This window comes from Lynx canadensis, chromosome A3 (assembly GCF_007474595.2).
Source record: "Lynx canadensis isolate LIC74 chromosome A3, mLynCan4.pri.v2, whole genome shotgun sequence".
Taxonomy (NCBI): Eukaryota; Metazoa; Chordata; class Mammalia; order Carnivora; family Felidae; genus Lynx; species Lynx canadensis.
The window spans coordinates 22,489,226-22,633,404 of NC_044305.1; the positions used below are offsets into that span (position 1 = coordinate 22,489,226).

At 48.9% G+C, this 144,179-nt stretch overlaps 1 protein-coding gene across 3 annotated transcripts; it reads right to left on the reverse strand.

Moving 5' to 3' along the window:
• Positions 1-1,193: 1,193 nt before the first annotated feature.
• On the reverse strand, positions 1,194-86,670 carry DLGAP4 (DLG associated protein 4). 3 transcript variants are annotated; one of them, XM_030309675.1, is made up of 11 exons: positions 85,599-86,670; positions 82,679-82,920; positions 80,259-80,373; positions 77,302-77,352; positions 74,327-74,567; positions 34,679-35,040; positions 32,094-32,182; positions 31,155-31,567; positions 4,856-4,947; positions 3,796-3,951; positions 1,194-3,016 (listed from the first exon to the last, which is right to left on the reverse strand). In XM_030309675.1, the coding sequence occupies exons 1-11, from the start codon at positions 86,595-86,597 to the stop codon at positions 2,798-2,800; spliced, it is 2,979 nt and encodes a 992-aa protein (XP_030165535.1). In that variant the 5' UTR covers positions 86,598-86,670; the 3' UTR covers positions 1,194-2,797. The 3 variants fall into 3 exon arrangements, with proteins under 3 accessions (XP_030165535.1, XP_030165537.1, XP_030165540.1); XM_030309677.1 differs by lacking the exon at positions 77,302-77,352; XM_030309680.2 differs by lacking the exons at positions 74,327-74,567; positions 77,302-77,352; positions 80,259-80,373; positions 82,679-82,920; positions 85,599-86,670 and adding an exon at positions 65,536-66,392.
• Between the last annotated feature and the right edge of the window lie 57,509 nt (positions 86,671-144,179).

Here is a 144,179-nt window from a genome sequence, read left to right on the forward strand (position 1 = left end):
ACTCAGGCCCTGAGGGTAAAGGTCCCTGCTCGTCCTCTCAGGCCTGTCAGGAGTAGAGCTGGGCTGCTAGCTGGACAGTGGCCCTCAAGTCCAGCCTGGCCACCTCTTGTGTTCGCTCACCTCTGAATGTCTGACTCAGTGCCCAGGGCAACCTGAAACCTCTTCACTTACCCTTCTAGTCACCCCCCAGCTGGGTCTCAGAACAGTGTAGGGCCAGGGAGGCTCCAACCCCAGGACGTCATGAGAGCCACCCACAGCAGGTGCTCAGCCACCACTAACAGGATCCAGAGATGAGGGCATGCTGCTCTGAGTGCAGGGGTCTGGCCCACAGGGTGGGATGAGTTCTGGAGAGGCCCCACAGAGGCAGCCTGAACAAAGCTCCTGGGAAGGCAGTTCTGTGCATCCAGAGCCAGGGGTCACTGCCTCTTAGCTGGGTGGGGCCAAATGAGGAGGCCAGGTGTCTGAAGCTCAGCTTGGCCCAAGAACTTCCTAAAAGGCATGTTCTTACCACTGGGCGTTGGTGCTGAACATTCTTCTGCCCAGAAGGCACTTTCCCCAGGTTCGACATCCCCCAAAGCAAGTGAATAGCCACTGTCCTCCTGGGCTCTATCAGAGTGATCCTGCCCAGTTTGGTGGCGCTGTCACAGCTTCCCACAGCCTCCTGGCCTTGCTTTTCTGCCACCTGTTGGAGACTTGAACTCACATGGGATTTGTTCAGTGTCTCTCTCTCCCCAACTAGAGCATGAATTCTGTGACTGCCAGGCCCTGGCCTGGGAGAGCAGGTGCTCAGGAAGTGCGATCAGTGCCTTTAACTGTCAGGGGGAGGTAGCGGCTGGGGGTGCCACGCACCCCGTCCTGGGAGCTGTGCGAGCCGAGCTGGGACTGTGTTGTGGGTGAGGGCAGCCTATCGTGGCTCTCACGTAGAAACTATGAGTTAAAGTACTTGTTTCTTACAGGAAGCAGGTTAAAGTAGATGCTGTGCATTTTTCAGGTGAGGGAATGGAGAGCTGTTCTCTTGCCCAGGGCCATGACGTGGGTTGTGCTAGAGTTGGAATTACGGTTTACGCTCAGGTCCGCCTGTCTCTGAGAGTTGCCATGTGGAAGGGGGCCTGGCTCCGTCTCTTCGGGAGTCCACTTCACCCACCTCACCCCAACCTGGCCCATCCCGCTGCAAGAACACCATGAGCCCTTGGTACACGTTACCTCATTTATTCTCACAACATGCCTGTGAGGTAGGGAGGGGCAGGGACTGTCCCCATTTTACAGAGGAGGAAGTTGAGGCACACAGAGGTCAAGTGACTTGCCCAAGGTCACAGACGGCGGCCAAGCTGGAATGGGGCCCCAGAGCAGGCCCTCAGTTCACCCGGGGCCCCTGCAGCAAGTGCCAGACACGAGGACGTCTCTAATGCCAGTTCTGTCTCCATGGTAGAGAGCAGCCCTCCTCGTGCACTGAGCTCACTGAGGGCTGGGCCTCCCCCTCGCCCTGCCTGCCCCCAACCCTGCAGGCCCGGGCCATTGCAGCTCAGGGCTCATGACACCCTGGGAGTGGGGCTGGGGGGCAGGGAGAGAGAAGGAATATTGGGGTAAAAAAAACAAAAAAACAAAAAACAAAACCCCAGAAAACTCAAGAGGCTGGGCAGATTGGCCCACGGCAGGGGGCAGGTGGGAGACCAAAAAAGGCCGCTTACACACAAGGTATATATTTTTACACACACTTGTACACACACCTAGATATAGTACATGTAAAAATATATGCTATTCACACACCCGCCTCCTGCCAGGTGCCCCGAGAGCCAGCGGCGGCGCTGGTGGGCATGGGTGAGCAGAGGGGCGTTTGTTAAATATACACTCTAAGGTCTATGTGCATATGTACACATACGTACAGACGCAGCCGCCCGCCCCTCAGGTACTGTACACAGGCTTGGCCAGGGACAGACAGCCCCTGGAAAATGGGGTTCCTCTCTTGAGCGTCCCCTGCAAGTCACTCTGAATCAAACATTTTACTGAAGGAAGAGGGGGTTGGTGAGAAGAAAAAGGCGGGAGTCTGGAGTGTGATAACTGTGGCTTTTATCTCATTTTTTCCCCAAAGACTTCAACCCTCCTCCCCTTCTCGGAGAGGCGAGGACCCCCGTCCCCTTGCCTGGGGCTGGCTGCTTCTGCTGTGGGGAGCCTGTACCTGCGTGTGCACGTGAGTGTGTGTGAGCACTTGGGCAGGGGTGCGTATCCACCTCTGTCCTCTGGGCTCTCAACCACAAACAGGGCTGAGAACCAGCAAGCCGACAGCTAGGACGGTGACCCCTGTGTGGGCTCTGAAGGGAAAAGAGAAAAACGTAAGAATGAAAACTGCAAGGTCAGAGCAGGGTGGCTGGAGGAGAAGGAAGGACATGGCAGGGGCCCCAGGCTGTCCTCGGACTGTCCTCGTCTTGTAAACAAGCTAGTGCGAGTCCCCGTTAGATAGAACAAGTAAAAAGACCGCAGTCCGGAGGCTGGGCGGGGAGTTGCCGAGGTCCGTCTACCTAGTCCACCGCGGCCAGCAAGAGGGGGAAAAACGTTTTATAGTTTCGTATTTTTGTTGACTTTCTTTTGTATGAAGTCTTCATAAACCTAAAGCTGGAAGGGACCCAAAAAAGCCAAATCGTGAGCCCTTGTATGTGTCAATTTGAAAGTTGGCTCAGGGTCTCTGGACAGAATAACCATCCTAAAGGTTGAGAAAATTGTGTTCCATTCACATTTAGTTTGTGTTTTTTGTTTTTGTTTTTTTAATGACTTAAAATTGTTTGCTTCCCGCTTCCTGGTCTCAGAGTCGGGTCTGGGCCTCAGGGACGTAAATCTCGATGCTGTCCGCACTCTCTGTGGCTGAGTTCTGCCGCACAGAAGCCGCCCGCTTGGCCGCCAGGAGTCTCTTGCGGGCCTCCTGACGCTGCTTGTCCCCGGCATCGGAGGCCTTGTCGCGGCTCACTGCCGGCTTGGATTTAGCTGGCTTCTTTGGGACTGGAGGGGGTGGTTTCTTCTCTTCCTTTAGTGAGACAGTGAGGAGGGAAGAAAAATAAAATAAAGGTGCACCTTTTGTGTGGCGCTACCACCCGCTATATTGCCGGCAGTTGGAGTCTCCACCCCAGCCTCCCCACATCGGGCACAAGCAACACACATTTGGAATCAGAAAGCCACAAGAAGCGATGATAGTGGGAATAGCACAAGGCATAGGAGCAGAAAGCAAGCTTAGAATCCTACAGTGTTCTGGCAGGAAGGGATGGAGAGATCACCTGTCCCCACCCTTGCATTGAACCATTGACAGCCTGAGTCACATGGCTGGAGATGGGCTTTAAGTTTAGAGCCTCTGACTCCCAGGCCACATTTCACATGCTTTTCTAGGGATCAGAACTCACAAGGGCCACAGTCCAATAACCACAGGGGTCACTGGGTGCCACAGTTTTACAGAAGGAAGCCTGTGCCTCCGGGAAGAGGCTGGCCCCAGGAGGACTGTTTTTCTGCCTCCAAAGTTCCAACAGCCACATCTATGCTAGCGCTCTGGGCTGTGGCACGTGTCTCTTAGGAGCCCCATTTCTTAACATGCAGGGTGGGATGGCATGCTTCAGGGGGCGGCTTCCACTACACAGAGCGAGCGGCATGCTGGACGAGAGCCGAGCATGGACCCCGCGCACTGATGGACGTGAGCCCCCAGCTTAAAGACGACACACGGAGAAGGGAGCCAAGCAGCACTGACCGATGTGGGCAGCGTTATTGCCGACCAGGAATTTGTCCCTGGACTTCCCCTCCGCACTGCTCCATGCTCACCTTCCTCTTCTCGGGGGTTTCCACCAGCTGCCAGCTGTTGGCCTTGAGGTGGTAGAGTTCATCAAACTTCATGCTGATGTCCTCGATGGACAGCTGTAGCAGGTCCCAGAACCCTGCCAGGTCCTGGGCTGTTGGACGCGGGTTGGCTTCAGGGTTCTGTGGGGGAGATGGGGATCAGTGGGGCAAACAAGGCAGAGGCCCGTCCTGCACCCCACCCCAAGTACCCCACCCCTGCCAGCCCTGGTTAGGGTCTCTTGAGGCCTAGTCGTGCTCTGCTGTTCTCAGGGTCAGTATCTATATGAGGGAAGGAAGCCATTTCCTGCTCACTGCCAGATCTGATGGTGCAGATCTTTGAGAGAAAGAGTCCCATCATGAGAGCAGGCCCGGCACATACATGGGACTGAGGCCTCCGTGTTCCCAATGTATGCCAGGCAGAAAACTGTTCTGTAAAAGAAGAAGTTCCTGGCCCTGGTCTTACAGTGAGGCAGGGAGAAGTCAGGATCACTGCCAGGTGGGTATGATTACAGAATCCGTGGGGTTCTCTGGGAACATATTCCTCATGGTGATTGCCCCAGCCAAGTAAGCCCCAAACCCTTGCAAGGTCCGGAGACAAACATTCGCCACTGTCCTCCAGCCCTAGGAGCACACCACCCCTGGCCGTCTGGAGAGGCTTCCACAGGAAAAGCTACCCTCCTGAGAGATAAGATTGAAAGAAAAAGCAAACCACCAAGCCTCGTGGTGGTATGTCTTTAGTTCTTACCCATCTTCTTAGAGGATGTTTAATATAAATAAATCAATGCTAAGAGATTTTTAAGTTTCATGTGGCTCTTCTCACAGAGGGTTCACTTTTCTATTTCAAGAAGTAGTAGAAATTTGGAAGGACCATCCCTGGCCCTTCCCTTGTGCTGGGCACGGACACTTGTCACCAGCACCTTCTCCGTATTAGGGAGGAGGTGAGAGGCTTGGGGGTGGAGGAGGAGGGGGGGCTAATCCAGCTGGACAGCTGGCGGGCAGCCGGTGGCTGGCAGCCCTAGAGTGGAGGAGGAAGAACCACACTCACCAGGTTTTGCTCACAGAGGCCCCGGAACTGCTGGAATTTCTGGGACATCAGTAGCTGGGCACTGCCCACAGCACTGAGGACTTTCCCTAAAACTGAGGAAGAGAAGGTGGAGAAAGACTGAGCAGAGCACAGGGGTTGCTGGGGTAGAAGGCAGGATCAGGGGTGTTGCTCTTATTCCCCTCCCCACCACCTTAGGATATCAGTCATCATTTGGTGAATGCCATCTGGTCTTCATTTTATTCACACATGAAGCTCTCATGGCAAAAATGCAAGCAATACAGATAAAGCGAACCCCATCCCCTAGTTCCTAAGGATATTTTATGGCAATAAATTTGAAAAGTTTAAGTGGAAAAAATTTCCAGGAAAACATGAATTATCACAGAATCAAGAAACAGAAAATCTTATTACACCAAAGCAGTTTTTAAAAAACTGAATAAGTTAAAACTCTTCCCAGAAAAACGAACCAAGCTAAACTATGTAGTTTTACAGGTGTCATTTTACAAAACCTTCAAGGAACAGATAATCCTGGTGTTATATATTCAGACTGTTCCAGAGAGTAAATAAACACAGGGAATGACACCGCTAATTTCAGGAGCCCTAAAAACAGACAGAACATGCCAAAAATAGACTGCTTTTGTTCTGAACATAAAGGTAAAAGTCTTGAATAAAATATAAGCAAATAGAATCTTAACAGGAGAGTTAACCAGGAAGTGTTCAGCCCAGGAATATAAGATTGGTCTTTTAGTGTGACTTCTAGTTTTAAAGTTGTGGCACAGGGGAGCCTGGATGGCTCAGTTGGTTGAGCGTCTGACTCATGATTTCAGCTCAGGTTCGTGAGTTTGAGCCTCGCACCGGGCTCTCTACTGACAGTGCAGAGCCTGCTTGGGATTCTTTCCCCTCCCTCCCCTACTCACTCTGTCTCTGAAACTAAACTTAAAAAGTAAAAAAAAATAAAGTTGTGGCCTAAAGAGAGCACTACTTCCCAACCCCCCGCAGAATCACTGCAGTGCAAAACAGAGTAAAGAGCAAATGGAAATCCAGCGTTCCTCTGACAGAACTCTGCAGCACTGGGTGTGAAGTAGGCTGCCTGCCCCACCTGTGATAGTAGCCCCAGGAGGAGGACTGTAAGGATTGCAAGTCTAGGTAAAGATGGCAGTTTTGAGAAGCCAGTAATCTCTTATTTGAAATTTAAAAAGGGGGTATGGACTGCGGCAAGAGCTTTCCCGAACCTGGTCCAGCACCAAGGGGTGTGGGGGGCTCTGCACTGTAAGCAGTCCGGTCACTGCCAGGGGAGAAGACAAGGCTGAAGATGGCACCCATCCCTGTGCCTTCGGAGCTCCTGCTGGTGTGGTCCCTCTCCCACGGTGATCTACTTACAGGAGCTCATTATGGAAGAATTTTGCCTCATTAGGAAAGCAGTAATTTAAAAGGAGCTGAACAGATATAGGAACAGCAAATGGCACAGGAACATTCACCAGAAAGTTCTTGCTAGAAAACGAAAAGCTTGACATTTATCCATGGATATGTAAACCGGTAGCTGAATGCAGGGATGGAGGTGCTCTGAAAAGAGATATAAGACAATGGAAGGAGATAAAACCTGAGGTCTGGACTAGTGCAAGAGAAAAATCAGGCCATCACAGAAACAAGGACCACTTGGGAAGCAGCACAAAGAATAAACCCTGCTGCCAGCCAGTCAGGACTAGGAGAGGGAACAGGAGCCAAAGGCTCCTGGTGCGAAACACTCAAACTGCTTGATGACAAAACAAGATGTCTTTTTAAATGAATAGCTAAGCTGCTGGGAATAAACTGAGCCACTCCGACCTCCCACTCAAGGCAGGTGGTAGAGACGTTTGGTCTACAGTAGAGTAGGAATAAAAGGGAAAGAGTCTCCGGAGAATTCCCAACCATAAGACTGCACTTGGGTACCTCATTTTCTAAGAAATAAAAGAAGCAACTAAATATGAAAAAGAAGAGACTATTTACAAAGTGACTAAGAGCCATGGAAAAGAATGAGGGCCACAGGGTACATCTGTTAGCTCTGCCAGAAGGGAGCAGATGGAATGGAAGAGAAGACACATTCAAAGAGATTGTAATTTAGGATTTTCCAGAAATGGCTACTGACACCTGACAGAGTCAGGAAGCCAAATGAATCCCAAGCAAATTCACATTTATAGTAAAATGGAAGACACGGGGCGGCGGGGGGGGGGGGGGGGGGGGGGGAGAAGCAGCCAAAGGAATCTTTCTGCTAAAGAAATGAATTAAACAGCAAATTTCTTGACTATAACAATGGAAAATTATTGACTGAGTTTCTCTGGGTGCAGAAATTCTGTCATTCCAGAATGAATGTGGATGGGAAAGAACAGTCTCTTCCACAGAGTGCTGGGAGAACTATCCACCAGCAAAAGAATGAAGTTGGACCCTTAAGAATGAATCTAAGAGCTAAACTATAAAACTCTTAGATAAAAACAGCATATCTTCATGACCCTGGATTGAGAAGTAGTTTAAGACACCAAAAGCACAGGCAACAAAAGATAAATTTGGCTTCACTAAAACTAAAAACTTTTATGCATCAAAGGATGCCATGAAGAAAGTGTGATGACAGGCCAAAGAATGGGCAAATTACTTGCAAATTACATATCTAACAAAGGGCTAATATCCAGACAACATAAAGAACTCCTACAACTCAACAAAAAAGTAATCCAATTAAAAAGGAGCAAGGCCTTGAATAGACAGTGTATCTTTCTCCAAAGATACACAAATGGTCAGTAGCATCCTCAACATCATCAGTTATTAGGGAACTGCAAACCAAAACCGTAAGATACCACGATTATAAAACAAAAAACCAAAACCCCGAAAAAACAAATGTTGGCAAAGATGTGGGGAGACTGGAACCCTTGTGCATTGCTGGTGGGAATGTGAACCAGCGCAGCTGCTGTGGTTTTCTCAGAAAGTTAAACATCGAATTACCATATAACTAAAAAATCCCACTCGTAGGTATGTACCCCAAAGAACTGAAAACAGCCTTAAACAGATACCTGTATGCCAGTATTCACACAGCATTATTCACAGTAGTCAGAGGTGGAAGCAACCCAAGTAGATGAATGGATACTGTGGTATATTTGTACAATGGAATATTAGCCATAAAAAGGAATGAAGTTCTGATATATAAACCTCATGTTTAAAGACAAAAAGGGGCATGTGGGTGGCCCAGTTATTTGAGCGTTCGACTCGGTTTTGGCTCAGGTCATGATCTCTGCACTGACTGGTGTGGAGCTTGCCTGGGATCCTCTCTCTCCCTCTCTGCACCTCCCCTGCTTGCTTCCCTCCCTCTCTCTCTCTCTCTCTCTCTCTCAAAACAAATAAAATAGGGACACCTGGCTGACTCAGTTGGTGGACCATGTGACCCTTGATGTTGAGGTTGTGAGTTCAAGTCCCACAATGAGCACTGAGTTTACTTAAAAAACAAAACATAAATGTCTAAGTAACCCACTGGTCAAAGAAATCGCAGTGGAAGTTGGAATATTACATATCCTAACTTGTTAGACATGGCTAACGTAGTACTTAAAGGGAAATCCGTAGGCTTCAAAACAGATTTTTTAAAAGGACTGGGAAAAAAATGAGTTAAATATCCAATTTAAGACATTAATGAAGGAATAATACAATGAACCCAAAGAGAGGAGAAATTTAATAAAATAATAAGCTAACATATAATAAAGGCTTAATAAAATGAGCAAACCCTGCCAGATTGATCAAAATAAAAAGGAGATGGGGCGCCTGGGTGGCGCAGTCGGTTAAGCGTCCGACTTCAGCCAGGTCACGATCTCGCGGTCTGTGAGTTCGAGCCCCGCGTCGGGCTCTGGGCTGATGGCTCGGAGCCTGGAGCCTGTTTCTGATTCTGTGTCTCCCTCTCTCTCTGCCCCTCGCCCGTTCATGCTCTGTCTCTCTCTGTCCCAAAAATAAATAAACGTTGAAAAAAAAAAAAATAAATAAATAAATAAAAATTAAAAAAAATAAAATAAAAAGGAGATAGGTACAAATAAGAAGATCAGGAATGGAAAAAGAACTATATAGTATAACCTAATAGAAAAGATACATATTTTTTAAAAAGATTTTATTTTTAAGTAATCTCTAAACCCCAACATGGGGCTTGAACTCACAAGCCCAAGATCAAGAGTTGCACACTTTACCAACTGACCCAGCCAGGGGCCCCCGGAAAAAATATTTTTAAAAAGTTCTACAAAACAATGAAATAAAAGATAATTTTATTCTTAAACAAAGCATATGAATAGACAAATATCTAAAACTTATTTTATGAAGCTAAATAACCTTTGCACTAAAACAGGGCAAGCATAGAAAGGAAAATGACCAGCCAACTTTTCATGAACAAAGGCAAAATTATTAAGTCAGATATTAACAAATCAAGTCCAACAATGTACTAAAATGATAATGTATCATTATTCAGCTTAGTTTATTCCGGTAATACAGACTGACCCAACATTAGAAAATTCTAATGACTTGTGATTCTGGCCATGAAAAACCAGTTAGTAGCAGACAAACTGAACCCTCCCACCAAGAACAAGTGAAAAAAACGACGTAAAATACAAAAAACAAAACCCAGAAAATCTCAAGGCTTTAAAAAATTACCAAAGCAACCATAATCCGAGAGGTTAAGATCGCCCCCAGTGAGAAGGGAAACAATATTCAGGCAACTCTGGTATCAAAATACTGCTTGCACCCTAAGGCATCTCGCAATTTATAAGCAGCACGAAGCTGAGAAGCTAAGAAGCCAAGAAGCCAAGCAGAAAGTGGAGGTTATGAGGCTGAGAAGCTGAGCAGAGCCTGAAGCAGTTTCATGAGGATAGGAAGATCAAAGTTGGAATTCAGAACTACCAAGGCAGACAAGACCTGAGGTCAAGGAAGGTGCATGAAGCTAGTACACAATGCTTCCAGCAATCTTAAGGTGTAAGAGAGACAAAAACTGGAGTTCAGGGTTTGCCAAGAAGGAGTGGCTTGAACATACCACAGGCTCTCTCTGGGATTCCCTGGAGAGTGCACACTAGACTGGGGATAAGTAGAAATAGACTGTCTCAAAACACCTAGCTCTGAAACAGTTCAACGGGGTTAAGTTGGTTTGGCCCTACTCTGCCTTCAAGAAGCAAAAGTAAATCCTTTCTGGAAGAACAGAAAATCATCCTGAGCCAAGTTGTTTCCATATACAGTTTCTGGCACTGAATAAAAATTACCACCCTATAGCAGAGAAAGGACCAAATGCATACCAAAAGAGAAAACAGAAAAAAGAAAAAGATCTCCAGGGGATGTACATACTGGAGTTATTGGACAAGGGCTTTTCAATAACTAAATGTGTCCAAGGAAATATGTGACAAGATGAAGAACTTTGGCAGAGAACCAGAACCTATCACAAAGAATCAAATGGAAATTCTAGAATTAAGAAATACATTAACTGAAATTAGGACTGCAAATAGGTGGGTTTAATAGATTCGTTACAGCTAAACTATAATCCAGCAGGAAGTATCCAGACTGAGGCCCTGAGGAGGAAAATGGAAAATACAGAAAAGAGAATGAAGAAACCTAAAACATGGCAGTCTAATGGATGTGTAACTGGCACTCACAGGACAGAAGAAATAAAACGAAACAGAAATTTGAGGAAATAATGGTCAAGACTTTTCCGAAACCAATGCAAGTTTTGAAAGCCGAAGAGTCAAGAAACCCTATAAATACCAAGCTGGACAGACCACAAAGAAAACCACACCTAGGTGTCACAGTAAAACTGATAAAACTCCCAACATAAGGAGAAAATCTTAAAGGCAGACAGGAGAAAACAAAGGATTCTTCAAAGGAGTAGCAGGAAGACTGATAGATGACTAATAGAAAGGCTGGGAACCACAACAAAATCAGAGACAAAAAGTACTGAAAGAAGATCAATACCAACCTACAATTCTTAGCAAAAATACTATTCAAAAAAAGGGGGACAATACATTTTAAGATAAATATTGCATTAAAATAAATACTGAGCAGAGTTCTTTGGGCTTTTGCTTTAGTTCTTTAGGAAGGAAAATGACCCTCCTAAGCAGAAGCACAGAAATAAAGGAGTGAAAGGGTCTGCTAAATAAATATTCATCGTAATGTTGATTGTATAAAACAGAAACAAAGTCTTGCAGCAGTCAGACTATATATATAGAACTATTATACTTCACAGCAATATTACATAAGTCAGGAAGGGAATAAAAGTGTTCTAAGGTCCTTGTATCATCTGTGAAGTGGTAAAGGTACTAATTAAGAGTAGTCTTTACAAAGTCAAGGATGCAGGTTGTAATCTTTAGAGAACTAAAAGAATAATAAACTAACATAAGAAAAGCGGAACTACTTAGTTAATCCAAAAAAAGTCAAGAAAGGAGAAAAATTCTATGAAATTTACCACATTACTAAATTAAGAAAGTGTATTTAGATATGATCATCTAAATATAGCAGAGGCACCTGGGTGGCTCAGTCGGTTAAGTGTCCGGCTCTTGATTTCTGCTAAAGTCATGATCTCACAGTTCACAAGTTTGAACCCCACGTTGGGCTGTGTGCTGACAGCACGGAGCCTGCTTGGGATTCTCTCTCTCTCTCCCTCTTTCTCTGCCACTCCCCTACTTGTGCTTACTCTCTCTCAAAATAAAACTTTAGAAATAAAAGATACAGTAAAAAAATTCCATTAAATTCAACAATTTTCTTAAACCAGAAAAAGAGTATTTACAGCAAACCTATGGTAAACATCATACTCAATGGTACAATGTGAAAAAGCAATTCCTTTTTTTGTTTTCTTTGAGTAGGCTCCATGCCCAACATGGGGCTTGAACTCAACACCCTGAGAGATCAAGAGCTGCATGCTGTAATAGATGGAGCCAGTCAAGAGCCCCTGAAAAAGGAATTCCTTATTTAAAATAATAAAAACATAACAAGGTTTCTAGATAAAAGATCACTATAAAGGTCAAGAGCATTTCATTAACAATAAAAAATACAGCTTATGTCCCTGCAAAATGAAAATACTAATCTAACAAATCTTATGTAGGCAATACAAAATCTAATTGAAAACATAAAAGAAGACCTATATAAATGGAGACACATAATCATGTTCTTGGATAGCAAAGACTTCATAAAGATGTCAATTTTCCCCCAAATTGATCTACATATTTAATGTAATTGCAATCAAAATCTCAACCTGGAATTTGAAAAGCTGATTCTAAAATTTATATGGGAGAGCAGAGAGCCTAGATTAGCCAACACACTCTTGAAGAATGGGAGCTTTTCCTTCCAGTGATCAAGATTCCTTGTACAGTTACAACAATGAAGAAAGTATGATTTGGGCCTAGAAATAATAGAATAGAAAGCTCAGAAACAGATCAACACATATGGGAAACCTGAAGTTTGTCAGAGCTGTACTGCATATTAACAGGATAAGGACATTTTATTTATTTTATTTTTAAAAAGTGTTTATTTTGAGAGAGAGAGAGAGTGTGTGTGTGGGCAGTGAGGAGAGGCAGAGAGGGGGAGAGGGAGAGAGAGAGAGAGGAGAGAAAGAATCCAAAGCAGGCTTTGCTGTCAGCATGGAGTCCTCCCTACTCAGGGCTCTCAAACCATAAGATCATGTCCTGAGCCAAAATGAAGAGTTGGTTGCTTAACCAACTGAGCCACCCAGGTGCCCCTGGACAAACATTTTAATATATTATTATCCAAACAAAAAATTAACATAGAGTCTTATCTCACTCCAAGCAGACAAATCCATTCCAAGGGATCAAAGACTTAAATGGGGACAGGAAAAACTGTTACAAGAAAACAGTAAAATATCTTTTTTGGGTTGCCTGGCTGGCTTAGTCAGTGGAGCATGTGACTCTTGATCTTGGGGTTGTGAGTACAAGCCCCACGTTTGGTGTAACGATTACTTAAAAAAATACACACACACACACACACACACACATATACACGTGTGTGTGTGTGTGTGTGTGTGTGTGTGTGTATTGGGGCAGCTGGGTGGCCAGTCAGTTAAGTGTTTGACTTTTGATATTGGCTCAGGTCATGATCTCATGGTTGTGAGACTGAGCCCCAAGTCAGGCTCTGTGCTGAGCATAGAGCCTGCTTCAGATTCTCTCTCTCCTCCTCTTTCTGCCCCTCCCCTCCCCTCAAATAAATTTAACAACTTCATTCATTCATTCATTCATTCATTCATTCAAAGTGTTTATTTAAGCAATCTCTATACCCAACATGGGGCTTGAACTCCTGAGATCAAGAGTTGCATGCTCCGACTGAGCCAGCTGGGCACCCCAAGAAAACAGTAAAATGTTTTTTTGACTTTTGGGGAAGAATGGATTTCTTAAGATACCAAAAAGCACAAACCATAAAAGAAAAGAGTAACAAATTTACATTAAAATTAGTATCTGTTTACTTAGAAGATACCATAAAGAAAGTGAAAAGACAGGTCACAAACTGGGAGAAGATATTTACCAAATATAAAACTGACAAAAGTTCCAGAATCCAGATACATAAAGATCACCTATGAGGCAGTAAGAAAAAGACAACTTAATAGGAAAACAGGGAAAAAATGTGAGCAGGAATTTCATAGAGGAAGACACCATGAATGATTAATATGTGAAAAGATGCTCAATGCCATTAGTAACCAATGAAATGCAAATTATAACCACTATTTGATTGATATTTGTAGACTGAAAATAACCTCATATACTAAATGTAAGCAAAGATGTAGAGCACTGGGTACTTCAACACAGTGCTGAGGAAATAATAAATTGGTATAATCACTTTGGAATATAATTTAGCATTGTAAATCTGGACACATGTGTACGCTATGAACCAAGTGTACTTGGTATACTTGGCATACGGGTACATCCAGTATATATCCTAGAGAACTCTTGTTTATGTATACCAAGAGACATGGTCAAAACTGTTCCTAATAATCCATAGCTTACTTCATACTTAATAGTATAAGACTGAATAATTTCACACTAAGATCAGGAATGAGACAAAAACAAGGGTGCCCCACTCTTGCCATTTGTATTCAACTTTATATTGAAGTCAGGGCCATTAGGCCATAAACAAAAATAAAAGAAACCAGATTGGAAAGAAATAAAACTATCCCTATTTTCAGATGAAATTATCCTGTATATAAGAAATCCTAAGGAATTCCCCCCAACATTTAGTAAGGTTGTAGCATACAAGATCAATATAAAAAAATCTATTGTATTTGTATACATTAATAAGATAAACAATCTGAAAAGTTAAGAAAACAATACAATAGCATCAAAAGAATAAAAGGAATATGTTTAACAAGAGATATTTAAGATTTGTATACTGACACCTACAAAATATCATGGAAAGAAAGTTTTAAAAACCTAAGTAAATGATAAGATATCCCATGTTCATGGATGGGAGGACTTAATATTAAGATGGCAATACTCCCCAAATTGAATTGCAGATTTAACACAATTCCTATCAAAATAAAGTCCCAGCTGCTTTTTTTGCAGAAATTGACAAGCTGACCCTAAAATTCATGGAAATGCAAGATCAAAGTACATACTTTGAAAGAACTTCCATTGGTGAGAACCTGAGAGTGGGCCATAAACTTCTTTTATTTGTATTTTTATTTGAAGAACAAAGTTGGAAGACTCACACTTCTCAATTTCAAAACTTATTTCACAGCTATAGTAATCATGACAGTGTGGTACTGGCATAAGTATACACATGTGCATCAGTGCAATGGGATAGAAGTGAGAATTTGGGTATAAATTCTTACCTTTATGGTCAGTTGATTTTTGACAAGGGTGGCAAGAACCATTCAATGAGGAAAGAACAGTCTAACAAATGGTACTAGGACAACTGAATATCCAAATGTCAAAGATTGAAAGTAAACCCATACACCTCACACTATACTCAAAACTTAACTCACAGACATAAATGTAATGGCTAAAACTATAAAACTCTTACAAGGAAATAGAAGTAAATCTTCATGACCCTGGATTGGGTAATGGTTTCTTTCTTTTTTTTTTTTTTTAAGTTTATTTATTTGAGGGGGCAGGCGGGAGAGAGAGAGAGGGAGAGAGAGAACACACAAGTTGGGGAGGGGTAGAGAGAGAGAGAGGAAGGGATAGAATCCCAAGCAAACTCTGCACCAACATGGGTCTTGAACTCACAAATCAAACTCACAAACCGTGAGATCATGACCTGAGCCAAAACCAAGAGTTGGATGTTTAACAGACTGAGCCACCCAGGTGCCCCTAGGCAATGGTTTCTTAGACCTAACACCAAAATCACAAACAACCAAAGAAAAAAAGTAACTGGACTTGACTAAAATTAAACTTTTGAGTTTCAAAGAATACCAAACAGCCAAAACGTACAGAAAACTGACAAATGGTAAGAAAAATATAGCCATAGAATGGAATTTTACTCTGCAATTAAAAGGAACAAAATACTGGGGTGCCTGGGGCACTCGGTCGAGCATCCAACTTTGGCTCAGGTCATGATCTCACAGTTTGTGGGTTTGAGCCTTGAGTTGGGCTTTGTGCAGACAGCAAGGAGCCTGCTTCATATTCTGTCTCCCTCCCTCTCTGCCCCTCCCCTGCTCGTGCTCTCTTTTTCAAAAATAAACATTTTAAAAAAAGGAACAAAATACTAATTCATATTACAACATGGATAAACCTCAAAAATATGCAAAATGAAAGAAGCCAGACACCAAAGACCACATATAATTTGTGTGATTCCATTTATATGAAATGTCTAGAATAGGCATAGAGAAGAAAGCAGATTAGTGTTTGTCTAGGTCTGGGGTGGGGAGGGATGGGGGGAGGAATGATGGCTAAATGGGTACAAGGTTTCTTTTTGGCGTGATGAAATGCTCTAAAATTAGGTATCCGTGATGGTTGCACACCTCTGTGAATATACTAAAAACTACTGAATTGTATAATTTTTTAATGTTTGTTTATTTTTGAGAGAGAGACAGTACGAGTGGGGGAGGGGCAGAGAGAGAGAGAGAGAGAGAGAGAGAGAGAGAGAGAGAGAGAGATCCAGAATGTTGTCAGCACAGAGTCTGATGCGGGGTCCGAACTCATGGAACCCGAGATCATGGCCTGAGCCGAAGATAGGAGAGAGAGAATCCCAAGCAGGCTCCATGCTGTCAGTGTAGAGCCCCATGCAGGGGCTTGATCTCATGAACCCTGAGATCATGACCTGAGCCAAAATGGAGTCAGCAGCTTAACTGACTGAGCCACCCAGGCACCCCTACTATCTCAGACATTCTTGAACTCGAGCGATATAAATAGTCTTGTTCAAACCATTTTGTTTTTCTTTTTAAATGTTCTGTAAGCAAACCTAATACCAATTAATACAGCCTAAATACTAGGAAAGAGAAGCAGGAGAGGGGTGTGTTAATCCAAAAGAAGGCAAGAGAAGAGAGAAATAAAAAGAAACCTCAAAAAAGTAGAACAAATCCACAATATAACATGATAGGAATAACCCAATCATATAGAAATCCCATTGTAAATGGACTACATTTTCTACTTCTGAAATTAACAACAAAACTCAAAATCCAGACATATGCTGATTATAGGAGACATGATTATGATTGTAAGGTCAGTGAAAGAAAGGTTGAAGTAAAAGCATGGAAAGAGGTGTTACACCAGACAGGCCCTAACCAAAGGAAAGCTGTATAGCAATACAATACAGAAGACCTTAAGGCAAAACGCGATATACACCTAGAAAAAGAGTGGATCACTAACCCTTCATCAGGAATATCACAATTCTAAGCTCAGTTTCCCCTGTGACAGCTCCCCTTAAACCCTCCCTAGAACTAGCTATTCTCCACTTGGGCACTGATTCAGTTCTTTCTCACCTCCCTAAGAATATCACCCCAACGGTTGTCCCCTTTCTCTCCTGCATAATGTATTTCCTCTTTCCTGGAAGGTCATTCTCAACAACATATAAACAGGCTTACATCACTCCATTTAAAAACAAAGGAAAAACCACCCCCCCAACCCTCTCTTGACCCTATATCCCTCTGTTTCTGTTTCTTGTACAGAAAAAGTCATCAATACTTTTTCTCTATTTGTCTCTACTTGCTGTCTCCAGTTACTACTGTTTCCTCTTAATCCCTCTCTAGTCAGGCTGCCCCTCACCCCCACCCCCTTCCACCAGAACAGGTCCCTTCTTCAAGGCCTCCAGCAACCTTACGTTTCTAGGGGCACCTGGGTGGCTTAGTCGGTTAAGCATCCAACTTCACCTTGGGTCATGATCTCATGGTTTGTGGGTTCGAGCCCTGCATCGGGCTCTGTGTTGACAGCTCAGAGCCTGGAGCCTCCTTTGGATTCTGTGTCTCCCCCTCTCTTTGCCTCTCCCCCATTCATGCTGTCTCTGTCTCTCACAAATAAACTTAAAAAAAAATTTAAAAACCTTACATATCTAGATCTGATCTGCTATGCTCATCAGCAGCATGTGACACAACAGAGTCTGTCTTCTTGAAAACCACTCAGTTGGGGTTCCAGGCGCCTTCTCTCCCAACTTACTGGTCACTCCTTTCCCACCATTCAGAGTGTTCATGTCTCTACCCCTTTTCTGATCTGAGCCTATATGCTGCAGACTCCCAGTGTAATCTTCAGGACCGGCCTTCCCAGCTCCTGCATCCTGCTGCCTGCTTGACATCCCACTCTGATAGCTGGTAACGTGCGTCGCATTCAACATGCTCGAGATGGAACTCCTGACTCCAGATATTTGCACCGGTCTTCCCTAGCCCAACTCCATCCTTTTCGTCACCCAGATCCTGAACCGGTTTTGACTTGTCTCACTCCTATTCCATACCCAATCTGTCAGGAAATCCTGTTCTACCTTCCAATTGTATCCAGAATCTGCCCCCTTCCTCAGAAGCGCTCTATGGCAACCACCATCTCATCTTACCTAAGTTATGGTTACATCCTTCGAATTCTCCCACCCTTTTTTTTTTAATGTTTATTTTTGAGAGACCAAGCATGAGCAGGAGAGGGGCAGAAAGAGACGGAGACACAGGATCCGAAGCAGGTTCTAGGCTCTGAGCTGTCCGCACAGAGCCTGACGCAGGGCTTGAACTCATGAGCCGTTATCTATTTGGTTATTTTCTGTCTCTCTCCATGAGAATGTAAGCTCCACGAGGGCAGGGGCTTTGTTTTGTTCACTTCTTTCTCCCCAGAAGCTAGAAGAGTGCCTTGTATATGGTAGGTACCCCGTAAATATTCACTGAATGGATGTCAGGACCAGGGGAGGGGCGTGCTGCTGTCTTCCTACTATTCCACAGTGTCCTGATGCCTGCAGTTACACAAGAGATGCTGGAGGCACGGTAAAATTAGACACGAAATTGTCATTATAGTGAATGTTATTTATGATGCAAATCTAAAGAGAACAGAGTTATACAAGGTTGCTGCACATGAGATCAATGTACAGATCTCCAAATAAGTAATCAGAATATGCAAAATAGAATTCATTTTACTATCAAAACACAAACTAGATAGTATCAAGAAAGAAGCCTGAGAAAAATATGTAAAACCTTCATGAAGAAATTCACCAAACTTGAATAGAAGGATATAAAAGGGAGATCTGAATAAACAGAATTAAGCTTTATTCATAGCTAAGAAGACTCAGAATTTTACAGGCATCAAGTTTTCCCAAATTCATCTATAAATTCTATTTCTAGTCAATGCCCCAGCAAAATTTTTCCAAGGAATTCAATAAACTCATTCCAAAATTAGTACTGAAAGAATGAAGAGGTATGTAAATTTTTTATTTCTGAACAAACACAATAAGGAAGAGGGATTCATTCTACCAGATACTGAGGAATGTTCAAAAGCTATGGCAATTAACAGTTGTATTAATGCAAAAATAGACAAAATAGCAGAACAGGATACAGCCCAGAAACATACCCCTGTTGAGGTAAAATTTCACAGAGGTTGTGACTGAAAAGTATCACTAATCAGTGAAAAAAGTAATGATTTCGATAATCATGGTGTTATGACAACTGGCTTTCCATATGAAAAAAAATGAAATTATAGAATACACAGATATAAGCTGCAGACGGATTAAACACCTAAATATGAAAAACACAAAATTTGAAACCATGAAAAAATCTCTATGCCATTGGAACACAGAAGGTATTTTTTTTTTTATGTTTATTTGATTTTTGAGAAAGAGTGCGAGCAGGAGAGGGGCAGAGAGAGAGTGGGACAGAGGATCTGAAGCAGGCTCCACGCTGACAACAGCAAGCCAGATGTGGGACTTGAACTCACGAACCAGGAAATCATGACCTGAGCTGAAGTCAGACACTTCAACGGACTGAGCCACCGAGGCGCCCTGGAACACAGAAAGTGCTCTTAAGAATCAAAGGTGCAGGGGTGCCTAGGTGGCTCAGTCGGTTAAGCATCCAACTCTTGATTTCAGCTCATGTCATAATCTCATGGTTTGTGAGATCGAGCCCCACATTAGGCTCCCTGCTGACAGTGCAGAGCCTGCTTAGGATTCTCTCTTTCTCTCTCTCTCTGCCCCTCCCTTGCATGCGTGGGCTCTCTCTCTCTCTTTCCTTAAAAGTAAATAAACTTAAAAATCTGTATTACTAAAACAAACAAAAAAAAACGTATGAAAGATCTCAAATCAACAATCTAACTTTACAACTTAAGGAGCTAGAAAAGAATTAAATCCAAAGCCAACAGAAAGAAGGAAACAAAGATTAGAGGGGAGAGAGAATAGAAAAACAATAGAGAAAAATTAAGGAACAAAAAGATCAACAAAACTGACCAAAGTTTAGCTAGAGGGACTAAGAGAAAAAGACTCAAATACTAAAATCAGAAATGGAAGTACAGGCATTACTACCAAATCTATGGAAATAAAAAGATTGTAAGAGTTCTAGAACAGTCACACACCAACAAACTTGATAACCTACATGAAATGGACAAATTCCTACAAACGTAAAACCTGCCAAGACTAAATCCTAAAAAATTGAAAATCTGAGTCGATCTTTATCTAGTAAGGAGACTGAATCAGTACTCAATCAGTATTCAAAATCTCCCAACAAAGAAAAGGAGGAAACACTTCCTAACTCATTCTGTGAAGCCTCATTATGCTGAATCCAAAGCCAGACTGACATTACAAGAAAACTATAGACCAATATCCCTTATGAACATCAACACAAAAAAACCTCAACAAAATACCAGCAAATACAATTCAGTGGCATGTTAAAAGGATTATATATCATGAACAAGTGGGGTTTATTCCTGGAATGCAAGGATGATTCAACATGAAAACTGATCAATGTGCTACTATGCTGCATCAACAGAATGAAGAAAAACAACTACGTGATCATCTCAATTGATGCAGAAAAAGCACTTGACAGAATTCAACATCTTTCCATAAGAAAAATTCAAGAAACTAGGAATAGAAGGAAACTACTTTAACTAATAAAAGCCATCTATGAAAAACCCACAGTGAACATCATACTCAATGATGAAAGACTGGAAGTGTTTCCTCTAAGATCAGAGATGAGGCAAGGATGCTCACTTCTATTCAACAGTACTGGAGGGGCACCTGCATCGCTCAGTCAGTTAAGCGTCTGATTCCTGATTTCAGTTCAGGTCTTGATCCCAGGGTCATGGAATAGAGCTCCGAGTCAATTCCAGAGCTCCACACTGAGCATGGAGCCTGCTTAAGATTCTCTCTCCCTCTCTCTCCCTCTCCCCCCACCGCCCCGCCACTCTGCCCCACTTCCCTGCTTGCCCTTTCATTCTCTCTTTAAAATTGAAAACCAACAAAAAACAGTATTCGAAGTTCTAGCCAGAGAAGTTAGGCAAGAAAATGAAAAGACCTCTACATTGGAAAGGAAGAAGTAAAATTATCTCTGCTTACAGAATGATATTCTATGTAAAAAACCCTAAAGATTACACACATACACAACTAGAAGTAATAAATCAGCAAAATAGCAGGATACAAAGCGAAAAAAAAATCAGTTGCATTTCTATATGCAAACAACGAATAAGATGAAAGAAAAATTACAAAAACAATTCCATTTACAATAGCATCAAAAAGAATAAAATAAATAACTAACCAACGAGATGAAAGACTTGTACAATGGAAACTACAAAACACTGCTAAAAGAAATCAAAGAAGACATAATAAACAAAAACACATCCCCTATTGGTGGATTGAAGACAATGTTGTTAAAATGTCAATACTATCCAAAACCATTTACAGATTCAATACAGTCCCATTCAAAAATCCCAATTATGTTTTTTTGTTTGTTTTTTAGATGGAACAGAAAAACCCATCCTAAAATTCATATGGAATTCAGGGGACCCAAATATGCAAAACAATCTTGAAAAAGAACAAAATGGAAGGACTCCTACTTCTTGATTTCAAAACCTGCTACAAAGCCACAGAGATTAAAACAGTGGTATTGGCATAAAGACAGACCTATAGTCAATGGAATAAAATAGACAGCTTTGATATAAACGCTTGCATATAAGATCAAAAGATTTTTGACAAGAGTACCAAGACAAATGGGAAAGGACAGTCCTTTCAACAGATGGTGCTGGGAAAACTGGATATCCACATGGAAAAGTATCTAATACCATATGCAAAAATTAACTCAAAATGGATCAAGGAACTAAATGTAAGACCTTTTTTCAACAGAAAAATTCTTAAAAGAAAAAACAGCACAAAAGCTTCAGGAAATTGGATTTGCAGTGATTTCTTGGCTCTGACATGAAAGGCACATGTAACAAAAGAAAAAACAAACTGGACTTCATAAAAACTTAAAATTTTGTGCATTAAAAGTCATTATCCATAGAGTAAAAAGAGAACCCACAGAAGGGGATAAAATACTTGCAAATGATATATCTGGGTAAAGAATTAATACTTAGAATATATAGGGGCCCCTGGGTGGCTCAGTCGGTTAAGCATCTGACTCTCAGTTTTGGCTCAGGTCATGGTATCAGGTTTGTGAGTTCAAGCCCTGCGTCGGGATCTGTGCTGACAGCTCAGAGCCTGGAGCCTGCTTCGGATTCTGTGTCTCCTCCTCTCTCTGCCCCTCCCATGCTCATTCTCTGTTTCTCTCTCTCAATAATAAATAAACATTTAAAAAAATGTAAAAAAAAAAATGGGCAAAGGACTTCAATGGACATTTCTCCAAAGAAGATAGGTGAATGGCCAATAAGCACATAAAGAAATGCTCAAAATCACTAATCATTAGGGAAATGCAAGTCAAAACTATAATAAGATACCACCTCACACCCATTAGGATGGCTATGATAAAAAAAAAACAACAGGAAATAGCAAGTGTTGGCAAGGATGTGGAGAAATTCGAACACTTGAGCACTGCTGGTGGGAATGTAAAATGATACAGTGACTATGAAAAATTAAAAATAGAATTACCATATGATCCAGCAACTCTACTTCTGGGTATATATTCAAAAGAACTGAAAGGCAAGGACTTGAGGTATTTGGACACCCATGTTCACAGCGGAATTCATTACTCACAGTAGCTGAAACATGGAAGCAATCCAAATATCTACTGATGGATGAATGCATAAGCGAAATGTGGCGTATGCATAATGGAGTATTGTTCGGTCATAAAAAGGAATGATGTTCTGAGATATGCTATAACATGGATGAACTCTGAGGACATTAATGCTAAGTGAAACAAACCAATCAAAAAAGATAAATACTGTGTGATTCCACTTTTATGAGGTGCTTAGAGTATTCGGAACATAAAGACAGAAAGTATAATAATGGTTGCCCGAGACTTGAGGGGGAAGGGAGAATAAGGAGTTATTATCGTTCAATGGGTAAAAACTGAAACGTTTTGCAAGATAAAAAGCATTACAGGGATGGATGGTGGTGATGGCTGTACAACACTATGAATGTATTTAATAACACTGAAGTGTGCATTTATTTTTAAAAAATTATTTATTTTGGGGGGAGGGAGGGAGGGAGGGAGAGAGAGAGAGAGAACGAACCCTAAGCAGGCTCCACACTATCAGTGCAGAGCCCGTTGTGGGGCTCGAACTCATGAACCGTGAGATTATGACCTGAGCAGAAACCAAGAGTTTGACACTTAGCCAACTGAGCCACCCAGATGCTGCTATTTATTATTATTATTTTTTTTACGATTTTATTTTTAAATAAGCTGCATCCCCAATGTAGGGTTTGAACTCACAACCCTGAGATCACAAGTCAGCACTGCTCCACCAAGTGAGCCAGCCAGGTGCTCTTGAACTGTACATTTAAAAATGGTTAATGAGGGGTGCCTGGGTGGCTCAGTCAGTTAAGCGTCTTCAGCTCAGATCATGGTCTCACAGTTCATGAGTTCGAGCTCCGCATTGGACTCTTGTGGACTGTCTGGAGCCTGGAGCCTGCTTCAGATTCTGTGTCTCCTTCCTTCTTTTCCCCTCCCCTGCTTGTGCATTGTCTCTCTCTCAAAAATAAACAAACATTTAAAAACATAAAAAAATAAATAAAATAAAGATGGCTAATGAAGCAATAAATTCTATTCCTGAAACTAATATTACACTACATGTTAACTAACTAGAATTTAAATAAAAACTTGAAACATTGAAAAAAATAATAAAAGAATATAAACGATTAAGGTGGTAAATGTTATATGTATGAAAGAAAATACTGCCTCTTAGAGAAACCAGATTTGTCTCTGAAGAAGGACTGCAGAGAAAGAGTACTAACATTTCAAGGTCTTCCCCTAAGGAAAGAGCCAGCTGGTCACCCAGTCACCCTCTACAGCACAATGTCCTTAAACTGAGATGGACAATGAGTCCACTTTATTGTAAGCAGTACCTGTCACTTTGTCACCAATAGAAATCACAGATAATTTCATATCACATTATAGCTGTCACAGTTATCTTGAAATAATGTTTCCTGTCATCAGTACTTTGAAACTCTTAATAATTAGACTCACTGCTACATTGTTATTTAATGCCTTAAGAAAGAAGTACACATTTTGATGACTATATTAATATAATTGGCTTCCTTTATTATTTGATGTAATTTTTACTGTATGTTATTTAAAACCAATTTTCTTAGGTGTCCATAGAAGCCTACCTTTCAACAAGCCCTGCCCAAGCAGAGCTGCCAGTTAGTTTCTCAGCGCTTCTGTCTTCTTATCCTAATTTTAATTTTTGTTAAATTAATATATATTCATACCTTTAAAAATAAGTAGGGATACCTGGGTGGCTCAGTCAGTTAGGGGTCTGACTTTGGCTTAGGTCATGATCTCGTGGTCTGTGAGTTCAAGCCCCACATCAGGCTCTTTGCTGACAGCTCAGAGCCTGGAGCCTGCTTCAGATTCTGTGTCTCCTGTGCCCACCCCACTAGCACTCTGTCATTCTCTCTCTCAAAAATAAACATTTGGCACAAAAACAGACACTCAGATCAATGGAACAGAATAGAAAACCCGGAAATGGACCCACAAACATATGGCCAACTAATCTTTGACAAAGCAGGAAAGAGTATCCAATGGAATAAAGACAGTCTCTTCAGCAAGTGGTGCTGGGAAGACTGGACAGCAACATGTCGAAAAATGAGCCTGGACCACTTTCTTACACCATACACAAAAATAAACTCAAAAGGGATGAAAGACCTCAATGTAAGACAGGAAGCCATCAAAATCCTTGAGGAGAAAGCAGGCAAAAACCTCTTTGATCTTGGCCACAGCAACTTCTTACTCAACACGTCTCCAGAGGCAAGGGAAACAAAAGCAAAAATGAACTATTGGGACCTCATCAAAATAAAAAGCTTCTGCATAGCAAAGGAAACAATCAGCAAAACTAAAAGGCAACCGATGGAATGGGAAAAGATACTTGCAAACAACATATCAGATAAAGGGTTAGTATCCAAAAATCTATAAAGAACTTATCAAACTCAACACCCAAAAAACAAGTAATCCAGTGAAGAAATGGGCAAAAGGCATGAAGAGACACTTCTCCAAAAAGGACATCCAGGGGCGCCTGGGTGGCGCAGTCGGTTAAGCGTCCGACTTCAGCCAGGTCACGATCTCGCGGTCCGTGAGTTCGAGCCCCGCGTCGGGCTCTGGGCTGATGGCTCAGAGCCTGGAGCCTGCTTCCGATTCTGTGTCTCCCTCTCTCTCTGCCCCTCCCCCGTTCATGCTCTGTCTCTCTCTGTCCCAAAAATAAATAAACGTTGAAAAAAAAAATTACAAAAAGGACATCCAGATGGCGAACAGACACATAAAAAAATGCTCAACATCACTCATCATCCAGGAAATACAAATCAAAACCACAATGAGATACCACCTTACACCTGTCAGAATGGCTCACATTAAAAACTCAGGCAACAATAGATGTTGCCGAGGATGTGGAGAGAGAGGATCTCTTTTGCACTGCTGGTACAGCCACCATGGAAAAGTCTGGAGGTTCCTCAAAAAATTAAAAACAGAACTACCCTATGACCCAGCAATTGCACTACTAGGTATTTATCCAAGTGATACAGGTATGCTGTTTTGAAGGGGCACATGCACCCCAATGTTTACAGCAGCACTATCAACAATAGCCAAAGCATGGAAGGGGTCCAAATGTCCATCGATGGATGAATGGATAAAGAAGATGTGGTGTATGTCTATATATACACATACATACACTGGAGGATTACTCGGCAATCAAAAAGAATGAAATCTTGCCATTTGCAACTACGTGGATGGAACTAGAGAGTATTATGCTAAGCAAAATTAGTCAGTCAGAGAAAGACAAACATCATATGACTTCGCTCATATGAGGACTTTAATACACAGAACAGATGAACACAAGGGAAGGGAAGCAAAATAATATAAAAACAGGGAGGGGGACAAAATATAAGAGACTCTTAAATATGGAGAACAAACAGAGGGTTACTGGAGGGATTGTGGGAGGGGGGGATGGGCTAAATGGGTAAGGGGCATTAAGGAATCTACTCCTGAAATCATTGTTGCACCATATGCTAATTTAGATGTGAATTTCAAAAATTAAGGAAAAAGAAAAAAATTAAAATTTAAAAATTTTTTTAAAAAGAAAAAAAACATTAAAAAATTTTTTTAAATAAGTAAAAGCACAGCAATGAAAGAAAAATAAATAGGACCAGGTCAGAATTAAAAACTATTGTGTATCAAATGATACTATCAAGAAAATGAAAAGACAGCTTACCGAATGGGAGAAAATATTTGCAAATCACATATTTAATAAGTGCCTATTATTCAAAAATTACATAAAGAACTCTTGCAACTCAACAAGAAAAAGACTGCCCAATTAACAAATGGGCAAAGGAACTGAATAGATTTATCTCCAAAGAAGATACCCAAATGATGATCAATAAGAACATGAAAAGATGCTCAGCATCATTACGGAAATGCAAATCAAAATGACAATGAGCTACTACTTTATACCTACCAGAATGGCTATTTTTTTGAGATGAAAACTAACAAGTGTTAGCAAGGATGTGGAGAAATTGGAACCTTTGTGCATTGGTGGTGGGAATGTAAATTGGTGCAGCCACTGTGGAAATCAGTATGGCGGTTCCTCAGCAAGCTGTAAACATAGGTCACCCAGCAATCCCACTCCTAAGTATATACCTGAGAGAACTGCAAACTGACTGAAACAGATACTTGCTTGCCAGTGTTCACTGCAGCACTATTCTCAGTAGCTGAAAGGGGGAACTAACCCAAGTGTCCATCAACAGTTAAGTGGAAAAACAAAATGTGGTATTTATACACAGTGGAAATCTTATTCAGCTTTAAAAGGGTTCTGATATATGCTACAACATGGATGAACTTTGAAAACATGCCAAACACAAAAGGACAAATACTGCAACATCCCACTTATATGAAATATCTCAAATAGGCAAATTCATAGAGAAATCAGATTAGAGGTTACCAGGGGCTGTGGGGAGCGCAATGGGTAGTTATTGCTTAATGGGTACAGAATTTCTGTTTGGGGTGGTGAGAAAGTTCTGGGAATAAATACTGATGATGTGCGACATTGTGAATGTAAGTAATGACACTGAATTGTACACTTAAAAGTGGTTAAAGCCATCTAGGTGGTTCAGTTGGTTAAGCGTCCGACTCTTGATTTTGACTCAGGTCATGGTCTCAAGGTTGGTGAGTTCAATGTTGGGCTTTGTGCTGACAGCGCAGAGTCTGCTTGGGATTCTCCTTCTCCCTCACTCTCTCTCAAAAATAAATAAATAAACATTTTAAAAAAGTGGTTGAAATGGCAAACTTTTTGTTACGTATATTTTACCATAATAAAAAATGACAAATATGATCCAACCATTCCACTCCTACATCTATCTATACACAGAAGACTTGAACACAGTATTATTCATGATGGCTTTTACCTTTCTGTTAGAGTCTTTACATCCTGATGCTTAAATAATTATTTCTTCATCTGTGATGTTACTATCATATATTACTAACATACCAGCACATAACCTCCTACTCCTACATCAGTTCCTCACTTTTAAATAGAAATAACCAAGACGACTGGATGTTCCAGGAAACATCAAAACAAAAAGACAAATACAAAGACGGAACCTAAAGGACAGAGCACAGGGTCCCAGGAAAACTTACATTTATATATGTAGGTCTCGCAGGGGCAGGAGACACTCTATGCATAAAAAAAGGACAAAATATCATGAAAAAAAACAGTAGAATGACCTGTTGTATGGATGGCCACAGTAAACATGTGACGGACGGAGTTTGGAGATCAAGTCAGGAAAATGTCCCCATCTCCATAGAGTTCTCAAACAAAAATATACAAATAGCCACAAGGCATATTCAAAGATGCTGGACAATATTAGCCATCATGGAGATGCAAATTAAAACCATAATGACATACTACTTCACGCTCACGAGGATGGCTAGATTCAAAAAGACCAGTAGTTGCAGGGTGCCTGGATGGCTCAGTCGGTCAAGTGTCTGACTCTTGGTTTCGGCTCAGTTCATGATCTTGCAGTTTGCAAGTTCAAGCCCTGCATCAGGCTGACAGTGCAGAGCCTGCCTGGGATTCTCTCTTTCCTCTCTCTCTGCCCCTCCCTGCTTGTGCCCTCTCTCAATAAATAAACTTAAAAAAAAAAAAAAAGAAAGAAAAAAAAGACCAATAATTGCAAGTGTTGGTGAGGATATGGATAAATTGGAATCCTCATATACCATTGGTGGGAATGTTAAGTGGTGCAGCCACTGTGGAAAATCATTTGGCACGTTCCTCAGAAAGTTAAACACGGAGTTTCCATATGATCTAGCAATTCTACTCCTGGGCATATATCTAAAAGAAATGAACATACTTCCACGCAAAAACTTATACACGGTGTTGACAGCAACATTACTGATACTAGCTGAAGTGTGGAAAAAACCCAAATGTCCATCAACAGATGAAATGTATAAAAAATGAAGTATACCCATAAAATGGAATATTATTCAGCAATAGGGAATGAAGTGCTGATACTGCTACAACTTGAGTGAACCTTAAAAATGTTATACAAAACATAAGCCAGACACAAAAGACCAGATAGTGTATGATTCCGTTTATAAAAGTGTCCAGAATGGGCAAATCCACCAAGACAGAATTGTGGTTGCTAAGAGCTGAGAAAGTGGCAGGAACCAAGAGTGACTAGTAATAGTTACAGTGTTTCTTTTTGGAGTGACGAAAATGTTCTGAAATTAGCAGTGACGGTTGTACAACACTGAGTGTACTAACTGCCATTGAACTGTACACTTTGAAAGGGTGTTACCGCCTAGGTGGCTCAGTCGGTTAAACGTCTAACTCTTGATTGTGGCTCAGGTCATGATCCCAGGGTTGTGGGGTCAAGCCCCATGTTGGGATCTGTGATCATGAAGCCTGCTTGGGATTCTCTCTCTGTGCCCTTCTCCCGCTCATGTGTGTGCACACGCACTCACTCTTGCTCTCTCAAAAAATAAAAAATAAAAGGGTGAATGGGTGAATTTCATGGCATGCAAATTATTTATCAATAAAGATGTTATAGCATGGAAAAGAAAAAAAGAAAGAGCCTTACAGAAAGATAACCAAAAGATATGAGGAAGAAAAGATCAGAGACTGAGGCTCAATCCAGCAGGTCCAACATCTAAGTGACACAAATTTTGGAGAAAACAGAACAAATGAAAGCAAGGAAATTATTTTTAAGAATTAATGCAAGGCTGTTGCTCAGAAACAAAAGACCTGCATCTTCATATAGAAAGGGGCTATCAACTATGGGCACAGTACATTCCTGTACAAAGTCCCATTCCACAGCACAGCACTGAGAAATTTCACAAGAGAGGTCAAGCAAAGAGCCTAACAGCTTCCATAGTAAAAACACACAAAGGACTGAAAATTAGAATGCATCAAACTTTTCAGCACAAGTAACAGAAGCTAAACACAATATAGCCTTAAAGATCCTGAGAGAAAATTGTTTCAACTTCATTTTTATACGTACATATGTTATATATACAAACATATACATATACATTACATATATAATTTGTTATTTTCAACTTTATACTCAGCCAAACCATGTGAGGTCTGAATGAAGACATGCAGTTGCCAAAAATTTATCTCGAACTAAAGGTGTGTGTTCCAGCAAAATTGAGGGATTATGCCAAGAAAGCAGAAGGCCACGTGGTCTGGAAAGCAGGGTGTCCCCCATGGGACAGCGGCCAAGCGCAGTCCCAGGTGATGAAAAGGGAAGTTTCTGGATAGCAGTGAGGCAGCAGGCCCAGAGAGTAACCTAGCCAGATCAGAACAGAGGACAGAAGTGCACTAGGAAAAATATGAAATCATGAGATTATCTGATATGTCTGCATATCTGAAAAATAATACTGATGAAGGCTGGCAGATCTGGTGGAGTGTGTAAAACATTACAAATAAGAACTTAGAAAATGAAGTGTATAAAAAAGATGGGGCAATCATTTATTCTAGGAAAAATAAAGTGTGTAAGAAAAGGAAATTAAACCATAATATAGTATTAGGCTCTGCAGTGAACAATAATATTTACATGCTTACAGTAAACAAATACACTGGTGGTTACTTAAGCCAAAACTGTGATGTAAGACATGCAGGGTGGGGCACAGGAGGCAGAGGTGATACAGCTAACTACTCACCTCTTATAAGCAGGAAATCAATACATGACGATGACTGATTTGAGAAGAATTAAGAGGTAATCACATTTAAAAGAAAAAAAGCAATAGGAAGGCAAATACCAGGATGTACAGCTACCGACAGCTGCAAGCAGAGAAGTCTGAGGTCAGGCAGTGGGCTGGATGGTTCCTATTAGAAGTATTTCAGTGCACTCTCTGGTCCTTGGCTCCATTCTGATTTGTTAAATACTCTTACTGTGCAAAGTTAGTAAGTACACAGCTCACAACAGTTCCCTGTGCAGCAGCAGGTGTGACATTAAAACCTGGGAACTGGCCTAAAGGTCTATGGATACAGACCCATCCAAGGGTACCCTCCTCAGGCTCCACGCCATCAGGTGTCAGTGGGATGCTGACTTCATCCTTTCTGGATACTCTGGAGACCTGTCTTTCCTGCATGTTCTGTAGAGGGGCTCTCTTGGAGGATGAGCTTTGACTGAACCAAGTCAGGGCACAGTGTAGCTGCTGGGGCCACCGCCTGGAGCTTCCCAGGGGCCACCTCTCTCCTGCTAACAACCACCTGTGAATCTAGGCTCCCTACATATTTTTAGCTCTTTCCGGAACTCATTTCCTAGAGGGATTTTTGGAAAGAGGCATGGATAGAGAGAAACAGAAGTAGAGAAGTAGATGGCTTCTATTTCACCCATTCACAGTTCCTCACACCCTGCTGAGGCCCATGGTTAGATCCTTGGTGCCTGGCATACAGTAGGCACTCAATAAGGAGCTGTTTAAGACATAAGCATGGTACCAACTTTCTGTGTCCCACACGTCTTCGGGCCCTTTACATGCACTGCCACCTTCAATCCTCACAAATACCCCCAGAGAAGGCAGGAGTAGCTCTACATTACATAGATGAAACGGAGGGTTCGGAGGCACTTGTCACTTCACTAGGAAGGGAAGGGCTGGGATTCAAGCCCACAGCCTGTACACCCTTCCTTGAGAAAGCTCAGCTTAGGTAGATAGACAGAAGGGAGGAAAGAATGGAAATAAGAGGAGAGCTCACAGCTGACTCAAGAAGAGAAACTGAGGCCTTTCCCACTTGGAGGCTCCGAGGCTGTGCACCTTTCTCTCCAGCCCGGGGCCCATCCCTGCAGCACTCACCTTCTTCAGAGAGGTTGTTCTCTTTGGTCTCCTTGTCCATCTGGCAGCACCAGCCCTCCAGCCGCTCTGTTTCTGCCTGAAGTAGTTTCAAGAACCAGTAGCCGTCCCGGCGGCACGCCCCTGGCTGTGCTGGCTCTGCCGGGGAGCTGGAGGAGGTCTCGAGCCAGGGGTCAGGCGGGGGCAGCGAGGATGCCTCTAGGGCAGGGTCGCTGTTGTCTCCATAGGAGAGGTTGCGCTTGATCTGGGCAATCTTGGGGACCTGCCGAGGGCCGGCATCGATGCTGATGGAGTTGGGGTGTGGGGTACAGTCCGGGAGGCTCCTCTCAGATGACTTACAGCTTGAGTCGTTGGCATCCTGGGTATCTGAGTCGGTGTCCCGTCGGGAGGACATGCTGTGAGAGGGGGCGCTGCTTCTGGGGGGGGGGGGCAGGGGGGTGGAGTGGGGTGGGGACAGGAAGGGGTGAGAGTCACCAAGAGGGCCAGAGACCAGAGGCCACCCCGACCCGGACACACGGGAGACAGAGAAACGGATGCATCGTCTGCTCACCATGCGCCTGAAGCGGGTCCCACAGCCCCTGCCTCATTCTCTGCTCAGCCCTTGCCCCACCCGCGCCCACACGCGCACACACACACATGGACAAGGTCATAAGGTTGCCTGTTTACTGCAGTGGGGGCCAGAAGACCACCAACATTGGGGTGCTGGGCCGTGTCTCTGCCGGCTGCGGCCCCCCGTGGGCCAATTGATCTCATAGAGCAAGCGCTCATAGGCCCGCCCGCCTGCCTGCCCAGCCTCCAGTGCCTGGGCCACTGCCCAAACCCCGAACCCAGCTTGGTTATCAGAAATCCAGCAAGGAGAAGTGGGTTAGGGAGAGCAGGAGAGGTGAGAGCAGAGGGAAGGGGAGGAGAGGGAGAGGCAGCCACCGCCTCTATGCGACTTACCGCCAGTCGTCCTCTACCTGAACCCCGATGGACTGGAATTTGGTAGCGGGACTGGGCTCCTCTTTTGGCACTGGCTGAATGCAGTCAACCTTATTGAAGGACAACGACAGCAACGGCACGGAGACAAAGACAAAAATAAAAAACAAACACCACACTTGCTGCTGAAATTCACATTAGTGGGACGACGCAGAAGGACAGACAGACACGAGGCATGCGGACACTGCACGTGGGCCCGAGGCTGGACCCAGTTAAGCCGGGCACTGCTCATTCGCGTGGAGCGGGCGGGTGGGTGGGCAGGAGGTGGGATGGGGTGGAGATGACTGGCTTTCCCTACTCTGAGGAGGGTGCCATCACATCGATTGCTTTGGGTCCGTTGTCCTCCGAGAGGTGGGAACCGTTCCTTCTAGTCCTCTCCTTTACACGCATCAAAGAGAAGAAAAAAAAGAAGGACGACGAAAGAGAAAGAAAACACACACACACACACAAAGCCACAGCCGTTATCTGGTGTAGTCGAAGCTGGGGGCTGTCTTGAGGCAAAGATCACTCCCCAACCCTGCAGCTGAAGGGCAGGCTGGAGGCGCCTGTACTAGGGCCAAACCTTGGACATCGGTTCTGGATTTGAAAACTGCCCCCAAGGCAACAGCCAATAAGGTCCCAGGACGCTACAGGATGCAGTCCCTGGGCCTCAATGGCTGAGGTTACTTTCAGCAGTGGGTGGGCCTGGGGAGCAGCAGAAAGGGCCAGGGACAGGCCCAAGTGCAAAGCTAGTGCTTTTTCTCCACTCCCGTGAAGTGGAAGGAAACACGGCAGCAGTGATGCCCCGAATCTGCCTTTCTTCTTTGGGACAAAGCTGCATGGACGTGGAGCAGCCAGGCCGGCCCTTCCATCATTGCTCATGGATGAGGGAGAATCCACACTTGACCTAGGGCTTGAGGTACCAAGGGATGGGATAAGGGTTGTCAGGGTATCCTTGGAAATTGGGGACTCCCAATCTCTTGGCTTCACAGAAGTGGCAGAGGGTTGGGCGCCAGGCTCCTCCTCGCCACGGGGATGCAACTGCATTTCTCCTTCAGCAGGCGCCAGCTCAGGGAGTACAGCATCACCAATCTCAAAGAGCTGCGACAAGAGCTTGGAACAGGTGGGGGTGAAACCAGGGAAGGGGAAGGCCCAAGAGCTAGGATGCTCATCCCCAGGTAAATTTCTGGACGAAAGGAACCAACAGTGAGACTAAGACCTTCTGAAAAGACTGGAGTATCTGGTTTGGCCAGGGAGAGGATGGGGCTGCCCAAAGACCCTGCGTGGTTAAGACCAAGAGACTAGGCTACTTTCTGTGTCCCTCAGAATCCCTCCTGGAGCAGCTGCACAGGGCAGGGACTTGAACCCCTTATGAAGGAGCCCAGAAAACATTAATCTCCCGGACAAATCTGTTCCTGTACATGTGGGGAAACTGAAGCCCAGGCAAGTGCAAGAAACTGGCTAATGAGTTTTTCTCTGGTTGGAACCCATTCAGTGTCCCTTGTGTCCCAAGTTCTTTTGGCATTCTAGCCCTCTGCCATCCACTCAGCCACATCCAGTTATCAGAGGCAGCTGGGGAAATGGGAGAGCCCTTCCAGCCCTAAGCCACAACGCACACCACCCTGACCTCCTTGAGGGCTCCACCTTCCCCAAGCTCAATGCTCACTGTAGCCACTTTCCTTCTTCCGTGCCCTGAGTGTGTTCCACTTTAGTCTGGAGGCTCAGTCAGGGCAGGTGGAGTCCTTGCACTCTGGACTGAGAGCAACTCTTGAATCTGCAAAGCAGGGCTCAAGTTTCCCCAGCTCAGCTGACAAGACAGATTACTGTGGTCTGATGTGTACAGGAGGTGCTGTGAAGCAGTAGAGGGGAGCTGGTACACCCTGTCCTGCTGTGGGTGGACAGGGAGTTTGGCTTCCAGGAGGGTCTGCTGGCTTTGGCCACTTGGTCCTGGGGAAATATCTGCCTGGATCCTTTCCCATGGAGGGAGACCTCAGGACCAGACACTTCTCAACCTGACATGGGCCTGGTGCCTCAAACCACCTACCTGTCCCCCAGGCCCGAGAAGGCTCTGGGTAAAGTTCCCCTCAAGCAACCCCCATGGCTCAAGGGCCCTGGGTCCTGGGCCCCAGGCCCATCGACGTCTAGGCTCCATGCTGCTCCCGCTGCCAAGCGGGGCTGCGGCCTCCGCACCCGAGCTGACCTTGGATTAGAGAACTGTTAGGCCAGTCCCACCTCCCACGCGTTGGCTGGCAGGGCAAAGGGTGGAGTGGACAGACAGACAGACAGGTGAACAGTGGACAGGAGATGGCTGGCTGAGTGTAACTACATTGACTGGGATGACCCACTGGAGAAACAGGGACACATGCCCACGGCTACAGATTGCAACATGTGGGCAAACGTAAGGAAGGCATGGCTATGGGTGGAATTTGGTTAGGCCACTTGGAGCCAACCCTCCAAAAGAGACAAACCACTTTGCCCAGGAGACCTAGTGGGCCTCCACCAGATGTAATTACACGCAGGCAGGTGCACAGGGTGGGCTGAGGACATAAGAGTGTGAAAGGGACCCCTACTTGTATTCCTATAGATGACAGTTTCCTTTTGGGGATGGCCTCAGGGTGGGATTCAGAGCTGGTCAGCGTCCCTTGTTCACTCTTCAGAGCTGCATGTTTTGGGGGTGGCTCCGGGGCCTCAGGGGCTGGGATGACTCCACCCCGTGTCACACTGGGCGGTCGGGTACTGCTGTCCAGGCTGTCTGACGAGTTGCTGAGGCCCGACTGGCTTGTCACCTCACTCTTGTGGTCCTGGCTGTCCAGGTAGGTGTCCTGGGCAGACTCGGTGCTGCTCTGGACTGTGACAGAGATGAAGGGTTTTGACGTGGTACGTGGAGGGACCGGTGGTGGGGTCTTCTTATAAGCCACTAGACATGATGAACCTGCAGATAGAAGAGAGGAGGGCAAGGAGAAGGTAAGGTCCCAAACCTTTGGAACCCCTTTCAAGTCTGAGGCCCCACCTGACCTGGCCCTAGCTCTGGCCTTGGCTATTCCCTCAGGAAGGATTTGTGGAGCAGGAGAATGGGGGTCTGACACAGCAGTGACCAAGACAGACAGACATAGGCCCTGCCCACTCTTCTACTAGTCCAAGGCCAGGTCTAGCTGGGAATGCCAACATGGACCAATGACATCCTCCACCTCATAGTCACACACAAAGGTATTATCCAGCTGGGGCATGGACTAGATCATAAAGTTCATGGTGCCACGGGCTGTGAAAGAGCCTGACCCAGTGGCAGGGGATGCGGTGACAGTGATACAGAGGTCAGGAGTGCTAAAGAATGTTAACCTTGCTCCCTCCTCAAGCTCACGGACAGACCTACTGTTCCTGCTGGTCTTTTCCTTTTTTACCTTCCCTTTGCTTGGATGCCCCCTTTCTATCTGGTCAAAGACCAATACATCCTTTAGGGTCCAGCTAACCCTACTCCCATCTTGCTATTCCCACCATCTCCTCATTATGTGAAAACCCCATATACCAGTCTGCCTCCCTCAATAGTCCACCATACCTGGTCCAATTCCCCATTCGCCACCATGATTCAGGGAACCAGGCCCTACCATGGTAGGGGCTGGGGTCATCTCTGAATCCCATTCCAGCCTGGCCTGGGACTGGCCCACAGTAAAGGCCCACAGCTGGCTTCTTACATGCTCAACTTTTTGTCTGAAACAGAAGGTGCTGTTGAAACAGCAGTAGCTACTTGCTGTGAGGGGCTGGGTCAGATCCTGGGGCTTTTCTCAGCATCGTAACTCTAAATGCTGTTTCCCCCATGAGGACTAAAACAAACTGGGACTAGGAGTGGGAGTCAGGTGAGTGACTTTGAGCTCTGCTTTCAAGGTGCTACCGTTCATGGTGAGGGCCCAACAGAAACCCACAAAACCAGGCCCAGTGCCACAGGGGCCGTGAGCAAGGCACAGCAGAATCTATCCATCTGCCACTATGAGATGTCACTACACAACCATATCAGAATGGCTAAATTAAAAAACAGTGACAACACTAAGTGCTGGTGAGGATGTGGGGAAACTGAATTACTCATATGTTGCTGGTGGGAATGTGAAATGGTACCACCACCCTGGAAAATGGTTTGGTAGTTTCTTTTCTTTTCTAAAAGACTATTTTTAAGTAATCTCTACATCCAATGTGGGGCTTGAACTCACAAATTCTTGATCACAAAGATCATGAATCTGCTCCCCCTGGCAGTTTCCTTTAAAACTAAATATGCAATTATTCTACAAACCAGCAGTTGCACTCTTGGGCATTTATTTATCCCATAGAAATGGTAACATGTTCACAAGAAAAAAACTTATACGTGAGTGTTCATGACAGCTTTATTTGTCATAGCCCAAAACTAGAAACAACCTAGATGCCCTTCAGTGACTGGTTAAACAGTCTGTGGTACATCCAGACTGTGGAATACCCCTGATCGGTAAAAAAGAACCAGCTACTAATATAAGCAACAACTTGGACAAATCTCAAGTGAATTATACCAAGTGAAAAAAGCAATCTCAAAAAGCTACATACTGTATGGTTCTATTTGCAAAACATTCTTGAAATGACCTGATTATAAAGATGTGGAGATTAGTGGCAGGTAGGGAGATGCAGGTCAGAGGGTGATGTAGAGGCAGGGAGGGACATGGTTGTGGCTATAAAAGGGTGACAAGAAGGATCCTCTGTGTGCCAAGAATTAGAACAGGAGGTGGACCGTGAACTTGCACACGACGAAGCTGCTGAGCACTAAACAAAGCAAGTAAAGGGAAAATGGTGAAGTCAGTAAGATTGGCTGGATGGTATCTATGTCAGTATTCTGGTATTGTGATATACTATGCAATATTCTGATACATTATGATATTATATTAATTTTGCAATATTTTACCATTGAGGGAAACTGGGTAAAGAGTAGATAGGATCCCTCTGTATTATTTATTACAACTGTATGTAAATTACAATTACTTAAATATAAAAATTTAATTTAAAAAGCCCTTCCATCTGTCAGTTCATCTGACAGACTTGTGTTAGGCCAGGCCCTATACAGACTCCAGGAAAGCTAGGAGCCTCATCAGCAGAGAAACAGCCATGAAATGAGTGAACAGTAACAGATGCCACAGCAGAAGAGCCCCAGAGCTGGGAGCCATGCCTCACGCCTGAGTCTGGAGGTGACAGAGGGCTCTGGGAGCTCAGAACCAGGAGCACTCAATTCCTACTCTGTTCAGAATTTCCCAGTCCTGCTGAGGCGTTGAGAAAACCTGGGGATCCCACCAGACACACCCAGTCTCTGCCTACCCCACCTGAGAAATGTGGCACATGGGCAGAAGAACATGGGCAGCAGAGCAAGCAGGGGGCAGCGCTTTGGTCAACAGGCACATGACCCTCTCTTGTACTGCCAGAGAAGGAAAAGGCCTGCTCAAGCAAGATGGGCTCCTGTGTTCAGCTGGCTGTGCACACAGGCTCACAGCCTCAAGGTGGGTCATTTACTGAGCTGTGCTCGGTTTTATGGCTTTGTAATTTAAACCTCACAGTGACTCTGTAAAGTGGGGATATGATTATGCCCACTTTATAGCAGGGGCATGTGAGGTTCAGGGTCAGATAACACCCAGAGTTGCTAACAGTAAGTGGCAACCACATCTGTTCGGCTGCACAGCCTACCTCATTCTGCTACCCAGTCTTCAGGCCCCTCTCTGCCAGGCTGGGGCTGCAGGTGTCTAGGGCCTTCACTGATCACTGTGCCCCACAGTATCCTGCTAGACCCTGGAGCCTGTCTGCAGGGGGACGCCCAAGTTGAGATCTGACTGCCGGGGGAAGAAGGGCTAGACTAAAGGCAGAAGCCTGGCTTCTAGGCCCTGGCAATTCCTCACAAAAGTGCCTGCCTCACTCTGGACTTTTCAGTACTCTCATCTGTTCAGTGGGTGGGGAGGAGTTCTAAATAGCACACCATATTCACACAGCCCTTGACAAACTGAAACCATTTTCCCATTTGTTCTCTTACTCAAGGATAGGTGAGGAACCTCCCATCATTGAATGAAGAAGAGATTCCTGCTCTGAATCCCTTCTCTCTACTACCTGAAATCCTACCATTTGAGTCATTCCATTCACTTGATGATAAGGAGCCAGAAACCAGAGGGCAGCAAGGAACCAGACAAGCCTGAGTTCAGATCCCAGCTCTGTCATATACTAATTTGATGGCCACAGGGAGGGATTACATAGGCTACGTCACAGAGGGTAAGGTTCAGCCCAGGGCTGGCATGGCTACTAGTTTGTGGTACACAGTGAGCCAGGCCTAGGGTGGGGGTTGTGAGCCAAAATGGTACTATCCCCAGGTCACTGGTCGGAGAGGCTGGGCTGGTTCTCTATACAACCCTGGGGAAAGTTTTCCTGCAAGAGCCAGACATTAAGAGCAGCTCGTTGAAGCCAATGACCAACAGTGCCCGGCAGACCCAGAACTGTAGGTTCTAAGTCTGACAAAGACTGTGTGACCCCAGTCAGGGTCCTTGTCCCCATCTGTGGGGTGGAGTTCCCACTGGCCTGGAGAAGTTAGTGTGTGCAGGGATCTGTGTGGAAGAGGCACCCCCACCAGGAGACAGTGAGGTGCCCACAATCAGGAGTTTGGACAGAGGACTGACCCTCCAGCCTCCTGCTCAGGGTTGTCTAGGTCCAGAGTCCTGCTGACACGTACTCAGAGGCCTGAGCCCTGGCTGAGACAGCCACTCATTAGAGGGAAAGTGAACTAGCGAGAGGCCGGGCCAGGTGTGATAAGAGGAAAGGTGAACTTATCTTGGATTTTTTTTTTGTCTCCTGGGCACAAGTCACAGCCAGATAAGTAATGTGACTCACAGGGAGGATTTCAGGTTGTCAGGGGCTCCCCGGGTGGCAGGCATCCCTCAGCTCTGTGCACAGTCTTTCCCCAGGGCAGGGGGATAGGACCCAACTGTACAGAACAGCTCTCATTTCACAAGTGGGAAATGCCATGAAATACAGGCCAACAACTGCCCCTGCCCCTTCTAGCAACACTGTCACCGCCCTTCTTCCCACCTTGGGGCTCTTGCACATGCTGCTCCTTCTACCTGGAAAGCTTCCACTCCTCACATTTCAAATGCCACTTCTTCAGAGAGGCCTCCTCTGACTTTCCTCTGCTTTCAGATGGGCCAGCATCTCCATTCGAGCATCTGTCACATCTGTCATCAGCTCATTTAGACATTTACTTGTTGATGGTTATAGGCTTGGGACTGGGGGAACTCTGTCTGTCTTGGCATATTGGGTCATATCTCAGGCCCAGGGCAATACCTTATAAGCTTTATAGAAAGCTCTCGATAATATTTGTTGAATGAGAAAATGAACCTCATCATTGTTATAAAAACCCTTCAGCTGCCCCAAATCAAGATTACTTAGCCTTAGTGAAGGCTCCCTTATAGGCTCCCAACACTGGAGTATGCAAGGTTCTTGTCTCCTCCCAAATTTGGAGCCCTTTCTAAAGCCTAGTCCCTGTAGCTTCATCTCCTGTCCCCCCACCCCCTAGGATGGCCCCTCCAGCTTCAGAGAGCCACATGCACCCATTTCCAAACACACCACACTCCGCATGCACCCAAGCCTTTGCACATGCGCTCATTCTACCAGAATCCCTTTCCAGGTCCTTCAGCCAGTCCCTCCATCCAACGCTCTTGCTGGCCCAGGCAGTCTGCCCCCCTCCTCTCTCTGTGGGTCACCTGGAGCACTCAGGGCTGTGGCCATGCCCCTGACGGAGCGTGTGTCCCACGCGTGTTACTAGCCCAGACGGTGCACAGTCATCATTTGCCAGTTAAATTTTAGAGGTGGGGCAAGTGCCCCAGAGACCCAAGATGTGGGACCTGGCCAGCATTGCCTCTTCCAAGATGTGACTGCGGCCCTTCCTGGCCCTGGGAGATATTTCCACATGCCATAGTTTATAATAACATAGCACATAGGTCCAACTTTTTCATCTACTCACTCTGGAAAACTTTTCAGCCCAGGAAGCTAGAGAGTGAACATCCCCTGAGTGTGACCATCTCCTCCAGCTGGTCCTTACACACATTTTCAAAGACCCCGAGTGAAATACCTGCTGAGCCACAGCAATGTGTGCACACTGAGCCACTGCCCCCGGGGGCCACGTGCTTCCCTGCCCCCAGCTTGGCCATGCCAATCCCTCAAGCTCAGGCTTAGACAGGAGCCAGTTGTGCAATGCCTCCTCCGTGCAGCCTGCCCCCGGCCCCAGACATCCAGCCCAGCCTCCTGCCCCACAGCACACAAGTCCTTGTTTCTTCTAAGAAGAAGCTCCCTTTGTCTCATTTCTGCCTTCTGCTTCAAGATTTTATCCAGCAAACTCTTATCAGGTCAGAATGAATTTATTTCTACATTGTGTTTTTTAACATCAAGATGTAATAAGATGGCCAAATAGAGCTTCAAACACTCAGTGGAATGGCTGTGACTCCCATCTCCCAAGAGTTATAGATGCAGCAACCCCAGGAAGTTAGCCCCACTGCAAGTGCCTTGGAGGCCTGGCACAACCCTTGTGTTGCAGGCAACCAGGGGTCCAAGCTTGGCAGGGGAGCTGAAGAAGAGGCCTAGACTCCTGAAGAGGAGTGGATGTGGGGGGCCACAGATAGCATGAGAGCTATGGCAGCAGGCTTCACAGAAGAGGCAGTGGGCCCTCTTAAGCCCCACGTGAGCAGACAGAGCTGGCCTTGGAGCCAGAGCCACCTCAACTCCCTTTGCTGGCTCTGCCAGGCTTAGGAAAGGGCTCGTCAAAGGAAGGGCTGAGGGCCCAGAAGATCCCATTCCCTCTCTCACCGATGAGCAACCTGTGAAACCACACAGCTAAATCAGGCCACTCATTTGTGTGCTATGGTAAAAAACAGAACTCAAAGCTCTCACTTACCAGCCTCAAATTCCTCCCTTCTTCCCTGTTTCTTCCCCAGAAGCCGGGGAAGTTGGAAGGGAATTCTGAGCAGCTGGGTCAGGATCAGGGACAGACTGCCCTCTCAGAGCCACTTTCCTGTTGACAACCCGTGTGACCTCCACTCTCCCACTGTGTCAGTCTGGAAGCCACCTCCCTCACTGTGCCCCAAGAGTCAGCAATGTCAAAATCCTCCTGGGAACCCCCCCACCACTCCCCACAACCAGGTGCTTCCTAACTGCCTTTCTTATCTGTTCCTCTCCCCATGACCTAGAGCCAGCCTCCCCTGGACCACCCACACCGCTCCTCCCTGGTCCCCCAACCTCCTGTCCTGCCTTTCCAGTACCTCCTCCACCCTGGCGGGCCATTTGAGAAGTCCAGTCACATCATTACTTGATTTGAAACCTTTCAATGGTGCCAAGTCCCAGTGAGTGGACTTGGAACAAACCCTTCAGTGGGGGCATTCAAGGCCTCTGGAATCTACACCTGTTTCAAATCCCAAAACCCATAGGAGCCAAGAGGACACAAAGGCAGTACACTGGGGAAGACAAAGCCACATAGCTCAGGGAGCCCTGGCCCTGCCTTGGAGTCTTGTCCAGAAACCAGGATGCACTCCTGTGGGTAATGGTTCCAATACTAAAAGCAGACCTACACTGAGCACTGACTAAGCCTGGCCTGAGCAAACTCTTCACATATAGTCAATCCTCCTGTAACTATGAATTCACCTCCTTGATAAAATTTATTTGTAACCCCAAAATCAATAGTCACAGGGGGTTTGCGGTCACTCTCAGACACGCACAGAGGAAAAGTTGAGTCACCCAATGCACAAGGTTCCCGGCTAAGGTTGAACAGGTGACTCTCTCTGCCTTCTTGTTTCGGCTCTCACACTGTAAACAAGTGTCCGTTTCCTGGTCCATTTAGTGCTATGTTTTTCCATTTTTGTACTTTTTATTGGTGATTCTCTATTTAAAATGCCCCCAAGTATAGTGCTGAAGTGCTATCTAGCGTTCCTGAGTGCAAGAAGGCTGTGATATGCCTATGGAGAAAACGCGTGGCAGATAAGCCTTGTTCAGGTGTGAGTTATAGTGCTATTGGCCAATTCAGTGTTAATAAATCATCAGTACATTAAATAAGTATCTTTAAACAGACACACACAAAACAATATACGCACTGATTAGTTGGTGAAAATGTGCAGGGCCTCTATTTCCCATAGGAGCAATGGTTCAGTATTCATTAATTCAGTGTTTGTCAGATTTTATGAATATAACTACTATGAATAATGAGAATGGATGGTACCTTAGCCAACTGAAGCCTCAAAATGGGTATACGTGAGGTAGCTCTGTCATTGCCCATTTTACAGGTGAGGCTCAGAGAGGCGAAATGACTTGCCTTATCTCACCTCCCAGCTAGGCAGAGCTGGGGCTGGGGCTTAAACTCAGGCTGCCTGAAGGTTGACTATTACCCTATGCCCCCACCCACTGCACTAACTGGGTAAGGGTCATGTGGAGGAGCAGCCTTGGGCACATCAGTTATTTTACCCAGAAAATGGGATGCAATATCCAGTATGCCCTGAGTAGGAGTCAAACAGATGAGAGACAGGAAGCTCTGTAATCATAGCTGGGCCCCTGCAACTACTGTTACCAATGTTTCTGGATTAAGGAGAGAATGATCACCTCCTGGGGAAACAAGCTGGGGGCCTGTCAGGAAGACATTAAGACTGACGGATTGGATCTAGAAGAATGGACCATAGTCACCGAGTGGCAAGGAAATGCCTTCACATCAAGGCATCCTCTGTGAGCAAAGGAGCAGGACAGCCCCCAAGGCATGTGAAGACCGATGTGGGCAGGGCACAGCCTGGTAAAGTAGAATTCAGGTAATGTAACTGATAAAGGGAAGACAGGGACCAAGGCAAGGAGGCTGAAGAGAGGGCTGTCTCCTCTCAGACAGGGTCCTCTGCTTCCTGGGGCCGCTTGGAACAGTGGCATCTTCCTCCTACCCACAGCAGCCCTCATAAAGTCCCCCCAAAACTGGACCATGGTTGGAGGGTTTCACAGCACCAGACCTGAAAGCAGCCAGAAGGGCGTATCACCTCCTATCTCAATAGCCCAGTGCACCAGGCAGCTCCATGTGCACTGCCAAGGCCATCTCAAGCTGAGAGCCTCCAGAATGAATCTGAATCCTTTCCTCCTCCACAGTGGCCTTGCTCTCTGAGAGAGAGGACCTCATGCACTCGATTACACTCCAGAAGCCTTGGAACGCCCCCCTTACCACCCACCTCCATCTGCAAGGCCTTGCCCCTCCCCTTCAAAAGCACATTTTGTAGAGAATGGCTTCCCTCTATCCCCCCGGCTTGGTCTAGGCTTCCATCTTCTGCCCTCTGGCCTCCCTGCTTTGTCAGTGGTTCAGCACACCCACAGCCCCTCTCCCAACAGCAGCAGCCTGAGGAATTTTTTTAAAGTACAAATTGGATTACTCCCTTCCCTTTCTAAAGCCTTCAAAGGCTCCCCACTCCATGAAGAATAGAAGGCACACTCCTCACGTTGGCCTACAATAACTGGCCCCTGCCACCCCCATCTCTAGCCTCAGTTCCTAGACTTTCCCCTTGCTCATTCTACTCCTGCTGCACTAGCCTCTTTGCTCTTCCTCAGACACTCCAGGCACATGCCAACCTGAGGGCCCTTGAACCTGCTGTTCCTGGCCTGAAATGATCCCCGCCTCATCTTTGCATGTCTACCCCTTCCCATTTGATCTGAGGACCTCTCTGACCGCCCTGTCTAAAGCTTTCAGCTTTGAGAACCCCATTTGTTTTCATTCAAGTGTTAACCAACTAACTGATTTACTTGTTTTTTGTCTCTCTCCTACCAGAAAGAGCTCCTGACTAACACAGGTTCTTAAGGGTAGAGACCCTAAATATCTTGTATAATTACAATGCTTTCCCAGCACCAGGCCAGTACATGGCTGGGTTCTAGAAATATTTATTGAATAAATGAACAAATCCCTATTTGACAGTTGGGTACACTGAGGCTCAAGGAAGAATGGTTTACTCCTGATTCTGAGTTGGAATCTAATGCCCAGGACCAGGGCCTTGAGCTTTTAGGTGAGCCCCCCCCACACCCACCCCGCCCCCGCCCCCCCCCCCCGCCCCCACTACAGGAACACAGTCTGTTGTGAAGTAAAGCCTTGAGTAAGTCTGCTTGAAGTTGGGCAATGAGGCCGTGGTAATAAGAGCTCAATAAACCCTAAGGAATGGGTATCAGAAATTGAAAATAACCATTCCTAAAAGCTGGCAGAGAAAGAAAGCAAGCAGCACTTCCAGCAACATTTTCCAGTGAGGGCGTATTACAAGTACATATTTAAAAGAATCATTACTGAGTGAGTCCTGGCCAGGTGCTACTTTGTTCCAGACATAGGCCTGGGAGGGGAGATAATTATCACTGACGTTTTATAGAGGAGGGAATAGGCTTCTTACTTTGAAGAGTGGCAGTGCAGAAAAGCTCTGCTCTGTGAGGCCAAGGTACCAGGTTCTAGACTCAACACTGGATGTGGTGGGCATCGGACCTGAACCTTTACGGGCCTTGGTTTCCCCAGCTGTCAACTAAGTGGATTGACCTAGAATGGGGGTCACAAGTTCAAATGTCTATAGGAGATTGGTTATCTAACTCCTCTGGTCCACAGCTGCTTGTGGAGACCTGGGTGAGAGAAGTCAGAAATCTGGACTTAAAAAATAATAATAATAAAACCTTCAAATGTTGAAGTGGAGTTAGTTCATTCAAAGTTTTAAAAAACACAGTACAGTACCTGCCTGCCACCTAGTGTAGCCTGTGGCACACGTGACTATGTGGACTTTGTGACTGCTGGAGCAGCTGTCCTCAGACCTTGCTTTTTCTGGAGCTCTAGCCCCTCTCCCCCAGCTCTCAGGAAGGCTGTCTGTGAGGGCCTCCCCCTTGGAAAGGAAGGAGGCCCTTGGGAACCTTGAAATTAAGGCAGCCAGGAGGTACTTGTGCTGGCATCTCCAGTCTGGCTCGGTGAAAACAGAGAAAGCCCCTTCTGGTGGGCAGACCGGGTCTGGTTCCAGACTCTTGGCACCAGGGCACAGGTGGTGGGAGAGCCCTGCCCAGAGTACAGATGGCCAACCCCCTTCATGGGCCTGGAGTGGCTGCCTGGGAGGGACCTGCTTGGTGGCAACTCCCCTCCCTCTGCCCCCGGAGACAGCTGCTCCTCAGAAGCACTGTTTGCACCCCAGCTATGGGCAAGGGTGTGAGAGGGTTCTGTCCTGACATGTCCAGGCCTGAGGGGCTGGAGGGAGAGTTAAGGGGCTAGAGGCAGTTCAGTGCCGTCCAGATGGACCCAGAGTTCAGGTCAGCTGGGTCTCTGGGCCGGAAGACTTCATGTGCTCTGGGGCATCTCCCCTGGCTGAGGGTGGCCGTGAGCTGGCCCAACATGAGGCACTTTAACTTCTCAGCTCATCACCTCACCAGGCCTACCATTCCCGTTTCAAAGAGGAAAAAAGGGAAGCTCAGAAGAAGTGAGCAGCGCAAGGTCACATGGCCAGTGAGTGGGAAAGCCAGGATCTGTGCTCAGCCTTTTTGATTCCAGAGCCAGTGCTCATGGCTACAACTTCACCACAGAGCCCAGGGCTGGAGTTCGGCGCCACCTAGCAGGGCCTGGCTGAGATCCCGGCCAGGCCAATTCCCCAGTCAGGACCTAGACAGGCTCCCATTTCCTGGATCCTCAAGCGGGGTGTGACGATTTCCTGAGTGGGCTAGAAGGTGGCAGCCTCTGGCTCTGCTAGCCATGGGGGGCAGAGGCCTGGCGCACCCTGGACCAGAACCCCCAGCACATGGAAGGAAAAGGTACACCCCAACCCCCGCCTGTGACCACTGCTGCCAGCGGCCCCCTTCCTCAGGCCCTTCTCCAGATGTGTGGTCCCAGATGCTCTGGCCCTCTCACCACAGATACCAGAAACCTTCACATCGGCTTCCCAGTCACCCAGGACTTCCCCAACTTGGCTCCGACAGTTTCAAAGTGAAGCTCAGAGAGGTGAGGCCGCCTTTCCCAGGTCACACAGCCGGTCAAAGGGGTGCTGGGATTAGAAATGAGGATGTGGAGCCTCCAAACTCCAACGTCCTAGGAGACAGTAATGCCAGTAATTTTCAAACCAGGCTCTGAGGGCCCACAAGGGGGAACTGAGGAAGGCTTTTGGACTTTCATCCCACCCTAGGTTCCTCAGAGCAGCTCCCGTTTTCCTTTTTTTGTTCCCCATCTGGAATTCCCACACAGTATCTGGAGACCCACCCCACTACTGCAACCTCCTCACAGTACAAACAAGGAAACTGAGGATCAGAAAGGCACATGTGCTGAGCATCAAGTGGCAGAGCAGGGACCCCCTGTCCAGGGCTCTAAGTGTGGATGTGTTCCCTCTTCTCCTCAGACTGAGAAAGGAAGATGCCTTCACATTCCCAGCCTGGAGACCACCCGCTCCAGGCATTCAGGGAGGCAGCCACCTGTGTGGAGCCCTATACCTCCTTCAGCCTCTGACCAGGGGACCCCAAATGGCATGCTGTTTCCAAAATCCATTTCCACCATTACTGCAACAGTATCCAGTGAGCAACCTGTCAGGCAACATTCACTCTTTGCCATTCTTCCTTTCTTTTTTTTTTTTTTTTTTTTTTAATTTTAAAAAAGCTCTATAACTGGCATAGGGCTGAAACTTAAAGTCACACGCTCCACTGACTGAGCCAGTCAGGCGCCCCACCCCTTGTCCATGCTGTGTTGGAATCTGCCACAAACATCATCTTGTCGTCTTACTTATCCTCCGAGACCTGCCTGCAGAGTCAGCTCTGCCAACAGCTGTGCTCAGAGGCTCCTGCCCTACCCCCCAGGACACCTATGACCACCACCCCTGAGAGACTGAGCTTTAAAGAGATGCCAGTTTCCAAGCTGCAGTTATTGAATCATGACTTTCCTGTTGTATCTCAAAGTTATAACTGGTAGTAGAGGGTGCTGCTGAGTAGACAATATTCAGAGTTACAGGGCTGCTGTTGCCCCACTTCAGTGTAAAAACCTGATGTAACAGCCTCTTGTCTGGCCTAGTGGGGAGTGGGGAGCCGGGGTGGAGAATCCAAGGTTTGGCTTTTCAAATACGGTCTCTATCATGTGAAACTCACTGTTGCCTTTCCAAGGTCTCAGGGGCCCAGTCTGGGAAGTACTACTTAGAAAATGCCTTAAAAAAAACAAACAAACAAACAAACACCCTCACTTCTGGAGGGCTGACGTCAAACCCTGGTGATGGGTCACAGAAGCCCGGCTTTTTACAGGCTGTCACAGGCCCCCGTGTCCTGTGTGTAGAGCCAGACACTGCTGCTCTGCGCACCTGGATTGTTGGCCTCTTTCATCATTCTGAATGACCAAGAGGATCCCAGAATAGAAAAAAGGTGTTAACAGGCTCATTCACTGTGACAGGTGGCATATCGGGTGACAGAATCAGAGCCAGGAACCCTGGGCAGCTGAGAGATGGGATGAAACAGTACAGAACTGAATGGGGAAAACCTTGAGTTCAGGTCAGGTCAGCACTGGCAATGTTGCCTGCCCTGGTGCCAGAGACCTAAGAAGGGAGAGGGCCTAGTCCTCAGAGCTTATATTAAGATTTTGATCCCAAGTTAGACAGTTACGTAAGAAAGCAGCACATGTGGAAAAATGCCTTAGCGACTCCAGCTGACCACAGACACGGTGTGAGGCTGCACTAACAGAGAAAGGACCAGGGTGGGGTGCAGCCCCACTGAACTCCGGATAACATTGTGGGTAATGTTGGCAATTCTGGACAAGGGGCATTGACCAAATGGAACCCGATGAGAAGAAGGCAACCTGTGTGGGGAGAATTCCCACTGTGACAAATCCATCCTGTTATGACAAATGGTTACTTTACAGCAGGGAAGCCACACATTGGGTCCCGGGCAGTAGGATCCAGGATGAGTAAGTCCTTGTCCTGAAGAAACTCGCACTAAAATGCCGAGGTGGCAAAGAAATGCCTCCTGGGCGTAGCCACATGGAACACTGCCACATGGAGCACTGCGTGAGAAAGCCAGGGACTGACTGAACAAGAGTGCTGTGACTGATTAGTGATGTCTGTCAAAGATATGCCACAAGTGGGGTATGATACACGTGCACCATGAGTCATGTCTAGTTCAACGTGAGGGAGAGCTGGGAGAGACTGGGATAGTGGTCTGGAAAAGAAAGCCAATTCAGAAAAGTATGGCTACTATCTTCAAATATCTAGAAGACTGTCACACATATATGTGCTCCAGGTTATCACACTACAACCAGAGTGGGGACAGGAAGGTGAGGTTGTTGAGGGGAAACATGTTGCATTATAAGGAGGCACTTTCTAAAGGGCAGAGCTGCCCAGGAGAGTTCAGCTAGGCTACACACAGGCATGATGGCTGCTGGGAGAAGACACAAGCCCTCGTGGGTGTGACCTTTCAGATTCCATCCAAGCCTGAGATATTTGTCCTCTCTTTGCCCTCCTATTTCACACCCAGTTGTGGATGTGACATCAGACAGCATTTGTGTATGTGTGTGTGACATTCATACCTCAAACTTGTTTTGTTTTGTTTTGTTTTTTGCATCCAGAGAATCATTATCAATAAGCAGAAAAGACACAGGAGAATGTTCATTCAGCCTAGCTACAAGGGAAATGATGTGAGGACTAACACCAGGGCCTTGGCACAGATGGGGCTTAAAACGCCTTCCTCTGGGAAAACTAGCAGCACAGAGGCCCTACCTGAGATGATGAACCTATCCTCAGAAAAGGAGATTGGCCCACACTTGCCACCCCTCCCCCACGACATACCTGCTTCTGAGCTACAAGAGCAGCTGTGCACTAGGAGTCTGAGCGTGTGAGCACTGGCTCTGCACTCACTCACCGCACCACTTAGGCTCCTGGGCCTCAGTTTCTCTCATCCATAAAATGTCAACAACACGGACTTGCCCTGCCCACTGCCCTGGGATGGCTGTGAGGGGGTCTCGAGTAGATAGGTGGGAAAGGGCTTGATGGAGTCCCACATAGCTGTTGCCCAATCCCAGCCCCACCAAGGCACTCCTCAGGCCAAGGGCTGGGGCAGGAAGATTCAGTGCCCTGAGGACCCACAGCCGTCCACCCTCTCCATGCCACACCTGCATCACCATCTGATAGTTTTGGGTGGTGACCACTCTCTGCACCCTCTTTAAGCCAACACAGGTCACAGCTTAATTATTCAGCTTCCGGGCCTTTGCACTGGCTGTTCCCTGCCTGCAACACCCTACCTCCTCCCTCGTTCTGACTCCTCCTCCAGATCTCAGCTCCAGCATTACTCCCTCCAAGAAGCCTTCCCTGACGGGCTCCAGCTCCATCCTGGCTCCCTTGCTGGGTCAACGTCCCATGTTTAGATGTGCTACTGGCCCTCGCCACCACACTGTTTTATAGGCCTGTTTGCTTTTCTGCTTCTCCCTTTAGACCCTGAGCCCCCTGAAGGCAGTGACTATGTGGTTTCCATCCCTGTAACCTCAACTTCAGCCCAGAAAAGGTGCCCAGGCAAATGTCTGCTGACACTTAGGAGGTAGGACCCTGCTTCTGACTTTACCCCAAAACTACTACAGACCTTCAGGGCCTTCCCCCTGGAAGAAGACTGTGAGGACACGGCAAGTAGAGAAAAATCGGTAAGAAGTGATTTGGCAAGCAGGAGACAGAGGCGCTGGGACAAGTCGTGACTACAGCGTGACTACAAGTCCTCCTCACACCCCCATAGCCCTCCCTACTTGATTTTTCTCCCAACCACCTCTGAAAGCACAATATGGTAACATTTGGGAAGATCTCTTTGAAAGAACACGTACCCAAGTGAAGGTCACCCACCCTGCCCACAGAACCCTGCCCCCACAATGGCAGTGTAAGAAGTAGGTGAATATTAGTGGCTGATACTCATAATTACCAGTGGTATTTATTGTCTGCTCAGGAATCGGTGGCTACTGCAGTGGCCCAGTCACTGTCCGAGGTCCTTACACCTGCATCTTATATGTGATCCCAGCGAGGAGATGTTCTCACCATCTCCCCTTGTGCTGCTGAAGAAATGGAGGCTCAGAGAGGTTGAGGGACCTGCTCAGCGTCACATGGCAAATCATGTGTTATCTGTTAAGTGAGTGCAAACCCTACAGGTTTCAACCTCTAGAACCCAAACTTCACAGCATCCAGTATGACAAGTAGTAAAAACACAACTTTATGACAAGCCAGACTGCCACACAAAATCCTACAAAGCTTAGAAGCCGCTGTAGAAACACAAGTTCGGTCTTCTCCTGCTGCTGGTAGAGTCTCACTAGAGTGCACATCCACAAAGACCTCAAGCCCAAACCAGCACCCAAGGGCTGAAGAAAGTGGACTTTACCTTGACAGCTTCTAACCCTCTGGGAGCTACTGTGCCTTGATGTTTTTGCAAGCATACTCATCACACCTCCCCAGGCTTTGCGCTGTCCTGCCAGACCCTTTTCCACTCTCACAAAGAGACCTGTGACATCACCTGCCCCTGAAACAGTCCCTTCCCCTGCCAGGATTGCTGCACATCTGTGAAAGCTGGGGAGTATACTAGGTTGGAAATGGCACAGGTTGCACTGAGTGTGCTATTTCTCGTTGACTGGTAGTACCCGCCTGTGTTAAGAAGGATTCTGACGCTGTGCCCGGGCTCAGTGGGAATGCTGGGGTTGACTGATGCAGACCGCCATGAGCCTAGTATGGGAAGTAACTGCAAAGAACAAGGTATTTGTTGTCCCTGGGCCAGATGATCACAGAAATGCTCTATTCCCATGGTGAAGAATCACTGTCCTTGACTCCCCACTGAAAACCTTAACCCCTCATCCTCCCCTGTAGGACCATCAACAACAGAGTTTCTTGGGCAATGTTTAAAATCCAGTAAGATAGGAAAGCAACTATTTGTTTCACAGTCTCCTCACCCTCAAAAGACTGACCAATAAGGAACCCTCAACAGCTGCAATTTGTGAGGGTGGCTGGTTTTCAGCCCCATGTGGTCACTTAAGTGCTGAATGACCTCGGGCCAGTCACTTCTAAGTCTCTGCTTCTTCTGTAAAATGGGGATCAGGAGCCTTATTTGCCTTGCCTTTAACCACATTTGAACACGGTGCTAGGATCCTCAAGACTGCAAAAGGAAGTCCATTATCTGTCTCACCGATTTTGGGATGTCCACATGACAGGAAGTATTTGTCCCATTTCTCAGAGGAGGAAGCTGAGGCTGAGAGAGGTGGACAGACTTGGCCCAAATCCCACAGCAAGTAAGTAGTTAAGGAACTGTGCCTGGGTGCTATAATTAAATCCACAGCCTTCCCCGTCCTATTATTCCACCTCCACAGGGGGACTGTGGCTAGGCTCCATGCAGCCACCATGGGCTTTGGAACCAAGGCCACCTGTGTGGAGAAAGCCCTCCCAGGAGATGATCAGTCTTTTAACAACTATGCTGGAACATGAGCACATGAAACTGTGAGTTGCAGTGTGCATTAACTGGGAGAATTAATCACCACCCAAAGACTTAATTATTCAGAGATATTACCCCCTTTCCAATACATTCTCTTAAAATGGGCCTGTGAATGAGGCACCCAGAGTGGTTGAATTCAGAGACAAAGTAGAATGGTGGTTGCCGCCAGGGGCTGGGTGGAGGGAGGAATGGACAGCGGTTGTTTAAGGCATGAAGAATTTCAGTTTTGCAAGATGAAAAGAGTTCTGGAGAAGAATGGTGGTAAAATAATGTGAGTGTACTTAATGACACTGAACTGTACACTTAAAAATAGGGAAGATGGTAAATTGTTATGTGCATTTTATCCCAATTTTTTAAAAAGGGGAGGCTAGTGAGGAGTCCACTGAGGAATTCTCTACCAATAAGCCCCAAATATCAACTTGCTGTTTTACACCCCAAATCCAAAAGTCACAAAGTAAAATATTTAAAACACTTATAACATGAGGGCCACCTGGGTGGCTCCATTGGTTGGGTGTCTGACTTTGGCTCAGGTCATGATCTCACGGTTTGTGAGTTCAAGCCCTGCGTCGGGCTCTGTGCTGACAGCTCAGAGTCTGGAGCCTGCTTTGGATTCTGTGTCTCCCTCTCTCTCTCTGCCCCTCCCCGAATTGTGCTCTGTCTCTGTCTCTCAAAAATAAATAAATAAATGTAAAAAAAAATTGCAAAAAACTTATAACATGAATGTTTAAAATTTCAACTTTGAGTTAAATGTGTTTGTGAGAAGGGGCTGATCTATAATCTGCCTACAATCTCCTTCCCGACATTCAAGAAAGGGAAATAAAAAGAAAGAATTCAGGGGCACCTCAGTTGGTTGAGCATCCGATTCTTGATTTTGGGTCAGGTCACGATCCCACAAGCCTGGGATGGAGCCCTGCATCGGCACAGAGCCTGCTTAAGATACTCTCTCTCTCTCTTTCTCTCTCTCTCCCCCCCTCCCTCTGCTCCTGCCCTGCACCCATGCACACTTCTCTCTTAAAAAAAAAAAAAAAAAAAGAATGAACTATAAATAACATTGTAGAAAATAAGGGGAAAAAGGTCATTCTAATCTCATTGCCTGGACACAATTACTATTATGGCATTCCATACCAAAACTTTTCAAGTTTACTTATTTTGAGAGAGAGAGAGTGGGTGGACACAGATGAAGGGTAGAGAGAGAAGGAGAGAGAGAATCCCAAGCAGGCTCCACGCTGTCAGCGCAGGGCCAGATGCAGAGCTTGAACTTATGAAGCGAACCGTGAGATCATGACCTGAGCTGAAATAAAGAGTTGGATGCTCAACCAACTGAGCCACTCAGGAGCCCCATACGACACTTTTTAACTGTGATCATCTTAGAGTTGCAACCTTGCTAAAAATAGAAACTTCTGCTTTGGCCTTCTTACACAGAAGTAGTGTGGTAGAATAAAAAGAACAGTGAACCAAAACTTCAAATCTTGGGGCACCTGGGTGGCTCAGTCGGTTGAGCGTCCGACTTCGTTCAGGTCATTATCTCAGACTCCATGAGTTCGAGCCCCGCGTCAGGCTCTGTGATGACAGCTCAGAGCCTGGAGCCTGCTTCAGACTCTGTGTCTCCCTCTCTCTCTGCCCCTCCCCTGCTCATGCTCTGTCTCTCTCTGTCTCAAAAATAAAAAAAAAAAAAACATTAAAAAATAAATTTAAAAAATTAAAAAAAACCTTCAAATCTTGATTAAGCTGTGTGACTTTGGGCAAGTCACTTAGCCTTTCTGTTGTTATTACCTCTAAAAACAGCAATAACTGCAACCTGCAACAAACTGCCAACAGAAGCAACAAAACCTGTGAACCATGAGGTGGTATGTGAAAGGAAATTAGCAATAAATAGGGAGTGCTGAAGAACCCTTTTCTTGAGGACTTAGGATCAGTATGAAAACCAATCAGAAGGTCAGTATTTGGGAGTTCTGATGTTAATTTAAAAAAACAAAAACAACAACACCTCTTGATTCACTGACACTCTGGCTCCTACAGGGCAAGAAAGTTGTTTGCTTCAGAGCAAAGAAGGTCATGGAGACTGATGAGGCCCTGCCTGACCTTGCAGACCATTCCAGATATAACAGAACCTCTCCCTGTTCCCTCAATATGCTAAACACTTTCCACCTGAGGGTCCTGAGCCCTGCTGTTCCCAATCTGCTCCTGACTGCCTCTTTCCCACTGGTCACCTCACCTTCCCTGACGTGCCCTCCCCATCCTCAGTTCCCTCTCAGCACCTATTTGTTTCCTTCAAGGCTCTTTATCACAAGCAGAGAGTATCTTGTATATCTGTCACCTTCTTGGATGGGGATTCCAAGCTGAATGGAAGCTCCTTGAGGAAAGAGACCAAGTCTGAACTGTTCCCTACCCTCCTCTGGCTCACCCCTGGCACTCTGAGCACTAGAATGGCTGACTCTTTGGAAAGAGAGGGGGTGGTTGTTTGGAGGTTGGCTTGTGAGGAGGGAGGAATTGGCTGGGATGAACCCAAACCCTCTTCTAATGAGTGTCTCCATACACTTGTTATGCGCGCCCCCTTTGTGGAAACTGCTGGGGCAGCAGTAGCAGAGGCAGCCTGCTGTTACAGGTGCTGTCAGCCAAGTTCCACTCTTCCTACGCTACCCCAGGCCAAACTGTCCCCAGGCAGGCAGACACCTGTGGACTGCTACCACACCCCTGTGCAGGGCAACACCATATCATGAAGCGCACGAAGCCTGGGAAGGCAAGAAAGTTCCAGGAGAAGCTGGAACTATCATATCTATTCACAGCACACTCAATAATAGGTCCCAGCAGGAAACTGGTCCAAGGAGTGATGACCCTTCAGAGACAAACCCTGGCTCTGAGTGCCTAGTTGACTCTGATGGCCCTCAGCAGGCATTCTAGCTTGATCTCAGTTCTCCTGGCCCTGGGCAGCCAACCCCTGCCATTCCTCCCTGATCCCCTGCCATTCCTCCCTGATTCCCTTCCCCTCCCCTACCCACGGCACCCCCAGACCCCAGGGTATCTTCCTCTCAAAATCTCCACCACCTGGATCCTACCCAGCTTTTGAGGTTTTGAAGGTCACCCTCTCTCTAAAGCCTGCCTCAATTCACTCCAGAGTCCCCATCAGAGCGCTGCACTTGGCAGACAAAACTTGATATCCCTCCAAACACCACATCTAGTCCACCTACATCTTTCCAGGCACGGGACATGGACAGTCTTTAGCTATTTCAAGTCTTCTCTCTCCCCCTGGGTATCAATAACAGCAGCAGCTAACATTTTTTAAGTGGTTCCTCTGTACCAGATACTGTACTCAGTGCTTTACACACATTCTTTCTCTTGTCCACATGCTGAGACTAATGCCAGGTAATATTATCATCTCTATTTTGCAAATGAAAAAACTGAGGTCTAGAGAGGTTAAGCAACTTGCCCAAGGTCTCACAGCTCTTGGTGGCAGCCCAGGATCTAAACTCCAGCAGTATGTCACTAGAGCCAGGATCTTAACTACAGGTCTGTGAGACTTCTGGGGTGTGGGCTTCTCCCCCAGTGCCTGGCTCAGCCTTAACACAGTTAGGCCTACCTGATCATCTACCATGTGCTCGGCGTGAGCCCTCAGGGAGTGGACTTGAACCAAAATGGCTTTGTGCTTGGGGACCCTGTGATTGTGCAGAGAAGAGAAGTACACTGAAATTGTTATTTGTTGAGCAACAAAATTGATACCATATCTGCTCTGGCAAGGCTGAGAATTTTCTTAGAAAAAGCACAGGAACTTAAGAACCCAGCTAATCTTTGAAATATACAGGCCAACCAAATCAGGTGTTAAGATACTCCCTAGCTTCCAAGGGATCAAAACTGATTCAACTGAACGACAGAGCTAGAAAGAGCTCCTCCTGCCAAGAAACAAATGGGGAATCTGAAACCCAGAGGGGAGAGGATCTTGCCTGAAGTTACCTAAACACTCGGGAGAAGCCATGGCTCCTGCTCCCCCAACCCCTGTCCTTTCCAAGTTCTTGAGACTGGGACTAGAACCAGGGCAGAAAGGCTTTCGGGCCATCTGGGTCCTTAAGAAGCTGCCAGGAGTTGAGGTAAATACCTGCCCCAAAGTGACCAAAAGTTTCAAAGTCTTCACAGTAGAGACAGGGCCCTAGCTCTTACCTTCAGGGAGAATGGGACTGTTCTGTGGAAGCTGGATTTGGGAAGCCAGGATTTCTTTCCCAGGCCAGCATAAGCCCAGCTCAGCCCTGCTCCAGGACGGGAGTTTAAAAGGTAGTAGCTCCTCACCTGGGGCCACACCCGGGTGAGGCTCTCACCAGGAAACTCGTCGGACTGGCCGTCTCCCAGACAGCACAGGCCAGAACGCCACTGCCTGTCTGTAGCCTGGCGCCTCTCCCAGCTGGGCCCTGCTGCCCCCCTCCCCGCCCCCCCAGGGCCTCCAGAGCAAGAGGGAGAAAAGGCGTGCTCTCCTCCTGTAAGGCCAGCTCGGCCTGGGTCCCCCAGGGCCAGTCCCAGCCTGGGCTGGGTCTGAATGAAGGCAGCTGCTTCCTGCTTTGCCTTTTTCTTTCACTTTGGGTTTTAACCCCAAAGTGAAACTAAAGACTGGGACGATGTGGGAAAGACGGTGAGGGTTAAGGCCTGGGAGGGCTGAACACCTGGGTTCTAATCCGAATAAGGCTGCCCACTCACTGGGACACCTGGGAGGAGACCAACTCCAGGCCTCAGTTTTCCCATTGATAAAATGGGAGGAAGGAACTAGGCTGGTGATTTTAAACTAGTCATTTTAAACTGGAAAAATTATAGAACTTCCCCTTCTTCATCCTACCACTGCTGAAGGCTGAAAGGGAGTGGCAGAAATGCCCTGTGGGGGACTCTAAAGGACCTTCCTGTTGGCTCAGAGGAGGCAAAACTGGCCGCAGCGTGGGGACCCTCCTGGTCTCCCTGACTACCTCTTCCTCGCCTGTCACCCAATCACCTTCATCCTGAGCAGGCCCTGGAGTTCCAGCATCCTGGGGCAAATCAAATTCATCCTAGGCATGAGCCTGACTCTGTCCTGGCATAGCAATTGGAGACACCCACCAACAGCTGCCCCAGCCATCTATTAAGACTGACGGTAGCCCACTCAGGACTGGTCCAAACATCAGACTCAGTGACTCCAGGGTGCCTGGTACAGTGTCTAGCTAAGACCACTATAATCTGTTTTACGGGGTTTCCCCACTGGCTGGTTTACCAAATTTTCCCACTAGCCTCGTGACATGAGAAAGGTATGGATGAGCCTCCCCATTTTTCAGATGAAGAAAATTGAGGGTCAGAGAAGGGCAGGGACATAGTGGCCAAGCCTGCACCGGTATTCGGGAGCTCAGTAAATATTTGCTGAATAAATGAGTTCACTGGCCCAGCAGCTGCCGAGCAGGTGCAGCCCAAGCCAGAGAAACACAGGAAGGAGGATACAGTGTGGGAGGGAGGATGCTTCTCCCTGGAGACCAAGTCATAAACAGGTCCCAAGGTACCTACAACAGAATTCCCTCCACCCAATCCTGGCCCCATCTTGTCACCCCTCCAGCCCATTTCTTCCCTTCATTTCTCACTTCCTTCCATCAGCACCTTACTCTGGAAATACCTCATTGGCTGAGGACTACTGGGTGACACTGGCCAACCCCCTTCCCCTGTCTGGGCTGAACTGGAAAAGTCTGTTCTCAACCAAGGAAATGAATTTGAATCCAGGGGAGGTAGAGTGCTTTTTAAAAAATACACATTTTCAGAATGCAAAAGAAGGTAATTCAAAAACATCTAGCAGGGGCACCTGTGTGGCTCAGTTGGCTAAGCGTGCAACTTCAGCTCAGGTCATGATCTCACGGTTCATGAGTTCAAGCTCTGCATCAGGCTCTGTGCTGACAGCTCAGAGCCTGGAGCCTACTTTGAATTCTGTGTCTCCCTCTCTCTCTGCCCCTCCTGCACTCACACTCGTGCATTCTCTCTCTCTCAAAAGTAAATAAACATTAAAAAACTTTTTTTAAAAACATCTAGCAAAATTTTAGGTGCACAGACTCTTTGCAACAACAATTTCACTTGCAGGAATGGTTCCCACAGCTCCACAGGCATACATGCAGGCATACATACGTGTGGGGAAGGGTGCTCGCTGCAGCAATGCTCACAGCAGCAACACTGGAAACAACCTAAATGGCCTTGAGCAGAGGACTGGACAAACAGCTGGTGGTCCATCCACTGACAGACTGTCACATGGTCATGGAAAAGGAGGCCATGGACCTGTGTACATCTACAACATAGTTAGACTTGCGTGAAGAAGACAAAGCACAAAACAGCAGGCTGTAGGCAGAGAATATGCCACCATTTGTGTAATAAAAAAGGATGCTATTGACATAGCTGCCCATATATGAAGAGTATTTCTGGAAGGAAACATCAAGACTGTTCCCAGTGATCACTGAGGAGTGGAGGTGGGAGAGACCCTAATTTTTCATTGGGCACTTTTTTCTACAAAGTTTGAAAGTTTAGCCACACACAAATTGCTTTTTCAATAAAAATGTAATTTCTACACATAAAAATAACTCTAGCAAAATGCACCCAGAGAAACCTCTTGTATGTCTCAGGGCCCAGGCATCTGGATTTTGAGGCCTAGCCTCTACTGGTCTAGCCTTGTGGAAGAGGTGGTCAGCCTCTGACAGTAGATGGAGGCAGCCTGGACATCATAGGGCTCTGGCAGGGGAAAAATGTCAGACTCATAAAAAAACTTGGTCTTAAGGCATAGGGAAGATGTGAATATGGCTTGACTGTGGAACAGGTTCAGCTAAGAGAGAGCTCCTACAGGGAGCAATGGGGAAATTATTATGTAAGGCTGGTAAGACGGGAAGAGGAAGGATTATTTCTTTCAAAATGGGATCCTAGCAAGTCCCTTCCTCTCTAATGCTTGGTTCCCACTCATGGGACCTGAGGGGGCTGGGCCAGAGTCCTTTCTAGGCATGAAATTCTAGGATCTGCCTTTATTTCATCTCATTTAATATTAAAGGAGGCAAGGGAGGGTCCCCAGCTCAGCACATGGCCATAGGGCTCCACACCTGTGCAGACTGTAATCAAATATTTGGAAGCTGGAGAAAATTCAGGCCAGGATGTTGAGTATAGCAGCCCTCGGGCAACTCCCCCACCCCTTGTCCCCCAGGAGAAGGAGCAGATGGCCTTCTGTTGAGATGTCCTTTCTCACCTTCTTGTTAATAATTAAGTCATGACTGAAGACCTCTTTTGTCACTTTTGAAGTTCAGTTTGCAGAAATTTACTGCCTTGGCTTGCTTTTCCACAATGCTCTAGGCTCAGGACTCACAGACTACAACAGTCTAGATCTAAGCCACAAGCCCAAATTACAGGGGTCTGCAGTGGAAAGAGTCCAGGGTGCGGGTCAGGAGTGCTGGCATAAATCCTGGCTAGACCTCAGTGATACTGTGAACTCTGGGAGGTGAGTGACTAAGTCTCTTAAGACTGCTCTGCTTGCCACTGTAGTGACAAGGCCAGCTTGCTGCCTGGCACTCAGCAGGCACTTAAATATTTGTTGAATGAATGAACAGCTCAGCCAGTGAATCCCAGAGTAACCTTGGTCAAGTCACTTTCTGGAAAACAAGGAGAACAAGAATAGTAATGACCTCCCAGAGGTATATAAGATCTACTGAGATAAAGTGGATGAAAGTACTTTGCAAATCAAAAATAGGCTAAACAAATATTAAGGATCCAGAACCAACACGTGGAAAACAAAATAAAAAGAATGAATATACGTATGGATGGTCAAATTTGTGAGAAACCATGGGGCAAATGGTAAAGCATTAATCAAATGAATTACTACAATTGAAAGCGACAGTACAGGCTGCTTGCTCTAGTCCACTGTTCCAATGTCTGAGTATTTTCTCACAAGAGGCTGTGTCTATTCAGAAGCAGAACAAAAATCCCTCATCAAAACCTTTGTCTAGATTTTGGTATGAAAAAGATGGGTGCAGTTACAATCATATCTTGCATATAGTTGGGCTCAGAGAACATTTGCCAAAGTAGACTGGCATATGGGTCCTGGGGGTGTTTACCTCCCAGGGAGGCAAAGAAGAAGGGGAGTGAGCAGAGCACAGAGAATGTGCCTGCCATGTGGTTGCTCTGCCTCATGACCCAAGGTCCAGCTCAGGGGGACACACAGAGGAGGAGAATGATTGGCCAAGCCATCAGTTTCCTAGCTGTGCAGTGGGACCAACCGTTGCTGCCTCCCATGGAAGCCGCTCGGTAAGTACCAGTTCCCTTCTCCTTCTCTCTGCCCAGGAAGTATCCTTGGCTGCAGCCTGCGAAATGGGAACTGGACTCCATCACCTGGCTCTCCAGTGTCAAGAGCAACTTGGGACAAGTCCCCTCCTGTCTTTGTGGGTGGCTGATTTCTCTGGCTGGGCCAGGGAACACCCTCTCTAGTGGCAGCTGGCTGAGAATCCCAATGAACCCAGTCACGGACGAGCCACCGTTGGACTAGACACATATGAAGTCCAACTCTGGACGCTGCTCACAGCCTGGTGAGTAAAACTGATGATGTGAAGGCCCCTCGCTTCCCTGACTCTCCTACCTTGAAGAAATTCTAAACTGGCACCAGCCCCGACTTTCCAGATCTTTAGAGACTAAGGGCTTATAGGCTTTAGGGGATGTATTTGTGTGCCCCCAATTCAACAGGCAAGAAGATTCAGATTCCTGGAACCCTGATAGTAAAAGTCTCTTTTCCAAGAAGCAGAGCTGAACTGTGGTAAGAGTCAAGAGTATGCAGACAGTCAGCCCTGGGTCTGAGCCCCATTTTCCTTATCTGTAAAAGGAGGTCGGTAAGTCCCTTTGCCTCCAGCTTGGTGTAAGGATTTTCGACAGCACCCATGGAGGCCCTGGCACAGAGCCTGGTACATTGCAGCTATATAAGCAATTTGCTCAGATTGTTATTTCCTCCCCCAAAGCAGCAACACCCAACATCTTCCCCCTGGGCCATCAAACCCCCAGACAGGCTCTCTTGAGAGAGCACGACACCCCCTACTACCCTATATGTCTTTTCCCATCCCATGGGCTCCACCCAAACCTCACCCTCTTCTTTCAGCTGAATGCTTGCAATGCTTCCTCCCTGTCATCATTTTCATTCATTCCAATTCATTCAGCCTGATTCACCTTCTTGGGGGGGGGGAGTTGTGCTACCCCTGCTCTAAAATCTTCCATGGCTCCCCAAAGCCTCTGCTTTTCAGCTGATGTCCAATGTTGCCTACAACTTCCTGACCCCTCCCAGATCTTTCATCCAGAGCCCTGATGCATCAGCAAAACTGGTCTACTCACCCTTTCCCTAAATACATGCTTACCTTCCAGCCTCCGCACCTCTGCCTTTGCACAAACCATTCGCTAGAACGTCAGCCTCACCCTCTGTCTCTGCAAATCCAGCCCCCTTCAAGAGGGCTCTTGTTTCCTCTGGCACACACTCACTTCTTCCTTCCCAAACAATGCTTTTCTTCAGCAGACGCTTAATTACAGACTGTCACACAGTCTCTCATAATTGTAGGCCTTGTCTCCCTTGTCAGACCATAAGTTCCCAAGTGCAGAGGCCCTGTCTGTTCTTTCCCAGCCTCTCAGAGCCCAGCCCAGGGCTGGGAGGACAGGGCCCTGGTCAGAAAATGCTTTCCAAGCCCATCTGGCTCCAGGCTGAGCCAAGTCTAGCTCCACTTGGGACCATTTCTCCCCCTTTTGTCCTATGAGGAAACTTAACTGCCCAAACCAAACCTCAGTGTTCCCACTCTCCACCGGGTGACCTAGGCCAGCAATACACAGAAATGGTGACCTAGGTGGGCAGGCAGGGCCATGGTTCTTGTCCAGCCCTGGCATGGTCTTATTTTGGGATCCTAGGCACATCCCTGTCCTTACCCTTACCTGGGCCTGCTTCTTCGCTGAGAAACAAGAAACAATCTTTCAGCTGTAGAATATGGATATCATTTGTCTTTAAGATAGCCTTGGTTCCCACGAGTGGGTGGGTGAGGAACCAGCTGATTTCAACACAGGTGGAGGGAGGAGAGGCAGCCACAGCCAGGACTGGGAAATCCAGGAATCTGAGAGGTGATGAGACTGCACACCTCATCAGCCTCATTAAACTCCTGTTGATGACAGGATTGCGTTCCTGTCTAAGTGTTCAATTCCACAGCCCTCACCCTGGCCAGGTCTGACAGTGTCTGCTGCCAGGGCTAAGCAAGGGAAGGGTAACTTGCTTCTGGAAACAACAAATCCTGCCCAAAACAAAGATGAGGAGGAGCCAGTTTCCTCACCTGTAAAATGAGGATAATAATGGTATCTGCGTCATAGGATTGCTGCAATAATACGGTGAGATGATGCCACAAACCATTTAGCACAGTCCCTGGCACCTGGTAAATGGCACTGTAGCATCAAGTTCCTTATTCTCAAGGGGACTTTACCACAGAAGTTCTTATCCTCACAGCAACCTGTGAGGAAGGGGTTTCCATCCCAACATGACAGAAGAAAACTGAGGTACAAAAACTTGATCAATCCAAGGTCACGCAGTGGGGGGACAAGCCAAGCTGTGATACAAACCCAGGAAACGCTCAGTTCAGCTTTTCCCAGAGCGCAGCCCACACGCTCTCAGCATCAGAGCAGCATCAGGTTTGAACAGCTGACTCCTGCCCCTACCCCTGCCAAAGGAGACTCTCTGGGGAACCCAAACTTTATAAAGCTAAGAGACCTAAATTTTATATATAAGGAAACTGAGGTGCAGAGAGGTGAAGTGACCACTTTTCAGCAACGGCCACTTTTCTACAAGTATGGACCTGGGACAGAATTCACAGTCTGTTTCAGAGACTTCCTGGAGGAGGTGGCAGCATTTGACAATGTGGGCCTCTACGGGAAGAGAGGGCACCACAGGGAGGGTACAGCAAAAATAAAGGCTTGGGGCAGGAAAGGCCAGGCAACAACTGTTCAATGCTGCTCATGCTTCCAGATCCCTGGGGAGCCACCGCTGCAGCCGTTCCCTAAAAGCCCAAAGAGAGACATTCCTGAGCCAATCTGAACTTCTGGGAGGAAAGCCTGCCATGCTGTTGTCTACAACCAGCAAGTCTCTGGCCCTCTGGGTGTGTCTACTTGCTGCTCAGGATGACACAGCCAGGGAAGATGGTGACTCAGTCTCCACCCAGCCTAAAGCCAGTCCTGTTTAAGTTTGAGAAGAGCTCAGGGGCTGAGGAAAAGTCAAGCAAACCTTCCTTGCAGAACAGATACCAGACCCAGAGAAGGAGGCCTGAGGGACAGGCTACGAGGCAGAAGCGATAAATATGGAGCAAAGCTGTGGGAGAAGAAAAGTCAAGAGGGCTAGGCTCAAGCCCACTCTGACACTGCCATGCTGTGGGACCCTGAGCAGGTTCCTGTCCCTCTCTGGGCCCCCTATTCTTCATTCACCTGTGAAGCAGAGAGAACTCCAATGGCTTCTGACTTCCTCCCAGGACTGTTGTGAGAAACAATGGCCAGGAAAGAACCTGACAGATTACACAATGCCTCGCAAAGCAAGTGAGAGATTAAAGGATTACTCCTATTATTTATTACAACAGTCAGGTGCTTTCCTTGTTACCTCAACCTGAACACCAGGGGGAAGGCGGAGGCCTGGGGGTGGGTGGGGAGAGGCTGGGTCTCTGTCTTGTTTCCTCAAAGAAAAAAGTGACCCAGATATTATTGGGAGATAAAAGTTCATTTATTAAGTGCCTGTGGTGTACTAGGTGTTTTTTAAACATATAATCTCACTTAATCCTCACCACAATGCTGTAGTGTAAATATCTTGAGTCCAGATGAGGAAACTTGAAGCTCAAAGAAAGTAACCTGCCCAAGATTACAGTCAATGAGTGATGGAGACCAATTAAAACCAGGTGTTTATGACTCTAAAACCCACATTAATTCTACTCTCTGAAACCATCTGTATTAAAGGCAGAACATGCCTGGTATAGAGGCCCAACTCAAGCACTGCCTCCTCCTGGAAGCTCTTCTGAACCCTTTGCCCAGACAGGAGCTCTCTTCTATGAAACCCCACAGCACATGGTCAGCACACATCTTGCAGCATTCGACACCTTCTCCCTCTAGGTCTGTGACCAAGCACACCTTTAACAGGTAAGATGAGATGCAGGTGCAAATAGGTGGCCTTTGAGTTACCTTAGAATCCCCAAATGCTGGAGGTGGAAGCACCAAAAAGCCCATGCCATCCAACCCTTTCATTTTTCAGAAAGAAAAATAGAGAGAGAGACACTTGTCTGAAGTCGCACAGCATCTTACCGCAGCCAGGAACAGAACCTTGGCATTCTGCCTCACAGAATTTCTTTAGGGATTCTGTGATTTCAGAATCAGCCTTAGGACAAAAGACTATTATTCCCATTTTACAGACAAGGAAACTGAAGCATAGGGGAAAGTGGCCTCCCTGAGAGTAAGATATGGAGACCAGAATCCAGATCCCCTACTTCTAGGCCAAACACCAAGCCCTTCTTCCTCCCCATCACAAGTAGTCTGTATAGTGTGTCAAGCACAGGGCCCAGAGTAAAAAGATCAATGGATGTTGGAAATGGTCATTATACACCAGTGGGCAAGGGACACCAGCCTGACAGTGACCTCTTGAGAGGCAGTGTCACAGAAGAGGACCAGGAGTCCTTGCTCAACCCTCTATAGGTCCCTGTAGGTCTCTGAGACAAGAGTGTTACAACAGCTGATCTCATCTGCTCCAAAGTTCTAAGACATCCTAGGCTCCTTGACAGCAGACTCCTGGTGTCTGTGGGGCCGCTCCCACTTGAGGCCTTTGTTCCCCCACTCTGCAGAGAAGCAGGAAAAGCAGCAAAGGCTCACAACTACAAACTGACTCACTTTATTCCCAAGTGCCACTGGCCAAACAGGGCCCACCCTCAAAAAACAATGGGATGGAATATGGAAAATCAAACTGTCTCCCAGCAGACATCCAGCTATGCACACATGCCTACCTTTGCAAACTGACAAAGAGCAACCAGGAATCAGAGCATAAATAAGGGACGGCTTGCTCCCTGCCCTATTGGAAAGGCAGGCATAATCCTGAATAATCAGGTGGTAATGGAACAAAGGGTAAAGAACTCTGGGTAAGGAGTCTGGGGCTGGATCCCTGTCCTAGCTCTGCCACAAACTAGCTGTGTACCCTAGGCAAGCTGTTTTCCCTCTGGGGGGGGCTCAGTTTAAAGACAAAGTGACACTTCACAAATCATGTCTACAGATGTTTCATTGATCTTCACGACAACTCAGTGGGGCTAGCACAGTTATTCCCTTTCTACAGATAGAGAAACTGAGGCTTGGAGTGATCAAAGGTCTCACAGCATGAAGTCGGCAGAATCAAGGCCCAGAGTTCTTAGATCACCAAAAGAAATACTCAAGGGTGGTCAGATCAAGAACAACTCCTCTCTCCCGTCATCCTGAGAGTCTCAGCAAGACTAAGGCAGCACAGTCCCTTGTTCACCTGCCCAGTCTGGTGGCCTGCAAAGTTCTGGCCACAAACCCTACAGCCCAGCTGCCTAGAAGACCGCACCCCCCTGCAAAATTTCATTACTCAAGTTGGCAAGAACGCAGCCCCCACCCCCCAGCCGGGTCTAAATAAACGCCCAAGTGATATCACATCCTGCCAGCTCCAAAATAGCCCAGGCCTGCCCACAAGCGATCACAAAGTGCCAGGCCATGCAGGACCAAGCCAATAGGACGTCCAGCCCATGGCACCCTCCACACACTCAAGCAACTCAAAGCAGAAGCCTCAGAGCAGAAGGCCCCCCACTCCCACCTCTGCCAGGAGGCCTGGCCCCTCCCTCCTTGCCCCTTTCTTGGGAGGCCCCAGAGCCTCCTGCCCCAGCGCCAGCCCTAGCCCCAGCACCAACCCCATGGAGCCTCGCCGCGGCCAGCCTGCGGGCGGACTCCGGCCCGACCCGGACACCCCACCACTCACATTGCTTCAAGAGCTCCAGACACAAAGCCATGAGGGCCGGAGGGGGGTCAGAGACCCAGAGACCCGGCAAAGACAGAAAAGGGGAGAGGGAGAGACAAGGGAACAGAAAGCAGGGAGACAAGGGCCAGAGAAAGCAAAGGGGTCAAGAGCCCTGGGCAAAGGAGCGGGCTCAAAAGGGGGCCTTCAGCACAAGAGCCACTGAGTGGTGAGGCCACCAAGACAGATGCGGGGGCAGAGGCAGGGAGAGCAAAGCAGAGGACCCCAATCCCCAGAATTGGGGGCCAGAGTCCTGAGAGAGAACAAGGAGAGACAGACACGGAGACAAACCAAGGGATAGCAGGAAGGGGTGAAGTCTGGGAGCTGGGGAGCTTTTGGGGGGTCCAAAGGAGCACCTAAGGGATGTCGGAGGTCCCAGCGTGTACGGGGGGGGGGGGGGCACCAAGAGGGAAAACCCCGCGGAAATGAGGGCTAAGAGGAGGGCAAGACCACAGGGATTTGAGGGTACAGACAGAGGGGAGGACCCCTCCAAAGGATGTGCGGGAATCTCAGAGGGGAGGCGTGGGGGAATGAGGGGGGTGTTCTGAAGGAAAGGCCCCCAAAGATGTGGGGACACCGTGAGGGGGAGTCCCGAGGAACGGGACGCTCAGAAAGGGAGGCTCCGAGGGATGAGCGGAGAGCTTTGAGGGGGGACCCGAGATCCGGGCGCGAGGGAGGGGCTGTGAGGCACCGCGAGGGCAGAGACAAAGAGACAGCGAGCCGGGGAGAGACAAAGCGGGCGGAGCGGGGAGACGAGCCCGAAGGCTGGCAGCCGGACAGAAGGACGGAAGCGCGAGCGGGCGGGTGGACGAACGGACGGACAAACGGGGAGGAGGGCGGGGGCAGGGCCGGGCGGGGGCGGCGCCCGTCTCCTCGCGGGGCCGCGGCTGCTCCGGGCGGCGCTGGGCGGGCCCCGGGCGTCCGGGCTGAGGAGGCAGCGGCGACGACGTGGACCGGACAGACGGACGGAGTGACGGACGAGGCTGGCGGCAGCTGCGGCCAGCGGCGGGCACTCACCCTCCTCCCTCACGCGGCCCGGCCCGAGGCTCCGGTTTTGTACGCCCGAGGGGCGGGGCCTCCGGGTTAAAGCCCCGCGCCAGCCCCGCCCCGCCCCGCCCCACGCGTCAGCCGCGCGCGCGCGCGCCTCCCGGGACTCCAGGGGCGGGCGGGGACGCGCGCAGCCCCCTCGGCACGTGGCCCGGCGCGCAAGCGCGCGGCGCGCTCAGCCAGCCCACGCCCAGGCCCACGGACCGTGAGAGCGAGCGCGCGCCCACGTCGGCACGCGCATGCCTGAGCACCGGGGGCTCCGCCCCTCGAGCCGCCCCGCCAAACCGGTTCCAGCTGGAACGGGACGCATGCTCTGTGCCGGGGGAAGAGCGGTGTGAGTTAACACTAGGTCACTGTGGCGACACCTCGCTGTCACCGGGGGAAACTGAGGGTCACAGCAAGCAGCCTAAGCTGGTCTTCTTAACCCTGCATGGTCAAATTAGACCTCAAGTACTATGGACTCTACGCCCTAAGTGTTTCTAGTTGTCCCCTCCCCTCATCCTCCCTTTGCTGTCCTCATACGGAGTCCTCTAGATTGGGTTCGAATCCCTACTCACCCTTTGGAGGGTTCTGTGACCTTGTATGAGATGCTCTTTCAGTCTCCCTGAGCCTTTGAGTCGTCCTCGGCAAAATAAAACCAGCACACTCAGTGTTTCTTGAAGGGCAAAGCACGGTAGGGGCTGCCCGAATCCCTAAATCACTCCCTTCACGTCTCATGGCCCTCCCAGTTCCCCATTCTCTCCTGCGAGGCCCCCACTCCTTGTTTAGTCCTGGTCTTGAGTCGTTTCCTTACAGCCTCACCCGTCTAGGCTGTACCTGTAGAAGGTCTGCCATCCACAGACCTAACTCCTGTTCCCTGACCTGCCTTGCTGGGTGACCTAGGCAAGGCCTTACCCTCTCTGTGCATCTCTTTAATAAATGTAAAATGGAGAAAAGAATCTTACTGAATAAGATGAAACAGTGTTTCTGATACCACTGTAGCGATTTTTGTACAGAGGCATAATAACAACAAAAGAAAATGAGGGTTATGGAGCCACCTGGATGCCAAACACTGTGCTAAGTAAGCACTTTGAAAGTATTAGCTTACTTTGTCCTACTCACAGTTGCTATGCTACACCTGTGCTATTCACTTAGCGTTCATTTTCAAATTGATTTACTTAGAAAATTTCTAGAAGCCCCTGAGGAAGAGCCAGGATCAGTCTTGCTCTACCCTGGCCACAGGGAACCTGCTCCTGCTCCTGCTCCAACTCACCAGGCACCCTCCTGCCTCAGGACCTCTTCTCCCTGCCTGGCATACTTCCTTAGCTTCATCCAAGTCTTTGTTTAACATTTGTTTCTCAACGAGGTCTACCCTAGCTATCCTGTTTCTGCTGCAACAATGCCCTCCCCCAGGCTATTTTCCAATAAACCATACATTTGCGTTATTTATGTTTATTATTTTATCTGCTTCCCCCACCCCAACATAATGTACTCTCCTAGAAAGCAGGGGTTTCTGTTTTGTTTACTGTGGTGTCCCTGGTGGCTAGAGCACAGCCTGGCCCACTGTAGGTGATCAATAAACATCTATCCAATGAAAAAGTGGCTTGATTGCAAGGCTCATGCCCTTAACCACTACTTAGTAGGGGCTCTAAGGTTCCATTTAAGCACCTTAGTCTTTCTTCCTCTGGAATGACCTCTCTACCCCCAAGGGTGTAAGAAATGCCCCTTGTTCAAGAATCTCAATCCTGGGCTTTATGGCCTGTCGACCAGTCCTTAATCCCAGTCACTATTTCCCCCCAGAAGGCTCAATGGGTCTGCCTAAAAACGGGATTTAGAAGGGTGATGATCTGTGCACTGAACACACAGTAGGTACTTGGTTAACCAGGACTGTCCTGGACCAAGGCTTGGTAGAGTCCTGGGAAGAAGCCTGCCTTCTGCTCAGTGTCTCCTGTGCAGAGGTACAGCAACAGGGAATTCTGACCTCTTATCACCACTCCAGGAAAGCCTCCTGGATCCTCTTATTATTCTCTCACCCTATGGCCCCTGCCCAGGCCTCACTGCCTTGCCTGGACCTCCAAACCATCCTGCGCAGCTTGCCACATAATTCTCCCTGAAACTCTTGTAACCATGCCACATCTCTTTACCAGGCCCCCTGGATGGCTCACCCACTCACAGGATAATGGGAAACTCAAGGCTTAGGAGTCAGGCAGACCCAGGTGAGAAATAGCTCCTTGACCTACTAAGTGGGTGACCTTGACTTGACTCACCTTCTCTAGGCTGCAGTTTCTTTGAAAGAGGTCTGCACATGTGTATATGTATGTGAGGTCAAACTGGGTTCACTTAGGAATGTCAGATATGTGTAACTATTCTGGCCACAGCAGACATCACCAATTGATGGTGGTGCCACTCTTCTCTGCTTAACTAAATCTCAGTCCTGGGCTCCAGGGATCAGAGATGACACAGCAGTTGAAGTCTGTTTGCAATCTCTGGACATGATGGTCTTTGAGGTTCCTCTCAGCCTTGACACTCTGGGAACTGGAGTGTCCAATCTGACAGGAGCCTGTAGTATAATAACCAGAGACTGTGGAGGGCTAGGCCTGGCATATGGCTTCAGGGGGACAAGGCTGACTGGAGGGTTGACTGCTTACTGGAATTTTGTCAGCCTCCCTTCCTCTATCTGTGGAGGAGGGAGTGAATCAGAGGAGAAACTGGGAATGTTCTAGGGGAGACAGCAGGGGACAAAGAAGGGTGTCAGAGGATGACTTGGATGGGAGATATTCAGGCAGGGAGAGGGGTCTCCAAACCCAAGACCCACAACATTGATGGAGAATTTGAGGCACAGGGAGGGGCCAGAACCCACCCAGAGTGACACAGGAGAGAGGAAACTAGAACTCAGGGCTCTGAGCAAGGAGCAAGGGTATATTCCAGGCTAGGAAACTATCCAATTCAGCCGAGAGCTTCAAGTGCTGACAGGAAGTACCTCCAAGCATGTGTATCTGGTGTGTGTGTGTGTGTGTGTGTGTGTGTACGTGTGTACACATGCATGTGGAAATGTGCAGGTGCAGAGAATGCAGTTGGTAGGAGCTGGGGGTAGGGTGGTGGGGTGGAGGTGGGGGGGGTGCCTGGGTGATGCCAAGCCTCCTTTGTGGTTCAGAGGGAGTGGGAGAGACACAGAAGGGGAGGCTAGGGAGGGAAGAGGGCCAGAAACTGGGAGGGGAGGAAGTGGGGGCCATAGGGAGGGAACAGGGCTGAAGGAGGCAAACCAAAGGCTAAGATGAGAAGAGGGGGGTGGAGAGCAGGGGAAACAGGAAGAAAGGGATGGAGAAAGGGAGGGAGGAGAGGAGAATGAGCACTAATGGAAGCTGGGCAGAGGAAGAGAAGAGAGGAAGTGGGAGGAAGAATTTTCTTTGTTCTTTCTTCTCTTTCCCAGAGTGTGAGAGGAGGCAAGAGGGGCCATGACTGAGGGGGTGATGGCACCCCTGTGGCCCCTTCCAGGTAGGTGCTTTGGCTGAGAGGGGCACGTGTGTATATATAGCCAAGCTGCTGCTTCCCCTCCCATCCTAGCTGGAGTTGACCCTGCCTGCCAGTCACCTGCCAGAGCTATTTCTGGAATGTGGAATCTGGGTCAGAAAGGGGGAGGGAGGGTGAGAGGGGGTGGTGGCAGCGGTACTGGCAGCTGGGAAGCTGGCGAGCTCTAAGTGGGTGGGTGGGTGGGCAGCTCCATGTTCTGCCTAAGGCCAGTCCTCCCCTTCCAGGCTCTCACTGCCTCAATAACCACTCCTCACCCATATCCTCCTACTTTCTTGCATATGGCCTGAGTACATACATGCCCATGAGAGAGTGACAAAGAACTTTCAACCCCTCAGCAGCTTGGGGGCTCAGCACAGCCGTGGTGGTGGGGGGTGTGTGCGCATGACCAGAATTCTCACTTCCTGGGAGGAGGCAGCCTTCTGAGCAGGGGTGACCCCTGTGGGGAAACAATGGCTGAATGAGGGTGGGCCTGTGTGTTGGTGTTAGTGTGGGTCTATGTGGAGGAAGGGCATTATGGGCAAGATTGCCAAGGTCTACTGATTAAGGATGCCACATATATAAGGGGGGTGCTGTTTACAACACAGACATAATTGAATTATATACTTATTATGACAAAATTGTGGCAGATGGCAGTAAAAGACCTTATTCTTGTAAAAATTGTGCATCATGACAATTTTTCAGCATACGGCAATTAAGTGTCTGGAGGGGAATGCCTTTTCCTAACCCGGCACAAAGATACCATATGGACCAGCTGCAGCTCTGGGCACAGGCTTGAAAATCTGGTGGCTTTGGTTTTCCCTGTGAGGCAGGTGAGTTTACCTGCTGAGCATAAGGGGAATCAGAGGGTGGAGGAGAGACGAGCAAGTATATAGTGGTCACTGTGGAGACCTGAGGGAAGGCTGACCAGGGATATGTCAGGGGTGAATTTTTCTTATGGCTCCAATCTGCTAGAGGCATGACTTCCTCACAGGTGTGGAGGTGGTATGAGTCTTGCAGACATATATGTCTGTGAGTGCGTATATGCAGGTATATGTAGAGATCAAGTGTATATATGCTTGATCTCAGATACATCTGAGAGTATCAGTGTGCATGTGTGTTTATAATTTTTTAAATCCTATATAGCTCTGAGGGTATACAACTTCCTGTACGTCTACAAAAGGAGGTTCACGTGGGCACATAGGTCTGGGTAGGTGTGAGATGTTGCTACGTGATACTTTCTTAAGTGTCTTGGTTTGGACTAAAGCCCCCAAACTAGGAATAATTGGAGTTTCACATCCCTACATTTAAAGCCAGATGTGCCAGGTGTTGGATCAACCGTACAAGATAGACTGGTGGGAGGGTCGGGGGAGCTGTGGCTGATTGAATTTTTGGCCTCTTTTAAACATTTTTTAAATGTTTATTTATTTTTGAGAGAGAGACAGCCAGAGCATGAGCAGGGGAGGGACAGAGAGAGGGAGACACAGGATATGAAGCAGGCTCCAGGTTCTGAGCTGTCAGCACAGAGCCTAATGTGGGGCTCGAACTCACACACCACAAGATAACGATCTGAGCCAAAGTCAGACGCTTAACTGACTAAGCCACCCAGGCACCCCCCTCTTTTTCTTTTTAGATTCTAGGTTAAACAATCAAGAGAAGCCACATCCAGACCTGACATAAATCATGAGATCCTGCTGTTATGACTGGATGAGACTTTGGGAGTCTTGGGGATAAGTGTATTTTCTATGTGAGAGGGACATGAATAAATGTAGTCAAGAGAGTGGACTATAGTAGATTCAATTATTGACCCTAATTTTTCACCCCTCCCTGTATCCACACCATTGCCATAAAAATACAGTTCCTTACACGAAAGTAGGAGGGTACCTCGCTGTCTCCTTTGAGCTTAGTCATATGACTACCTTTAGCCAACAGAATTTCAGTAGATAGCACACCAACAGGGGCCTTGAAATGTGCTAATTAGTTAAGCTTGCTCTCTTATGCTTCTGCCATCACTATGAGAAGAACATGCCCTGGCTGGGCCACCAATGCCAGGAGGATCCCTTTGGTTCTATGAGGAGGATGAGAGAGATGTGGAATAGGTCTGTTCCAGCTGACCCCCACAAATTTGGGAGCAAGAAATAAGTGTTAATTGTTGCATTACACTAATTTTGTGGTTGTTTGTTATGCAGAACTATTGTAGAAATAGCTGCTCGATGCAGGGACCCAAACAGTTCTGGGACATGTAGTCCATGACCCATCCTTAGTCCATTCGTGAGACATTGGGTTTGCAGAAGATTTGGGACTGAGGGTCTATTTGAAAAAAATTGCCGGTGTGCTATGTGTCCCCCCAGGCCCACCTGATGCTTAGAGAACTTCTCATGGGCCTGATGATATGGGGAATCTGACCCCTTACCTGAGGTTCCTATGGGACTGTAGCAGAGTACCTGGGAGAGCATGGCAGGGATCCCTTGGATTTGGAGGCTCTAGAACGTGGGCCTCAGCATCTGCTAGGAGACCTCTGAAATGGAGAGACTGGTATGGTTACCAATGACAGCAGGTCTAGAAGAAAGGCCGTAGCAGATAAGCCCATACTTTCTGAGTCCCACATGGCAAGAGCCTCATTTTCACACAGGTAAAGTGGGAGTCAAGGAAGAAAGTACGGCTGGAGTTGTCATCAGAGGACTTTGCCCAAGATGACTGCCTGGCAGGGCCAGGTACCCTAACAAAGAGAAGTTGAGTGAGGGGGAGGAGGACCAGCAGCTGGAGACACTAAGGGGGAATAAGCAGCAGTGGGCTGGAGGGGGACTGCCCATGTCAGGAAAGGAGGCACCACGAGGGCCCTGCAGGACAGAAGAAACTCCAGAAGCACGACTTAGCAGAAAGAGCCAGCATATCGCATCTGTTATATAGAAAGTCCTGACACCAGACAACACCCGCACTTAGCTACCTTCCTGTCCCACCTGGAGGGACCAGAAACAGCCACTAGTGAACAAGGAACAGAGAAGACACTAACCACCATACCCAGCTCCCTACCATGGGCTTCGTAGCCTGAGTTAGGCTCTACCTGCAGAAGCATAAGATCTGAGGTTGATAAGACTGAAGGCTTGCAGTGAGTCCAGACTGGACTTTTAATACCTAAAAATGAGACTATTCCTTAAAGTCTAAAAGTGACTGAGAAAATCTCAGGGATCTGCCCAGATATCACCCAGGGTTTGAAAGGCAATAGTGAAACAAAGTAGTTTCTGGCTCTGCCCCCTGCAAAGACCAGTTCATTCACTCAGTAAACTAATTTTCTGTACATAGAACAGCCATAGGATTCAAGTTCATTTATTTATATCAAATACCAATTGAGCACTCGAAACATGTCTCTTTTCCTACAACAATCCAGTCCCAACTGCTTTTGATTGCCAAGAAAGTCAGAGTCAAGCCTGAGAACCAGCAATAATAGCTCCCACCATGTGCAAGGCTGCCTGAACACTCCCTACATACAGTCTTATTTCGTCTCCCCAGGAGCTCTCTGGGGTCTGGCTTATGCTTCAATTTATAGATGAGGAACCTGAGACTGTGGAAGGAAAACTAGCTAGCCAGAGTAGGATCAAAGCTCTCTATACTAAACCAGAAATTGTTTATGATTTTCTTTGGTTTTGATTTTCACGGCTTGCTCTGTGACACAGAGTTCCCTTTTTCTCTGATCAGGCATGGACTGTCTCCAGAGGACTTAGAACAGGTATCAGGAAGGACAGGTTGTCTCTGTGACTATGAGAGAAACTTACAAACTCACCCCTCTGAGAAGGCTCCATGCAGATGCCATCCTCTTGCCTGTAGGTTCTAACCCTCCAGATAGGTTCACCTATTGTCTACGGAGCTAATCCAAACAGGGAGGCAGGGCTGCAGTAAGCCCTGCCCACCAGCAGGTGGCTGCTCTGAGCCAGGGTCTGGACAGTCCCTAATATCCAAGTATCCCAAAGCAGGAGCCCTCTGTGACTCCCTCACCCTACTGCCGGTGATGACATCTGCCTCTGTGACCTCCATTTGACCTCCAATTTGCCAGCTTGTGGGAAGTTCAGTCTCAAGGCCTCTTGCTTTTGCTCCTAACCATCCCTCCAGCCCTGGCTAGCCCACCATAGATTCTTCCCAGGCATTCCCCGCATCTGATCTACCAGGAATTGTCCTCAGGTCCCCGTGTGAGAAACAAAAAGAACCCCCTCATCTCAGTACTCACTCGGAAGCGTGCGACTGTTGCTGAGGCTGCCAGTGCTGGGCGGGGGGGAAAGAGACTGAAGGGAGACACTGTCCTCCTCCTGCGAGCAGCCCGCCTGGATGGCCCGCAGGTAGCTGTGGCTGCGGGAGCGAAAGTAGCTGGGCAGCGGCAAGTCCAGTGCCTCCGCTGCTGCAGACTCTGCTTCACTGCAGGCCGACTCGCAGGCTGCCTCATACTGGTCGCTCAGATCTGCCTCCCGTACCTATCCGGGCAAAGGCGGGTGTCAGGGGTCAGCAGTGCCCATTCTGGAGGGACTGGGCACTTGGTGGATGACTCAGCTTCAGGGCTGGAGAGTCTGTGGGGCCTCAAGTCAGCCCACCCTTTCCTCCCATGTCACTCAAGGTACTGGGTGGGCAGATGGAACCCTTAAGAAATATATACAGCCCCTGTCACTTCTCTGGACCTCAATTTTCCCATGTCTACAATGCAGGAGAAACTTAATGGATCTTGTGTGTCCATACTGATCAATTGATAGGTTTTGAGGTCACATCTGAATTCAGCCAGAAAGAAGGCTATAATCAATTAGTAATGTCTACCTTGAATGCTGGAATGGGAAGTGGCAGTAGATGTGCTAGATATTTACCATCTTATGGTCCAATCCCTTTATTTTCACAAGGAAACTGAGGGCTAGTGAGGGGAAGATACTTTCCAGGTGTACCCAATGAGGAAGTGGCTGAATCAATACTCTAAATGTGAATTTAAGGAAGATTAATGTAGCCCTGCGGTACAGAATGAATGTTGGGAAGGGAGTCTGGAATGGAGGCAGAGGCCAGAGATGAAGCTGATGCAATAATCTGGTGAGAGAAGATAAAACTGGAATAAGGGTAGTGGCAGTGAGGATTGATTAGTGATGTCTGCCATGGGCAGTATGGAGAATGGGGATGTGTATGCTATGTGCCATCTCACATCCAGTTCAACCTTGTGTAGGTGGTTTCTAAGTGTCTCTCTAGAGATGGCCATCCAAGGTCCTACAGATCTGCAGTTGAGAGTGTGGGCATACAGGGGCCCACCATCCATATACTCTCCAAGGGTCCTGGAAGGGTATGTCTGACCCAGGTCTCAGGGCATGATGGTAACTGGAGACCACACAGTATAATCTGAGGAGTCAGCTGGCAAAGGATGGATACTGAATGGAAGTCCTGGGGGAGGCCTACGCAAGAAGGGAGAGGGCAGAAGTTGACTGAGCACCATGTGGAGGAAAGATGGAGCTGGGCCTGGGACCAGCTCTGCCTTGGACCTGGCTGTGTGACCTCCAAGTATCACTATCCTCTGGGTCAGTGTCTCCTATCTAAATGAAATGGGATGCTTGTGTACTTGTCTGGCACTGCATCAGGTGAAACGACTAGATGGATCATCACCCAATCTGCAGCATATGTTTGGAAAGCTCTAAATTTGTGCTGTCCAATATGGTAGCAGCTAACCATGTGTGGCTATTTAGGTGTAAATTAATTTAAATTAAAAATTCAGTTCCTTAGCTACACTGGCTACATTTCACTTGCTCATGCTATCTTACTGGACAGCGTGTAGTACACAACATTCCCACCTTCACAGAAAGTTCTATCGGACGATACTGATAAACTGAAATGCAGGCCATGTGGCATACCCAAAACTCATCTAGAGTGGGTATTCAAGAGATAGGTGTTTATCCTTCACAGGTACAACCTGAAGTACACTGAAAGGCCCTCGTGATTGCCAAGGGCAATGAGGTCTTGCTTAGGGACTGCAGCCATGGCATAGCTCTGGAACTAGGCTGCCAGAGTTTCAACCCTGGGTCCATCATTTCCTTGTAATATGAATGTAGGCAAGTCACTTAACTGCTCTGTGCCTCAGTTTCCGCATGTATAAAATAGGGACTAATTATAGACCAGATTTCATAGGACTGTTGTCAAGATTAAATGAGATAATTCATATCACATGCTTAGAACAGTGTCAGGAGAGTAAGCACCCGGTGACCTGTCCCTATTATTATAGGCAGCTCTGTGAGGTGAGTACAAGGATTTGTAAATATTGGCTAAGATGCTCACAAGCTCTGGAGGGCAGGCCAATGGGTCAGGGCTGTTGGTACGTATATCTCTGAGGATATACTGTGTGCAGGGAATGCCCTGGAATTTTGTATGTTAACACATCACATCCTTACCACGAGCCTGTGGAAGTTAGGGGAGAAGGAGGTCACTTGGCTCACTGTGGGCTCCCCAAAGACCCTCTGGAATAATGTGTTTGACAAGAACCATGACATGAGGGTGGAGGCACACGAGGCATCCATAGCTGGAGTCAGGAGATGAGGGGCCAGGCCCAGATTTGCCCCTTGGACAGGTCCCTTGTTCACTGCTGGCTGCAATGAGGGGGTGAGCTTGGAGTACCTTTCCTGTCTCTCTTTATGGCCTTGGGGCTGGGGCCTGGGAAGGAGGAGAGGGCCACTTCCAGGGGCAGGATGGGTGTGTATGGGAAGGGGGCACCGTTAGGGCAACCAGACAGTGCCAGGACTGGCACCACCTCCACCAAGTTTTGTAAAATTGCAAAGTCTCTGCATTCATGCCAACACCCCAACATACTTAAAGGTCTTGCTGGAGCCCAAGAAAGGTGGCCAATACCACCAGCCCGCGCCCATCAACTTGTCCAAATAAAAGTCTCCTAGCTAGAAGACTCTCAGGGTATGCTTTCTCTTATCCCAGGATTATTTCTTCCCCCATCCATAGGACTAGCCCATTCTTTCCCATTTTTAAGAAGAGGAAACTGAGGCACAGAACAATGAAGTGAAAGGGCCAGTGAGTGGAAGGTCAGGGCAGAGTGTGGGTCTCACTGGACGTGACTTTCCTGGTGCTGGCTCTGTTTCCTGGTTCTGGCCTGGGCAGGGGCTAAGACCACTCCGATGCCAGGTGTCAGGCCTAGCCCTGGACTCTGGGATCAGGGTACAAGAGAATGGCAAGCATACTGACCTGCTGCTCATGGCCAAACAACTGGGGGATCAGGGAGGCCTGTCCAAAAATCTGCAGGAAAGAGAGGGGGAGGGTTATGGGGAGACCAAAGGTGGGAACTGGGGTAGGGGATTCAGGCTCAGCTGCAAGAGATCTAGTGGATGGCTGGTCTAACCTCCCCAGACTGGCTGAGGCCTAGGTGCTAGGAGGTCTCACTTAGCTTCCTTCAGGGATGGGAGGCTCACTCCTTCTGGGGCTGGGTGCTACTGACGATTTGTAATCTGCGGTTTACACATGTTTCTTTTGGTCTGGCCCCTGGGAGATGCCCTGTCTGCTGCCTCTCACCTAGGCAGGTGGCTCCCCCACCCCCAGATCTACAGATTAGGCCCAGAACCCAGAGACTTCTCTTCCCTGGTCAGGGCCTACATATCCTAGTGCCTGGTGGGAAGGGGGCTCCTTCTGGCAGGAGTCAAGGCCTCAGAGACACAGCCAGAGGGATATCTCTGACTTTAGGGGCACATATGTGGCTTGGATCACTCAATCTTCTAGGGGTGAGGGTTTGAGAGCTCAGAGGGTCCTGGCCTAGGAGAGGGCTGGGCTGGACAGAGGGCAGTGGCAGAGACCTGGTGGCATCCCCAGCCTGGCTGATTCCATGTGCTCTTTTGTGTAGCCAAAGGACAAAAGTGTTCCTTCCAGATGCCAGGGCCAGGCAGAGGTGAAGATGAGTTGTCTGAGAGAGGAAGACTCAGAGAGAAACATGGATGTGGGACCTACCAGAGGGAGTTGGAGAAAAATGTGTATGAGGAGAGAGAAAAACAGAGGGAGACAGATACAAAGAGGAAGACTGAGGGACAAGAGAACATGGTAGGATGGGAGACACAGGGAGGGAAGCCACCCATTCAGCAAACACCTATGTGCCCTGTGCCTCGTGCTGAGGTCAAGGACGCCATGGGGAACCACACAGCAAGGCCCCACTTGCAGGGGGCTCCCAGTCTTAAGAGGGAGACAGACACCAAGTAAATAAACAGGTATAATTCCAGGTAGGATAGTGCTGTCAAGAAAATGAAGCAGGGGGGCGCCTGGGTGGCTCAGTCGGTTAAGCGCCCGACTTCGGCTCAGGTCACGATCTCACAGTTCGTGAGTTCGAGCCCCACGTCGGGCTCTGTGCTGATGGCTCAGAGCCTGGAGCCTGTTTCAGATTCTGTGTCTCCCTCTCTCTGACCCTCCCCCGTTCATGCTCTGTCTCTCTCTGTCTCAAAAATAAATAAACGTTAAAAAAAAAAAAAAAAAAAAAAGAAAATGAAGCAGGGTAAGGGAACAGTGCCCTCGGGGCTCCTTTAGAAAACCATAGGGCAGGTTCCCTTGAAGTGACATTTGAGCCAAGACCAGAAACACGGAGAAGAACCAGCTGAGCAAATATTTGAGAGAGGGGTGCTCCTGGGAGAGGGAACAGCGAATGCAGAAATCAGGACAGGAATTGGGTGTGTGTGTGTGTGAGGAGCAGAAAGGAGGCCAGTGTGGCTGGAACAGGGTGGCTGACAGAGCAAGTCTGAGATCCTGTGTGAGAGAGAGGCAGGCCGTACAAGTCTGAGTGAGGAGTCTGGCTTTCATTGAGGGCAGGTGGGAACCATGGAGGGTTTGGAACAGGAATGTGGTGTGATCTGCCTTACATCCTTCACAAGCTCCCTCTGGCCACTGGGAACAGAGTGCAGTTGACAGGCCTAGAGGCCACGGCGACTGTTCATGTGAAATTTGGTGGGGCCTGGAAGAGGATGGCAGGGACAGAGAGTCCGGGGTGCTCTATTCCTCCCCATGTCTGAGGTCAGTCTCCTTGGTTTGGGAACGACAGTGCTGGGGGCAGGGGGCTGGGGTTGGAGCGGGGTGGGGGGGGGTGGCTTTGGCCAGGAGAGGAACAATGGAGTGGTGAGGAGCTGGGGTCCAAAAGCCTTCCAGGTCTAAGCAGTGCAAGCTTGGGCCATGGGGCTACACACAGTGGGACCTGCGGCCTGTTCCTGCCCAGAGAGGAGGCTGGGTCTGCACCTGGCGCCTCCATTGCCTCACTCTGCTACTACCAGCAGGTGTTGCCTTCTCTGGGCCTCACCTCCCCATCCACACCATGCGGGGGGCCCTTGAAACTTAGCTGATCCTCCCTTTGCAAACCCTAAAGTGCTGTGCATATGTCAGAGGCTGGGGTCCGGGTCTAGGTCTGACAGCCCCGGATCCCTGCCCAGCTTTGCCTTCTTGCTGTGTGGCCTCACTTATCTGAGCCTCAGTTTCCTCATCTGTGAAATGGGGATATAAGTAATAAGCACACCCACCCCTGGAGGTGGCTGGAGGGTTTCAAGGAGTTGGTGGTTATGAGAATGAAAAAGTACAGCACAGTATGCTTATTGCTGTTAGTGGCAGAGGTGTCTGGACCCTGGAAGTCCAACTTTCCACTGAGCCGGTGGGCCTTGGAGGTCCAGAGTAGAGAAGCAACTTACTCAAGGTCACACAGCAAAATAACAATAATAACCATAAAGTTAGGCACCCTTTTCTGAGAACACTACATTCATTATCTCATTAATTCCTCACAACCTTTGAGATAGGAATTGTCACCCTTCTGTGGTAAATCAGGAAACTGAGGCTCAGGGAGGGAGTGACTTGTCCTGGGTCCATACTATCAGTGACAAGACTGGAACTCAAACCCAGGTTTCCAGTTACCTCTCTTCAGGGCTCCTGGGTCTATAGCAGTGGTGTGGTCCCTCCCTCAGGGCTCTCAGCTTAGTTCATGCAATGTCAGGCCCTGTGACTGCTCTCCAGGCACAGGACAGTCAGTGGGGCAGACATACATACATAGGCAGCTTCAGGAACAAAGACCAAACAGAAGCACAGTGCGGACATCTGGGGACTGCTCAACAGGGGCTGAGCCTGGATGTCTGTCCTCTTGGGTGAGAGCTCTCACACCCACTGACCATCTGGCTACCCACTACCCTCACCTGGCTGATGCAGCTGGAGTCGTTGAGGCTGTCGCTGACGGGATTGTAGTCCTCCTCCCAGCTTGGACACTTGGAGGGCAGCAGCATGTCCACTGAATCCAGGCGGTCCAGACTCCTGGTGAGGGTGGGGGGCAGACAGGGCTCAGCACACCCATTGTTCAGCCTGGGAAACTGAGGCCCCGAGGGGAAAAGACTGGCCAAGGTCATCCAGTGGCAGAGGGAAAAATGGAAGTCACTGCCAGCCTGTGTAGTGTTGGTGAGTGAAGGAGAGTAGGTGGGTGTCAGGGTCAAGGAGCATGGGGAGAGCTCCCAGCTTTTGGAGGCTTGCATCTGGAGTGTGCAGGTGGTCCCCACCTGTCATGTCTGCTGCAGCCGCAAGGTGGCAGCACAAGCTCACTTTTGACCATCTCAAACCCAAGGCAGAGCATACCAGCCCGGTTCAGTGGACGGAGTAGGTAGGTCAAGGCTCAGAGCCTTGATTTCAGGCTAGAACTGCCCAAAGGGCATCAGTTTCCAGATGGTTCCAGATATCAGTTTCCACATGATATCCAGATGGCTTCCACCAGCCTCCCAAAGACTCACCACTTCCCATGGCCCTGGCTCTTCAATTTTTCTCACATCTATCTGACCCTGGGTTCCTCCTTCACCACTGCTCTGGGGTGAAGATTCAAGCACCAACAGCTCAGGCCTTGACACAGATGAGCTTGGATTGGAATCCAACTTCCTCACTGGGTGACCGTGGGCAATCATAACCCCTTGCCTGTGTCTCAGTTTCCTTACCTATAAAGTGGGGATGACAATGTGCCTGCCTGCTTGAGGATTCAGTAATGCAGATTAAAGTGCACTGGGGCAGGTAAAGAGCCCAGAGTACAGCAAGTGCTAACAGATAGTGCCCGTAACTATTGCTACTATTGTATTATTTAATTCCCTCTCATTCAAGGTCTCTACCTGGGTCCTGTCCACCTCTCCCACCTCAGTGCCCACTGGTCATTCACGGAGCTGTGGGATCTCAGTACTAGAAAGTGTCTTAGAGATCATCCAGCTTAACCCCCTCACTTAAAGATGGGGAAACTGAGACTCAGAGAGGGACAGACCTGGGACTGGACAATGGTGTCCTGAATTCCCACCTGGAGACCATTCCTTGCCTTCTGTCCCACTGTGCACCCCTTAAGCAAATCCCTGTCCCAAGGAGACTTGGCTTCTCTGAGGACACTGCCCCTCCCTGCATCAGTGCTATGTTACTGCTTTCTTCCCTCTGTCAAAGTCTTCCCAGAAGCCTTGGCTCATGCCCCTAGTAGTTGAAGAACTAAGCTTGTTTCCTTTAACTCTCCTTTTTGTTTCTGACTTGCTTTAGTTTCTTTTCCTCAAAGGACTCTGAAACTGCTCTACTAAGTTTTACCTGGTTTGCACTTAGTGATGGGCTTTTCTGTAACTCCCCCCCCCTTTTCTGTTCTGATTCCCATGGTAACTTCTGCATGTGAAGGCCTCACATCTAACATTTTAATTGTTGCTTTCTGTGTGCATGCATCTCATTTGTTCACACTTTCATTAATTCTTCCAAGTCTTAAAGCAACAGGATGGAGCTCAAATGGTGGAATTCTAGGCAGGGTGATGGGACAGGTGAAGGTTATTTATCTCCCTTTGACTTAGGGATATATCCACCTCCTCAGTCTTGGAGCTCACCACATGCATGAATTACAGGGGCAAGGGCAGAGGGGTCTCTGGCCTTCCCTGGTCAGTACCTTGCTGGTACAAGTGGTGGGCCCACTAAGGGCAGGGTTCTCCTAACCTGAAGAAGAGGGTTCCCTAGCACAGTTCTCCTGTGGGAGTGTAACTCACCTGGGCATGTGACTCCTGTGGGCAGGGTTTACCTGGGCCACTCTAGAGAGATTCTCCTTATTGTTTACCAAAGGATGAGGCTCACCTGGGGTCGGGACTTAACTGTTGGGGGCTTATGGGGTGGTTCAACAAATGACAGCGTTCTCCAGAGTCACCTTATCAAATGCAGGGCCAACCTAAGGATGACGATCTCTGGGAGAGGGCTAACCCAGGGGGCCTGGATCTTTGGGAGCCCGGGTTCACCCGCATCTTTGGCTGTACGGCCAGGATTCGCCTATGGGGTGGGACTTTCCTAGGGGCCCGTAGCGGAGGAAAGCGAGGTTCCCAGGAGTGGGACGTACTTGTGAGGAGCTCATCTAGGGACTAGCCTTGCCCGTGTGCGGAGCCCGTGAGAGCGAAGGACGCTTTCCCAGGGAAGGAAGAGCTCACGAGCGGGAGGGGCTCCCAAAAGGGCAAGTTAGCCTGTGGGCGGGGCTCCCCGGAGGCAGGACTTCGGAGACGTCCTGGGGCTGGTACTCGGCGTTCCGGGGGGCGGCGCTTGCCTGTGGGCGGGGCTCTAGGAGGCGGGGCAGAGCGCTCACCTGCGGGGGTTGCTCTGCTCTCCCAGCGACTGCTGCGTGGCCCTCAGGTAGCTCTGGCGCCGCGCTGCCGTCTTGGGTGAGGGCTTGGGGCTGCCGCCGGACTCGTCGCTGTCCTCGTCACCCATGGCCTTGATGTAGCTGCCGCTGCGCATGCGCCTGCAGGGTATGGGGCCCTCGGCCGCCGAGTCCGCCTCGCGCGGGGACAGCAGCGCGGTGCTCCACTCGCCGCCGCCGCCGGGCACCTGAGGATGGGCGGACAGGCCTCAGCGAGGGTGGCGAGGGGTTCGGGGCAGCGCACACCCTCAGCGCGCCGCCGGCCGCCCAGCCTCGGGCACATCACCTGGGTAATGGTGCTCCGGACCCTGAAGCTCCCCGGCTCTCCACCTCGGAGGGTTTTGGCCTTCCATGCTGGGTACTGCCTTTGAAGCCACCTGGCAGCAGGGCAGAGCCCCAGGCTGGGAAGGATACTTGAGTTCCAGAGACAGCTCTGCCACAGCTTCACTGTGTGGCCTTAAGCAAATCCTTGCCCCTCTCGGGCCTCAGATTTCTCTCTCCATGGATCCCAGGCTGGGTGCGCCCCGGCCAAACCGCCCAGCCTATAAGATCACAATGGTATCCACTGCAGCTCCCCGATTCTGAGCACCCACTGTGTTCCTATCACTTCACTCTGTTATCTCAGAGGATAGTTTATGATCCCACTACACGGATGAGAACATCAGGCCAGAAAGAGGTCCTCAGACCTGGCACCAAGAGCCTGTCCTGTGATGGGGGCAGGGAGGACTGCTCAGATGACACCAGCACATCAGTAGGGAGGCAGGGTTTTTGGAGCCAGTCAACATCCTGTATCTCACTGGTGGGTAAGCCAAGGCACAGGGTGCAGAGAGGCTTGTGGGAGTCTGGCAGCCAGGTGGTGACCTGGAACAAGGGCTGTTTTCCCATCTGACATGTATACACAGTGGACGTTCACTTCATGATCAAAGAGTACACACATCTTAGTGCCTGCAGAGCCTCAGCCCAAGCACAGAGTGCACCCACCCCGCCATGTCCACATATCTCAGAGGGCAAGCAAGCATACCTTCCCCCACACACCCATCTCACCAAGGACACACCCCACAGCCTCCACTTCGCCACGTGCCCGCCCCTACACAAGTACACGGCGTGAACACAGAGCATACTCACACCCGTCCTCACAAACACAGTAAGCAACCACTACACCGTGGACACACTGCAACATGACCCTACTTCACTGTGTCTTTGCCTCAACATGTACAGAGTGCACAACCTCTCTAGGCTCTATACACTTCACCACAGATGTCCGCGTAACAAACATTTCTCAGTGTCCACACCATACCCATTCTTTACCTCATGCACAAATGCACACTCCCAGCATCACCACACCTACACAGACACCACATCCTTCTAGATGCCTGTACTGCCAGTGGCCAATTCTTGGCTAAGGGACAGTTCCTGCCTGGGACTCCCACCCCAGGACTCTCCCCTGTCCCATTTGACCCCCAGTTAACTGCCCAGCCAGTTACTAGGGCCTGCACATTCTATCTCCCATCTTCCCTACCTCCACCTGTCCCTTGGGAAGGTGACATTCTATATTCCTGCTTAAAACCTGTTGCTATCCCAGCATCTCCCCACCCACTTCCCATGACCCAAGCAGGCAGCACAAACCCCAGGGCCTGCAGGACCGTCCTTTCATGATGTTTCTGAAGCCTTTTCACATGACCAGACCAAACCACACCATTTTGAGAGAGAGCCAGGTCACACACCATCCTTTCTGATGTTTCTAAACTAAGGAAGTGGATTGAGAACCACAAAAGCCTTAAATATATAAAATACTGCCTAGATTTCATTTTCCTGCTATTGAAAAAAAATAGCTTTTCCCCCCATAGTCTCTGTCTTTGGAATTTTTATATAGAATGACAAGAACTCAGGGCTTTGTCAGACTTTGATGTTCATCTGCTTCAAAATGCATCTAATGTGTTCCCAAAGGCTGACCAGGTCTGTGCTGGCATACCCCCCAGGATGAAGCACTCACTACCTACAGAAGCAGCCCCTTCCATCTTGGTGGGTATTGAAATCTGCTTCCGTAACCTCCACCCAAGCTTGGGCTTTGCCCCCAGGAACTGTGCCCAGTTCATAGCCACTGGCCCTGCTCTTGACAGCCCCAGGGGATGTGTAGCAACAAAGATGTCTCTGAGCCTTCTGCCACTTTCCAGGAGTGTGCCGTTGATGCATAAGTGCCTGAATAAACATTAACATTTGAAAGAAGCAAGTTAGTCCTGAGCTGAAGCTGGGTTAGGGCCTCCTGAAGCCCTCCATGCCAATCTCCATTACACTCTGTTCACACTGACATGACATGCATCATTCTCTCCCAGCATTCTGATAATCGGGGCTCTGTCTCATCTATTTCTAGCTCTGTTCACTTAAATGTCCATCTGTTCCTCTACCCTTCTCTCTTCTCACATTTCCTGAGCACTACTTCTCTGCCAGACCCTGTCCTGGGCCTTAGGGACACACAGCTGCATCAGATGTGGTCCCTGTCTTCAAGGAGCCCATGGTCTGGTGCGGACAGCAGGCAGGAAGTTGGCAATTAGAACGCTATTCGATTGGTCCTGTGGGGAGGATGGATGGCACAGCTTCCAGATTTGTCCTCTAGAGGGCAGGTACATGTTTTCGTTCCTACTCTGGGCTGGGCTCAGAAGAACCCTAATCAATGTCTGCTGAAAGCGTGACCAGTGGAAGGAATCCTCTTATTAAGCAGGTACTGCCAGACACCCATTTCACAGTGTTTACTCACAGAGGCCCAGAGTGAAGCGACTTTCCAAGTAAATCTGTGGTACAGCTGGCTCTCAGAACTGGTGCCTTCCCCACAGTCCTCACCCCACCCCTAACCCAGGCAGGGACCCACCTGCAGGTAATGGTAGGCTAGACCCTGGTGGCAGGATTTGGACTTTAGCAGGCTCTTATCCAAGGTGGCTGAGGTCTTCTGGCAGACCTCGTGGGCGTGGCTGAGGGTCAGAGTGGACCAGGAGCCCCGCTTGACATAGTTGGTGTCAGTGCCCACCCCGAGGCTGGGACAGGCAGCTGGGGGTGCAGGAGGGGGTGGTGGGGCAGTCAGCTCGGTGGTGGTGTTTTTGGCTGCTTTGAGCATGTGCCCACTGATGGTGTTGTAGGCGTGCATGAAGTAGCGTGGCTGGCTGCGTTCCGCCTGTCGCCCTAGCGTCATCAGCCCAGAGGCTGGGCCACTGCTGCGGAAGGCGCCACTCTCGCCGTCCAAGTTATCATCAGAGCTCCACCAGCCCGAGATGTTGGAGCGGCTACGCCTTTTGGGCTCCCCAGCCTTGGCCCGCTCCTTGCTCTTGGCCCTCCGGCCCTTGCCGTCCTCCAGGCCACCTTTCTTGCTGCCATTGCCACCAATCTTGCCTGCCGTGCCCTCCAGTGAGGGTGCCTTGGTGAAGAAGAGCCGCTGGACTGAGTGGACCAGGTGGCGGATGCGGCCAGGACTCTCACCACGGGCCTTGGCCTCACCACGGGGGAACTGGAGCGTACTAAAGCCATCGCGGTGGATGGGCAGCTGCTTCTCAAACTGGTCCAGGAGGTTGGCGGGCAGCCGGTTGATCTTGGTGGCCTGGGCATGGCTGGGAAAGGGGCTCTCCTCCGGCACCTCGAAGTGGGAGTTATAGTGGATGCGGGGAAAGGTGCTGCTTGGAGGCGGCAGCTGGTTGTTGAGTGGGAAGAGACCATCCCCAGGCAAAGCGTTCTGGCCAGGGAAGCGAGCCTCGCGGGCAAAGGCCTCCGTGGGCGATAGCAGATAGGGGTTGCGGTCGGGCCCTGCAAACAGGGGCTCATGTGGTGGGTCCAGGCTGTCAGAGAGGTGGCGGGGGCGGCTGTCACCGAGGCCTTTCATGATCCCAGCCCTCGGGGCAGGGGCCGTCGCCCTAGTGGGGCGCCCGGGTTGCCTCTCCCGGGCGGCAGCTGTCCTGAGGGAGAGAAGACAGAGAATAATCAGCTGAGTTTGGAGGGGACAGGGTTCCAGAAGTGTCCTCCAGACCCCCACAGATATCAGGATTGGGAGGATTACTGAAGACTCTTGGCCTACCCTTAACATTTTGGGGTGGAGGACAAGAATACAAATGGAGGCCTGCAAGATCCCATGCTGGCCCTGGAAGCAGGCCTGAGCTCATTTGGGTAGGGAATTCCAGGGTCCCCAGTATCCAGAGTATGGCTCTGAGTGAGCATGTTCCCTTGGCCCCTGAACATTCTTGCCTATAAGGAAGAACATGGTTGTAAGAGGGCCAGAGAAGCCTTCTATTTTTTTTAATGTTTATTTATTTTTGAGAGAGAGAGAGAGAGAGAGCGAGCAGGGGAGGGGCAGAGAGAAGGGAACAGAGGATCCAAAATGGGCTCTGCACTGACAGCAGCAAGCCTGATGTGGGGCTTGAACTCATAGACCTCAAGATCATGACCTGAGCTGAAGTCAGACATTCAACCCATTGAGCCACCCATGCGCCCCCCCCGCCAGAGGAGCCTTCTAAAGAGTGGGGTCCAGGATAAGGCCTGTCTCACCTGGGTCTGAGGGCAGTACTGTCCAACTCTTACTTTAGCAGAGGATTCTTACATCAAAAATAGACCCTCTATAAAAACCTGCTCTGTCCCTCAACAGATGTCTACCAAGTGTGACTTCTGCACTAGGTGCTAGAGGCTCCAACATCACAGAAGCCAATAAGCCCATTAGCACATCATTTCCAACTGGGATAAATCAATGATGGTCAGCCTGGAACAGAGCTCCCAGTGAGTCAATAACAGGAGCACATCCTCAAGACTAGGTGGACAGGACAAGGCCTTGGTTGAGGGTGGCATTTAAGTGGAACCACTATGACCCAGTTTCCCCATTTGTAAAATAGGGCAGTTGGACTGGTTAGATCTTCCATCCAGGACCATGCAGGAAATACCAGTCTCAAACTTAGGCAAGTACCTTTCCTTTCTGGGCCTCAGTCTTCCCGGAGGGGAGTTAGTGAGGTTTCTGAGCCCTGGCCCCACCACCAGCTCTACTCAGAGGAGTCCCAAGGCTTGCTGTGGACTGTGTGCTCGGCGTGCGGAGTATCTGAAAGTAATCAGTGTGGCTGGAACAGAGCAAGTGAGGACAAGGGCAGTGGGGATAGAGCTCTTGGAGGGGTGGGCCAGGTCAGAGTGGCCAGGCTCTGGCTGAAGCCAAGAGTGGTAGGCAGAATGATCGCTCCCAAAGTTGCCCATGTCCTAATCCCCCAAACCTATGATTATGTTATTTTACATGTTAAAAGGCCCTTTGCAGATATGATTAACAATCTTGAGATGGAGAGATTATCCTGGATTATCTGGAGGGATATAGCCTAATCACATGGGTCTTTTTTAGAGGGAAGCAAGAAAGTATCATGATGGAAGCAGAGGTCAGAGTGATATGGGGTCACGAGCCAGGGAATATGGGCAGCCTGTAGAAGACAGAAGAGGCAAGGAGTCAGATTCTCCTCTACAGCCTCCAGAAGGAAGGCAGCCCTGTGACCCATCTTAGACTTATGACCTCTAGGACTGTAAGATAATAAACCTGTGTTGTTTTAAGCCACTAGGTTTTAGAAATTTGTTACAGCAGCCATAGAAACTAATACACCAAGCATGGGTTCTGGTGTCTGAAACTCCCTCTCACCCCTCAGAGCAGCTCTTAAGGCAAATTCCAGATCCCACCAAACACTGCATGAAAAACACTGGCCTAGGTGAAACCTCCATCATATAGATTGGGAAACTGGGACGCTTAGAGGGCAAGAAGTTCCCCAAGATCACACAGTGGGTCCAGCGTCTGGGGCAGTGTGGGACCCACAGCTCTTCCTATTCCTCTGCAGAACTGTCTTGCAACTGTCACCTGGAGCTGGCTGGCCCCCCAACCCTCGAGAATCTGAGGGTTGGACCTTGGACCTAGCCATTTCATGACCAACTATGCCCTAAGCTTTCCTAAGCCCCGAGACTTTTGCAGGGTCCTCCTGGCTCAAAATCTCCCCCTTCCTGCCAGAGACCCTCCTTGCCTCTAGGAGCCTGATGGACCCCACCCTGGAGGCCAGAGCACTGTCATGACAGTCCTCGTGGCTGAGTAGCCCCTTGGAAGCATCTCTGCTTCCACCAGGTGGTTGGTGAGAACATTTATCCCCAGGCTGGAGAGGAAGTCCTCTGACTGACATCTTTATCTTCATTATCTTCACCATATCCTCACAATGGCCACGTGAGGTGAGGGACCATGATCTCCATTTTACACATGGGGAAACCAAAGCTAGGAGAGGCTGTTCTCGCCAAGGCAAAAGAGGTAACTTGGATGCCAGCCACCCGTCAGTGTTCCAGACAGTCAAGGGTCCCCCTCCACTCTAGGCAGCAGTGGCTCCCTCCGGGCAAACCTCTTCTTGAAGACAATTTCAGGCAAAACCACCCCTACATCCCTCCTGCCCCCCAGCTTTTTCTTGGCTTCCTTGCATCCCCTGAGGGCCACAGTGATCCCTGGGCTCAGGGGCCAGCCTCCTTGGCTCTCCAGCTGGAGAACTGTGTAGCAATACGTCCTTGATGCCCACTCAACTAAGGACAATGATACTGAAAACTGAGAATGCTATTTGCAAACACAGCCCTGCTGGCTCGCTGGCTTGGCAGGGGCCTGATGCCCCAGAAATGTTGGAGGTGGAGAGGGCTGGTCATCAGGAGCAAAAGACAGTGGCAGAGCACTGCCCCAGAAGTGCACACAACACTTAGTTCTCTTAGCCCAGTGCATCTTCTCCAGCCCTCCCAGGGAGAAGTTGGCTTCAATTTCACAATCCTGAGTTGCCCCAACAGGACCATATGAGCCCAGAACCATGCCTACCTCCCTAAGCCTCAGACTGTGTGTTTGTCAAATGGGGCCAAGACGAAGAAGTGAAGGAAGGTGTGGGCAAGTGCTTGGTGAATTGTGAAGTGCTGGCATGTGCTCATTCCCTGGGGCACAAACCCTGGCCCAAGACTGATGGTGGTCTTGACTGATGAGGCTCCTCACCTGGCTATTTGGGGTGGTTGGGTCCCTGCCTTGGAGGTGCTACTAGGGTTACAGAAGACAGAGTGGGGGCTGCCACCCTCAGGGAGACCTCTAGAGACCAGATAGACAATTTAATGACCACAAGTGACCACTAAACTTCTTTCCTTCCTGTGACTAGGCCCTCATGTTAAAAGAGTCTCTTTCTGGGACGCCTGGGTGGCTCAGTTGGTTGAGCATCTGACTTCGGCTCAGGTCGTGATCTCACAGTTTGTGGGTTTGAGCCCCGCGTTGGGCTCTGTGCTGACAGCTCAGAGCCCGGAGCCTGCTTCAGATTCTGTCTCTCTCTGTCCCTCCCCTATTCATGCTGTCTCGCTCTGTCTCAAAAATAAATATAAAAATTTTTTTAAAAATTAAAAAAAAAAAGAGTCTCTTTCTCTGACTTCTGGGCCCGCATGTCTGTCCTTCTACTCCACCTTAAATGCCAGTGCTTCCCAGGGCTGTGGGTGGGCACATAGTGTCCCCACATCAGTAAAATGCTTTGACATAACCCAATGGGGGCTCATGACACACACCTGGGCATCTCCTTAAATTCTTCCCTCTTCTGACTTTCTATGTCCTTCCCCTAGTAACAATCTCTGCTGTGCCCGAAAATGATTCCACCCCTGTCTCACTTCCTACAGTCTAGGTGGAGCCAGCCCTATCCCAGAACCCCAGGAGTGGACACATGACCCAGGTCTAGCCTATCAGCCGTTCATCCTTGAGTACTAATTGGCTCAAAGATGGAAACGGGATCTTTGCTAGCCAGTGAGAGTTGGTCTTGGGATTATGGCTGGATTCTTCAGGAAAAGGTGTCTTACTCTTCAGAAAGAGGGCTGCTATGCTTGTCAGATGTCAGCCTGGAGTCTTTTGTCAAAAAATCTTGCTTAAGTCTCAGATATGAGAGTCAAGAGACTTTTTAATTAGTCTGAGTTGGGTTTCTGTATCTTTCAATAAAGAGCCTGACAGATACTGGCCTCCCATCCAACTGATCACTATAGCAGTGGGTGTGGGTGCTTGCCCATATCTCCCATGGACTCATCACTGTGGTGCCCAACAGACTGACTCCCAACCATCAACATCTGCATCCCTGTGGGAAGCAGGGGAGCTTTCTCTAGCAGCTGGAGCCTGTTCTGTCCACATGTGGCTGGCAGGAATCACCACAGTCTTAACAACCTCCCCTCCCCCAATCTAGCTACAACTCTCAACCAGTGACTGTTGGAGAGCTGGTGTATAAATACCCCAGCTCCTCTACCTCTCAGGTGGGACAACAGAGGAATGGGCTCTACACTGACTCCTGGAGCTGCCCAGTGGCACTGAGCTCCAGTTGCTTGCAGTGGTCACTCTCTTCATTGGCTACCCCTTCCCTGACTTACCTCTTCCCTTCCACGCTGTGCTGCCTGTTTCCAAATGAAGTACTTGCACTTGAATCTTTGTCTCGGGCATGCTTCTGGGAAACCCCAGCTATGATAATCACTGAGTCACAGTGATTCTGCCTCAGTTATGTATCCTGATGCCATCTCCTCTCTGTATCCTCTGCCTATGTCACTCCCACCCCTCACCCGGAAATCTGTACAGCCTTCTCCCTGGTCTCTCTGTGTCCACTCTAAAACTCCTATTATTCAGGTTCCAAACTGCGGCTGGAATGATATTGCTAAAATGTCAAAGCAATAGTGTTCTTCCTCTTCAGTGGCTCCTCTCGGCTCTTGGGACAAATGCTTGACTCCTGAGCTTGGCATTCAAGGCCGTTGGAGAGATAGTCTCTAGAGACCTCTAACCCTCAGCTCCAGCCACGTGGCTTACTGGTGCTAAAGAGTGTCAGCCTGGGGAAGGGACAACTTAAGTTCTCACAGCAAGGCCACTCCAGGCCTGTTATCTGGATTTCTGGACTCAACCCAGGCCCCAGCCCCCTGACCCTCCTGGTCTGCAGTGGAAGAGGCCAAGATTGCCAGCTGAGAAACAGAGTGTGAGGAGGGTGGGACAGCATGAGGAGGTGCCTCAGCAGAGCGGAGGTCGCAAAGGCCCAGCATGGTCTAGTTTCTGCCAGTTTCTCCAGCTTCGTCCCTGTCCCCTGCTCCCCATGCCAACCAATGTCATTGCCTTGCTGGATTTTCTTCATAGTTCTCATTGCTCTTGGAAACTCTCATATGTTCATTGCTTGCTAATTTATGATACATTGTCCCCTGGATCTGTCCTGTCCAAAATGGTGGCCACTAAGCCACATGGACTATAGAGCACTTGAAATGGAGCTAGTGCAACTGAGGAGCTGAGTTTTTAATTTTAATTAACTTAAATTTAAATACCACATGTGGCAAGTGGCTACCGTATTGGACAGTATAGTTCTAGAACTTCAAATGCACCTCCAGGAAGAAATCTCCTCCATCTCCCCCTATTAAAGCTGGGGTCCAAGATACTCTCTTCTAATGTCTTGTCCACATTTTTTAGTTGGAAACTTAATTCACTGATTTTATGATCTTTTATATTCTAATAAATGTGTCATTGGAAAGGCTAGACATTTCCCCCTGAGTACCTATTTGGCTGCATCTCACAGATTTCCCCACAGGTTTTTTTTTCTCCTCTTTTTAAAAAAACTGAGGTGAAAATCACATAACATAATATTAGTCATTTTAAAGTGTATAATTCAGTGACATTCAGTACATTCACAGTGCTGTGTAACCACTACCTCCATATAGTTCCAAAATATTTTCATAACCCAAAAGAAAATCCAGTCCCCAATGAGCAGTCCCTGCTCCGTCCTTCTCCTGGCCCCTGGCAGCTGAGCCACCCAGGCACCCCCCACCTTTAAAAACATTTTTTTTAAATTCTGTTTAACTTTTTGAGGAAATCTCAAACTGTTTCCCACAGTGGCCCCACCATTTTACATTCCTAACAGTAATGTATGGGTTCTAATTTCTCTACCTCCTCACCCACAGTTATTTTGCTTTTTTTTTTTTTAATTATACCCATCTTAGTAGGTATGAATTGGTATCTCGTTGTGGTCTTGATTTGCATTTCCCTGATGACTAATGATGTTGAGCATTTTTTCATGTGTTTATTGGCAATTTGCATATCTTCTTTGGAGAAATGTCTATTTAAGACTTTCGCTCATTTTAAAATTGGATGATTTGTCACTTTTGTGGTTGAGTTGTAGGAGTTCTTTATATATTCTGGATATTAAACCCTTATCAGATACATGATTTGCAACTGTCTTCTCCCGTTCTGTCCCTATAGGTTTAAGTTTGTGTGTGTGTGTGTGTGTTTTTAAATATTTATTTATTTTGAGTAAGAGAGAGCAGAGAGAGAGAGAGAGAGAGAGTGTGTATGTGTGCAGGTGCAGGGGAGGGGTAGAGAGAGAATCCCAAGCAGGCTCCATGCTGTCAGCACAGAGCTTGAGGCAGGACTCGAACTCACAAACCGTGAGATCATGACCTGAGTGGAAATCAAGAGTGGGACGTTCAGCCAACTGAGCCACCCAGGTGCCCCTCCCTACAGGTTTTAAATAGGTAGTATTTTTCAACTTTCCCTAGGCTAGCCACTCACCCTTTCCTTGCTCATTAGCACTGATGCCCTCCCTTCCCCCCAGCATCCCCTGGCCTGTCAGTTCCACAATGAGTCCATGTTCCCACAACCTCCTTGTGGGCAAGGACTGGTTCTACTCATCTGGGGGACAGAGGAACGAGAAACAATCTGGAGATGGACACGTAGTGGAAACTATGATGGCCGCCCATGATTGAGGCACTTACATCTCCAGCTGCCAAGAGCACTGGCTGCTTACAGTTCACACGGGGTACCTGGTACCTACTAGGACTTGCTCTCAGCTAAAGGGAGATGCCTTACCCAAGGTTACACTCCTTCTCGGAGCAGCCAGCAGCCAGTAACTGGTTGATGTGCAGGCACCAAAGCTTGGCCCCCTTGCCCAATTCAGAACAACCCTGATGGGCCACCCCAGCTCCAGAGCTGCCCATGGGGTCAGCAGAGGCCTTTGTTGTAACTACATCTCCATTCAACTCCTCCCTCTGCACAATCCTGTGCTCCTCACCTCAGAGTCAGTTTCCTGGGGAACCTGACCCTAAGACAGGACATAACTGGGTTCTACTGCTTTCCCTCCTCACCGAGGGACATTCGGCAATTTAATCACTCCCCCTAGGCCTCGGTTTCCTCTTCAATAACATGGGGAAGAGGATCCTTACTTTTCAAGAATAGCATGAGGATTAATTGTGATATCATATGGGAAGCATCTGGCACTTCGGGCTCAATAAACATCAGTCATACTCCCCTCCTCACCTCCTTGCACTTCCTGGGGACAGGCCAATGCTTCCAGTATAGAGATGCTACATAGCATCATGGCAAGTGCAGGCACCTGTACCTGCATTCACATCCTGGCTCTACTCTTGCTGCAACCTTGGACTGGTCACTCCGGGCCTCAGTTTCCACCTCTAGGCAGCGGGGGTTTGAGTGAGGGTTATGTGGGCATCTGGTCATGCTGATTCCCTTTGAACACTTTTGGTCAGAGTTCCTGGGACACTGGGTACCAGCCCATCAGCCACCCAACGCCCAGGGGTGGCAGGGGCCTCACCTTGGGGAGGTCTTAAAATAGGCAGGCCTCGGCCTTGCAGGGGAAGCAGCTGGCTGCCTCACGCTGCCTTTGTCTCTGAGCTATACTTAGGCCCATCCGGGTGCCCATAATTATCTCTCATTAATATAAGCCTCATTGCCCTCACGGAAACATGAAGGAACCAGCGGAGCTGCTGCCTCCCTGGGAACACTCCCTGCTCTGTGGTGCAACCGTGTCTGCTGTCACTACCCTCATCTGCACACAGTGGGGGCTCCCTGCCCTACCCCAGCTCATTCTGGAGCCTGAGTTGGCCTGTGAGCTTAATTAGGGACAAGGCCAGGAACGGAACCCAGCATGACTCTTCCTGAAGCAAAACTTACCTGATTGCATCATTTCCCTAATCTAGGACCTTCTGTGGATCCTCTTCTCTCCTCAGTTCAAATTCCTTGGCGAGGCAGTCAAGACCCTTGCTGATGTAACCCCAAACCCCCACATTAACAAGCCCACTTCCCCTCTTGACAGAGCTCCCCTTAACCAGCCCAAATCTCTCACTATTTCCTACTTATATCTTCTGTATTTGGTGGTACCAGCAAGACTGGTTTTGTCTAAGATTGAGTTAACAGAGATCGACAGTCGAAATGAAGGGAGGGGATAGTTCTCTTCAATGCTAAACCCTGTGGTTAAGAGATAGAGAACTAGAGCAGGGCACGGGAGGGTGAGCCAAGTGATGAAAGGCTGGAAATGATGTGGGTGGAATGGCAGAACATTCTGGGGATGTTCACAGCAGTCCATGGAGGACATAGCCACTGCCGTAGGCATGAAGGGAAGTGTGGAAGGAGAAGGAAGAATGGTTCTATGGAGCCTCCAGGGCCTTGGTATTGCCTGGGGCAGGGATGGAGGTGGAGGCAGGCTGTGTTACACTGTGACTTCATCTCTGGGTGCCCCTCCCATTCTCCTCCTCCATTCCTTGCCACACCTGCACTATCTCTTGCTGGCTTCTCCTCCTCTGACCTCTGAGTGCTAGAGGAACTGGGTGCTCTTTGCTTCTCTCTACCCTCTCTCTCCTGCTGATCTCATCCAGACTCATGGCTTTAAACACCACCTGTATCTGACAACTCCTAAATTTACTTCCTCCGCCAGTCTCTCTCAAACACCAGACACCTATCTCTGCCTCCCTGACATCTTGCCCTGGATGTCTGACAGGTCCAAAATCGAATGCCTGATCTCCCACCCACCCCAACCTGTTCCTCCCACAGTCTACCCCAATTCTGCTCATGACAATACCATCCTCCTGCTCACTCAGGTCAGAAACCTCAGGATCATCCTTGACTCCACTTTCTCCTACCCCTATACCCCATCAAACAGCAAACCCTTCAAAACACTCCACCTTCAAGATATTCCAGAATCCCACCCTCGCAGCCCAGCCTAGGGTCAGGCCCCCATCGTCTCTCACCCAGACAACAAGACTCCCATGGCCCTTAGACTAAAAGCCAATCTTCTTACTCATCTTGTTTCTTCTTGCTTTTCCAACCTCATTTCCTGCCCTACTCCCTCGGGCCTCCATCCTGTTCCTTGAACACAGGTCATTAACTCCCATCTTGGGGCTCTTGCCCTGCCTGTGTGTCAGAAATGCTCTGTCCCCCTTAACACCACATGACTAGTCCTTTGCTTCATCAAGTCTCAGTGTACAGGCTACCTCTGCAGAGAGGCCAGCCCTGACCTCCATCAGGAGCAGCACCTCACCTGCCAGCCCTCTGCTGCATCACCCAGATTTAGGTGTGACAGAGTTTGGAACAGCAGGGACAGGGTCTTTGTCACTGTTGTGTCACTAGCACCCAGCATGGGGTCTGGACACAGGAGAAGCTTATGCAGCTTTTGCTAAATCAAAGACTGGCAGAAGGTCTTGAGATATGCCTAGAAATGATGAAGACAGTGAGCCAGCTCCAGGATGGCGAGTCTTCAGCTCCAGCTAATCATAGCGATCATTTATTGAGTGCTTACTGTATACTAGGTGCTTCCCATATGTGAACTCATTTAATCCTCACTGCAGCTCTCCTGGTGGGGATGAGCAGTATGCTCTGGTAGTCAGGCTCCAAATGCACCCCAGTGATCCCCATCTCCTAGAAGTCATGTTCCTGTGTATGCACCCCTTGCCACTCCCCTGCCGCAAGACGAGTCAGGGTTGACTAGATAACCAGTAGGATATTGTGAAAATGACCGAGTATGACTTCTGAGGTTAGGTCAGAATGGACACTGCCTTGCTCTCTTGGATCACCAGCCTTGGGGGAAGCCAGCCACCACGCTGTAAGGACACTAAGCAGCCCTAAGGAGAGGTCCACATGGGGAGGAACTGAGGCCTGCTGATAGCCAGCACTAACTGCAGAGCCGTGTGACAAGCCATCTTGGAAGCAAATCCTAAGCCCCCAGTTAGGACCCGGGATGAGAACAGCCCAGGCCAACAACTTGACTGGAACCTCACGATTGTCGCTGGGCCAGAACCACCCACTGAGGCTGCTCCTGGGTCCCCGACTCTTAGAAACTGTGTGAGATAATACACATTTATTGTTTTAAGCCACTGGCAAGTGTTGGTATAATTTTTAATTCAGAAATAAGTAATAAGCCCACGAGAAAAAGCACCTCAAATGGCTAAAGTCAACTGCCCTAGGCCCCTCAGCTGAAGGGGGGAGGGTGGGCCCTGGTGTGAATCAATCTGACTCCTGAGGCCACATTCCATGGCTTTGCCCACAAGGCTGAGGTTCCAGGATCCTTTTCATCTATGACAGCTCCGTTATGCTGATGAATTCAGGGTCCGAATTGCTCCCAGCCTAAGTCTGTGTCCATAGCAACTGTTTGAAAAGCGTAACATTCAATCAACTGGTTGTTGGTCAATAAGAGAGCAGGCAATGGCTCCAGCTGCTCAGGACATGTGGCCGACATTGTCCCCACTGTCCTCAGAGCAAGGGCTTCCTCCTCTGCTTGAAGCTGAATTCCTGTGCTGCCCATCCTGACGGTGAACTCCGAGGGGCACAGATTTGGGGCTGAGGGGTTCTGTGGTGACGGGCTGCTTCCAGGCCTGACACCACACCCCATTTAAACCTGCCTAGGCTCAGCTGAGGCTCCAGAGGTCACAGACCAACCTTGCCCCAGCCCCGCCCCCAGTGCTCATCTTTGTGTGGTAGATATGGAAAAAACAGAAGGACACAGGCCTAGACCCGCAGAACAAAGGGACGATAGAGGCAGAACCAGAGTCAAAAACCCATAGAATCACTTTACCCAGTTCCCTTAAACTCCTTCAAGGTCTCCCCTTGCCCTCAGGCAAAACTCCAGCCTCCTCCTACTGACTCAGCCACCCTTGGCCTCCTCATTTGTTATTTCTCCAGCATCCCCAGCTCTTTCCTGCCACAGGGTTTTTACACATGCTGTTCCCTCTGCCTGAACATTTTTTCCTTTCAACTCTTCACATATCTGGCTGCTTCTGTTGATTTGAGTTTCCGCTCAAACATCACCTCCAAGGGCTCTTTCCCTGACTCTTGTGTCTAAGATGGTTCCCCCATCCCACCCTACTTTCTCTCTTGACCCCCTTCTTGATTTCCTTCAAGGCACTTCTCAGGATCTCTACTTATTCTGCTTGGTTCCTTGTGCACTTGATTAATATCCATCTCTTCATGGTCTGTGGGCTCTGAGATTGACGGGAAGGGCGGGGAGACCAGGTCTGTTTCATTTTCCATGCTATCGCTGGTACTAAGGACAGAGCCATCACCAAGGAGGCGCACCACAACAGCTGCTAAATGAATGGGGTAGTCAGAGCCTCAGAGGCAGAGGCACTGGAGAGAACTGGAGCTGCCCAATGGAAGAGAAGGTTGTTGACTGTCAGGCTGCCCCATACCCCTTTCTTGCTTCTTCTCCATGTCTGGGGCCCAAATGGGCTGGTCTGGTGTTTGTGTTTCTGTTCCCCAGAACCTTCTTGAAAAATGCTCTGTCCCTAGCCTCTTCCTCTGCTTAATACCTTTGAAGCTCAGAAGAGATATCCCTTCCTCCAAGAAGTCTTCCTTGATCTTGCAGATGGGGGTGGGGTAAGGCCTTCTCTGAGTTCCCCTCTGATGGGAGCTACCACCCTAAGGACTCACAGATGGCCCCAACTGTCTCTGTACCAGAATCAGGACCCTGCACAGAGCTGACACTCATAAATGTTCATGCATGAAGACGATGACATACATCCTGGTTTGCCCAGGTTCTGCCTGTTGCTCTGCAGTCCCTGATGGCTAGTGCCCTGTTTCATTCTCAAAAATGTCATGATTTAGATGACGAATTATATGCTCACCCATGCAAGAAGGAACATGGGTCTGTTGCTGAGATGGAGTAAATGAGGTCTGGTCTGAGATTCTTCTCTGGATTTCCAAGCCAAGACTGCCTCAATCTCAATCCATAGGAATCAGAGTCACCCTGCCCTCACCTAGGTGGGAAAAAACTGACTGGGGGAGATGAGAGGGTGATGATCACAACTGCCTCCCTCCCCTCTACCTCCAGACCTCATCTGGAGGCCACCACCAGACACTCCGGGCCTCAATGCCTTGTTCCAGTCACTCCCTGCAATGGCCCCAGGAAGGGCTGAGGACAGACCCCCCCCCCCACCCCCAGGCAGTGCAGTATGGAGACTATGAATATGGGCTCTGGAACAAGCCTCCTCAAGTCTGAATCCTGGTGCTGTGTGTGCCTGAGCCAGTTACTGAACCTCCCTGAGTCCAGTGTCCTCCAGAGGCTGTCGGCTGAGATAAATGAGTTAATATAGACAGATGGCTTCGCACAGTACCTGTCACACAGTGAGTATTCTACAAGTATTCTCTGTTGCTATCCTTATCAAAAGGACCCACCATGGGCAACAGGGCTGGGCTCCATCCCTGTTCAGCCACTTGGAAGTTCAGAGAGGGGATGGAGCTTGGCCTGGATCACACAGCATGTTGGCTGCAACTGGGATCTGAAACCAGGCTTCTGGACTCCTAGGCCAGTGTTCTCTGGAGGTGTCAAACAAATAAGGGGTGGGTGTGTTCTGGGCTGTGGGCACTTTCTAAGTGGCCCTCACATTTCCTCATGTCCCCAGAGCCTAACCGTCTAAACCTGCTCTAGCTATTTGATTAAACTTAGGGGCGCTTGGGTAGCTCAGTCTGTTAAGCGTCTAAATTCAGCTCAGGTCATGAGCTCACAGTTTGTGGGTTCAAGCCCCGTGTTGGGCTCTGTGCTGACAGCTCAGAGCCTGGAGCCTGCTTCGGATTTTGTATCTCCCTCTCTCTGTGCCCCTCCCCTGATCTCTCTTTCTCTCTCTCTCTCAAAATAAATAAACATTAAAAAAAACCAGCCTAAATACAAGTAAGTGAAAACTAAGTTTAGTTTCTCAGTGCCACTAGCCACATTTCCACTGCTCAATGGCCACATCTGGCCAGTGGCTACCATATGCAGAGTGCAATACAGACCATTTCCATCGGCACAGATAGCACTATGGGACAGTACTGGCCTAGAACTTGATCGCTGCACATGGTGTTGCCCGTGATGCTTACATGGGACCGGAGGGGATAGCAATGGGGTCTTACGCTCTGCAGTCCCCAAAGAGCCTCTCTCAAGCCTATGAATTGTGGAATGTTCAGCACCAAACCTGTAGTATCTTGTCCATGCTTCTCATGCTGCACTTTGCTGACTAGGCTCCAGCAGGGCCTGGGACTCACCCAAGGTCACACAGCAGGTGGAGGCTGCAAGGGGCTCAGGTCTCCTGACTCTGTGCTTGCGGTGCCCTAGCACCCCACTGCTCAGGCTGGAGAATCAGTAGTCAGGCCACGTTTGGCAGAGATGCTGGTCAACAGGAATGAGTTTTTGCTGATGAAAAAAAAGAAAAATACTGCCCTGGGATGATCGTGGGGGACAGCTGGCCACAGCCTCAGAGCGAGTTGCCCATCAGCCCCATGCATAGCTCCCCAGGTCACGCTGGATGACTATAGGGCTGGGAAGGGGACAGAGGCGAGGCTCATCCATCTTCTCCCTTTCCCATTCTAGTAAGATCTCGAAGGACCTCAATAATCCCCTTGGCTGCCATTCATTTTTTTTTTTTTGTCAGTACTTTAGCTTTATTAACTAGCTGTTAGCCCGTAACAATAACAACTGTTGTGGTGGCGCAGTAGAGAAGCTTTGCCTTGACTATCCAGTAGTGCTGAAGAGTCAGTTACCCGTACAGTGACTCTATCCTGTTTTGAGAGTTCTGGTCTGCTAGGTATATCATGAGACGCAGCCTAAGCACTCCCCACCTAGCCACCTCCCTAACACAAACCTTAGTAAATGGTTTACTAACAGACTGCAATAAAGTGAGCCTCAAATCTCTATGTTCCCTATAGAAACTGGGAGCCCTCACCAAGAAAGCCCTGTAATTTACATGTTCATGGCTCCCCAAGGCAGGGATTCCTCAGTCCTGGCTGCACATTGGAATAACCTAGGGTGTTTGGCTGCCATTCAAAGCAATATTTGTTGTTGTGCTCATGGGGGCTGAGACCCTGGCTGACTCACTGTGTGGTCCCAGGCAGGTCACCTTCCCTTCCTCGGATTTCTCATTTGGAAAGTGGACATGATTATCCCAACTGTGTGGGGTCCCTGTGAGGGGATAAATGGGACTAGTTGAATGGAAGGGTGTTTGTCCACCAGGAAGTGCTAAGGGAGGAAGCGAGCAGGTGTTGGATTTCATCTGACTTGGTCCCAGGCATGTGACCTCGTGCAGGTTAGTAGGCTTCTCTTAGCCTCAGTTTCTTCACCTGAGAAGAATGGACGAGCTAAGTCACTTGCTATACAATGGACTATTAGTCAGCCATAAAAAAGAATGAGGTGCTGATGCATGGTACAGCCACTGTATGGTTCCTTTATAGGAAATGTCCAGAATAGGTAAAATAATAGGACAGAAAGTGGGTTAGTGGTTGCTGGGGGCTAGGAGGAGGGGGAGTGAGGAATGACTTAAGTAGGTACTAGATCATTGTTGGGGGTGATAAAAGAGTTCTAGAAAGAGACATTGGTGACAGCTGACAACATTGTGGATGTATTTAATGCCACCGAATTGTACATTTTTAAGTGGTTAGAATGGTCAATTTGGTTAAAATGTGTGTTTCCTACCACAACTAAAAAAATTAAGATAGTTAACTTGTAGGATATTTATAAGATTCAGCAGGAGTCTGTAGAGCACCTAGTAAAATTTCTGGTCAGTGCTCTATAAAGAGGAGCTGTGGTTGTTACATGAATTCCCCAAAGCCTTTTAAGACCTTTCTGAAGCTTATTTGTCCAGTGCTTCCTATGTATACGTTAGCACTTTCTATTAATTGTCTTGTTGAATCCTCAAATCAGCCCTGTGAAGTGCATCCTCCCATTGGCTCCATTTTATAGAGGGAGAGTTGAGGCACTGAAGGAAGTGACTTGCTCAAGGTCACACAGGCAGGATTTGAACCCAGGCAGTTTGGCTCCAGAGTCTGTGCCTCCAGTCACCTCCCTGAGCTACTTCTTAGCTTTCAGGTAATAACGTCCCATCTGTCACCAACTCCCAGAACCCTGGGCTGCAGTCAGGGGACACAACCTCTAACTGCCTGCTCACCACCACCTTCCTAGGAGAGAACTATTAGGGGAAGGTTGTCCAGGGGACACACTGCCCTACTCTCTGGCCTCACAACTCTGAATGTGGGGCAGGCAGGCTCTGGAGGACACCTGCCCTGGCCTGTTTCATTCTGGCCCTCACTGAGGGACCATCCTGGAAGGTTGTGTTGGCAAACAGCAGAACAAAATGGTCAGAATGCCACCAGCACATTTAATTCAATTCCTCCAACATTTATGGGCCTGCTTTGTGACTCAGATGGTTCCAGCCCTTAAAGATCAGGTGGCCAAGTGCAGGAGGCAGAAATACACATAGCAATTAGAAAACACATAAAAATAAATTCCAGGAAATGCCAAAGACAGGGTGAGCAACCCAGTGAAAGGAAGGATCAATACTTGCTGGAGCACCAGGAAGGCTCCCTAGAGGAGGTGGCATTTTAGCAAGCTCTCTGAAGACAGGTTAAACAGATAAAGGTATAGGGAAGAACATTTCATAAAAGAGGAAGGCATCGACAAATCAAGGTCAGAGGTGAGAGCTGGGGCAGTGCTGGAAAAAATATCATGTTGTTCATGTGGCAAGGGTGGGCTTTGAGAGGGAGGGAGAAGCAGATGTCGGGGTTCAGATCATGGAGGGCTTTGGTGGACCCCAGGGACTCTAGATTTAAACTGTAGGCCACCTGCCATCGAAATAGAGCAGGGCCTCTGAGGCCACTAGCACCAGCAATCCCACTTCCAAGAGTTATCCAGCAGCCTTGCCTTATGCCCGTGGGAAATGGGGGTGCAAAGAGTTCTTCCTGAAAGAAGATATTTTGAAATCTTGGAAGAAAAATAGTTTGTACTAGCAAAAGTCTGAAAACAACCCAAATGTCCAGGAGGAGGCTGGATAAGCAAATTATGATCCAGTACACTATGGAATACTATGCAGCTATAAAAAAAAGATAAGGTTGCTCTAAGTACTGACATGAAAAGCTCTCCAAAAGACACTGCTAAGTAAAAACAGCAGGGGGCAGAACAGGGTTATGGTATCTGTCTCAGTTTGGGCTCTCTCAGAAGCAGACCAGTAGCCAAGGATTTGAGTCTTTTTGGGAGGTGATTCTAGGAAGCACGGGGAGGGAGCAGGAAGCTAAACAAGGCAATAAAGGGTGCATTCCTAAACTATAGGCAAGTGAGCTCCATCCCCCCCGGGAACCCTGTTTGACAGGAGAACACGCAGCTCAGTTTCCCTGCTGAGGGCCAACGGAGCTGGGGTGTGTGTATTCCTCTCCTCCTTCTGCACCTCTGAGGGCTGCCCTGGGGGCACTAACTCCCTGGCACTTCGCCCTCCCTATGTGGACTGAAAGAAAGCCCTCAGCTGGAGAGCTACAGGTGTTTCCAGAAGCAAGCAGTCAGCACCAACCAGACAGTGAGGGGAGGTGGTAGGAGTGGGCCTCCACAGCATCTGCCATGGAATGTACCAATTGTCTGTCTGGTACCAATCTGCTTATCTGTGGAAGAGCACCCAGAACACCAGAAACAGGGTGGATGGAAGAAAGGGTGGGAGAGGAACTTTTTACTATGTTTTTTTTTTAGAATCAAAAACATAAGCCTTTTATTTTCAAATAATTTTGGATTATTCCAGGTTGCAAAGAGTACAGAATGTTCCCCATGTAACCTTCACCCAGTTTCACCTAATGTTAACATTTTATGTAACAATGGTACATTTGTTATAACTAAGAAATTAATGTTGGTACATTACCATTAACTAAACTCCAGACTTTATTTGGAGTTCACCAATTCCATTAACATCCTTTCTCTGTTTCAGGATCCAATCCAGGAAACCACATTGCATTTAGTCTTCAGAATTTTGATCCACATGGATATATTATCTATTCTAAAAATTTATTAAAAATAATAAACTGCGGGTAGGAGTCATCAAAGGCTTCTGAGCAGGTGTGAGCTGGCCCGAGGTCACTGGATGCCAGCGGAGAGGTGAGCCTGGGCTGTGCAAGCAGCACACAGCTCCCTGGTGCTGGCTGGTCCCTTTTCCCCAAAAGACAAGGGAAGGATGAAGCCTGTAGCAGAGCCTGTAGCAGAAGCCTGTAGCAGTGCCCATATCCCCTGGGCACTCACCTCTATCTGCAAGGCCACCTCCCAAAAGCACCTGTGACTCTGTCCAAAGGAGAGCTCAGCCTATGCACAAGGCAAACAGGAAATATGGGGGAGCTGATGCCTCTAAAAGTAGCCCTCGACCCTTGACAGATGGGGAGCTGGTGCATAAACACCTGGCCTCCTTACCCCTTGGGTGCTGGTAACCCTGAGTTGCATTCCACTCTGTCTCCCAGCGTCCCCAGTTGTGCACAGAAGTACCTGCCTAAATAATCCTTTACCCATTCTCTTTCCTTCCCTTCCCCCCTCCCTAACAAGGCCTTCCTGGGATCACCTTCCAAAAGATCTCTCTGAAATCTTTGTCTCTGGGTCTTCAGGAAAACCCCAACCCCCCCGACCTGATCCCTAGACTGTCAGTGCTCAGACCCCTGCCTCACCCCACTTCCACCCCAGCAGCTTCCCACCTGGAAGCCACACACACAGGGCCCTCTGAGGCTCCCTGAATACAACAGCTTCAGGTGCCTATGACTTTGCACATGCTGTTCCCTCTGTGTGAAATGGCCTCTCTCCTTGGTTGCCTAGGGACTCCTGCTCATCCCAGCAGCCCAGCCCGAGTGCCATCTCCTCTGTATTTCTCTGACCCTCGGGGGACACATAATGAATTAGTCACCCCTCCAGCAAATCTGGAATCCTCTCTCCTGTGAGCATCTTGAGGGCAAAGATGCTCCTGAGTCTGATACACCTCACAGAGCCTGGTATACTGCAGGTGCTTACAAAGCAGGCTGGTGAACAAACAAACGAACACACAAATGAATGAATGAAAGAATGCAGGAAGATGTGAACAACCATTTAGGACCATTTGAAAGGGAACAAACACCACTCACTGAGGGCCTATTGCACTAGCCCCTTTAAGATGTGGTATCATTGACGCTCCCACATCTCTGAGTCTGAGTTATCAGTCATTCTGAATGAAAGATGAGGAAACTGAGGCTCAGAGGTGAGGGACTTGTCTGATAAGTAGTGGGACTAGGATTCGAACATAGGTCTATCAGATTCCTATAGGCTTTCCACTGTCACATGCACACCCCTGCCTGACCGCCCCCACCCCCAGCCCAAACTGAGCACAGAGCCTGGCTGGGCCCCTAACCTACAATATGAGCTCAGGCTGACCCCTGCTGCCTCTGAGCCTCAGTTTCCCCATCTGCACAATGTGGGGTTGGCTGGAATAGGAAGTCTTCAAGGTCTCTTACAGTTCACACAGTTTGGGATTCCAGGGTCTGCTAGCTGATTGCCCTAGGTAAAGGGGACCTAGTCCTGTTACCCTCTCTCTTAGGGATGGGAAACGGGGTCAGGCACAGTACGTGGTAATTTCAAAGCTTGTTCAAGGTCAAGAACCATCCATGATATCCAAACATCATGCTATGAGCCATGCTCCCCACTTTAAAGAGGAGAGTCAATGAGGGCTATCCCCCAGCTCCCCCCAACAGGTGTCCTGTCACCCCTTCCCAGTCCTGAGACCAAGACAAGCAGGACATCTGTGCCTTGTAGAGTAGAGGTGAATCATCTGGTGTGACTTCAAGAATGAACACTTAACCTCCACCCAACCCCTTGCCAAGGCGAGGGGCTGAATGGAGGGACAAAGGGTAGAGCACCCCACTGTGTGGCCCCAGCTCCTAACAGCAACCTTCAGGAACTTCACAGTCTGAGCCAGTGGCCCCAGCCTCCCCATGGATGTCAATAATTTGCTTTGGTCATTGCCTCAGCACCTTCAAGGAAGCATCCCTGGGCTCCACAAGCTGTTCCTCCCTTGGGTCCTTCTCCCAGGGACCAGCCTGGCACAGTTTCTGGGTCCCGTTTGAGTCTTGATGTCCCAGTATAGGTTTGCCAACTTTGGGGTGCCCTCACTCCACCCTCTCCCTCTCTCCCACACTTGACAGGTCGCCAGGCAGTCCTAAGGACACCCTAATCCAGTCCTTGCCTCCCACCCCATATTCTCTGCACGAGTGGACCCCCATCAGCTCTGATCCAACGAGTCCCCAGTCCCCCCGCAGCCTCCCTGGCCCATCCACCATCATTATTAAAATAGCACATGCCCAGAATGTGTTAAAAAAAATAGCAAGTCTCCCTCCCACCTAGGCCCCCACCATGGGAATTTCTCCTGTGGTCTTCCAGAAATGGTCCATGCCTCCCTCGCATGTGTATACAATACTTACAATAACTAACACTCACGCAGCCTCACTATGTGTCAGACTCTGTTCCAAGCACTTTAAGCACAAACATTAACTCATTTCAACCTCCGGCAGCCCCATGACGTAGTTAACTACCATCGACACATCCACTTCACACATGAGGAGACTAAGGCGCCCACGATGAGCAAATTGCCCCAATGCCAGAGCTGGGATTTGAACCCAGGCCTTTCTAAGTCCAGAGTCCATGCTCTTAAACCACTCTAACACATTCTTGACTCCAATAACCTCCTCCTTCACTAAAGAGCCTACCTTGGCTGCCTTGCTCCCCCAACTGTCAGAGCTCTTTGCAATCCTGCGCACCCCCCCACCCACTTCTGGGGCAGGATCTCCACCCCACGCCAGTGTTCGCTCTTCCCAGGCCACACTCCCTCTAGGCCATTGTTGGTGCCATTCCCTCTGCCTTGAATGCCCTTCTCCTCCCTGAGTCTGGAACAATGCCTGGCTCACACACCACCTGCTTCAGAGGCGCTTCCTGACCTGCGACTACCCCTCTGGCCTGTGACTCTGACGGCCGTCCCTTCCTCCAGGGAGCCCCTATGCCTTGCAAAGCCTGCTAGAGCACCTCTCTCGCTGTGCTGGAATGAGCTGTCAGTGTCCCCACTGGACTGGGAGCTCCCCACAAGTGGAGATGGCAGCTTACTCATTTTCGTGTTTGCTTCATTCATTCTTTCCTTCAACAAATATTTGTAAACACCTCCCATAAGCCAGGCCAGTGCTCACCAGCAGAGCTGTGTTGTGGGGGAGACCAACATAACACACAAAAACGCCATCTCTGCATGCCCATCCCTCTGCTCCCCTTACTCCACTCCACCCCCTCACACAGTCTCTCTAGAGAAGCTTTCAGAAAAATCTCTCTGGAAGGGGAGATGGATGAAACAGAATCCATCTTTTCAGAAGCGCAGAGATACAGCAATTACAGCCCACCAGCCCCGAGACACTGCCTTTGCCACATCAGAGGTGGCCTGGTGCCTAGAGATGGTGGCTTCTGGGGGAACATCTTGCAGCCTACCTTGGTGCCCCTTGAGGACTCTGGGGTGACCACGGGCCTCACTGTCCCCTCTTGCACGCCTGGCTCCTGACTTCACTGCTTGGGACTACTGACCCTGGGCTCGCTCTACACAGACCTGTAGGCACTCCTACAGTTTGGGTCACCAAATCCAACCCCCATTATACATGCAGGAAAACTGAGGCTTGGAGGGGCCATATGATGCTTGAACAGTACCATTTAGGTTTTATAGTCCAATCTTGTCATAGCCAGCCTCCCAGCTGGCCCTCAAAGAGTTTCATCTCTTGGTACCGATACCCTCCAAGCTAGTCCCCTCCCATACTGACTAGGGCTGACCTGAGTAATCAATAGGACATTGTGGAAATGACAGTATGTGACTTCCAGAGCTGGGTTATAAAAGACACTGCCATTTCCATTTTGCTCTCTTGGATCTCTTGCTCTGGGGGAAGCCAGCTGCCATATTGGAAAGGTCCTCAAGCAGCCCCATAGAGTGGACCATGTGGCAAGGAGCTGAGGTCTCCTATCAACAGCCCTGTGGGTGAACTGCAAATCCTCCAGCCCCAGTTGAGCCTTCAGATGACTGAGGCCTTAGCAGAATCATGACTGCAACCTCATGAGGGATCCCTGAGCCACAACCACCCAGCTAAGCTGTTCCCACATTTTCTGACCCACAGAAACCATGTGATGATAAATGTTTATTGTTGTTTTAGGCTACTAAATTTTGGGGTACTTTGTTATGTAGCAATAGATAACCAACACAAATCTGCTTTGGAAACATGTTGACTTTGGCTTGCATGCTTCCAGAGGTGGGCAGCTCACTGCTTAACAAACCCATCTTCTCCATCACTGAAGAGTTCAGACTATCAGCCTCTCTGGGTTTTCCTCCTTGGCTGCAGCTTTGCCCCCTGGGATTACAGAATATACAAACCCCCTCTGCCCTGGGCTGGCCATATAGGGACTGACTCCCCTCTGGCCTCTTCCTTGCCAGCTGTATAGCTCTGAGCACAGCCATCCCACTCTCTGACCTCCTTTCTCAGAGGATGAGGCTCCAGGTTCCTACCCACTCTGCTCTCTCTTCAAGCCATGGTCCAGATTACCACACACCTGAGTGGCCAAGAGGAAGTAATACCTCCTACAGAATCTGGCAGACCCAGGTTTGAATCCCAGTTCCTTCATGTGTGTGACCTTGAGTAAATTGCTTCTCCTCTCTGAGCCAGTATAACATATGGGTAGTAATAGAGGGTCACTGGGAGGAGTAAATGGGTTAATGTAATAATGGTGACAGCACAGTAACAGCAACTATTTCATTCACTTGGTGCATGTAATCCACCAGACATGTGACATACACTAGCTCATTTAACAGTCCTGCAGGGGAAGCCAGGTTATGCCTCATGAGGACACAGCCCAGAGAAATGAAGTGACCTGCCCAGCTGGTAGGTGGTGGAGCTAAGATTTGAACACCAAGTGACAGCACCTGGGTCAAGAGATATCCTAGAGGAGGGGCAGTTCCTTTCTGCCAGCCTGTTCTCATCAGCAGAGCTCCAGCAGGGAACCTGGACTTGGTGCTTTCCCACTGGGGTGACGTGTGTCTTCCTGGCCCCGCTCATTTGCAGTTGTGAACAGTTTCACGGTTCATCTGTTGAACAGAAATGTATCGTGAACCCGACAACCTGCTCAGGCCTGCCGCCGTCTCCAGCTTCCTCCACGCCTCTCCACCCGTTGCTCACTCAGCTCCAGCCACACTGGTTTTCCTGATCCTCAAACTCCCCAAGTACTGTCCTACCTTTGAGACTTTCCACTTTCTGAGCCTCTGTTGGGAATACTTTTCCCAATTCAGACCTAAGCTTCTGGGAGGTCTGCCCTGATGCTTCAGAAAAACAGGTACGGAGGCACCTGGGTGGCTCAGTTGGTTAAAAGTCTGACTTCACCTCAGGTCTCACAGTGTGAATTTGAGCCCAATGTTGGGCTCTGTCCTGACAGTTCAGAGCCTGGAGCCTGCTTTGGATTCTGTGTCTCCCTCTCTCTCTGCCCCTCCCCAGTTCGCACTCTGTCTCTCGCTCTCTCTCAAAAATAAATAAACATTAAACAATTAAAAAAATAAAAGCCAGGTACCTCCTGTTTTTCTCCAACACAGCAGACTGCATCCTTTGCAAAACTCATCTCTGGCAAAAGTGGTCTTTTGCTTATGAGTTGATTTCTGCCCCTTCCTCCCAGATCACCAGCCCTGCCAGGGTGGGGATTGGCTTGTCTTGTTCACAGCTGCGTCAGTGGCTATTTGTCAGATGAATGAACAGTAGCTTCCGGTGTGCCTAGCACCTTGCTCATCACTGTGGGGGAAGGAGACATCCAGGATGGGGGTTGTCGCAAACCCATTTTGCAAGTGAGGCCATGAAATTGTCAAGAAGGAAAAGTGACCTGCTCGAGGTCACACGAGGGCTAAAGCAGCACAGTCTCTCTGCTCAGAAACCCCTCCTTGGCCAGGATTGTCTGGACCCAACAGGGAGACGGCTGGATCCTGCTTGATATTCTGCCTGGCACTGCTTGGAACGGAATAAAATATTTATCTGTGGCTGGAGGTTTGCAGAGGACATTTGAGATGGATCGCGTTTTCATGTGCCTATGAAATCTAATTGGATTCATTGTAGGATATTTGGTTTCTTGGAACAGACACATCATTTTCCCAGGGAACGGAAGCCTCTGCCACCCAGGACGGCGCGGGAACTGATTTGGCTTGACGCTGCCTGATTGGGTGGGCCCAGTTTGGGTCTCTGGTTGCTCTCGGGGCAGGTGGCAGAAGGAGCTGTGTCTCACCTCTCTGTGGGGTGGCCTGATTTCATCGGAGGTTCCCAGCCAGAGATGGCCAGCTCTTCAGACAAAGGAAGGAATTCCTCAAGAAGATCTAACAGCAGCCCCCCACCCCCCACCTAGTGCCCTATGACACACACCTGTCCTGGCCTCCAAATCACCACGCCCCTCTGCACCATCTTTTTGACCCCCCTTTGCTGCAGCCAACCCCTCCTGTCCCCACCATTCCTCTGCCCCAGGCACTTCGCTGGTCTCTTGCCTCCATGTTCCCTCAACTCCAAAGTGAGACATATCCTCAGGTATAAGCTTCCAGTTCTGCCTCCCACTTGCCATAGGAACAAGGGCAAGCCTCTCCCCTCCCTGGACCTCAGTTTCCCCTGAATGGAGGGCGTTGGGCTACAGAAGTAGTGCTCAGCCCCATCCAAACATATCAGACCCCAAGTCTCATTTTTATAGCAAATGCTTGGTAACGTCCCCCTTTACTATCCTGAAATGACATTCATAGATCACATGAGCTATCTCACACATAATTTAAAAACTCCAATGCCCTAACTGAAATATAAAAGAGAGGTGAAAGGAAAGGAATTTGTGAGCTAGCACATCATAAATCACGAATGCTGGGACACTACTCCACCATCACGAAGGAATCAGATGCTGGCACCTACACGCAGAATCGGTGACAGTTCTGAATGCAGACAGAGAAAGATGTGCTGTTGAATCAGCTACTCAAATCCTGCAGGCACCATGAGCTGGAGGGGGTGTGATTTTTCTAAAATGGTGACCAATTCTTGGTAAAGTTCTGAACAAACCGGCAAAGTGTATCTTTCCCTTGGCATACGTAATAGTTTCACATTCCTGGAGATATTGAAAGAGCACAGAAAATACTTTATGCATGTAAATGAAATACAGTGAGGGGACAGGCTCAGGGAATTTGAAACGTTTTGTTTTGTTTTGTTTTGTTTTGTTTTGTTTTGTTTGGCCTGCTGGAATAGCCAGCAGGACATTTGAGAGTCGTGTGGGATGCAGGTGGGACAATTCTGCATTGTGAGGGGCTGGCCAGAGCCCCAGTCCCCTGTCCTCTAAATGCTAGTAGTGCCTGCCCAACCCCTGCGGTAACAAACTGAGGGGGCAGTGCTGTCTCTATGAGAGCCTCTGGACTAGAGCCTGAACGGCAGATAAAGAGCTTGCCGCCAGTGCTGTTTCCTGTACCTGTGGCAGACATGGCTAATCGAAAGCTCACTTCCTCACTGAATGGAGGAATGGATGAAGTCTGGAATCCTCAAACTGGCATTCTATGCAACCCTCTGGAATTGACTCATAAGCTGAAACTTGGCTCAGCATCAAAACTCATTCAACTCTTACAAATATTTATTGAATCTGACAGAGCTGAATGAAGGATCTGCAAGGTTATTTTCAGCTTCAGGCTCAGGATTCCCTGTCCCTCCCCAGCTCCAAGCCCACCCAGGGCTCCCCACTGCTGACAGAAGGCAGCCCTGCTCTCTTGGCCTGACATTCTGAGCCCTCCCTGATAGCAATGACACACGTATGCAGAACACTTCAGAAACTGCAAAGCGTGCACGATCTTATTTGATCCCTACATGGCTCTGTGAGGCAGGCAGAGGAGGGGGTATCAGGCCCATTGCACAGACAAGGAAGCCAAGCCTCTTTGAGCAGAAGTGTCTTGCCCAAGGTCAGAGAGTTGGGAAGTAGTAGTTAGCAATGGAACCCAGTTCTCCTGAGAATAAAACCCTCATCTTGTCGAGCCTCTGCTTTTCAGCCCCATCCTGTTTCAGGTAATCCAAGCCCAGACACGTCATTCCCCAACAACCTTCTAACATACCTAGGAAAGAGCAGTGTAGTGGCTCAGAGCATGAGAGCTAGAGTTGGACTGCATATGGCTGGCTTCAAATCTTGGCTCCACCACTTGGAGCTGTGTGACCTGAGCTGTATAACCTCTCTGGCTTCTGTTTTCTCATCTGTAAAATGGAAATGATAATGGTATCTATCTCACGGGGCTGTTGAGTCGATCCATGTAGCACAGGGCAAACATTTAAGAGCTCAACAGATATTAGCTGGAATCAGAATTATTAACCTGACAGTTCCCACCACCTGACTTGCCCTTGTATGGCTATGTTAGTTGAAATTGGTCTCATCCCACCAACCTAGGATCAATATATACTCCAACAAACATCACTCCCTGACCCTGCCACCTCAACAAGATTCATCTTACCTTCCCTGGATTCCTAGCAAGTTCTGTCAGTGAGTCCATTTCTTTCTGCCAGTTACTCCCTCCCTGCACATCTTTGCCCGTTCCCTCTCAGTGGAATGCTCTTTCTGCATTGCCTACAAGGCTACCACTTATATCTTTAAACAGCACCTCCTCCAGGAAGCCTTCCCTGAGACAAACAGGCTGGGCCTGGAGTTCCCTCTTGGCTCACACCAGAATTAACGCTGACCATTAGGGATACATAGAAAATCCAGACTCCAATAATTAGAAAATATATGTTCTTTTCAAACACGTACGCAACATTTATAAAAACCGATCATGTGTTAGGTCATGTTAGACAGACCATTAGTCTAAACAAATAAAAAAGAAATAGTATCATATGTACATTTGAAATTTTTTATTTATTTATTTTGAGAGCGACAGTATGTGAGCAGGGGAGGGGCAGAAAGACGGAGGGAGAGAGAGAATCTCAAGCAGGCTCTGTGCTGTCAGCACAGAGCCCAATGTGGGGCTTGAACTCGCAAACCATGAGATCATGATCTGAACCAAAATCAAGAGTCAGACACTTAACTGAGCCACCCAGGCACCCTCATCATATGTACATTTTTTTTAATGTTTATTTTTGGGAGAGAAAAAGAGATAGACCCTAGCAGGGGAGAGGCAGAGAGAGAAGGAGAAGCAGAATCTGAAACGGGCTCCAGGCTCCGAGCTGTCAGCACACAGCCTGATGTGGGGCTCAAACTCATGAATCACGAGATCATAACCTGAGCCAAAGTCAGACGCTCAACCGACTGAGCCACCCAGGCGCCCCACACATGTACATTTGTTAAAACCACAAAGCAATAACAAAAGATAGCTGAAGTCATCCATATGTTTGAAAATTTAAAAATACATACTTCTAAATAACTCATGGGGTGAGGAAGAAACCAAAAGGGAAATAAGAAAATATTTAGAACTGAATGATAATGAAAATATAATATACCAACATTTGTACCTAGAGAGACAGCTATAACCTTAAGTACTTATATTAGAAAACTAAACTAAAAATTAGTATGATAAGTACACGACTTAAGAAATTAGAGAAAGGGGTGCCTGGGTGGCTCAGTTGTTAAGCGTCTGACTTTGGCTCAGGTCATGATCTCACAGTTCATGAGTTTGAGCCCCGTGTTGGGCTCTGTGCTGACAGTTCAGAGCCTGGAACCTGCTTCAGATTCTGTCTCCCTCTCTCTCTGCCCCTCCCCCACTCACGCTGTCTCTCTCTCTCTCTCTCTCTCTCTCTCTCTCTCTCTCTCTCTCAAAAATAAATAACACACACGCACACACAAAAAGAAATTAGAAAAAGAACACCAGAATAAATCCAGGGTGGAATGCTTGCCGACTTCTACATCTGCCTCTCTGATGGCATTGCACGGGGGTGTCCCTGGGTCCCCAAAATAGACTGGCCCAGGGCTCAGGGTGCTGGAGGGTTGTAGTGTCAGTTGAATGCTGTGGGTACAGAGTTTTGGTTTCTTGCTATTGCATTTTCTGTGTTGGTGTTTCTCGGGTTGGGTGCCCAGACCACCTGTATCAGATCTCTTGGGCCCACCTGAGTCTAAATAGGATGAAACCCCAGAACCTACATTTTCTAACAAGCTCTTAAGCAATCTCGTATGCACAGAACTTGAGCCTCAAGGTGAAGGAGAGCAGGGAAGCCCTAGAGAAAGGTCAGGTGTGTCTGTCACCCTTCCCTTAGGGACTCTCCTCACCACTGATGTTTTCTTTTTTTTTTTTTTTTTTTAAATTTTTTTTTTTCAACGTTTATTTATTTTTGGGACAGAGAGAGACAGAGCATGAACGGGGGAGGGGCAGAGAGAGAGGGAGACACAGAATCGGAAACAGGCTCCAGGCTCTGAGCCATCAGCCCAGAGCCTGACGCGGGGCTCGAACTCATGGACCGCGAGATCGTGACCTGGCTGAAGTCGGACGCTTAACCGACTGCGCCACCCAGGCGCCCCACCACTGATGTTTTCATAACCTGCTCCATTCCACTTTAGAGAAATCACATCCCAAGTCCAAGCCTCAGTTTACTTGCCTGAAATATGGGAATAAATATGGGTTATTCCTCAGTACCTCTAGAGCCCCAGGATTTTTCTTTCCGGCAATTCCTCTCTAGGGCAAAGGTCAATTTCCTGTTACAGGGGGTGTCATTGCTGGTGAGTTTTTCCTCAAAGGGCCCAGCTTGCAAAGGCCACATCCTCCTTCCTCTGAATCATTTGAATACAACAGCCCTGGGATGGCAGCACTTTTAGGATCCCTGTTTTACAGATGAAGAAACTGAGGATGATTAAGGCTGCCTCTGGGATGCCAAGTCCTCAACAGGCCCCTGGGATTATCACAGAAGGAGGTCAAACCTCCTCATCCCTATCCCTCGTGGGATAGGGTTCTGGTGTGTGTGTGTGTGTGTGTGTGTGTGTGTGTGTGCTGGGAGAGGGGCTTAGGGCTGGGAGATCCCTGGCCCCATGCTCTCTGGTCATTCTCTTAGACTTGGGAATGTTACACCTGGAAGAGGTCTTAAGATGGCTGAGTGACCACACTCACTGCATTCCCAGGTTGCTGAGGGCAGACGCCAGCCCAGGCTCACCCAGCAAGGAGCAGGTCTACCTGGGACTGGAACTTGGGCCTCCAGCCTCTGTCACCTGGCCTCTCTCCTTGGCACAGTAGACCGGAGTGCCCGCTGCCGTACTATTTGAATGGGCTTCCATGACTACTGTGTTTGCAGGTGGTGGCCATGGCACTGGTGGCAAACGCTGGGCTGGAAGGCTGGGACTGGGCAGGCCTGGTCTCTAACCCTATCGGCCCGCCCAGTCTCGGGGACGCCTGGCACCTCCAAAGCCTCATACTCTCCTCCAGAAAGTGGGAATAATACTACTTGCGCCTATCGCATGGAACTTATTGTGAGGGTCCCAAGCGATAAGATGTGCGCAGGTGCTGAGCTCCTGCTGTGCCGCAGGGTTAAGGATGGTGGCAGGAACTGAGCCACATTACCAACCCCTGAGGGCCAGGCTCTGGGCTGGGTGCGTTAGGTACACTCACTTAATAAGTGAGTTTTTGCTCACTTTTGCTAAGTACCCACTATGTGCCAGGCAATCGAGGCATTTGCTAAGTACCCACTATAAGACATTTGCTAAGTACCCGCTATGTGCCAGGCAATCGAGGCTCTGGATATAGCAGCAAAGACCAAGTTCCTGCCCCCATAGAGCTTACATTCTGGGGGGAGACAGACAACAGACAGATGTATATGACGTAACCTCAGGCAACAATACCTTCTTGGAAGCAGATTAGAGCACGTGAAAAGATGGGTGATGAGTGGTCAGGAAAGGCTTTCTGGAAAGGCAGTATTTGGGCAGAAGTGAGGGGGGGAGCCCTGGGGATACGTGAGGAAAGGACGCTCCAGGTAGAGGAACAGCAGTTGCAAAAGTGAGGGTGCAACTGGTGTGAGAGTTTCTGAGTGTGTCAGAGTGTGAAAACATGTGTCCAAGTGTAAGTGTGTTGGAGTGAGCACGTTGGTGTGTGTGTGTGTCCGAGTGTGTCCGAGCGAGTGGAGTGTGTCAGAGTGACAGTGTGAGTGTGTCAGTGTGTATTGGGTGAGCAGCTTAGCCAAGGGGTCCTGTGTGGCTGCAGCAGAGGGAGTGGGGGAGATTGTGTGAGTGTGTGGAGTGTGTCAGTGTATGTGGCTGAGTGTGTGTCAGTGTGCGTGTCAGAGTGTGAGAGCATGTCAGTGTGCGTGACAGTGTGAGTTGTGAGTGTGCCAGTATGCATTGGGTGAGGGGCTTCATCGGGGGGCCCCCACGTGGCTGGAGCAGAAGGAGTGAGGAGGGGGAGTGTGTCAGAGGAGGGGCAGCGGAGGGTCCACAGGCCATGGTAAAGACGATCCCCCGAGTGGGCCGTCCTCATGCTCAGGCAGCACAACCAGGGCGGAGGAACCGGGTTCCAACTCAGGCGGTTGCATCCGCGCCTGCTGGTTCCACGCGGCCTTGGCGAGCATTGCTGGAATCTGGAGCTGATCCTGAATGAGAGGTGTGTCTGGGGAAAGGCCCCTGAACCCCAGGCTTTCAGAAGCCAGAGCCCCGCGGATGTGGGAGGCGAGGTGGGTCAAATCTGGGTCACGGAGAAGCCGGGAGGGGAGCCGGAAAGGGTGGCAGAGGCAAACCATGTGGGGCTGGGGTGGGTGCGGGCGGCCTCTCCATGGAGACAGCATTTGGAAGCACCGCTGGAATTACTCACAGAGGCCCGTGTGCACACGTGCGTGCACCTAGGGCCACGTGCACAGGCACGCACCACAGGGCCCACGCAATCCTTGCTCCGCTCAGAAGTCACTTAATGGTTGACGTCACACCCTGGAGGAGATGGGAGCCATGGAGTCTGCCTCGGGAGGAGGGTGGGGGCAGGCATCCAGGAAGACCGGCAGGGCCAGGACTCCTCTGTACCCCCTGCAGCCTCACACCCCCACAGGGCAAAGGTACAGAGCAGCACCCCCAACCAGAGTTCCTGCAGCCCAATTGTGCATTAGGCCCCGTGGAAACCATGAGAAATGTGGCCTCTGACCTGAGAAAAGAGATCATAAACAAAACCACCCAGAGGGATGAAAGCGGCAGCAGAGACCAGAGCTCCTCAGAAGATGGGGTAGGTGGGTCAAGGAGATCATTTAAGGAAAGAAAGGCAAAGCTTTCTAGAGAAAGTGAGGTTTACTCTGAGGTCTGAAGGATAAGTAGGAATTGACAGGATGAGGGGGGTGTGTGTGTGTGTGTGTGTGTGTGTGTGTGTGTGTTTCAGGCAGAGGAGTGTGTGCAAAGACCCTGAGATTCACAGGTTCAGGGAAATAGAAAAGGCCAGTATGGCATGCAGGATGAAGGTGAGCCACCAAAGTCAATCTTCCCTGTGTGTACAGTAGGGCCCAGGGCCAAGACTGTGGACTGGTGAGGAGAGGGGTCCCTGAGTCTCCTCCCCAGCCGCCTTGGGGCTGGCCAAGAGACAGGCTAGGGTTGGAATGCACTCATTCCCTGTGTGATTTTCCTTCTCTGGTCTTGGTTCTTCATCTGAACAATGGAGACCCCAACTCATGCCTAATTTCAAGATCACGTATGTAAAGTGCCACAGAAGGTACGGCACACAGTAGCTACTAGATAAAGCCTCCTTCCCTTTCCTTCTCTCTCACGTGCTAGCTTCTGCCTCGGTTTCTCACTTTGCTCACTAGCTCCTTTAAGGGGCTGGGGGCCCAACTCCAGGCTGGGACTGGGACAAGCTCCACACAACAGCTAGCCCACCCAGACTTGCCCCACCAGTCACAACAAGGCGGGCTCCCTCTCCAGTGCTCTCCAGGGGCCCCACCTTTGGAGACCTTGGGGGAAACAAGTCCAGAAATCCAAGCCAGCCCTGCCCTCCCCAGCTCACCAAGAGGGGCTAGACTTCCAGTTCATCACAGCACCCCCCACATATATAGCACTTCACACTTCAACAGCCCCTTTCTCTGCTGTCAGCATCCACTGGTGGACAGTATCAGTGTCATTATTTAACAGAAGAGGAAACTCAGTGAAGAGGACACCTGCCCAGACACAGGTAGGTGAGTGGAGGGGAGGGATCAGCATTCTAACTTAGGCCTCTCTGACCCCTAGGCCCCGGGGGCACTTGCAGGCCTCTTCAGGCTCCTGGCTAGGCTACTGGTTCCTCCATTCAACCCCCTCTCCCTGGTGCACCTCATTCCCTCCCTCATTCTGCCTCGACAACCCCCAGCTCTCCAGTCCTACCCCAACCTTGCTCCTGAGTTCTTGACCAAAGCCAAATTCCTCACGGAGGCCACATGCTCCTTCCTAACCCCCTTCCTCACTTTCACAACCCTTAGCCCACTTGGCCTCCTTTTCCTTCATGGGATAGGGGAACTCTTTCCTGCCTCAGGGCCTTTGCACTTGGGGGGTTCTCTCTACCAGGAGTGCTCTGCCCCACATCCTCATGTGGTTGCTCCCTCTGTCAGCCCAAATATTACCTCTTCAGAGAGGCCTCCCTGACTTCTCTCCCCATCTAGAACATGCCCCTCCTTCACTCTCATGTCACTCACATTTTCTTCAGAAAATAAATTTTGTTTTCTGTCTCTTCCTCTAGATTGTGAATCCCACGAAAGCTGGGGCTGGGTCCTGTCCATTGCAACATCCTGGGACTTGATACAGTGCCTAAAACACAGGTAGTATTTAATAAATGTATGTTGAGTGGAAGAATGCATAAATGAATGAGTGAATGAATGGCCAGTAACCCTGAGGATCCATCACCTCCTGGCCACCTCCCCTTCATGTCAAACAGGCACCCAAGACTCAACACATTTGAATTCTGAATCTCCTCTGGAAGACCTGCTCCTTCTATGTCCACATCCTAGTAGCCACCCAGGCACCTGGGTTGGATGCTGAGGTCCCCCTGCTCCTCCTCTCTTGCTTCAACAGCCCCCATCCCCTTCTAGCCCAGGGGCCAGTCAGTTCTGGCAATTCCACCTCTGAGTCAACTCTCAAATCTGCCCCTTTCTTTCCGTCGCTGCTGCGTCAGTCTGGACCCGGCCACCATCATCTATCAGGAGGGTCAGACCAGCCCTCCACATCATCTGACCATGCCTCTTAACACCTCACTGCCTCCACTGTGACCATAGGCTGCGACCCAAACTCCATAGCCCAATAACAAGGGTCTTTTGTGACATGACTAAGGCTTCTGTGGCCTTAACTGCCACTACATACCCAGGCTTCTGCCACCATGATAGCCTGTCGGCATTAAGCCTCCAGACCTCTATTTGGTAGTTCCCACTGCCAAGAGAGCCTTCCCTCTCTGTCTGTCTGTCTGATCACATCTCAGTTTTGCACTGCCTTCTGAGAGCCATGCCCCTGCTCAGGCATGGGCTGCTTCCCTCTTCTCTGGGCAAGTGTCTATTCCTGCCGAGGCCCTGCTACCTAAGCCTGCATCGCCTAACCCAGTCATTTATCAGGTTCCAAACACATGTCAGGCCTTGTCCTAGGAGCCTCTCATGCATCACCTCATATCATCTGCATGGCAACCCATTTTACAGATGAGGTCACAGAGGTTCAGTGACCTGCCCAAGGTCACATAAGAAACAAGTGGACTTAAGATTAGAACCTGCCCAGGTCCATCTGGCTCTAAAAGTGGATTGTGAACTCCTTGACAGCAGGGAACATGTCAGGCTTTCTTCTCCTGGGTCTTCAGAGCCCAGTGCACACACGCTGGGCTCAACAATACATATTCCCAGAGGAAGCATCTGGGTGAGAGGGCAGAAATTATAGGGAGAAAGATTTTGGTACAATCTAAGAAAAATCCCAGTGGCGCAAGGAGCTGCCTAAGATAGGGTTAAGTTGAATGCAAGCAGAGGCCCCAGGAATGCTGGCAGAATGTGAGAAGGGGGTTCTGCCCTGGGCAGGGGTGGCCTGGAAGACCCCTGGGGTCCCTGATTTATTGGTGAAGGTGGTGTTGGTACTGAGACTGCTCAGAGACACAACCCCAAGCCACTCCCTGCCTATCTCCCAGCCCTGACACCCACCACGTGAAGTCAGATGTCAGGAGCCTCTGCATCTCCTCGAAAGGGCAGCCTTAAGCTCCCACCCTTCCAGACTGATCTGTATTTTAACCGAGATTTCCAGAGACACCCCAAATTCTGCACCTTGAGGCAGGCTGTGGGAAAGTGAGAGTGGGTCCTGCCCACTTGCTCACATGCACTGGTTGTGGTGGGATGGTGCTAACACTGAGCAGCTCCTCTCTGCCAGGCCCTGTGCTGAGCACTCTGCCCCTCACTGACTCCCACACCCCATTCCGAACACTCGGGGGCCAATGTTCCCATTTGCCAGACAGAGAGACTGGCGCTTAGAGCAGGGTAGTTGCTGCCGGCCTCCAGCACCTGGCCCCGTCCACTCGGCCAGGGTTGGTGGCTGCCGGGAACAGTGTTCTGGGTTGGGTGAAGTGCAGGAGGCTGTAACTGCAGGCCGATTGTGATGAGGGCCCTCAGCAGTGGACATGGTTTGAAGTTTTGGGGGCCTTGGAGGCTAAATAGATCTGCTCTGGCCCTGGTCCCTGGGGCTGGCTTTATCATGAAGGACACAGGTTTTATAAATATCTCAGCCCTCACTTGGATCACATGGCACGGGGAATTAGGAGGCAAATTAGGAGGAGGGGGAGGGAGGGTTTCAGCTGTGCTGGCAGCCTGCTTGGGGATGCAGAGCTCATGGTCAGAGTGGATGGGATTAAATGGCTTGTCTATCACCCACGGCTACTGGTCCCCAGGCCATTGAGGCCAAGGCCAGGGTATGGGGGGAAGGCCCTTGAGATAGAACCCTCAAGGTACAATTTGAGTCAAGACTCAAGACTGGCCTTTACTGAGGGTTTCTCAGATGAGTTTCCAGCACTTATGGGGAAGAAGAGCTGACCCCAAATATTCATGTTCCCAACGGCCAAGGTTAGAACTCAGTCTGGGGCCAGGGTCAGGGCTTAGCTTGGGGAAGGGGTGAGGGTTTAGTCTTGGATCAAAGTCAGGGCCCAGTCTGGGGCCGGGGTCAAGATTTAGACTGGGGTCAAAGTTGGGGCTCAGTGTGCATCCAGGACTCTCCAGGCAGGTACTTCCCTCTGATGCTAGAGTCTTACTCAGGGACAAGCCTATTCTTTTGCAATGACACTGAGGCCTAGGAGCCAGGACTCTGCCTTATCTTGGGAGAGGAGCTGTGATAACAAGAGGTTCAGTTAGACCAAAGAAGAAAACGGCAGAGGTGTGCCCCCCGGCCCCCACCTAGGACTGCTATTCTGGGCCTTTGTAAGTCACAATGTAGGAGTTCAATATAAGGGGACACCACGTGGCAGGCAGTAGGTAGTTAATGACCCTGCAGGAGGCGAGTCAGAACCCAGAGCAGGAGCCATGGTGAGTAGGGGTGGGGGTGGGGTAGAACTGGTTTTGGTTAGGGAAGCAGAAGGGTTGGATTTGAGGCCCGCTATGTCCCTGCCTCTCTGTGTGATTTCAGGTTCATCCCTGCCTTCTCCAGCTGCAGCTTTCCCATCACGGGGAGGACAGTTGAACTCAAGTTTCTAACTTCCCTTTATCTGTGTGTGGGAGGCCATGAACAGATACTCCTTCCCAGGGCAGAACCTGGAGAGGATCTCATGACTTCCACATTCACCTCCAGTGGTCAAATTCTTACTTGGCTTTGGAGGCTCAGGGCGGATATCACTTCCTCCATGAAGCTGCTTCTTACTGAAATTCACTGTCCCTTCATCTAGTTTGCCCACTTTTGAGCCCCCAATTCAGCATGGTGCCCACCCTGCCATGCAGAAGAGTAGATGTGGTCCTGACTATCTTTCCCGCCAGACTGGGAGGCCAGGAGGTCAAGCTCCATCACCCACCCCTTGGTATTCTGGGCTTCAGGGTCCCACAGCCATGGCCCCTCTGAACCTCAGATCCTTTGGAGAACAGAGTTGTAGTAGGCCCCACTGTTACTGTACTTACTGTATAAATGGCACTGATGACACGGTCACTCTGCACACACTTGAGCAATTAATTGCCTCTTTTCCTTTCAAGGGCACTGTGAGTCCTGCTGCTTCTCATATTTCCCTTTTTCCTTTGTCTGGTAAGAAGCTCAGAGGCAAGTTGTTTACCTCCCTTTAGCAAAGTATAACCTGGAATTATCTCATTTCTAACATATTCTCTTCTCCTGATCTCTTATTTATTCCTTTTTCTTATTTATATAAAGGAATACAAAAAAGAAAAGGAACAATGGAATGAAGCAGGAAATCTTGATAACTTAGACCCTTAGCTATAAATGGTAAATGTTAGAGTTCACATAGAATGCTGAGCCCTAAACACTTAGCTAAGCTATAACAGACCTTAGGCAAGCTCATGACTTGGCATCCATTATTTGTTGCAATCCCTGTAAGGGAGGGGTGGGCATTCTTGTTGTCCCTGCATTGTGGGTGAGAAAGCAGAGGTATAAAGAAAGGAAGTAACTTGCCCAGGACACAGGATGAGAAAGAGCCGGGGCTGGGACTTCAACCGTCTGACTCCCAGGCCAGCCTGCTTAACCACCGTGCTTTCTCATCTCTCCAGCCACAGAATGCTGGCATCCCCAGGTTAGGTAGGTCCACAGGTTTGTCCACAGCTGTGAAGTCAGTCCCAGTTAGGGGCCTGGCTCAATACATATTTGTTTTCAAACTTTCCAAATAAATTTTTAAACAAGCCCCGGTGCAGAGGTTAAATATAAAAAAAAGTGGGGGTTAGCCTGGGGCTGCCACCAGCAACTCCAGTCCTGAGGCCAGGCAGAGCAATTCCACCCATCTGCACATACATGCCTCTCTGCATGGCTGCTCATTACAGTCAGAAAGGAAAGCAAGAAACAGCCAGCGTCCCACAGTAGGACACCAGGGACATAATTTCCATCTAGGCACATTGTGGAATATTATGTAGCTGTGAAAAAGAATGAGGTCCACCTCTATGTACAGACCTGAGGAAAAAATCTCCAAATTATAGGATACATAATAAAAGCAGGCTGAAGATCAGAATATGGTTCCATTCATGAGAAAAACACACGAAATAAAACAACACCTATACAATTGCAGAGGAAAAGATATGGGAAAGTCTGATGACCCCCATACTTACAGCTCTAGCCTGGATCCCTCTCCTGCACCCCAAATTCATGTATCCAGTTTTCCACTCAGATGTCCGCTTGGATGTCTGACAGGCACCCCTAACTTGACATGTCCAAGCCTGCACTCCTGACCCCACAAACCTGTTCTTCCCAGTCTCCCCAGCCCAACTGATTGTAGGCCCACCCTGCTAACTGATCAGAACAAAATTGTGGATTGAGGCTTGACTCCTTTTTGTCATCCCCAAATCCAGCCCAGCAGCTAACTCTGCCATCTCAGCTTCTCAGAAAGAGGAGGCAGTGGTGGTCTTAGTCCTGACCAGAACCTACCTGGGTGCTCCATTCAGCCCTGGGCACCTCACCTAATGAGTGGGCATGGGATAGTGACCACTATGAGAGTCATGGAGAAGTAATAATCACAGGAATGATGTTAACATCTATTACTTCTTGGGGTGTCTGGGTGGTTCAGTCAGTTGAGTGTCCAACTCTTGATTGAGGTTATGATCCCAGGGGTGTGGGATGGAGCCCCTCATTGGGCTCCATGCTGAGTATGGAGCCTGCTTAAGTTTCTCTCTCTCTCTCTCTCTCTCTCTCTCTCTCTCTCTCTGTCTCTCTCTCTCCCTCTTCCCCTCTCCTAGCTCATGCTCTCCCTCCCTCTCTCTCTCTCAAAACAAACAAACAAACAAACAAACCAACAAACAAGCAGCTATTGTTTCTTGAGCAACCCCTCCAGGCCCAGGACTTAACATGCTCCAAATCATTTACCTCTCTCATTGACTCTATGAGGTGGAGAACCTATCATATCCATTTAACAAACGAGGCCCAGAGAGGTTAACTGACTTTCCCAGAGTCACACAGCTAATATGTAGGACAGCAGGACTTTTAACCCAGTGTGTCCAAATCAAACTAAACATGCCAGTGAAACCAAGTCCTTCAGGCACATTGGAGGGAACTGGAGTTATTGAGTTGAAGTCTGGAGAGAGTTGCTGACATGGAAGGGAAATCTCTGTCTGCTCTCTGAGGTCAATGAAGGATGGGCCAAGGAGGAGGGATTTGTGTTTTGTGGGCTCCAGGATCCAGGGAAGAAGTGGGTCACAAGTAAGACAGTAATTTCTAACAATCAGAGCCCCTCTTCTTCCCAAAGGAGTTAGTTGCCTTGGTTGAAGGGAGTCCCAGCTCCAGAGATACCTGATAGAGCATCCTGTTATGGATTCCATTCCTGGCAGCAAAGCAGAGTGGAAAGAGTTCATGAAAAAGAAGAATCAAGAATGGGGGGAGGGGCTTGTCCTATCATATATCAAACCACATTAGACAGCTATTTGTAGCAGTTCTCAGCAGCAGGTGGGACTTCCTTCCTAGAGCATCTTTGGAAATGATCAGGGCATTTGGGGTTGTAACAATGACTGAGAAGCGTGTGTATGGGGAGTTTCTCCTGGCATTGAGTGCCAAGAATTGGATCAGGGATAATAAAGAGCCTATAATGAGCAGGACAGTCCAGCTCAAGAAAGAATTGTCTTATCCCAAGTGCTAATTAGCCTCTGTTGAAAAAACAATGAGATAGTAATTGGTATAGAATTGGAATACACAAAGGGATCAATGAAACAGCACAGAGTTCCCAGAAACAGATCTATAAATACATGGGCATTTAAACATAAAACAGAGTATTTCAAAACAGTGAGAATAGGACAGAGTATTTGATAAATCTGCTGGGACAAGAGGCTATCCATGTAAAAATGAAGTTATATCCCTACTTCATACCACATGCCAAGATAAAATTCCAGGTGGATTAAAGACCTACATGTGGACCATGAAAAGAAAAGAAAACTTCAAAATTATTAGAAGGAAATGTAGCATATATTTTTGACCCTAGGTGCGGAAGGCCTTCTTAAGTCATAAATAAAAGCAAATGAAGGTAAAAGTGATGCTTTATCACACCAAAATTTTAAACATCTGAAGAAAGGAGACAAAAACAAAATTAAAAGGAAGCAACAGACTGGGAGAAGATATTTGCAACAAGCATAACAAGGACTCATAAGCCACATATATAAATCTCTTTAACAAATTAATAAGAGAAAGGTGAGTGACCCATTAAAAACTGGGCAAAGTATATATGAATGGGCATTTTGCAGACAAGGAAATTCAGATGACTGTTAAGCAGATAATGAAGGTCAGCCTTTCCAGTAGCCAGGTGATGCTAATGAAAACAAGGCATTTTTCTCCCCGCAGATTGGCAAAATTCAAGATGGATGAATCCACTGATGGTGAGGCACTGAGCAAATGGGAAGTCAGATGTATCACTAACTAAAGTGGCCTAAGTACCTCGGAGGGCAATTTGGCAGTGTTTATTAAAACAGAAATGCCTGCTTCCAGAGAAACACTAATGCATGTCCATGAGGAAGTTCACAGCAGTACTATTTATGGGGAGAAAATGGAAACACCGAAACATTCGCCAGCAGGTAGATGGACAAAGTGTGGTGTTAACATGCAGTGGAATACTCCTAAGCAGAAGAAATGGATGAACCACAGCTGCACTTAGACTTGGATAGATGTCAAAAAAATGAGTGAAAGCAGCAAAATGCAAAGATAATTTGATTATGATGTAATTTATGTAAGAAAACCACTCAAATAATACCCCTGAGTTTGGGTTTGTGAAAGTCCCTCCTACCTGGAATGTCTTTCAGTACCTATTTTCCTTCCTTCCTACCTTCCTTCCTTCCTTCCTTCCTTCCTTCCTTCCTCCCTCCCTCCCTCCCGCCTCTCCTTTCTTCCCTTCTCAAACATGCTTGCTCTGTACTGATGGGTGCTGGAGATGAGGCCTCAAGTTGTATCCTTGTCATGAAAAGTCCTCCACTACAACAGAGCCCCCAAATGACCCCTGACCCTGGCTGCAGACAAGTCCTCCCCTCAGACCCCATGTCACATTGTCTCTCAGGGTCTGACACATGAGAACGATCCTGCATCCTGCTGGCTGCACAGGCTGTTGACAGCTTCACAGGAGAGTGTGGGTGAGGTGGCTTGTGTCTCGTAAAGTGTATGTGGGAGGGGTGGGTACTATGGCTGACACCAGCCGCAGCAGAGGAGGTTGGCTGGTGGTGCTAAGCTCCCTGCCTTCTTTTCCCCCTGTTCTCCTCTGTCATTTCTGCCATCTTTCCCTCCTTTCCATCTTCACTTTGCTTTAGTGCCAGGCCTTGGAGCCAGGGAAGGGGGAGGAGGGTGCAGCCAAATCTCTGGGACCAGGAGCTAAGGCCACTTGGGTTGGGCTGTGAAGTCAGATCTCTAAGGCCATAGGTGATCATAAGAGCAGGTAGCCACTTCCTCTAAAAAGCCAAACAGCTGCCAAGGGCAGTAGCCATGATCCAGGGCCTCAGATGGTCACAACAGGGTCCTGGAGACAGGGTGGCTAAGGACAGCCTAATTGGGCATGACGACAGCCCTGTGAGGCATATTAAGCTTGGAGCTGTTAGGGTGCCTGGTGGAGGAACAGCCAGAGCTGGCCCGGCCACTGACTCCCACAGGGGCACTTGGCTCTGGGGCCTGAGTCTGCCTGCCTGAAGGGATGTCTGTCAGCTGGGGCTGCCAGGTGCTGCTCCAGCCTGGCTGCCAGTCCCAATGGGAAGTGACACTGGTGGCTCGGAGTGGCAGTTCTAGGCCCTTCTCTGCCAGTATCTTCTGATTCTTACTGTGTGCCACCTTGAGAGGGGCTTCCCCCCTTCTCTGGGTCTTATTTCTAACAATGGGTTTGTCGGCCCTTTCACATGTGCTGTCTCTTCTGATTCTCTAAACCACCCTGTAGGGAAGTGATTATAGCACCTTTATGCTCTGCTAGAGATGGGGAAACAGGCCCAGAGAGGTTAAGTGACTTATCCAAAGCCACACAGCTCCCAGATGGCAGATCCAGGACTTGAATTTGAGCCTCTTTGATAACTGGTCCCAGTTTGTGACACAATGCCAATTCTCATCTCTCTGGAGACGGTGATGGGAGAGTGGTGGGACTGTAGTCTTGGGGAAGGAAATACACCGAAGGAAGCCAAACCTAGTCTGAGTCCTGCTTCTGACTCTGTATGCCCCCAGCAGGTCACACCCCTTCTCTGGGCTGGACAGATGACACACAGGATCTTTTCTAGCTTTGATATTCAAGTCTGTGAATATTCTCAAGGCTTTTAGTCCTCAAGACTTCTCAACTCCATCACTTTCTAGCTAAATAAGCTTGGGAAATCTCTCCTCTCTGCTTCCAAATTTATTAAATGGAACCAGGCACTCTTCCCCAGTGTGGCTGTGAGGATAGAGTGATCAGACTTGTCGAGTGCCCAGCATGGGGTCTGGCACATAGAGGGTGCTCAATAAATGGGCGTTCCTGTCTTTTCTATATAATCCCTGAGCCTCACATCCTTTTCAGATCTGGCTCAAATATCACGCCTTCCAGAAAACCCCATGTGTTTCTAAGAGCGTATGTGTTTAGTAGTCTCCCAATGCCTTCCTCTGTGTGTAAGACTAACATCATTGTATCCATGCTTCAATTTACAAAGGTCAGCCCCAACCATCAGTTCGTGAAATGCTACTAACGACCTTACTATTACTATTGAGGAAACTGAGGTGAGAAAGAGAGAGAGAGAGAGAGGGAATGAGAGTCAGTCCTTGTGTCACTTAAATTCTCTATGCTTCTGTTTGCTCACATCTAAAATGGGGATACATATGAGTACCTCCCCTGCAGACTGGTGTTTAGCAATAAATGGCATAATACATAAAAAGTTCTTAAAAGGGTGCCTGGTAGACAATAATATCAGCAAAAATCCAGCTCAGATATTTCTGCTCCAATTTGTTCCATGCCAGGACCAAAGCCTCTGACCTCCTAGCTGGATCCCCCCAAAACCAGAGTCTTGGAATTGATTAATGAGAATTATCTGAAGACACAACCATGGACAGCATCCCCAGATGAAGGCCAAATGTTCTCTTCAGCACCACGGACAACACCCCTGCCATCAACACCAGGGATCTGGCAAATGCATCCTGTGCACCCCAAACAGCCCAGAGCCAAGGTCAGTGTCAAACCCCTGGCCCATGCCAGGGTGACACTGAAAGCCTCTGTTCTCCAGCTAGTTACCTGCTCTGCTATTTGTAAGGCCCAGAATGGGCTATTTGTATTTCTATTTCCATTTGCAGTGTTTTATTCTAGAGGCCTGTTTTCCTATTTCTCACCCAGTGGTTGGGGTACCTCACGGAGGCTTCCTGGGGGTATTCAATTGGGAAAATTCACCTCCTTGGACCTCGAAAATCTACCAAGCCTTCTTTTCTTCCTCCTGGCCTCATTTCAGACACAAGCAGTGATGACCACTGGGCAGAGTGTCATGGCCAAGAGTGGCAGCAAGGGCCAGGCTGGCTGCCACCTCATCTCAAGGGCTGGGCTCACTGCCCACTGAATAAAGAGGAAGAGCATTTATGATCCTTCAGCCTGTCCCACTCCATCACTCATCCCTAGGGCCATCTTTTATTGGCTCCTTGCCCATTTGATGACGGCTGGATTCCTGCCCTGACCACCTCTATCTCTGACCTCACTGGTCGCTGTAATGGTCTCATAGAAAACATCTTGAACTGCCTTGGACCCTTCCTCAAGGACTTCCAGGGCTTCAGGTCAGCAGGGATCCCAGCAAAGCCAGCAACTCAGTCTGTCTGAGACAGCAGGAGGGAAAATGAGGCACAAAAGAATACCAGTGTCCATCTCTTATAAATAGGAAGAAGGCCACCTCCACAGAGGTGTGAAAAAATGAGGTGGTATGTCCAGCACCCAGTCTGGTATACAATAGGGTTTAGTTAATGGCTGTTTTCCCTTCCCAACAAGGCAAATATAATGATGATGATGATGATGATGATGATGATCTCTACCAATACTGGGTGCCCACTATGTGCCAGGTAATGGGTCAAAGTCTTCAGGGATTGAAAGGCAAGGATTGTTATACCCCTTTTGTTAATAAGGAGATCAAAGCTCAGAGGGGTCAAGAAGTCTGCCAAAGGTCACATAGCCAGGCAAGTGACAGAACCAGATCTCTACCCTCAAATTCCACGCTGCTTCCCCACTTCCAGGAGGTCTTAGATAGCTACAGTCACCCTTACTTGTCACCTGGGGGACCCAGCACAACCCATTTGCTGCCTGCCCACACCCATTGCTGTGAGGTCCATGCCAAGCTGGTTGGCACAGATACTGACTGGAATGTGTGAGGATGGAAGCAGAGTCCAGACTCCTCACCCTTCTGGGACCCCAGGGATATCTGAGGGCTCAGAAGCAGTCCTCTCTCACCCCTGCAACAGTTGCCTCCTCAGCTAAGCTGGCGTCCACCCCAACTGCCTCTGCATAGTCCCCACACACAGAGAAGTAGGGTTCAGGAAGCACCCACCATCATCCCCCAGCCATCACTGATATTCCGCACAGGACCCATCATACCTGTCATACAGGTGAGGACACAGGCCAGGGGAGGGGATGGGACTTAACCCAGGATACATAAACATATGTGACCTCAGGACTCCAGACTCCTTCTCCAGTGCTCCCCAGACTGTGGCCTCAATGAGAGGCAGGAGCCACCACCACCACTTGTTCACTGCAAGGTCTTCAGCACCCATCTATAGGTCTGGTCTATAGAATTTTCTTTCCCACGTCTGTGGGGAGGGGCAATGTGTTACCTACTTTCTCTATCCAGTCCAAAGAACTTTGTATAAGGTAGGCCCTTAATGAGTATTTCCTAAGTCACTTCATTCATTTAGTAACTATTTATTGAGTGCTTAATGTATGCCATGCACTGTTCTATGTGGGTGCTCACTCCACCACAGAGCAGTAAGAAAACACAGACATAAATAAATGGACATTCCAATCCTGTGATGACACTGACTAGAATGGAGTGAATCTACCTTTTTCCTTGTCTGTTTCCCTACTCACTGTGAATGCCATAGAATCTTCCCAACAGCCCCTGTGAGGTGGGCACTTTAAAGTGGATCCTGCCAGCTATTCTGCTTGTCATTCTTTTCTTTTGCCTAATTAATAGAAGCACCCAGTTAGAAATATTTACTTCAGCAGCTTCTCTTGCAGCTAGGGTGGCCATGTGACCACATCTGGCAAATGAGATGTAGGTAAAAGTCCACTGAATGAGGCTCCCAGGAAATCTATGGTTTTCCTGCTAAGAATAGCAGATTCAGAAAGTATGCAGTCTTTACTACCTTTGTCTTGCCTGGAATTCAGACACAATATGTGGAGGTGGAGCAGCCATTTCATACCCATGAGAATGAAAGATACATGCTAAGGGTGGCAGAGGCCTGAGCCTTTGATCGCTCACTTGAATTGCTGTACTGGCTCTGGACTGCCTGCTTCTGGGGTCCTTGTTATATGAGAATAGCTTCCTGGGTGTTTATATCACTGTTACTCTCCCCCCTTCTACTACATGCAGCCGAATACAATTCCAACTAATTCAGTATTATCATATCAGGTGAGGCTCAGAGAGATCAAGTGGTTTTCCCAAAGTCACACAGCAGTTAAACAGATCTAGCATTGGCCTCTGGGTCTAATGCAGGTTAGCACATCAGCCTGTGCTCACTCCACCCCCCTGCTGGCATTCCCACCTGCAGTCCTAGGCTGCGAGGAAGCCCCTCCCTGCACCCCACAATTGGCTCTCCAATAAGTCCCTTCCTGACCACTCTGGGTTCTGGTTCTAAGTTCCCCTGATGAGTCCTCTCTTACCTGACTCCACCTCCAGCTCCATACAGGTCCAGATCCTCCCTTCAGTATGTACCTGTCTCAAGTCCTAGGATTCTCTCAGATCCTGACCCCTGTTAATCCCCCTCATCCCTGTTCATCCACTTCTATCTGGTCCAGAATTCCTCCACTGATGGCCTCCAACAGAGTGCACAGAAGGTTCTTGGTCAATCTTTGCAGACAGGTCTCCTGGTTCTCATCTCTTCTCCACCAGGGTCCTGCACCCACCACCATTCCTTAAGGGCAGCTCTGGACCCAGCATTCAAGGCCTCTAGGATTTAACTCCTGCCACCTTCCCAACATTTGCTCTTGCTGTTCCCTTTGCCCCCAACCCCTTTACTCTGATTAGCGCTTGCAGGGATTCCTCAGACCACAGAGAGGCCCGCTCTGACCATCCTGCCTTAAGCAGGTACCGACCACCACCGTCCCCTACCACCCCCTCTCTCAGTTCCTGGCTTTACTTGAGCACAACCTAGAATCTTGTTAATTTACTGTTTGTATATGTTTGTCATCTATACCCCTTCCCCCAAAAAGAACCAGAGCTTCTTGAGGGCAGGAAACATGCCCATATTTTCCATCAGTTTTCCCAGTTCCTGGCATGAGGCCCAGTACTCAAATTCAATCAGGAAGTGCTGAATGAAGCTCAAACTTGCTTCCCACACCTTCCTGCCACCCACTTTCTACTCTAGCCAAATAGAACTACTAAAGCTTCTCTGAACCCTCCTACTGCACTTGATGCCCAGAGTCTCCCTCCCAGCTCTGCCTCCAGCTGGGCCTACCTCTCCCTCCCGTCCATCCAGACCAAATTGTTCTATGTTGCACGGCCTCAGGATTCAAGCAGATGGGCATTCCAGATTCCAGCAGGGGTGAATGAAACTTTCGGACAGAGTGTGTGTGTGTGTGTGTGTGTGTGTGTGTGTGTGTGTGTGTACACACTGGGAAACTGGCCACCTATACTTTACTCTGGATGTGGCAGCCTCTAAATGTCCTTATTCATCCATTTCTGCCTCTGGTTACTCCTATTTGAGCTAATTTTGAAATGCCCCAGTATTCTCTACATAGCTACAGTTGTAAGAAAGAAGAAAAGAAAAACACTAATATTTACTGAGCTCCTACTATGTGCCAGACATTGTTCTAGGCCAAATAATAATGATGATGATAATGGTGATAGCCCTAGTATTTACTGAGCACTTAGCATGTGCCTGACATCATCCTAAGGACTTTTAATTGGATAGACCCTATTATCCCCACTTTACAGATGAAGAAAAAGAGGCTCAGAGGGTTGGAGCCGCTTGTCCAAGGTCACAGAGACAATAAGCAGTCTTGAATTCAGGTCTCTCAATCTAAAACTTGCTCCTCTGCCAGGTTGAGCTGGGCAACACCCGGGTGTCTGGGAGTAGGGGGAGGAGGCACTGCAAACTCCTGCTGAATGAATGCAAAGCTGAAAGCCACGACTTCCTGACCAGGGGCTGTCCTGCGGTAAGACTGGGCTGGTAAACTTACCCTCATCTGCAAGGCTGTAGAACAGTGCTCCAGCCCCCAGGAGGACCAGGTCCGAGGAGTCTTGGGGTGGACGGAAGTCAGTGAGCCTGGGCTCCGCTTCCGTGGTTAAGGCTGAAGATTTTCCCAACAGCCAGGGCCAAATTTATCTGCCAATCCCCCGAAGAGCTGATTCCAGCGTCTGTCTGGAAATGTCAGCCCGTGTGGTTGGAGGAACACAGGGAGAGTTTTCCTCTAAATAGCAGGAAGCATATGGGAGGCGGATGGCACCAGCCGCCCCAACCTGCCAACTCTCACTCAAGCAGGAGCTAAAAGGGGCCCAGAAGGGTCTGGAATTCCTACCACCTCCTGGGGTGGGGGAGGAGCTGGAGACAGGGAGAGTGGCAATGAGAAGGACCCAGAGCAGGCCCTGAAGTGCAGGTAGGCAGAAACACCTGACTGATAGACAGCAATCTAAGGCCCTTCAAATGGAAGCGACACACCCAAGAATTTAGCATAACATCAACAACAGTGATAACAGCCACCAAGGGGACAGGAGCACTTGCTGTGTGCCAAATCTGGGTTAAGCACTTTATTTGGATGATTTCACTTCAACTTTGCAACCAACTCTAAGATAGCGGCTGCTGTTTTCCCTATATTACAGATAAGGAAACAGGATCGGAGAAGGAAAAACATGAAATCAAAGAATCTTTGGGCTAGAAAGGAACTTCCAGATCCCCAGCTGAATCACATATACTCTACAGACTTTTCCATCAAGTTGTGGTGCAGCAGCTACTTGAATATTCCCAGTGATGGGGAGCTCATTACCATCCAAGTTAGCCCATCTGCAGAGATCTTTTTGTATCCAAAAGGGTTTCCTAGTCTAAGCTGAAATCTCCTTCCCTAGAGCTTTTCCTGTGGGTGCCAGACTCAGACTCTGTCTCCCCCGACAGACACAGAAAGGCAGGGGGCAAGGCCCCTCCAGGTCTCTGATTTCTCTCTGCAGGTGACACACCCATTTCCTTGTTTACCCCTGCATCCCTCACCATGGTAGTCAGATCAGCCCCCACACTGGTACTTACTTACTGTGTGCTAGGTGGCCTGCAGAGCCTCCCCAACACATACCCTCTTCTGACCTTCCTCACAATCCCTGGGGAGGTATTGTCATCACCCCCATTTTACAGAGGGGCAAACTGAGGCTCCATGAGGGGAAGCCACTTGCTGGTCATTCAGCAGGGGGATGGGGACACTGGAGACCTCACTGGGCTGCTGCTTTAAGTCTCATGAAAGCTGACGAGGTCGCCGCAGGCCTCCTTGGGGACTCTCTCACTGATACTAACCCAGGCTTTGCCAGGATTCACCTCGATACTTGTCCACAGGGCCCCTAAGCCCACGTCACCCCATCCCAGGATAAAACAACCCTCCCTTTCCCCTTCTACAGTACCCGCTAAATCCCCACTAAGCACCCCACTAAGTTCCCACTTAGCACCTTGCTAAGCCCTGGTGAATCTCCCTGCCAACATGCCTTTCTATACCATCTGCATGGTCCTCTCGTGCCCACTGTCAGCCCCAACTGTCACCAGCCCAATAGAAGGACCTTTCTAACACCAAGACCTGTCCTGTCTTTGGCTCCTTCCAATCCAAAGATCTCATGTAAACTTCCTGGCCCAATAGTTGAGGCCTTCCAAACTCTGATTCAACTGACCTCTCCAGCCTCTCCCCCTCACCCCATCCGCAACACCTGTGGCCTAAGAGCTTAGCAGGAGGCAGGTGAGATCTTTGCATAGCCCATTCCCCTACCTGGCTCACCCTCTGAGCTGTTTCTCCTGAAGAACTCCTATTCACCCCTCAAGACTCTGCGTAGAGGGGTAGAATCAATTTCTCTGTCCCAGGAGATCCCTGACTGATGGACACCTCCCTCTGATCTGACATGTATCACCTGCCCTCACTGATGGAGATGCCACTCCTTGGCTGAGCTGCCCTGGGCAGGGGCTGCTCTGATGCAGCTTTGGAGCCTGCTGTCTAGCACAGCGCCTGGCACATGGTAGGTGCTAATCAGTGTTTGTGGAGTGTGAGAGTGAATGAACAAATGGGGGCTGTGGGGCACAAGGAAGTCTTAGAGATGACCCATAAAACACGGCTTGTGCATGTCACAGCTCTGATTGTTTGACAAACAAAAAATGCTGCTGTCAAAATAAACAGTCATAAACATGTGATTAATGAAGATTTTGCTGGCTGCCTCCAAATGTAGGAAGATATCAGGGGATGATCTGGGATGGTTGGAGGTTCCAGGAAAAAAGTTGTCCAAGCCTCAATAGATGAAGTGACCAGGGCTTACCTACAGACAGGGTGGGAGGAGATGATGAGGAGGGCCATGGAGGGTGTAGGGGTGTAAGAGACTGAGTCCATGTCCCAGGCCCGCTTCTAGCTTGCTGTGTGCTGTTGTAAAGGTGGTTTGGCTTCTCTGGCTTTTGATTTCTTGTTTGTAAAATACAAAGGAAATTTGGAGAATTGATTGAAGCAGATGTGTGTTGAAAAGTCTAAACACTGCCTCTGCAGTCAGGTTGATGTGAGTTTCTCCGTTCAGGGTCCCATCAGGGGGTGCAGACCCCCAGGGCCTGTTGTCTTGGAATCCTCTAGCCTGAAAATACAGGCCCCTGCCAGCCCTCTGTCAGGTCGTTTGAGAGACAGAGAGACCTCAGTGGCAGATGGGAGGAAAGTGTTCCAGGTGTGCCTCCAGGTGTGGCAGGACTGTGTACTGGATCCTGCAAAGGAGCCTTCTAACCAGAGGTAGAAGGAATGGAGAGTGAGCTCCCCATCCCTAGGGGTATTCGAGCCATGACTGAACACCTCAGGACAGGAATTCCGACCCAAAGTGGCAAGGAATTTAGACCAGTAGATATCAACCTGACTCCTCCAAGGTTATGCTCTCAGTACCAGCCAGATTGAGCTTGCTGACACTTGCCCCCTCCCACAACACCTCACAAAGGCTCCCCGCTGCCTTCAGGGTCAAGTCCAAGCTCTTACCATGGCATTCAAGGCCCCTGTGTTCCGTGCCTGTCACTGGTTGTTCCCTCACCACATGCCTAGGAGCCCCTGACACATTGTTCTTCCTGCCAACATTTTTCCTGTAGTCTTCTTGGCTACTCAGCTTAGTGTCTCCTCCTGCGGAAAGCCTTCCTTACTCTCAAGCTGGCTTTTGTGTTCCCTCAGCTCCAGCATGCACACCCACCTTCCAGATAAATCATCTGTTGGCTCGTCTCTCTCCCTCAAAGACTGCAAGACCCTCAATGGTCCAGAGCAGGCTTTCACCCAGAGGGCCAATGTCCCCTCAGCTGAACTGACACTTTATAGAGATTCCGATGTTCTGATTCTGAGAGAGTCTAGAGCTGCCCCAGTGAACTTCTGACTACAAGATTTGGGCTCAGGATTGTTCAATAATTATATTATTTCTTCTGATTATGAAAGTCATGCATCTTGGGAAATTCAGGTAAGGATAGAAGGGGGAATTTGCTGTGTTTGGCCACTGTTTGGCCTTCTTTAGGCCACAGCCTACTTTTTTGTTTGGGTTAGCTACACTTATTCACCTTCCACTGGTAAAGTTCTGGTGGTACCGAGTCCCTTCCAGCTGGGGGTGGTGCATAGGCCCCAGCGGTCAATCAGAACAACTGATGGGGGTGGGCACATCAATTTGATTTATCAACTTATCAATTTGATAAATTTATCGATTTGATCAATTTGACTTATCAAGGCCAACACTCAGTCCTTGGGACTTGTGTTTGAGCTCTCTAGGAAGAAGTCTTGCATATTCCTCTGGACAGGCATCTTATCACCTGTATGAGAGAGCTCTATAAGAACACAGGAACAACCCAGAGGAAGCAGAGTGAAAAATGGCAAGAAAAATCGAGTCCTGGTGACAGTGTCTGAGCCCCTGCATGCTGCTGAGCCTGACTTCCCTCTGGACTTTACAATCTCAAGCCAATAAATTCCACTTTTGTTTGAATCAGTTTGGGCTGGGTTTCCTGTCACTTGTACCTGAAAAGTACCTGAATGATGCAAGCAAAAATATTAATAGAGCTCTTTCATATCTCACCACCCAGAGGAAGCTGCTGTGAACAGTTTGATTGCTGTCATTCGAATAGGGGTTTCTCTGGGCAGGAGTATGCATGTATTTCTATAAATTTTTTCTAACAAAAATGAGATCATACAATATACACCATTTTGTAACCTATTTTTCCCTCAACAATGCACCACGGACATGTTTCCATGTCAACAACTATAGATCTGCAGCACTGTCTCTACAGCCACTGAGAATGCCATTGTCTGGCTGGACTGTAATTTATTTAACCATATCTTGCTGATAGATAATTGGGTAGTTTCTAATTTATTACCATCATCAGGAGAGGTTCAGTATAGTTACTTGTAAAATGCTCATGTTTGCTCTTGCTGGATTATTTATGAGTAAGATTCTGTGATTCCAAGAGTTTGACTTCACAACTGGAAGTTTCTCTACCTGAGATTTAAGTTTCTCTGAGTATCTATAAAGGTAGTGACTATCTTTCTGGCAGGTTTAGTGGCTACCAAAAAAGCAAGTCCAGGGCTAGGGTGCCCCATAACAGCGTCTCTGGGAAGAACACTCATTAACAGACATGCAAGTGAGTTGGTGGGAAGGTAGCCAGGGCTTGGGGATGGGGCGGGGGTACTGGCCTGAGGTCCAGCCAGCTGTGTGCACCCAGCTAAGCTCCCGACCTCCCTGTGCCTCATCTGCCAGCTTGGTCTGACTCTCAGTGACCATGGGAAGACACATGCCTAGGGGACGAGTCAACACTGAGAGTCCATGCAGGATGTAATGAGCACACAGTATATGTCACCTCTGCAGTCACGGTGGTAACAGCAGCAGCCACCAGGGACGCAACACTGGGATTGTTCTAGTCCTCTACATGCTTGGTTTAAAAACATTTTTTTAATGTTTTCTTATTTTTGAGAGAGAGAGGCAGAGAGAGAGAGAAAGAGACACAGAATCCAGAGCAGGCTCCAGGCTCTGAGCTGTCAGCACAGAGCCCGAAGCAGGGCTCAAACCCACAAACTGTGAGATCATGACCTGAGCTCAAGTCATATGCTTAGCCAAATGAGCCACCCAGGTGCCCCATAGTCCTCTACATGTTTTAATTCACTAACGCCCCAGAGCCACCCACTGATGCTATTCTTGTCTTTGTTTCACAGAAGGGAAAGCTTGGCCTCAGAGAGGGTGAGCGACTTGTCCAAGGTCATACAGCCAAGAAAGAGTACAGCCAAGGTATGGCCCAGATCTGCTGATTCCCCAGCCCATGTCTTATCCCATTTTACTGCAGTAGGTGGCAGGAGAGGAGAACTGCCTCAGGCAGGACAGTGGGGGCCCTGACCCCCTTGTTCCTCCCCACCAAGTCCTAACACTCAGGAAAGACTCCAAATCTAGAAAAGTATAAAGAAGACAGCAAAGATCTCCCGTGTCCCCACTGTGAACAGTTTCAGAAACACATGTAGTTCTTACAAAAATGATATCATGCTGCCCATGCTGTTTTATAACCTCTTTTTTTTTCTTCAACTCTACAACAACTATGAAGTTCTTCCTGCAGCCGGGAATCTAGGGCCACAGCCCCATTTCTAACAGCTGCAGTGGGCGCCACTGTATGACTTCAGTAAACGGATTTAACTCGTCTCCTGGTGATGGACAAATGGGTTATTGCCAACCGTCCTTCCACTGTCAACAATGTTACAGTGAACACTCTCCAGCATGTCTGGATCCCTGTTATACTTCAGATCCCAGCTGAGAGGCCACATCCCTCGAGAGGCTGTCTTAGACTATTCCATGTCATTCAGGCCCCCTCCTTTGTTAATATTTACAATGTCACCATGCTAATTTCCTTCCCTGCACTGATGGAGTCTCTTCTTGTTCACTTGTTTGGCGACTGTGTAATATCTGTCTCTCCCCAAGGCGGTGTGCTCTCTAAGGGCACAGACTAGCAGGGACTAGCACTCAGTAAATGTCCTGGGAATGCAGGAATGCCTCTGGGGCTGGTGCCCTGTCTGCAGAGCAGCTACACCTGCTTCAGGGTTTGGAGACGCCCTCTGCCATGCCACCCTCCAGGCCACATCCCCAATACCAGTTCAGGGACCCACAGATCTGCCTCAGAACTTGATTCCAGTCATGGGCTGCTTGGAGCTTCCATGCCAGGTGCTTGACGTGCCAGGACCCTAGCAGGGTTGTTCTGAAGATTAAGAAAGATAATGGATGTGCTTAGCACATAGTCGGTCTTCAGGAAATGGCAGTTTGGCCCCACAAGCAGTTAGTTCAGAGGCTGGGTCTGACCCTGTTTCACTCAGATGACCCCTTTTTACCTTGAATGATTCCTGGGTATGCCCTGGCCTATCCCTAGGGATGTCCCATTCCTGTCCCTCAACACTTGTTAAATGGCTAAATGCTCTGCTCTGACCCCACGTCAGTCTCCCAGACATACCTGTTGCCTACGGCCATGGACACCTGCCTGCCCTCCAAGCCTTAAAAATGCAAGAGGCACTGACACATGTCTGAGGAAAGGTGGAGGAACCCCCTGCCCTTTTGGGAGAACTTGGGGTAGTGATGCCCGAATCAGCCTGTCAGATTTCTCATCCCATCTCCCCCACCCAAGTGTTCTTTGACCCCATAGCAAGTAACTTTACCTCTCTAAGCCTCGATTTCCTTGTCTGTAAAATGGCCACAATAACAAAATCTGTGAGGATTCAAGGAGATGAGGTAAAATGTTTATTAGCAAAGAGCCTGGCCTTTAGTAAGTGCTCAATGAATATTAGCAATTATTGTTATAATTGCTTTTTAACCTTTTGACAATGAAGCATAATACATAGGGAAAGTGCACAAAACAAAAATGTTGACTGCAATAAATTGTCACAAAATAAAGAGTTGTGTAACCACCGCCTGGGTCAATGAATAGAATACTGCCTGCTCCTCAGAAACTCCTCCTGCCCCACTCCCAATCCTTAACCCCCAATCCCTCCTGCCCCCATCCTGCCCCACTCCCAATCCCATTTCTCCATAAAGCTGCTCCTTTTCCAGACTCTTATGGCGCTGTCGCTATTATCGATAATAATAAGCACATAAAAAAACGTGTGGCTACTCTGCCCCGACCCCACCGGGCTCCCAGACCCCTGGCCGCCTCTGCCCTAGGCGTGGAGACTCCCCATCCAATTTCCTGACTGTGGCTCCAGCTCTTCTTTAAATAACCAGCTTGTTAGCAAAATAGCAGCAAGTAACACCTCCCTCGCTGCCACCCGAGCCTTCATCTTTCCTACAATGCTGACGGCTGCTCTCCCAACTCGTGCCAAGGAATCCCGTTCTCCGTCACTGGGCCACACACACCAGGGGCTGCCGGCTACATTCTTTTCTCAGTGGCCACAGTCCTGCCCCTCTGGCCACGCCTGGCCTGGGCACTGAATGGCAATAATTTTCAGGAAGGACTAGAATGTTGACAGATGGGCCCTCTGCCCCAGGTCCATGCCTCAGTCTCCCCAGGCCTCAGCCTCCCACAAGGTCATTGGTAGTTTAGCCGAGATCAGAAGAAAACAAAGCACTTAGTGCTAGGCCAGGCGCATAGTAATTGCTCAAGGAAATTCTCGCTGTGGTTCCAGTTGCTCCTGTTACATATTTAGTCGCTGGGGAGGACATGCAGGGCTTAGGGCATGACCAGGAGTGTTTGCAAATGATTAAATCCCACAGATACGCAGAACTCTCAGATCGAGGTACCCTTATCGTTTCTTTTTCTGCAACAGCTTCTCAGCCAAAAGCAATAGCTAGCTGTCTGTGGTCACTACAACAGGTGGAGGCCAGGCTAGGGGAGTTGGGGAGCAGCCACTTAATAGGGGCATTGCACAGTTATTGATAATGAGGCTGGCACCGCACGAGTGTGCGGTTCCTTGTTCTCGAAGAAGAAGCAATTCTACATACATTACATACAGCAAACTTCATGGGTTTTTTATTATCCTATGACATTTGCATATTATACATATTTACGAGTCTTTTTCCTTCTCACAACCATCCCATCAGGGAGGCTGGGCAGCTATTGGCAGATAAAGAGAATTGAGACCAGAGGGGTCGGCTGTCCCGCTGACCCCAGTGGACTGCAAGCTCTCTAGGATCGGCAGGGACCAGCAGCTGGCCAACAGGCCAGTGGGCTCCTGGGTGGAGGGAGGGGAGAGTACCTTCCCTCCTCTCCCTCTTTCTTCTTTCCACAACTGCTCACTCTGTAACCATTATGTGCCAGGCATTGTGCCAGCTGCTGGCTGTCCACTGGGGACTGAAGCAGTTCTATCTCAAGTTGGAGGAGCTTAGGCCAGACAAGGAGGCAGATCATAAACCAACGGGCCCATGCTGAGTGGTGGTGGGCAACCCCGGGCAAGCCCCTTGAGCGCCTATGAGCCTCAGTTTCCTCCTATGTGAAGAGCCTTGGGAGGTGGAGGGAGGATGAGATGCAAGAACGCGGCGAGTGTCAGGCGCTGTGGCCGGCACTGAGTGGGGGCATGCTGTTGGGATCATCTTTGTGTGAAGGACAATGGGACCAGGTGTGGACAGGCTGTGGCGTCCTCGGATGGATGGTCAGAGATGATGCAGGGTGCTGCACCTCATCCCATTTTGGGGTCAGGCAAAGTGGGGACTGGAGGGGTATGGGTGGAACAGGTTAGAGGGGCGAGAACAATGGGGCTCCCCAAGACTCAGGAACTCTGATGGCCTCACCTCAGCCCCTCTGCAAGCCCTAGAACTTCCGTGGCTTCCAGAATGGCTCACTGCTCCCTTTCCCTTCCTGAGCCCATGTCACCAACTGCCCTAGCCTCTTAGGTGTGGTAAGCGCTGGCCTTTGATGTGGACAGAGCTGGGCTTGCTGTGCATCCTCAGGCAAAAGGCTTCCCTTCTCCGAGGCTGTTTCCTCTGTAAAACAGGCACAATCACTGTGCCCACCTGCTGGGGTGTTGGGAGGACTGAATAAGACAAGCAGTTAAACTATAAATTGAGCCCAGACATATAAAAGCTCTCACTGAGGTCCCTTCGCCAGCATGTGGGCGCCACTGGGTAGAAGGCTGGGCATCTCCCAACTGTGCAGAGCGTGGGTGGGCGGGTGAGCAGCCCTGATTCTGTGTGCCCAGCCTGCGGATGCAGTTACTTACCAACCAGGGAGCTACGTGCAGAGGGAAAATGGGAACCAGTCGGGAACCAGCAGGCGTCACCTCGGGAGCAGGCACTGGACCAATGGCTGGCACACACATCCCTCTGGGCACTCAATCAGAGGTGTTGGCGGGAAGCAGCGTGGGACAGGGGCTCCCTGGCACCCAGAGAGACCAGGTTCTGGCCGCTCAGCACCTGGCAGAGGGAGAGGCACCAGCGTCTGTAGGAATGGGGGAGAATGTCAATGAGGAGGCGCCCAGGATAATCCCTCCACCCTGAAACCCCTGGACTGGCCTTGGGATCTCTGGAGAGGGAGACACCATGGAACGATCATCACAGAAACCCAAGTGTTTGCACAACACTACATTTTCCAAAGCACTCTGGCATCCCAGCTCATGCGGGCCCCCACATTGTTTTTCAGAGGCATATTTACATGTCATGCATATTTACGATGCCTTTCCCACCACCCACAGAATCCCCACAGCAGCCAGGAAGCCGGGGTTCCAAAGGCTCCAATCTTCCCCACCACTGTCTTGCTTCTCCCTCCTTTTCCCTGGGTGGGGGTAGAGGGGAAAGGGGCTGGAGTCACACAGTCCTGAGTTTGAATCCCAGCTCAGCCCCTCACTCACTGGGCAACACTGGGCAGGCAGGTGCCCCTTTCTGAGCCTCAGTTTCCCCACTTGTCAAGTGGGAATAAGAGTGCCTCCTCTGAAGGCTGCTATGAGGATTAGGAAGGTAACTGCAGAGAGAACACCTGGCCTGGCATATGTGCCTGATGGAGATTTCAGAGAGGCTTTGTCCCTGTCCCCTGCACTCAGAGCAGGAGGCCCTTCATGACATCACTGCCCACCACCTCCCACATAACACGTCTTATGCAAGAGGCAAAGGGAAGCCAGGTGTCCCTCTCCACCCACCTCTCCCGAACAGGTGCTACTGCTCCTGCTTGGAACTTTAAATCAGCAGGAACCAAGCCCTCTTGGGAGAAGGAGGAGGCACTTCCATCCCCACCCACCCCCACCCCCCGCCCCCAGAACCTCTTGGCTACCTTGGAGGCCTCCGTGGAAGCTTTTGCCCTCGGCCCTCTCTTTCTACAGGCGGAGAAACTGAGACAGAGGAAATTGAGCTGATGTGGGGGCACAGAATCCAAGTGGGGCTGGGATCTGAACCCAAGCTTTCCACCTCAGCCCTGAGAGGGGAGATGCACAGGTCAATTCACAGTAGGGATACAGAGTAGGAATACAGAGATAGGACCAGCTGATGGTGGCGAAGGGTCACCTTTCTCTCCTGGTGACTCTAAGGACCTGGAAAGTCCTCATAACCTCCCTGTATCTGCATCCACTCTGTGCCAAACCCATAACATGCTTGACCTCCTTTGTTCCTCACTACACCCCTATGGTGTTATCCCTGGTTTTCAAAGGGAGAAACTGAGGCTCAGAGAGCTTCAGGAATTACCCATGGGCACACACTGAGGAAGAGGCAGGGCATCCAATTCTAAGACCCAGCACTCAACCCCAGTGCTGCCCTGCCTCCCCCAGTGGAAAAATCACCAATCAAGAAAAACAGGCATAACTGGATGAAAAATATTTAAGTAGTAGAAAAAGAAAATACCAAACTCCAAAAAAAAATCTGAATTAGTGGATACAAATTCTTAAAGATGCATAAAAGATTTCAAGACATGCCATGGGGCGTGAAAATTGCCAGTGCATGGAAATACAGTGTTTGGGAGGATGCCTTACGGACCACGTTGTCACTTTTAGCCAAAATCAGCCAGAGCCAAAGCAGAAGGAAAAGAAGTGATAGCAGAGGAAGGTGTCCTGTGGAGGGCAGCGGGGCAGGGACCCCAATCTGGGGGTTCCCCCCACTTCTTTGCTGCAGGACCAGAGCAAGTCTCCTCACAGATTCCCCATTCACAACAGCTAGGAGAAACACACAGGATAGTGTCTCAGGTCCCTGCCAGCTCTGATGGTATTCAAGATTGGGACTTCCAACGGGGCTGAACTTCGAGAACATCATGTTAAGTGAAAGAAGGCAGTCACAAAAGACCACATAGCATATGACTTCACTTATACAAAATGTCCAGAACAGGCAATTCTGTAGGGACAGAAAGTAGATTAGTGGTTGCCAGTGTGGGGCTTGGGAGGGGGTGAGGGCTAAGTGGTTCATGGTTTCTTTTTTGGAATGATGAAAATGTTCTAAAATGGATTGTGGTGATGGCTGCATAGCCCTATGAATATACTGAAAACCATCGACTTGTTCACTCTAATTGGGTAGATTGTATGGTATGTAAAGTCCATCTCAATAAAGCTGTTACAACAATCCAACACTAACAGATTCGGCAACTTCCAAATGGGCAGCTGTCCTCTGGGAACCTGCAGGCCCCTCAGGGTTCTTCCACTATGGCCTGGGAAACCAGGGAGTATTTTCCCAAGAAGCCCCCCAGAACCCTCCAGACCCTCTATCCCAGAGGCCTTTGCACTTCACATCCACTTTCTCCAGGAAGCCCTCCCTGACCTCCCAGCTATGTCAGGTCCCTGGTTACTGGCTCCTAGGGTTCCCTGGGTTTCTCCTTCTCACCACTTAGGCTGATATGAGAAAAACACTTCCACGATTGCTGGCTAACACTGCCTCCTCCACCAGACTGGGAGCTCCATGAGGGCAGGGCCATCATCATTGGTCATCACTATCAAGAGGGCAATGCCTGGCATACAGTGGGTGCTTCAGAAATGTTTGCTGATTGAATGACTCAACATTCCAGATCCTATGAAGCACGCCCAGCTTCCAGTCCTGGGACCACCACATTCTGGCTGAACGATCTTGGGCAAGTCATGTAACTTCCGAGAGTCTCAATGCCTC

Coding starts and splice junctions, on each gene's coding strand:
- DLGAP4 (XM_030309675.1), bottom strand. CDS start 86,597: ATGAAAGGCCTCGGTGACAGCCGCCCCCGCCACCTCTCTGACAGCCTG. Junction 74,568..77,301: donor TGTTTGGCCATGAGCAGCAG/GTCAGTATGCTT, acceptor TTGCCCGGATAG/GTACGGGAGGCAGATCTGAG. Junction 3,952..4,855: donor GCCTCTGTGAGCAAAACCTG/GTGAGTGTGGTT, acceptor TCTCCCCCACAG/AACCCTGAAGCCAACCCGCG.